The sequence below is a fragment of the Micropterus salmoides genome, unplaced genomic scaffold (assembly GCF_014851395.1).
Source record: "Micropterus salmoides isolate LMB-PRFRI ecotype aquatic unplaced genomic scaffold, ASM1485139v1 Ms_hic_scaffold_9, whole genome shotgun sequence".
NCBI classification, from domain to species: Eukaryota; Metazoa; Chordata; class Actinopteri; order Centrarchiformes; family Centrarchidae; genus Micropterus; species Micropterus salmoides.
Genome location: NW_024044681.1, coordinates 37,153,545 through 37,256,382, shown reverse-complemented (window position 1 = coordinate 37,256,382; position 102,838 = coordinate 37,153,545). Strand labels below are relative to the sequence as shown.

At 40.6% G+C, this 102,838-nt stretch overlaps 1 protein-coding gene across 2 annotated transcripts; it reads right to left on the bottom strand.

The window, feature by feature from the left end:
* Positions 1-15,092: 15,092 nt before the first annotated feature.
* hlcs (holocarboxylase synthetase (biotin-(proprionyl-CoA-carboxylase (ATP-hydrolysing)) ligase)) lies at positions 15,093-93,149 on the bottom strand. 2 transcript variants are annotated; one of them, XM_038707901.1, is made up of 11 exons: positions 92,760-93,149; positions 90,268-90,408; positions 84,090-84,252; positions 76,483-77,513; positions 74,038-74,217; positions 67,931-68,211; positions 36,941-37,008; positions 27,806-27,966; positions 27,535-27,649; positions 25,071-25,284; positions 15,093-15,563 (listed from the first exon to the last, which is right to left on the bottom strand). In XM_038707901.1, the coding sequence occupies exons 1-11, from the start codon at positions 93,009-93,011 to the stop codon at positions 15,392-15,394; spliced, it is 2,778 nt and encodes a 925-aa protein (XP_038563829.1). In that variant the 5' UTR covers positions 93,012-93,149; the 3' UTR covers positions 15,093-15,391. The 2 variants fall into 2 exon arrangements, with proteins under 2 accessions (XP_038563829.1, XP_038563830.1); XM_038707902.1 differs by lacking the exon at positions 90,268-90,408.
* Positions 93,150-102,838: the final 9,689 nt, after the last annotated feature.

Genomic DNA, 102,838 nt, shown 5'->3' with positions numbered 1-102,838 from the left:
TACAGTCGGGAGCCTTTGAGACTGTAAGCCTTATTTTCTGTGTATGTTGAGATTTGGGACTAGACTAGACTTTTGCTTTCTTGTTATTCTGTTGCCTTTGCTTTACCAAAGGTATTTTATTTTGCATTACTCACCATTGCGCCTGAATCAGGCATTTCAACTGTCTTTATTGTTTTCATCGGCTCACTCTCTTGTGAGTTCTCTGCAAGTTCTCTGGATCAGCTGATGTTGTCCGACATTACCTGAATAAGCTAGTACCAAATGTAAATGTACAGTTCATCTGGGGTCAAAAGTGCTATTTAATCGATCCTCCCTGTTTATTTTGTATTGTCATTTTTGCTACTATCGCTGCTACTGTTCTTGTTGTTAATTTTTTTAAATTTTGGTTTTTGTGCAATTGTCAGGTTAACTGATGGAAACTCTATACCTAATATGATTGAAACTAACGTCATTATGGGAACCAACACAAACTATAATGGTTTGACTTCTGGTTGCTATGTTGTTGGCTCCCACCCCCACAGTCTGTATTGAAAAACTGCATCATGGTTTTATTGTGGAATCTGTTTTTGGGAACGATGGTATCCGAGGAGATACTTAAGCTTAAGGTTCCCATTGGGACGAAAGTGCGTGTGTGGGTGTGTATACCCCCCCCCCCCCCCCCCCCCCCCCCCCTTTCTTTTCTTTTACAGCTCAGGTAGCGACTTAAGGGATTGCCAATGAGCAGCAGAAGTATTCGTTTCGTTTCCTGGAATGTTAAAGGGATGAATAGTGTCATCAAAGCCAACAAGGTAACCTCACATTACCTCAAAGTTTTTTTTTTTACAAGAAACCCACCTCCGTGCCTCAGATAGTTCCCGTATCAAAAAAACATGGATGGGCCATGTGTTTCATTCTAGATTTTCTGAGAGGGCCAGAGGGGCAGCTATCATTATACATAAGGACATCCTCTTTGAATTTGATACCAGTATATCTGATCCAAATGGCTGGTATGTTATTGTGCCAGATAAACTAGCGAACATTCCTGTGGTCCTGGCCTCAGTATATGCCCCAATTTGGTTTCCAAATTCTTTTCCACCATTCCTGGTCTTAGTGATCATCATGTCATAATCAGAGGTGAGTCAATCAGGTTCAGAACGTAGAGCTTGACAAATCCTCCACAAAACAAGCCCCCCTGTCCAAATCGATTAAGGTCCTGAAATTTCACGCCGAGCAGCTTGGACTGGCGGATCCTTGGAGAACCGCACACCCCTCAAGCAAAGTTTTTGCTTTTTTTTCACATGTTCACCACACATACTCACGAATAGATTTCTTCTTGTTTGATAATAACCTATTGCAAAATACCATTTCTCTTGACTACCACAGTATAGTCATATCCGACCACGCCCCCAGTTTGGTAGACATTAACTTTCCTCACGGCAGACCCCCCTCCAAATTTTGGAGGTTTAACTCACATCTGTTGTCCGACTCCAAATTTGTAGACTTCCTCACCATAGAAAAATCCTTTTTTTTTCTCAAAATAAATGACATGCCGGGTATTGATAGTAGTACACTATGGGAGTCCTTTAAGGCCTATCTCCATGGGCAACTGATTTCCTTTGTCTCACATCTCAGGAAATTGGAACGCTCTACATTGACAGAACTTTAAGATGAGATCCGAAAACTAGATTGTCTGTATTCTGCTAATCCTTCTCTCTATAAAAAACGACTCCAACATCAATCGCAACACGACCTGTTGTCAACAGGCAAGGTTGAGAGACAACTCTTGCAAACTAAGCACCGTTTCTTTGAGCTAGGCGACAAAGTTGGCAAACTGCTTACATATTAAGCGCGCGCAGCCGTGGGCGACATTCAACAGACCCTGCAGAAATCAGTAATATTTTTTCCACTTACTACTCAGAACTGTATTCCTCTGAATGCTCCACACAAGATCAGACTACTTTTAGCCCTCTTGACCTTCTGGTATATCCCCAGGTTGATGAGCCTATAACCCGCTCTGAAGTGGTCGAGGCTATCAAATCTACAGGGTGGTAAATCGCCCGGACCTGATGGTTGTACCACAGAGTTCTACAAAGCCTTCTCCACTGTCCTTGCCCCTACTTGGTAAGAGTATTCAATGATGCCTTTCAGAAGAGCCATCAGGCACCCACTCTGTCGGAGGCCTTGATCACTCTATTGCTCAAAAAGGACAAGGATCCATTCCTCTGTAGGAGCTACAGGCCCATATCCCTTTTAAAAATAAATTTTAAGCAAGCCGTCTCCAGAAGGTTGTGCTGACCCTTATTAACCCTGATCAAACAGGCTTTATTCCTGGTAGGCATTTGTTTTCTAATACTAGGAGGTTGTTAAATGTTATTTTATCCCCTGCGACGAACTCACCAGAAACAGTGCTCTCTTTAGGTGCAGAAAAGGCATTTGATAGGGTGGAGTGGTCCTAACTTTTCCACATACTTAAAAAATGTTGTTTTAGTTCCACCTTTATCTCATGGATCAAGCTCCTCTATGCCTCTCCTGTTGCAACGGTCAATGTCAACAGAGTGAGATCTGACTTGTACTCTCTTATGCACGGACAAGGTTGCCCGCTATCCCCATCGCTATTTGCCATTGCTGTAGAGCCCTTGGCCATCTGGCTCCGTGAGGAGGAGGGATTTAGTGGTATCACTCGGTTCAGTCTGTCACACAAGCTTTCCCTGCACGCAGACGACCTTGTGCTTTACGTTTCACATCCGGCATCCTGTCATTATCTTAAACATCCTGGATCAGTTTATAAAATTTTCCAGCTACAAGCTCAACCTTGGGAAAAGCGAATACCTCCCCATTAATTCACCTGCTGAGGGGCTCCCTCAGTCCCATTTAAGAAGGTTTCGGACATTTTCAGATATCTGGGGATCCTCATCACCAAATCGACCACTGAGCTTTTTGTTATAAATTTTTGCCCATTACTAGACCGCTGTAAATCAGACCTGGCCAGATGGTCCTCCATTCCTCTCTCTCTAATGGGACGTTTTAACTTGATAAAAATGGTGGTGCTAGCACAATTTTTATATGCTTTTCAACATATTCCAGTATTAATCAATAAATCTTTCTTCTCCACACTTGATCAAATGATAAATCGTTTCTATAGGGCAACAGACGTGCACGTATTAAAAGATTGGTCCTTCAACTCCCCAGGTCTGAAGGTGGCCTGCACTGCTGAATCTTCGCTGGTAATACAATAAATTCTTTTCTGGAACACTAAATTGGCACCAGGTGAACAACCTCAGTGGGCTTTGATGGAAACAAGCGCTTCCCGCATTTCACTTTGGTCGGTAGTTTGCTCCCAGTTACCTCTCTCAGTCAAGGCGGTTGCACATAATCCAATTGTGACCAGCACTTTAAAAATTTGGAATCAATTCAGGAAAGAGTTTGGTCTACACACCCCATCTGGTGTAGCGCCTGTCTTTTGTAACCACTTATTCTCACCCTCCTGTTCGGATCCAGTTTTTCCGACTTGGTCACATAGGGGCCTCCAATCCATTAATGACTTGTACACTAACGGTATTTTTACCTCATTTGCGGACCTGTCAGTAAAACTTAGCTTGCCAAATAACCAACTATTCCACTTTTTTCAAATTCGGCACTTCGTACAAAATCAATTCCCCCATTTCCCCAACCGCCCTGTAGACTCCATGATGTGACACTAACGGAAGGGGGCTTACCTCGGTTATATATAATTATATTTTTAATTAATTAATATACATCCAGTATGCTTGGACTCTCTGAGGGCCGTCTGGGACCAGGACCTCAGGATGACTATGTCGGATGAGCAATGGAGTCACATATTGGACCTCGTACACACTTCTTCTATATGCGCCAGGCACAATCTTCTACAATGTAAGATTTTACATAGGGTCCATTTCACAAATGCAAAACTAGCTAAAATTTTCCGATTCGTGTAACAGATGTAGACTGTCACCAACAGACTACATGCACATGTTCTGGTCACGTCCACAATTAAGTATGTTTTGGTCCACAATATTTGATACTCTTAGTAAGGTCTTGGGAGTAGACCTGGACCCAGATCCCCTTACCGCCCTCTTTGGACTTCGCTCGACCCCCACCATTTCCAGAGCTGCACAGCGAATTATGGAGGCTTATACTTCTTAAATGGACGCACTATTCCCCACCCACCCACAACAGATGGATTCACGAGATACTGTAGTGCATCAAGCTTGGGAGGATCAGATTCTCTCTAAGAGGCTCCCTTAAGGCATTTTACAAAACATGGCAACCCTTTTTATAATATATTGATACTTTGGCCGAAGAAACAAACAACTGAGCTTATTTCCCCTCTCCCTCTTTTATTTATGTATTTACTTAATTTTATATTTATTTAATTATTAATTTTATTTTCTCTCTCTTTCCTTATCCTTACCCCCCCCCCCCCCATAAAAATTCTGAGTGCGTCTCCCGACCTGATGCGCGTCACGGTGCAAGGGCCCAACCAACTCTGCTTGCAGCTTTAATGTTGGTTTTTTTGTTTTGATTTGTCTATTAATTGTAAAGTTTCTTGCAGATGTGAGCATGTACACTGAAGTTACAACAACTTTGTGTTTCATGGCGAATCATAGATTTTGGACATCATGCCATGGGCAAGCCTTTCCTCAAAAACTCACCATTTGTACAACTTTTAATCTTGAATGGGATTAGACTGCACAGCAAAAATTTGAAGACTATCGGACTAAATCTCTAGCTGGAGTTCATTAAAGTATAGAGTCTGTAAATCCCCAGAAACAGAATTAAATCCAAAATGGCCGACTTTCTGTTGGGTTTAGGGCATTGCTTCAAGAGGCGTTTTGGTACGTCTGGACATGATACATGTGCCAATTTCATAAATGTAGGAGAAACCTGGTGCGGGGGCTGCTTTGTTGAAGGTCACTTCTTGTTGCTAGCAGGTGATGCTATGACTTGAGTGAATGTTGGCATACAGATGTGTTCAGGGCTGGACTGTTATTATACATGTCACATATGGTGCAGATGTGAGCATGTACACTGAAGTTATAACACATAGATTTTGTGGAGAATCATCGATTTTCTATGCCATTCCACGGGCACTATCATGCACAAAAACTCACCGTTTGTACAACTTTTAATTGTCAGTGGGTTTAGATTACACAGTGAAAATTTGTAATCGATCAGTTTAATTCTCTAGGAGGAGTTTGTTAAAGTACGCACCTTGTAAATGGTGAAACATGGGTTAAAATTGCACTTTCAATACAAAATGGCTGACTTCCTCTTGAGTTTAATATATGGGTTGTTGAGGATTTTTTGTGTCTTGTTATTTTTCCCCAAAAAATTTCCTGCATGTAGGTTGAACGTGACGAGGGGGCCACGCTATGGAGCTATTTTTCCACGGCCAAGCCTTAGGGCATGCAAGTTGTTACACAGTTTGTGAATGAAAATGATGAAATATTCTGAAATTGTGGATAGCTTTAGCACGTTGGCCATATACTGGCTCAGGGGGTTGAGCGGTCGTCTGCTAACCAGAAGGGCAGTGGTTCGGTTCTCGCTTCCCCAAGTCTGAATGTTAAAGTGTCCATGTGGCAAGACATTAAACCCCAAATTGCTGCTGGTGGCTGTGCCATTGGTGTATGAATGTTATTTCCATTCTGATGTGCAGTTGGCACCTTTGTTTCAGTGTGTGAATGTGACGTAGTATAAAGCGATTTCAGTGGTTGCAAAGACTAGAAAAGTGCTATACAAATACAGACAATTTACCATCATTAGAAATCTAATCTATTTATGTCCACACAACACGCATGACTGTGGTATTCAATTCTGTCCACTTGCGAGAGTAGTAACAAAAAGCTTAATATTCAGATGTGTAATGCTGACTCAGTGTGGATGTAAAGCACCAAGTAGAGAATAATGTGTAACCAGTTTATACATATTTAGGTGGACAAGAACATGGATATGGATATTGACATGAGACCACAGAAGTACAAATACTTGGATACTGCATGCTCCTGATGTTGCCTCCATTCTCTTTCAGCAGCAGTTCTGGTGTAAATTCAGCTTCTGAATGTTGTTTTCCTCAGGCCCCGTGCTGGCAGCTGACTGTAGGTACCCTGATGAAATCTTCCATGATTGTTTCATCAGCACAAACCTACATTCTACAAGCAGCCTGAAGGAAGATCCCTACAAACATTACACGCGTGTCCACAGTGAGGTGTCTGAGAATTGTCCAAACCCCGGTCCTCATGTCACCAAGGACAATAAGCCTTTAAGTGAGGATGTCCAACACAACATAAGAAGGGCTGAGGAACCTTGTGGTGACTGGGCCTTGGCCTGCCCTTTGCTCAGCGGTCTGGTACTTGGTAAAGGTGAGCAGAGTGGCTCGGTCCAGCCGGTGCAAATGGAGCTTGAGCAGCGGAGAAGGCTGTGTATGATGGAGGCTCCCTACAGCCACCCAGGAGCAGGATATCCACAACCTGTTGATAGCCACCTGCAGCGCGGAGGTGCTTCAGAGCTGCAGCCCAGGTCTACAGAGGACAGGAGAATGTTGACATGTATGGGGGTTGGAGTGGGACTTCCAGCCCAAGCTCCATATATGTCTTTAAACTTTCATAAAGTCTTGGGCAAACACGGTTCTATTAAAGCACCCCCTTTTACCACACTGAACCACATAACAGACAGCCACAGTTATCACGGTACAGCTTCTTATAGCTGTAACAGCCAGAGCCCCAGCTCCAGCTCATCCCCTGAGAGCCACAGAGAGATCCCACATTATATTGGCACATCTGTCATTATCACAAATTAGAGGTGACCTAGGATAGAAGCTCAGGAGACTCTCAGGCCATACATAACTCTAAATCCTCCAGGGGCATTTTATTCTCTTCTTCATTGTGCACTCCTGCAGGACAGCTTAACATACAATAGGACATTACAGCTGTAAGGATTTGTTCCCCCATGTTGTCCATCATACAGTCCTGTTCACCATTATTGGCACCCATTAAGTTTAAGTACATAATGTGGTATATCTTCTGAAAAAAATGAATCAAGTGAAACAATTCTGTTCTATAGACTGATACAAAAGAGCAAATGATAAACAATAATTTAAAACAATAAACAATGGGAGGAAAAAATAGACAAACTTAAAGCTTGCTGTGTCACTGGTATTGGCACGCTTTGCTGTAAATCAGTATGGAAACACATTGTGACTCACCTGTGGTAAATCACAAATGAGAATCACCTGTGATAAATTGTCTGTGCCCATGTGACATGAATTAGCCAATGAATAATGACTTCCGTGTTTTAAAAAGCCATGTGTTATCCCCTGTTCCTTTGTCACAATGGTGAAGACAAAGGAGCTGTCTGAGTACATCAGAAGTGCAATAATTAGCAAACACAAGACCTCCAAAGGGTATAAGGCCATCTCCAAAGACCTTGGTATCCCTGTTTCAACAGTGCGTAATGTTAATAAGAAGTTTGCCAAGCATGGAACTGTCAAGAACCTACCTGGACGTGGAGGGAAGAGAAAATTTGATGAGAGAAGTCTGCGAAAAACTTCCTTTTAAGAGACAGAAACCTCGAGCAGAACCATGGCTCAGGGTTGGCGGCCATCTGCCTCGACCGGTTGGGGGTGAGGGAGAGAGAGGGGGAGGGAGAGGGAGAGAGGGGGAGGGAAAGGGGAGGGAGGCAGCCTACACAATATACACACAGAGGTACAGACAGTAAAGGTAATGTTGCTATAGAGTGAATGAATAATGGTACAGATATTTACAGTAGTGTTAATGATAATAATCATAATGTTAAAGATGATAATGATAATAATAATAATGATAGGACTAGTAACAATAATTGTAGCAGAAGGTGTTGAGCAGGAACACGGAGGGCAGGTGACTCGCAACCACAGATCCAGACTCCACAGCTTCAGAGCCAGAAACACCTGCGGGAAGTGATAGGAGGAGAGAGGAGAGGGATGAGAAAGCGCAAGACTATAGGAAAGGGGAGAAGTCGAGTTAGTAACATGCATTAATGGGATGAGGATGCATACAGAGGGAGAGAAAGAAGAGGAGAGAGGAGCTCAGAGCATCATGGGAAGTCTCCCAGCAGTCTAGGCCTATAGCAGCATAACTAAGGGGTTTAGGTCTCACCTGAGCCAGCCCTAACTATAAGCTTTATCAAAGAGGAAAGTCTTAAGCCTACTCTTGATGGTGTCTGCCTCCGAAACCCAAACTGGAACCTGGTTCCACAGGAGAGGAGCTTGATAGCTGAACGCTCTGGCTCCCATTCTACTTTTGGAGACTCTAGGAACCACAAGTAACCCTGCATTCTGGGAGCGCAGTGCTCTGGTGGGGTAGTAAGGTACTATGAGCTCTTTAAGATAAGATGGTGCATGACCATTAAGAGCTTTGTATGTGAGAAGAAGGATTTTAAATTCTATTCTGGATTTTACAGGAAGCCAGTTCAAAGAAGCTAAGACAGGAGAAATATGATCTCTTTTCCTGGTTCATGTCAGAATCCGTGCTGCAGCATTCTGGATCAGCTGAGGAGTCTTAATGGATTTTTTCAAGCAGCCTGATAATAAGGAATTGCAGTAATCCAGCCTAGAAGTAACAAATGCATGGACTAGATTTTCTGCATCATTTTTAGACAGGAAGTTCCAGATTGTTACAATATTACATAGGTGAAAACATGTGGTCCTTGAAATTTGCTTAAAGTGAGACTTAAATGACATGTCCTGATAAAAGATAACTCCGAGATTCCTCACAGTGTTGCTGGAGGCCAGGGTGATGCCATCAAGGTAAACTATATCTTTGGATAATGCATCACGTAGGTGCTTGGGCCCCAGAACAATAACTTCAGTTTTATCTGTTTAACATACATACAGGTCATCCAGGTTTTAACATCCTGAAGGCACATTTGAAGTATAACTAACTGATGAGTTTCATCTGTCTTGATCGATAGATATAATTGAGTATCATCTGCAGAACAATGAACATTTATGGAGTGTTCCCTGATAATATTGCCTAAAGGAAGCATATATAACGTGAAGAGGATTGGTCCGAGCACAGATCCTTGTGGAACTCCATGACTAACTTTGGCGTTAACATGTACAAACTGAAATCGATCTGATAAATGGGACTTTAACCAGCTTAGAGCGGTTCCTTTAATGCCAATGAAATGTTCCAGTCTCTGTAATAGGATCTGATGGTCAATGGTATCAAATGTAGCGCTAAGATCTAATAAAACCAGTACAGAGACAAGTCCTTTGTTTGATGCAATGAGGAGGTCGTTAGCAATTTTCACCAGTGCTGTCTCTGTGCTGTGATGAACTCTAAATCCTGACTGAAAATCCTCAAATAAACTATTGCTATGTAGAAAGTCACACAGCTGTTTGGCGACTGCTTTCTCCAGGATCTTAGAGAGAAATGGAAGGTTAGATATAGGTCTATAGTTGGCTAAAACATCTGGATCAAGTTTGGGCTTTTTCAGAAGAGGTTTAATTACAGCTACTTTAAAGTACTGTGTTACATAGCCTGTTGATAAAGATAGATTGATCATATCTAGTATAGAAGTGCTGACTAAGGGTAAAACTTCTTTAAGCAACCTAGTCGGGATGGGGTCTAAGAGGCAGGTTGATGGTTTAGATGAAGAAATTATTGAAGTTAGTTGGTAAAGACTGAGTGAAGCAAAGCAGTCTAAACATATATCTGGTTTTACAGCTGTTTCTAAGGTTCCTGAGTTTAGAGATAAGCCGGTCTTGGTGAACTTTGTTTCTAATAGTTAGAATTTTATCATTAAAGAAGCTCATGAAGTCGTAACTACTGAGAGCTATGGGAATACATGGCTCAATAGAGCTGTGACTCTCTGTCAGCCTGGCTACAGTGCTGAAAAGAAACCTGGGGTTGTTCCTATTTTCCTCTATTAATGACGAGTAGTACGCTGCTCTGGCATTATGGAGGGCCTTCCTATAAGTTTTAAGACTATCTTGCGAAATTAAATGAGAATTTTCCTGTTTGGTGGAACGCCAATTCCTCTCAAGTTTCCCAATATTTGCTTAAATTTGCAAGTTTCAGTATTATAACATGGTGGTGCTGCGTAGATGTCAACCAGGGTTTTTATCAGCTAATCTGAAGAAACATACTTCATTGTTTTTTAAACTATACATATAACGTCACAAAATGGCCACTGATTTGGGATACGGTGGCTCACAAAGCTATGGATCATATAGTGGTCAGCCGGGCAGACAGGGTTATGGTCAAGGAAATGGCTGTGGCTCTTATGGGGGACAGAGTTACAGTGGCTATGGACAGCAAGGCGCAGCACAAGACGGTTATGGCCAATCTCACCCGCAGAGCTATAGATGTTACGGTCAGGACTCATCTGGGTATGGCGATAATTCAACGTCTTATGGGCAGCCAAGTTCCTATGCTGGCCAGGGCCAAGCAGCAGACAGCTATGGGCAGCAAAGCTCCTATGGTAGCCAAGGGCAAGGAGGTGGCAGCTATGGAAGATGGAGTGAAAGTGGTGGTCAGGGTGGGCGGTTTGGACGTGACCAAGGAGACCGTTCAGAAGGAGGGGCCTACAGAGGCTGAGGCCGTGGTGGTTATGACTGTGGTGGAAGAGGTGGACCTCCTGGTATGGGAGGTGGTGACTGTGGTGGCTACAAAAATTACAGTGGCTCTCAGCGGCTTAAGGGATGAACCAGATGGTGAGCAGGACAACTCTGACAACAACACCATTTTTGTCCAGGGACTGGGAGAAGATGCCACCGTTCAGGAAGTCGGCGACTTCTTCAAGCAAATTGGTATCATCAAGGTGAACAAGAAGACCGGCCTGCTAATGATCAACATCTACTCTGACAAAGCCAAAAGGAGAAGCAAGAGTGTCATTTGATGACCCACCCTCTGCTAAAGCTGCTATTGATTGTTTTGATGGCAAGGAGTGGCAAAGGAGTGGCAAACCCAAAAATGGTGGCGGAGGATTTGGCGAGGGCTTCAAAATGGGAGGAAGAGGTGACCGGAGAGACGACCGCAGAGACGACAGAAGAGACCGGCCATACTAAGTATTGAGCAGATGGAAACCATTCCAGCCCTTGAGTTCGCCGTGGAGGGAGGGAAACTGGGGGTGGTAGGACTGGGGAAGGTGATGGATCAGATATTCTGATTTGTGTACCTTGTTTTTGTTGCTGGTGTATACCAACTATAACTGTTCATCTACAAGCGAGGTGAAGGGTGTGTTGAGCTACTGTGAAGGGACTTGGGGGCTGATTGGCACTGTTGGCATGTGGTCAAATGTTGTTTGTTTTTGTTTTCTTCTCCCCTTTTTTGTTTTATTTCTTTGTACATCTTTTTATTTTCTCTCGAATGCAGCACTATCAACAAGATAATCGATTTGGGAGGGACTGAAATTAGAATAGGAGTCCTCCGTTACTTTGTGACTTGATAATGAATTTAGAGCTGATGGAATCGCATCCTTAAATTTAGCTACAGCACTATCAGACAGACATCTTGTATAGAAATTTTTGCCCAATGGCGTGTAGTTCAGCAATACAAACTCAAACGTTATCAAACAGTGGTTGGATAAAGAGGGATTCTGTGGGAACACTATTAAATGTTCAATTTCAATACCATACACCAGAACAAGGTCGAGGGTGTGGTTAAAACAGTGAGTCGGTTCATGAACACTCTGAGAGAAGCCAATGGAATCTAACAGAGAGATAAACGCAGGGCTGTCATTCTCAACGTCCACATGAATATTAAAATCCCCTACAATAATAACTTTGTCCGTTTTAAGGACTAAAGTTGACAAAAACTCTGCAAATTCAGATAAGAATTCAGAGTACGGACCAGGTGCTAGGTACACTATAACAAAAAGGATTGGATTCAAATTAGTTATAATTTAGTTTAGGTTTAGATCTGATTAATAGACTAGAGTCGAAGATCGCTGCAACTCCACCTCCTCGGCCTGTGCCTCGAGGAATGTGAGTATTAATATGACTGGGAGGGGTGGATTAATTTAGGCTAACATATAGAATGAGTCCTGATCTCAATCTGATCGTCTTTGGTATGAGCTGAAATCAAGAGCTTGAATAATTTGCAAAAAAAGAGTGTGTGAAAATACCAACTGAGAAGTGCAAGCTTATAGATGGCAACAAGAAATGATGGGAGGCTGTCATCACTGCCAACGGGTGTGCAACCAAATATTAAAGAGGGGTCCCATTCTGTTTCTTCTTTGAAATAACAATATGTAAGTTGAAAAAACAATTTTCTTTGTTAAATTACGTTGAACCTCCAATTAAAAGATACTGATGATATAAATTTGGTACATTTCTATTTATTTCTGAAGATATTGTAGAAGTTATGCAAGAAATGAAGGGGTGCCAATAATGGTGAGCAGGACTGTATAAAAGATTAACCTGAACATGTTCTATAGAATATGCAATACAGATTTTCTAGTATTTTATTAACTTTTCTTTTTATTGTTATTATTATTATTATTATTATTATTCTTCAACCCAAACCTGGGGCCTAAACATTATGATTTGAACCTCATTTTGAACTCAAAGACTCAAGATTTGTATTGTATTTGTAAGAAGAATTGTACAACATTTTTATTGACATACATGGAAATAACTTGTCAAATGAGTAAGAGAGTGACGATCGCATTCTGGATCAGAAAACATCAGGCTTCATTTGGAAAACACCTCTGTAATGAAATTTGAGTATCAGCATGTTGTATGGTGAAAGGAAGTTTTTAATAAAAATGTTTCATAGTGATGCTAAGCATCAATCAATTAAAAAATCTCTCAAATAATGATCTATTATTGAAAATGAATTCAATTCAAATCACAACAACAGTTATCTCACAGCGCTTTTCATAAAAGAGCAGGTCTAGACCGTACTCTATGATGCTATTTACAGAAGCCCAACAGTTCCCAACAAGAGCAGCACTAGGCGACAGAGGCAAGGAAAAACTTCCTTTAAGAGGCAGAAACCTCGAGCAGAACCATGGCTCAGGGCGGGCGGCCATCTGCCTCGACCGGTTGGGGGTGAAGGAGAGAGGGAGAGAGAGAGAGAGAGAGGGCAAGAGAGGAACAGAGAGAAAGAGAGAGGGATGGAAGGAGAGAGAGGGGAGGGAGGCAGCCTACACAATATACACACTAAATGAAAAATGGTACAAATATGTATAGTAGTGTTAATGATAACAATCGTAATGTTACTCAGGTGACTCGCAACCACAGATCCAGACTCCACAGCTCCAGAGCCAGAAACACCTGCAGGAAGTGATAGGAGGAGAGAGGAGAGGGACGAGAAAGCACAAGACTACCAGAAAGGGGAGAAGTTGTGTTAGTAACATGCAATAATGGGATGAGGTTGCATACAGAGGGAGAGAAAGAAGAGGAGAGAGGAGCTCAGTGCATCATGGGGTCCCCCGGCAGTCTAGGTCTAAAATGAAAGAGCCATATAATTTTTTGGGGAAACAGAACAGCTTTGCAACCCCTGTGCTAGACCTGCTGTAGTATAACTAGTGTATATGATAAGGTTCAGCCACAGCATGAGCAGAGACAACCCTTTAGGAAGCTCTTCCCAATCCCATTTTATTTAACACACAAATGCATAGTTTTTGTATGCACTATTTATTCAATATATTTATTGCAAAACATAAATCACTTATAATTAACACACTCAAATTAAGGTGCAATTGAGTAGGCAGCCTACAGAGGTTTTAGCATAATGTAAGCTAGCAGCCCCTTGAAGCTGAACCTGATGGGTGTTGGAATTGGTATCATGTTGACAATAAGACAAAGCAGAGTCGTGCTTCAGCATGCGCAAACAGTACATACTGTAGTGGTGCGCACACAGTTGTCCTGTGCAATGTGGGATTTTTAACATTTCTTTTGCACTCATTTTCAGTTTGACCTTCAAAAAAAGTAGTTTAGATATCCTGGATAAACTGTTTAATTCTAACACATCTGATTGCCTGGCAGTTCATGATGTGTCTGCATCTGCATTTTTTTCTTTTATTGTTTTATTCCCATTTTGTACGTTATCCAACAGTTGCAATAAACTGTGATTTGCCTGTAACATAAGCTTTTGTTCCCAGTTTCTTATCTTTGTGCTTAGTTAACCAGCTGTTGACAGTAGCTTCATATTTACAATAAAGATCCTCTCATATATCTGTCTTGCTTCATAAGGAGGATGTGTGGATCAGTAGAGTAGATCTACTGTATGCTGCCAATTAGGCAAAACCTCTTCTGATGACTGTAGAAGACATGTAATTTTGTAGAAACACAAATACAAACACCAAACAAATGTTGTGTCCATTTTATCTGTTGAACTGTATCGTGGCTTCTTATATTCATCAAAATGACACAAATCTCAAATGTAAAAACAACATAGCAGAACAATAAAGTAACATGTATAACCACCTTTACAACGGAAAACAAGGATTGGCTCCTGCTATATCTGCTGCCAAATGAGCTTTTACTAAGAACTGACCTAAAGGGAACAAACTGTATAATTATTTATTTTGTTTCATATAATGAATCATTTGAATAGTGAATAATTTATCCAGCAACTATAATAATCTATAATACTGGAATCATATGAACAAACATGCCTTAACATCAGTCACTGTGATGGCTTTAAAATGTATGCCCAAAACCTTAAAACTAATCCAAACATGCTGAAAATATGGTAAGTGAGATACCATGGAAGGTGCTGGCCTAACCCCTGGGAGCAGTTTGGGGTGACACATGGATTGGAAGAGGCATGCTCAAACCACCAACCCTATGATTAGTAGTCGACCCATTGTACCTGGTGAGCCACAACTAATATTTGTTGCATTATTACCTTCCTGTGGTGTTTAAAATATATTTTTTCTCTTTAATTTATTTTAATTTTTATTTAATATTAGATACTAGGAGACATCACTAGTGGTGACGACTTCTTTCCGTTCTTCCCTCCAGTCTCCATCAATAATTTTATTGCTGGTCTTCATACAGAAATTTCAGGACACTCCCAATACACAACTCCAAAGTTTTGTGTAGACTGCTGGGACCAGGTAAATTAAAAGGAGATGGTTAGTTTAAATAAATAAAAATCATATTTCTGGGGAAATGTTTATTTTGCACAGAAAAGGCTGCAATGATAATCATGAAAGTAGTACAAGTTATTAGATAATGGTTTGAATGGGTGGTCCCAAATCTGCAGGTTTTCCAACAACCCTAACTAATTTAAATGTAGGTCATGTTAACATAAGGAGAAGCTACCCAATACTCCCACTTTAAACCAGTAACATATTTAACAATGTATTGATCAATTAGAAAACCTAGTACATTATTGTAGTTTTTATAGTTACATTTTTCCGACTAAATAACATGAATAAGCTGAAAGAGAGTTTGGTCCTAACGCTGCTTGATGACCACTAGGTTCCTCAGCATGTCGAAAGAGTTTCCATCAGGCTCCACTGAGACCACGCCCTGCTCCTTGCTGTGCACTTGAAGGAAGCCATTGCAGTCCAGACCCACCACCTCAGCCTCCAGCCCGTCCTCGCTCCAGAGATGCACCTGAGTCCCACTGAGGTCAGAGAACAGAGAACCACTGTCAAAGTTATGCTTCAGGATGTTATTATGGGCTTCAGGAAACTTTACGAAACGCTGCAACTGAAAAGGTTACCTACCCAAGAGTGAGAGCCTTAAAGACACCACCTCCACAACGTATTTTCCTGGGCCATAATCCTCAAAAACAAAAACCCCTCCCATATAACTCTGACTTGAAGCCATGTTCTCCCTACTACACAGACTGACAGTGTGTCATCTTTTCACAGCCTCGAGTCCTCCATTGTCTACCCTTACACATTATGTACACTGCATCCAAATACTTCAGAACCACCAACTGTATTGCACTAATCTCTTAAAATGCCTAAAATAAACAAATCACACAAATGAATGAAAAATAAAGTGAAGTACAATACCACTTGTTATAGGCCTTTCTTTTTGATTTACTGTCATTATTAAATGGGATAACATGTTAAAAGAACTACGTAGCTTTTTGTCCTTAATAACTGAATTGTTTTTCATTGTGACATCCACATTAAATCACAACACAGAAAACAAAGTGAAGAGCTGTATTGCATGTCATTTCAATACCTAATCCACACTGTCATTAGTTTTCATGAGGAGGTGTAAGGGAACATTGTCTTTTTTGAGATGGAGACAAGCCTGTGCCAAAATAATAATCCTTTTCTACTAAGGGCCTTGTGGCTTTTCACTCTTACTCAAGAGAATTTTGAGAGAAAAATCTATACTTTTAGGTTATGGTGGCAACGGGTTAAGCAGGGTGAAGCCTCCAGGACATCCCTCTCTCCAGCAACACTTTCCAGCTCCTACTGGGGGAGATCTTCCACCAGTTGGACGTGCCCGGAAGATTTCCAGAAGATCCAATGTGGTAAGAGCGGTCAACAGTTTTCCGACAAAGAACCATGGCCTCAGACTTGGAGGTACCCACCCGCTTCAAACTCCACACAAATTGCCAACCTGGTCTGCAAATTGCCCCAGTGTGTGCTGAAGGACATAGTCTGATGAAGCCAACACCCACTGAAAACATGTTTGACTTGTGCTGAGAATAGAGACGCACCTCTCATTTTGGTCCCTGGTACCACCATACTCCCACAGTACCACCCACAGGATTCCTCAGGGGACAGGGTTGAAGCCTTCTCCAAGTCCCCAAAGCACATGTAATCTATATGTGCTTTGGAATGGTCAAACTCCCATGACCCCCCTCCTCAACAACCCTGCTTACAGGGCTCTCTCCACCGCTTGACAATATCCCCATTACTCTGCCTATTGCACGAGCACGGAATGTGTAGGGTCCCAACTGGAACTGAAGGCATTCGTTTTTGTCTTTCTTTTTTCTTGGAGGCCGAAACGTGCTCGAAATTCACCAAACTTTGCTCATAATTCAGGTGGGGCAAAAAATTTCGTATTTTATGGGTTTTGCGCATGGGCGTGGCAAAATGGCTCGCTAGTGCCCCTTACAAAGCAGCCCCCAGACAGAGTATCACCTACGTGTACAAAGTTTCTGTGGTACGTGTATCATGTGCAGACGTACCCAACGTACATTTTCGCCATGAAACAGGAAGTTGTTATAACTTCAGTGTACAAGCTCACATCTGCACCAAAAAAGGTTTGAGCCCGCAAATCGCCGCTTGCGGCTATATTTTTAATTTTTTAACTTTGAGTCTGTTTTGCTATTTGGCCTGATTTCTGCTGTCTGTCATGTTCACTAGCACTGGTACTGGAGCTGCCGAGGTCTGAAAATCTTTACTGAAGTAAAAGTACAATTACTTCCATAAAGAATCACTAAAATAAAAATTACCATTTGACAAACCACTCAAGTTAAAGTATAAAAGTATTTGGTTAATAAACTAAACAAAGTACAAGTTACTTTGTGTATTAATATTATTTAGTGTATGGGCGCCAGAGATCTTCTTTTTTGGAATAATAGATAAGTGTTTCATCTGCTATGTATCAGTTAGAAACAGCCTATTTCTAGGGTATGCACTTTGCCTTGCTTGTTGATTAGCCTATCTCTAATTTAGCCATTTCTGTTAAATACAATTATTTTACTTTTTTTTTTACAATTTACATGAAGGCATGATAACTAAATAAAATATCCATCTTGCTTGCTGCCTAGCCTACTGTTGCCTGCATCTGCTGTTATCTTGAGATGGTAGACAACCAAACCACTAGACTTGCTCTGTTATGGAGGACGCTGCATGTGATCTGCCTTCTCCAATAGCACAGGTACCCAGTACGATCTGATTATTCACAAAGTATCTATGAATATAGTCTTTACAACGCAAAAAAATATTATGGCAATAACACGGAAGCAGCCGCTGCTGAATGTAGGGCAGTGGTGGTTCTAGACCAATTTTATTGAGGGGGCCAGACTGGGGCCAGTTGTTTTGTCAGAGGGGCACATTCAATCTAGGACAAAAGAGACAAAGGTAATGTTCAAGCTTTCAAAATGTCTTTAGTATATAATGTAATGTTTTAGTATGTTTTAGTAACAGGACCTTTTCAGTAACTTAGTTATAGTTTTATTAAATTACATCAGTATTTCTCAACGTCGTTCAGATTATGACGGAGGGCGCTGGAAGCAATATTTTGGAGGGGCATTTGTTGAGGTGAAAGATCTAAAGCCAGTTTACACCAAAGATCCACAACAATAAGAGTTTAAACTTCAACTACTTGCAAAAAACTCTGGTTTGCAACATTAAACCCTGCCAGTATACTCCACTGCGGCTAGAAAAGACTTGTCTCGTAACTCTTCTTCTCTTTAGTGTTTCTGTCAGCTGCTTCTGGCGCAGCTCCGTGCTGCCTTCATGGGTACGGGAAGTCAGACTATCATCTGTGAAATTTCACCCACATGGAGTTGACTGTGTAAACTGTGGAAAATGGATGCCCTGTTTCTTGTTTTAATTGTGGTAACGCGTTCATTTCTCTAAAGAATACACCTTGAACGCCTTGTTATCGCTATCATAACACATTTACAAGAGGGATATAACGCTATCGGACTTCCCCTGAAAGCAACTTCGTCCATTGTCAAAGACCCGGTGCGACACCAGTGAGTGCCGTGAAGTAGACCCACCTCGTGATTCGCAGCCAGTTTGTGCCCCGGTAACCTGACATGTAAATGTATAGCGCCTTTCTAGTCTTTGCGACTACTCACATAGTCACACACATTCATACACTGAGCCTAAGTGCTCAAACGGAAACTAACATTCACACACTGGCAGAATAGCCCAAGGACACTTCGACACGCAACCAGGGGGAGCCAGGGATTGAACCGCCGACCTTCCGATTAACGGCCAACCCGCTCTACCTCCTGAGCCACAGCCGCACCGTAGAGTTTTTATAAAAAAATGAACCTGAGGCTGCCTTGCTCTGGTTGGGACTGTCAGCTGCACTTTGTCAGATGAGCTGAAGATAACGCGTGTGGATTTGTGTGCCTGATCACAGGTGTTGTCGGTTAGTCTGGTTTTAGTGAAAAGGTGCCACAATCACATTAAAAAAGGTGGTATTATGGTTTTTGGCTTTTTCCCTCTCCTTTATTGAGTTATATACCTTTTTTGTGCATGTCTTAGGTTTGCAAAGTAAAAAAGCTCAAAGTCCAGCCCAAAGGGAGTTCCCATCCCATAGACTAGGAGCCAGAGCGTTCAGCTATCAAGCTCCTCTCCTGTGGAACCAGGTTCCAGTTTGGGTTCAGGAGGCAGACACCATCTCCACATTTAAGAGTAGGCTTAAGACTTTACTCTTTGATAAAGCTTATAGTTAGGGCTGGCTCAGGTGAGTCCTGAACCATCCCTTAGTTATGCTGCTATAGGCCTAGACTGCTGGGGGATTTCCCATGATGCACTGAGCTCCTCTCTCCCCTCTACTTTCTCTCCCTCTGTATGCAACCTCATCCCATTATTGCATGTTACTACATTTACATTTACTCATTTAGCTGACGCTTTTATCCAAAGCGACTTACAATTGCTCTATATGTCAGAGGTCGCACGCCTCTGGAGCAATGATGGGTTAAGTGTCTTGCTCAGGGACACAATGGTGGATGTCTCACAGTGGGAATTGAACCTGGGTTGAACCTGGGTCTCCCACACCAAGCATCTTATCTATGGGCCACCACCACCACTACTACTAACTCGACTTCTCCCCTTTCTGGTAGTCTTGTGCTTTCTCGTCCCTCTCCTCTCTCCTGTCACTTCCTGCAGGTGTTTCTGGCTCTGGAGCTGTGGAGTCTGGATCTGTGGCTGCGGGTCACCTGCTGCCCCCGTGTTCCTGCTCGACACCCTCTGCTACAACAACTATTGTTACTAGTCCTATTGTTATTATTGTTATTATAATCATTAACATTACGATTGTTATCATTAACACTACTATAAATATCTGTACCATTTTTCATTTAGTCTATAGCAACATCACCTTCACTGTCTGTACCTCTGTGTGTATATTGTGTAGGCTGCCTCCCTCCCCTCTCTCTCCTGCCATCCCTCTCTTTTTCTCTCTGTTGCTCTCTTGCCCTCTCTCTCTCCCCCTCTCTCTCTCGTCGTCTCTCTCTCTCTCTCTCTCTGTTCCTCTCTTGCCCTCTCTCTCTCTCTCACTCTCTCCCTCTCTCCTTCACCCCCAACCGGTCGAGGCAGATGGCTGCCCACCCTGAGCCATGGTTCTGCTCGAGGTTTCTGCCTCTTAAAAGGAAGTTTTTCCTTGCCTCTGTCGCCTAGTGCTTGCTCTTGGTGGGAACTGTTGGGCTTCTGTAAATATCATCACAGAGTATGGTCTAGACCTGCTCTTTTATGAAAAGCGCTGTGAGATAACTGTTGTTGTGATTTGGCGCTATATAAATAAAATTGAATTGAGCTCAAAAATCATTTTTTTCCTGAATAAATAACAGCTGGTAGCCTGACTGAAAGCAAAGATCAGATTCACCAGCATCATTCAATGAAATTAATTCCTGTCGGATATTGCTAAAAAACAAGTAGCAACCAAGCGAATTAGAGGAAAAGAAAAGACCATGCTCTACACACTGACAGGATTCTGCTATTTTAGGCAGAATCAATCCAGTGAACATCTGATTGTTATACAGTATGTAGCCTACATTTTCTGCACAGACTAAATAGGCTTTAAAACGCCTTTAATGGAAAGTGAAAGTATTTCTGCACCTTGTGAACGGGTCATACAGGCTGCTTTCCAATATGGCCAGTGACACAGTATGCAGTTTCTGGATTTGAGAAACACAAGTAGAACAACCAAAGCTTGCCTTATTTTGTAAAAGCTTGCATCTGCCCATCTCATTTATATCTGGCACAAGTGCACTGGCTAGAGCTCTCTTGTGTAACGCACGCACACAGCTTGGATGACAGTTCATACCAATTGATTTTCAACGGCAGTTTTTTGTCTCTATTTTAATACTATGTGGTTTATCGGCCAAATTGTTCGTTTGATGTTAATGGTGAATGTTCTTTTAAACTGTACAATTTATCTAACTTAATGTTAACTTGTTAAATCTACCTTTCTCCTTACTCTGTCTCCCTGCCTATGCTTGGATGCGTGTCGCCAGCACTCCGGTGTTGCCGAAAGATTAAGTGTTCCACCGACGTGTCTTCACTGTCCTGTCAAACTAAAAGCCTTTGCAGAGTCATGTAATTGTGTCTTCATGACATTTCATGAAATTCTGAAGAAGGGGTGGCAATAATTTTGCAGCGTACGTAACGGAAACCCTGCTCTTAATCTGGCCCCTCTTGTCGGACTAATTTGCCTTGGGAGACCCTACCAGGGGCTACTGCCCTGGTCAACACAGGTCCCAGGATCACAGGGACATACTAACGCCTCCACTGTGTGCCTAAGGTGGCGATTCTTTGGGGGGGGGTCCATCCATGATTCGAGAAGTTGAAACATCCTTGGCATCATTTCTTTTATTTTACCTCTGTTGTGTTATTGCTCATAAATGTATAGGAGCTCATGCTAACCGACCACAGCAGGGAGCTTGGCTTGTGAATGCCGGCGTCTGGTGACAATAAATTGAGAGGTAGCAGCATATCTTTGTTTAAAATGATATACAGTATATAATGCATTAAAACATTTCATTACTCAGCTTTATCTCATGATACAACTATTGGTGTGAGTATTATCTAGCAATGTTTAAACCCATATTTAAACAGTGTCTAATGAAACATCACACTATTATCCGCTGATTAGCTTCAATGTGATCATTTGATATTAGAACATCTCTAATATTCACAGGTTTACTCTTGTAACTTGTATAAAAATACAGATTAACTATGTGAATCATACAGTGCACCATGCCCAGCTTGAGATTTGAACCTGCGTCATCCAGCTGGCATAGAGACCCAATAAATACTGAACTATAGACCTGCAACATTTACAGGCTCCACTGAGCAAACGAAGAGAAAGTGTCAGCAGAACAACTGATACAGGCAGAGTGTAAGAATTGTTGATAGCGACGCCATTAAACACACTTTCCAAAGACAGAAACATGACATTGATCGTCCTTGTGATGAAATGTAATATTATTATTTACTAATCAGCCTACATGTGTAATCTAATATAAATGGTATATATAATATAAGGTTTGGTCTTGGCTTCATTTTGTAATTTCAGTTAAGTCCAGCTACAAAAACAGGAAACAGGCTGCCCTCTAGAATTGTGGGTGTGTGATACCATAATGAGACCACAGCATCAGTTACATAATTTCTTAATTCTAAATTCCTATAATACATTAAACATCATCCAATTTTCACCAGAATTTGTATGTCAATACTGCAAGATACTGTTTATTGCATGGGCACACAAAATTTGGTTTCATTTATTTAAATTATACAATTATGAATTATTATTAATATAATATTCAATATCTATTAATGGCATCTCCACAGATTGATGGATTTAATAATATTTTGCACCAAAATACAAAAAAACGCATTTATCTATGGTTGTATTTGCACCAAATTTGTCATGGTATATTTTGATCACATCAAGGGGTAGTGCACCTAATTTGGTGTCAGCTTTCAGTAAAATATATTGTAATTCAAAAATAACATACGCAGATCAAGAGGCTTCTTCAGTTCAGGACTGAAAAACTGAACAGAACTGAAGAAGCCTCTTGAATGAGAGGCAAAAAGTCTTTTGGTATCTTCCAAACGCAGCTGCCTTTGACTTTAACACACCTTAATCTGCACAGACAAAAATTAAAGTGCAAAAATATAGTGCAAAATAAAAATTTCAAACAATAAAAATGGCATGTGTGGTCCCAAATAATCGTTTGTCACCTTTCTGAAGTCTCTGAGTTAATAGACCAGTGCGAAATTGACATGGGCGTTGTCTGTATCAGGTGATGCAGCTCAACGTACCAAATGAGTAGATATAAAGTATTTGAAAAATAAATGTGTGGTTTGCGAATTCTAAATCAAAATGCATTGGTGCTTGGATCCCTAAGCTTACAGAAAAGAGTAGTGTCCCTCCAGCTAGCAACCCAACAAAAATGGTTCGGTCACTAAGATCAAACAGTTGCTTATTTACAGTATCATTTTGACAGGATGATAATGTCTAAATCTCAAACAAGAAAAACCTCCCTTACAAAAAAGTTTTTGAAACAAAGAGCAAAGGCGAACACATTATTTTTGTCTGACCAAATTCTGAAAAACAACTTTTTACATCTTATATGTGAATGTGAGAGTCAAGGAGAGGCTGACTAGAAGAGACAAGGGGTCATTTTAACCCACCTGGCTTTTTCAAATGCATGCATCTCCGTGAAAATAAAATCCTTATATCTCTCATTTCATGACTTTCCTAAAATTGGTTTATTAATCTAGTGAATTTCAGGGGTTGTGGGATAAATAAGAACCTTATGATCTATGAGGCAAGGAAAAACTTCCTTTTAAGAGGCAGAAACCTCGAGCAGAACCATGGCTCAGGGTGGGCGGCCATCTGCCTCGACCGGTTGGGGGTGAAGGAGAGAGGGAGAGAGAGAGAGAGGGCAAGAGAGGAACAGAGAGAGAGAGAGAGAGAGAGAGAGACGACGAGAGAGCGAGGGGGAGAGAGAGAGAGAGAGAGGGCAAGAGAGCAACAGAGAGAAAAAGAGAGGGATGGCAGGAGAGAGAGGGGAGGGAGGCAGCCTACACAATACACACACACAGAGGTACAGACAGTAAAGGTGATGTTGCTATAGACTAAATGAAAAATGGTACAGATATTTATACCTAGAACTGCTGAGGGGTCATTTTTAGCCCCTCATAGAAACAGCTGTGTAATGCTGCGCTCAACATTTGCACCGGTTACCTAGTAACAGCTATTATTTAGACGTCTTTTAACAAGCAGGCTGCTATTTCACGAGCTAGAGCTATAAATTTGATAGATAGATATGATAATAGATAGATCGGAGCAAAAGAAGGATGAATGCCCAAGAAGTTCTGGGAATGACTTGAGTGAGGGAGAATCGGATGGGGCAAAGATAACGGTGGTCATCACTTACAGTGTTGTCTGTCACTTGCGCAACAGCTTGACTAATGCAGGAAGTACTCATGGGAGTTGTAATGTCATAGTGTCACATTGCAATGTGTTTGTTATTGCAGATGCCTTTTGAGAAGACCACAATTTTTCAATCCGCCAAAGTGGCTAGTGAGAGTGAAGGTGTTACCCGCCACCAGAGGATGGGAGTAAGTCACACATGTCCAAGTCACAAGCAAGTCTCAAGTTACTGTGATGAAAGTCAAGCAAGTCAAATTCTTAGGAATTCAGTTTGTTTAAACAATTTAAGAGAAGTGGCAATTCAACTGTATGATCACATTTTGGAAGATGTTTGGAAGACCACTGTTCTTTTCTTCCTGCCGTCATCGACAACATAATCCTTGAATGTGTTGTACTACATGTAACGGTCTATTTCCACGCCGCTGTTACGAAGATCCGGACCGCTAACGTTATGTGAAGCACACATGGTTGAGGATTATGTGCAAATGTTGGAGTGAGTGAATGCAAATATTTATTAAAAATAATCATGTCATTTTCAAGTCATCTGTCTCAAGTCTAAGTCAAGTCGAGTCTTTTGTCTGTTATAGTCAAGCAAGTCTCAGTTCAAATTTGCGACTGGAGTCAAGTCATGTGACTCGAGTCCCCCATCCTCTGCCTGCCACTGCTTAAATCCACTTGTGTCTGGGGGTTGCCGGGTGTAAATGTCAAGCCCTGATCCCTAGTATGAACAGCTCCACCAAAAGAAATTTCATGTTTGCATGTTAGGGCTGAACGATTTTGAAAAATTATCTAATTGTGATTATTTTGACTGATATTACAATTGCAAGATGATTTGCAATCATTTTGCATCAATTTTCTAATATTTATTAAAAAACATATTAAAATGAATTACGGTGTGACATCTCAGGGATCTGTACCAAACAAAGTCTCTAGAATACCATGTATTGTAATTTTGATTAATTGTTCAGCCCTAATGAATGTACCAGCTGAATCAAGTCTAAAGCCCAGTGGGGGGGGGGGTGTGTGCAGTGCTCACCTGTGAAGCCATCTCTTGTAGTAGATGGGTAGGACGGCATCTGGACCTCCTTGTTGGAAGCTGCTGATGAGAGCCTCCAAGCAGCTGACAGTCCGAGCAATGAGCTGAGCGCAGCTCAGCGGCTGCAGACTGCAGTTATGCTGTATGTTGTACTGCTGGATCAGGTCATTGATGCACACTGTTGGGTTACTGTTTGTCACATTGAACCCGCAGCCTGTAGGGCACATCATATTAAAGAAACAATACAATATCATTTTGAGCAAACAACAGAGACTGTATTTCACTGGTGCCTGTTAATGTATTGCAAGAGTCTGTATTATTACTATTGGTGACCAATGTTGGGTAATGCTACTTTTAAAAGTAACTTGTTACATTGCATGATTACAGCCATTAAAAAATAACTTGTAAAGTTGCAGGGTTACTTACTGAGAAAAACAACTTGTTTGTGTTACCAAAAACGAAACCTTTGTAATTTATTGTTGGTTATATTGTCCAGAGGGAGAGTAGTCTATGGTATGTCTAGTTTGAATGTACAGACTCATTCTACCGTCATTGCATAGCCTCGTCTGCGGCTCATAATCTGTAACTCAGCGGTTAATGAAAAGAATGACATGACAAGTTTTCTATTTAGTACATGCTGTAAATAGAAGTTGAGAGATAACTAGGTCAATGATTAATGACTTCCACAATGTAAAGGCTGTCCTCTCTCTGCCATCTCACTAGCTGAGCTACACATGAGTACTGACACAACCGTAGGATTGAATACCTTCCAGTAGTTCTCAGCTACCCTCCAAGAAGTAGGAAATAAATTGAAACAGCAAATGCTTCAGGGATATTGTTTCTTGTGGCAATAAAAGGAACAGGAAAATATGGTAAACTTTTAACAGTAATGAATTACTTGTTTGAAAACATAACTAATAAATAATAATTAAAACATATTTCATGGAACACCTTTTACACCCATGTAACATTGCAAAAATCAGGAACATCCTGTCTCAAAAAAAACCACATTTGTTATTTCTAGGCTGGATTACTGCAGTTCTTAATTATCAACCACCTCGAACAAGTCCCTTAAGACTCCCCAGCTGATCCAGAATGCGGCGGCATGTGTTCTGACAGGAACCAGGAAAAGAGATCATAATTCTGTTTTAGCTTTTCTGCATTGGCTCCCTGTAAAATCCAGAATAGAATTTAAAATCCTTCTGCTCACCTACAAAGCTCTTAATGGTCAGGCACTATCTTATCTTAAAGAGCATATAGTGCCTTACTACCCCACTACACTGAGCTCCTCTCTCCTCTCCCTTTCCACCTGTGTGCATTCTTATCCCTTTAATGCATTTTACTAACTTCTTCCCTCTTCTGTAGTCTTGTGCTTTCTCGTCCCTCTTCTCTCTCCTCCTATTGCTTTTTGTAGGTGTTTCATGTTAAATGCGACTTAATCTGGATTGTTTTACTCCAGGTCAATTTCTTGGAAGTGAGAGTTACCTTTTTCTAATTGTTTTCTGTAGGCATTTTGATAACAAAAATCTTCAACTCAAAGCAGAAAAGGACCCGATGTTACTGGCATTTTTCCCCCCATTGTCCAATTAGATGACAATAGTGGAGGACGAACTAGTGGTGGCTGTTGCTCATGTGAAGGAAGGGTTTATGTAGACACGTAAGTGAAAAAGAGACCTGTCAGTTAAAGCCTCCAGTCTCATTCGCTGTGATAAAGGGGAGGTTGTTACTCATGAGCAGATTAAAATTTTATTCTATTACAGTAGAAGCTAAATTTACTTATATAATAAAAAAAAGGTACAAATCTGTTTACTACAAAAGCAAAATAATGATTAAGCTAAGACAGATTATTCTGTGGTTGCCTAGAAACAATGTTTAAAAAATCACACCAAGCTTTAAAAAAAAACTGTAGGCAAAGTGCACTCTGTATGATCAGGGCTTTAGTAGGGTTAAAAAATCCCAAGGAGTAGAAGCCAAAGAGTTTGTACTGGTTTATTATTATTTGTTGTCTTGGGCCATCGCCAAATTTGCTCTGAGCTGGAATAAGCCAGAGACATGAAACGTTTCCACATAACTGGAAATCATGTGCAAATTTTTCACAGGAAATATGACCCAATAGGCCTGATGATGGTACTATAATTAACGGCCAAAACTTGTTAGTGTGATTTACTTGACATTTGACACACATATCAAACTCAGCTTGCTATACACAAAATCCTCTAGGACCATAAAAGCCCACCAGGAAGTAATTTTTGCTAATTTGCATAATCTGAAAAACAGTAATCTACTTTTTGAATTTTGATTTGTATCAACACAAAATTTAGCATACAGCCTTGCGGAACTGGGATACACCAACTCACTAGACCTTTCTCGGTCTCTCTCTCTCTGTCATTGCATGTGAGTGAAAAAGAGAACTGTCAGTTAAAGCATCCAGTCTCATTCGCTGTGATAAAGGGGAGGTTGTTACCTATGAGCAGATGAAAGGTTGATCCTATTACAGTGGAAGTCACCAGTACTCCCCCAAGCTTCATCAGGTTACTGTAGTAGATGTCATTGGGCCACTTCACCCTCAGGTCTATGTCCTGATGAAGGTTGAAATATGTTCAAACATCATCAATTAACACAGTTTCATTTAATAACCAATGCACTGAGCTTCAATATACTACTACTTTAATATTAAGGGTGTATTCATATGTACAGTGAATAGGCCAAATCACAGAAGATGTGTAGGCTAATACCTGGTATCCAGGAAGGGTGCGAACAGCCTCCACCACCGCCAGAGCAACCAGATGCTGCAGAAAGGGAATCCTCTGTCCGAGCCTGGAGCTCAGCTCAACCTGGACCCCCAGAGTGAACATGGCACAACCCTGAGGGCTTAGCCAGGCATTCCTGCCACGACCTGCAACAGCAAACAAAGGCAATATACAAGGGGACACTAAAGCCCCTTTCACGCAGGATAAAAAAACCACTAACATATATATTAATGTATCCAGTGTATGTGGAACACACACACACACACACACACACACAGTGTTTCCCTTAATTTACTTTCCATTAACTAGACTATGGTGGCCCGACACAATCTAATTTGTTCCACTATATATTAGATTTAGCAGTCCCAAGCGATGGCAACACTTCTTTTAATAATAGACCACTAAGTTTAAATATGTTTTTTTTGTGTTTTGCTCCGTCCCTGCTGCTGTAAGGTCGTAAGCTTTTGCATTTATTCATTTAGCTGACACTTTAATCGAGAACAACTTACAATTGCTATTTATGTCAGAGGTTGCACCCCTCTGGAGCAACTAGGAGTTAAGTGTCTTGCTCAGGGACACATTGGTGGACGTGTCACAGTGAGGAGTAGAACCCAGGTCTCTGACACCAAAGGCATGCGTCTTAACCACTGCCCCATCACCGCCCATACCTAACACACTTTGGCACCCAAGCTCACACACTTCCGAATCCGAATCGAGACAACCACTTTTCTTTTGTGGGAACTATGGTACCGTTAAGGGTTTGAACAGCTTAGAGATGTTTCCACTGTCACTCGTTTGTGACAACACGGTCAGCTAGCTGCAGCTAAATTTGGAGTGCACATGTATTTGAGCCTTTATGGTAACGTGCTGAATTTTATTCTGTCATCACTTTACAAAGACAAGTGTTGCCTTACCTGAAGAGAGGCTATGAAGTCTTAATTGTACTAGCACCATATACAATATACTATAAATTTCACCGGTCTTGGTAAATTTAGCATGAGGATACACATGTGACAACATCCAGTTTTCAAAATAAGGTGTTTACACAATGTATACAGCATCACTGGGGTGCTTCCAGGCTCTTGAAACATTGGGGGCTTAGCCCAGCCCAGAAATCTTTCTTGTATTCACCTGCTTTCATGCTCCGATCCATCCTCCTGCCGCTGCCTACCCAGTACAGTATAGTGTTGCTTTATAAATGTACATATAAAGTACATTTATAAAGCAACAGTAAAGGACCTCTACACAGTAACTATCAATTGTCTCATTTTCTGTTGCTACCTTATGCCATTTGTTAAACAGAACCTTATAATTACTTTACCTATAAATCATTGATCTACATCTTAATTATTAAATATCATAGGCCAAAAATCCATCCATCCATCGTCAACCGATTGGGACTGAAGCCAATCCCAGCTGACATCGGGCGAAAGGCTGGGTACACCCTACATTTATTATAATTTTTATAATTACTACTGATAAAAATTAACACTGATAATATTAATTAGGGGGAATCTTTGGGCTTTAAACACTTAATTTCCTGCATTCTGGTGAATTTTTCTGCACCAATTTATTGAGGAAATGTCTTTAAATAAAAGGAAACACAAAATTCAGGTGACAATTCAAAATATAAATAATATAGTGTAATATAATGCAGTAAAGCTCCCAGGCATTATGTTTTGCTGTCAGATATGTTTCTCCTGTAGATCAACTTTTCTCATTTAGTCAGTATACATACATGCAGGCATGCCTGAAGCACACTAAAATCTTTTTAAATGTGCATGTGGCACCTTTTCACCCCAATGATAAATTAGCTTAGCCTAATTCAGTTACAAATTCCTGAACTTTAATAGCTCCTGTGTTTCAGCAGCTTTTCTGCTCATGTTCAAAACTTTCTGCACAGAATCAGAATATCTCCCACATATCTGTGTTCTCTGATATTTGCAGAATATATTTTGAGACAAAATAAAATCACAATCTAATGAGAATGAAGTCATAATATTTTAACAAAAGCTACCTGTCCCTCTGCTGTGCATTACCCTGCCTTATTGCTCTGCTTATGTGGTACTATAGGCCTACGGTCTAAAGGGGTACCCGTCTGACAGATACAGAGCCCGTCTGGGACTGTACTAGCACACTGCTCTTCATCTCTTAAATGTTTTGATTAGGCTACAATTTTGCTAGGGACAATTCAGTAGGCCTAGTCGCGGACAAGCCCTGAAGCTGTGTGCAATGCTTGCTCTCTCTCTCGCTCTCTCTCTTTCTCTAAATGCAGGCAGGCTGAGTAACGGTGCGGGGTCACGTTATGTGAACTTCAAACAAAATGTAGCAATAATATTGCGAGTAGCCTCCATTCATTTTCGCAGGTCGCTGCCTCAACCTGTTCGGTCAAAAATGTGCGCACGATAGTAGCTGATGGTGGAGAAGTGCAGCCATCCTGTCAGTCATGCGATGCACAGCGTAGTTCATTACGAATGTGTGTTCATTTAAGTCTGTTTATCTTCTTTAATGTAAATAATAGTACTAATTACAATGAAAAATACATTATTTGTAACCATTTTTGCTCCCACGTAACTCAAACCCTGCTTTTCTCTCTCTCTCGCCTGTCATTCACCGGTCTTTTTCACCGGTCACCGGAGTTTTTGCCCTGCTGCAACAACTGCATGCAGGTCGCTGTTCCTCGCGGGTCTATTTCAAGTAGCCAGCTATTTAAAAATGATAAAATATTTTTTGTGTGGTTCATCAATGGTGATAAATTATCCGAAAGTGCTGCAAGGTGTGGACAACTCGGCACAACACCAGTGAAGCCAGGGCTCAGTCTCTTCAGCAAGTGTTCCTCTTCCGTACCACACATAAACACGCTACGCCTATGCATGCACACTGACGACCCAGGGTTAGGGTTACAATTTTGGATATATTTACGCACTTTAAAAACATTTGTTGAAAGTTTTATTCTTTTTCCATGTTTATTTACAACATTAAACGTTTAAATGCATATTGGGGGTCAGCCCTAGAAATTACTTACTAATTATTCTTTGATTTAGGGTTGGTGTAAAAACATTAAATAAACATGTTGACTTTTTTGCTGTGTCATCAAATTAGTTTACTAGAGCAGAATTCTTCATAGATCCAAGCTATTTATTTTGCTTTAAAAGTGCACTGGATAATGCATTTTACTTTCTTTCTTCCGGGGGACATACACAGCTGAACAGCAGCAATAAACAGGGACAACCTTTGTTTGTATGTGTGTCTATATGTGAGACTGTGTGTGTCTGAGTGCGTGTGGGTGAATGTGTCTGTATGTGTGTGTTCATAAGCCTGTTACAGAATGTAGTTATTAGTGAGAGTGAGACGCCACAACCGCGCCGCACCGACAGGCAGGTAAGACCCCCAGTAGCCAATAGGGGTGGGAGAAAAAAAAGAAATAGTTGACTGCCAGACGACCAACAAACGCCAAAGACACCGACCATCCAAATGCCAATTGTCAACGCAATGACGCCGGATCCACCAAATAACACCAAACATGAGTCAACAGCAAAAAAAAGCTGTTTGGCATTGTCAGGTTTGTTAAATTTTTCATGGGTGCAATCCACATACTCAGCTCTGCTGCTCATCCCACAAATGCATGTTCCTTACAGATGTGGCACCATTTAAAAAGGGACATAAAAAGGGTTTCTGATGGTACAAGATTTATTGCCAAGAAGCATTGTTACAACAAAGAAATAATCTATCAAACGCAATTGAATCACTTAATTTTTGTGCAAAGTTTATAAATTATATACATGTAGAAGTTTCTACTGCCGCACCACCAGACTGCAGAGCAGCTTCTTCCCCCAAGCTATCAGACTCTTAAACTCTAATTCATCCTCAGCACTGCTCCACTGATGATAGTTTATTTCTGTTTACCATTTTTCATAATTGATTCTTTATTAATGTATATTGTCTGCTACGTAGCAGAAGGGAGATACAAAACTCAATTTCACTCTATAACTTGTTATATTGTGACAATAAACCTACCTAGGTAGTCCTGCCCTAAAACATAGGCTGTTTTCTTGTCTATTTCCCACTAAATAGGACCATAATTTCCTAAATGAACATCACCTTATGAGATTTGAAACTAGTGACTGAGACAATAAACTTATTAGGAAAGTGTTTAATGAGATAATAATTCAGATGAGAAGTAGTCATCAATTCTAATGGAACCAGACTTCTTTATGCAACCAGCGGATTCGCCCCCTTGGGCCATTAGAAAGAATACAGCTTTAAATTATGTCTGCATGGTTTTACTTTTCAGACAGAGAGGTTGCCACTTGATTGAGATTAGAGAAATAACATTTGACAACCACTTGTCACGTCACTACAACTCTTGATTGGCCAACGGTGCGCGCCAAGAGCTGCAAAACAACTTTTAATACTAATGTTTTTGTGAGTTGCTAGTTCAACAGTCCCGACATTACTTTTTATTGGCCCCGGGCCATCGGGGCGCCGTTATTGTCAAGCTATATATACAGTATATGGCTAGTGGATCTAAGAACAGATCACAGCCATCTCCCAGAACAAGATCCAGTAATCATTACAATGGCAGACATCAAAGAAAGAGTGTTATGGACAGCACCAGGCCCTGACATGATCCATACCTACTGGCTGAAGAAACTAACTGCACTCCATGAACGCTTGGCAGCACAAATGAACCAACTGCTGATGGATGGGACCCACCCAGAAGGACGGACAGTCCTGACCATGAAGGGTCCCCAGAAGGGAACAATCCCATTCAACTACCGGCCAATAACCTGCCTCTGCACAACACGGAAGCTCCTGTCAGGCACCATAGTGGCTAACATGTGTAGGCACATGGCTCAATACATGGACAGGGCCTAGAGGGGAATGGGTAGTAATACCAGTTAGTATACAACGGTCCTGTTGGACTTCCTTCAACATCGGGCTGCTCCTGTGTTATTGCCTCGATAATTCTTTGGTTTGTAAAGATTACGTTTATAGGTAATTTAGAAATAATCTGATCATATTGGGAACCTGTGTTGTTGGAGAAGGCAGATCTGTGCAGCACCTTTCACATCAAAGCAAGTGGGTGGTTGGCTACTGTCCATAATAAAATGAACAGGCAACAATAGTAAGCTGCAGCAAGCAAGTGTGATTTTAAAGTGATATATTGATACCTTCGTGTAGATTTAAAAAATTAATATAACTGTATGAATGTTAAAACACAAAGTAACTTGTACATTCTGGAGTTTACTAACCAAGTACTTTTGTACTTTTCCTTAAGTATGTATATAAAATGGTAATTTAACCTTTACTTGATTTTTTATTGAAGTTTTGAGTAAACATTTTCAGTGCTCGGCGGCCCCAGTACTAGCAATAGAAAAACAGTAGTAGAGAATACACAGTGAGGAAAAAAAGGGGGGTTGGGGGAGTGGGAACGCAGGATTTTGGCCTGCCCCCGCTGCTGAAAAAAATCCTAGAGGAAACACTGAAATATATATATAGACATTGTATCTCACAGAAGTGAGTGCATCCCTCACATTTTTGTAAATATTTGATTATATCTTTACATGTGACAACACTGAAGAAATGACACTTTGCTACAAAAGCCGTGTTTCCATCAACGTTTTTTAATGTGCATTTTGAAGTATTGCATTAGAAAAGGTTGATGGAAATGGCAGAATAAAATAAAAAATCCTTAATTTCGCAAAAAAGTTTTTAATTTATCCAGAATAAATATCAAAAACATGTCTAATCAATAAATCAGTATTTTATTCAATCATCCAGATGAAGCAAATTAGAATAATGACAATCTTAAAATGAATCAAATTTCCTTGTCACTGATGTGTTGTGAGAATTAGTCTACTTTACTTAAAACTTTAAATGTTTCTGACATGTATTTATTTCAATATTCAGATTTCTGCATCAGTGTGTGCCAAAGAAAACAACTGAAACGATTCACAGACTGTGCAGACAGTCACAGATTGTCTTTAATGTTACTTTCAGCTGTTTTCTCGCTTATACGTGGCACGTAACAGAAAATATGAAACGGCCGAACGTTAGAAGACACACGGTGTAACGTTATGTTACCATGACAACAGCGGGGCAGAAATTACTTTTAACATGAAAGCGATGAAGAAATCAGGCATGTGATTGGCAAAGGGCAAAAAAGCAGGAAAATATACTGACACCACCCTACACCCCGATTAAACTGGCGGTGGCTCTAACATGGAAGGTAAAGCAGAACCCATGACAATAAGTTATTTAATGGATGTGTTGCAGTGGGAATCAAAGACAAGGGTCTAATCCACTGCGTCATCGCAACCTCTCTATAAAAATTATTATTTTGTATTCATTTTTTACCAAACCTCAACAGCTAAATGTGCAACATGAAACATGAAATAATTGAGTGTTTAACTAAATAATATAACTACTAACTTTCAAATTAGTTCAGTTGAAGTTAATAGATGATTTTTAATGAATAAGAGACAGCAGCAAAGGTTGTCGCGTGTTTAAGACCTGGAGGCCTGACTGTTAAAGAAACACTTATATTCTTCATGAAACGCAAACAGCTGATCAGTCTCTATCTGTTGGAAGCTGTAGGAAAAAGTTTGACATTTCAGCTCTGGCAGCAGGCTCGCGTGTGCGTGAGATGAGAACGACTGCGACAGTTTAACGGGATCGCGCCAGTTACACAGAAGCCGTTGCCATGGTTACCTCGCGGAGCGCTTGTTTGCCTGTCTGTTGATGAGGAGCGCGGAGCGACCCGTGCGAAAAGGCCTTATATAGCCTAAACCCTGTCACAACCATTCACAAGAAATTAATTAATAACATGCCAAAACCTTTAACATAAGGACGACTGAAAAAGCAACCATTCACACAGCAAAGTGTATAGGCTACATGAGTGATCAATAGACAACAAAGCCAAAGTAAATTTTAGACAGAGCCTATAACAAGCAATAATCAAAACATTGCCAATTTATCTGATCCTTATTGTCAACTCAGTGTTGGGCAAGTTACTCAGAAATAATATTACCTACTAGTTACTTAGCATAGGCTATAGACCTACTTCCTTAAAAAAGTAAAAATTAGCTACTCTACTTAGGCCCACTACTGGGTGATAGCCTATTATAACGCCACTCTCTACCGATGAGTCCAAGCATCACTGGCAGCAGCGGCCGGAGTTTCTCTCTGAGTTTCACGTTGCTATGTTGCTTTAGCTGATTTTCAATTAGCCTAAGTATAAATGTAAAACTGTTTGCGGTAGAAAACTTTTTAAAACAGATGACAATGTTCTTTGCATCTTAGACTGTGACACAGTAATGGCAATGACGTTTCTTACAGCTGTCGAAAATACCACTCTCTCCCTGTTCTCCAGTTGTCCTTTAGCTTCTTGGCTAACAGCTGACTTTAACAACATATGGTCTGGTGCCACTGAGCTGCAGCGCCATCGCGTATTCACGCCGGCGATGGTGCGTTCAGTAGCGCAGCGTTACTTGGATTAGTAACTGTAATAAAACAACTGTTTTGGAAATAGTAATCCGTTACATTACTCTTTACTGGGAAAAGTAATTTTGCAGTAGGCCTATTACTGCCCAACACGTTATGTACCACTGATGCGCGAGAGCGCCTGTGGTACACACTGTGCAGGTGTGGAATTGGCAGCTGAGCGTAAACGCACATCCTTGATACTTAGAAAGGAAGAAAACAGTACACACGTCAACCTAGATCCTTTCCATTTCACTCGGCCAGGTCCTGTACCCCCCACCCCCACCCCCCCCCATTCTTTTTTATTATAGATCTGCATGATTCACGTGGGTACCATTTTCAGGTCGGAAAATTCGGAATTCCGGATTAATCCGGAAAAAACATCATAGGCTACCAAGTCTGTGTGAGTGAACACATGCACATAAGACGACCTCTATACCCCCCCACGTGCACGCCCCCGATGCCATCGTCCATCCCAATGTTTCAATGTAGACATCGTCCGATGGAAATTTTGTAGACATCGCCCAACCCTAGCGGTCAGGGCTCTGGGATACTTTTGTTTCACATTTTCATGCTGCTTCACGTATTCGTGGACAGCAGTTGTGCTGCAGTGAAGCCGTTTCCAATCACAGAGCTCACAGAGCAGCACATTGTTGAATGTCTGTTTAAAATACTCCCAAACTTTAGACGGTCGAAGGTGCGGTCTTGTAACTGGAGCTTGACCGGGGGAATCCCACTAACACCGGATGCAGCAACGCTTCGGCTCACGTAATGCGAGTCCATGTATTTAAGTAATAGATTTTGTCGACTACGTTGACGAATCGCCCCGGCCCTACTTCCCTATGACTTTATTTTTCTCTGTGTGTTTAGGCTTTTCTTTTTTTGGGCCCCTGACAGATGCAGTGTTCGCTTAAAGTGACTTGCTTTATATTTGCGGGTCCTGCACATCTGAACGGCGAAGTGTTTCGACCATACCATTTTTACAATAACAGTGGGGGGCGGATTATCAGATGACAAGTATGATATGTTAGAATGATAATAACACATTTATTTATCATGTAAATACATCTGAAAAAAAGTGTTAATGTTGTACTTGATCCCATTTAAGGGTCAACCATAGACCTTTGCATGGGCCCCCCCTGGACCTCGGTCATCTGTACCCCTCTTTCAGAGAACACAAGCACCATGTCAGTGGCCTACTTGCTACTTTCTGCTGTTTTTGTATGTCACATGTAAGTATGTCACATGCCTCTGGAGAAACTATGGGGTTAAGTGTCTTTCCTACACCACAGGCATGTGTTTTATCCACTGCGTTATCAAGTAATGTTATCTCGTGATGTCGATTGTGTCACATCACAAAAAAACCCCAGAAAAAGCAAACTCATCTATTAGCAATGTGAAAGGAGTCAATTTTAGACTACTTTTAGTTTATCTGTGATTTAAAAACCTTCTGCTAATACATGTATATAATAATAATTATATAACAATATCTAATAATTTTGGTGTAAAAGGTGAGATGTGGTACCAAACACCGGTGTCAAAAATGAATGCAACTGAAACTTTGGTAAGTTAATACATTTAAGGTATATATGTGGATGTTGTGTATGCAGGTTTACAGTGTACTGGAGTACTGACCTCTGCCCTGGTTTTGTTGGGCAGCTACCGCTATCAAACTCACGTCCTTTGGTAAGTGCAGAGTCAGCCTGAAAAGAGACAAGAAGGATCAACACAGAAATGTTAAAACCTACTTCAAAGTTTCAAATTTTAATACTAATATATAATCACTTTTGAAAATCTATCTAGTGTGTATCTTGTGGTGATAATTGTGAATTGCAACCAACTCTCCAGTCTACCACTGCCCCTTAACCTTTCAAAGAGCATAGGACAGCTATGGTGCGTGACAGAGCACAAAAGGTGTCTCTTCTGAGACAGCAGAGAGTGGCCAGTCAAGAAATGAGGTTTCTTTAGGTAGATTTATTAAGAAATATTATTTAGTAAAACCATATGTTATTGTGACTTGAGATAACATGGAAAATGTAAGCCAAGAGTGTGAAACACCGTCACTCTTTCTGCACCACAGTCCATTATAAACCACACATTAGATAAAGTTTATATAAACATTGACAAGGGAAACACAATTCTCTGTGATTATGGACCCTCGCCAAAACTGCCCACCAGCAATAACATCTGGCCCGCTGCCAGATTACGGCACTTTCGTAGCGGTAAAAAATATAAATAAAAAAATGATTTGGTATTTTTTATATTATTTAAAATTCTGAACAACATTAAAATAGTCTGTAGCCTGCTTGACACACCTCTGAAAGAGCCGTCAGAAAATGTGATTCCCCTAAATGTCCTCTGCCTGGAGATACTGGGGAAATGCAAAAGCGTCCATAGGTTGATGGATGAGGATCAAACACTGAAACACATACACTGCAGCACATGCTGTAATCTTAGAAACATTCGCTGCAGAATCCATTTGTCTAAGAGAGAGAGAAAAAAAAAGTTGTCCCGTGGTGGGATCAAACACTCAACCCTTAGGTTGCAAGTCCTGCGCCTTACCAACTAAGCTAACTGAACAACATGTTAAAGCAACTCAATATTATGGCTTATATTCACATCCACGATCTAATGGTAGAGAATGTGGTTCTGATGCAAAACGTATTTGCCAAGTATATTATAACTACTACTTCTTCTAACTTACGGATTCATCATAGTGATGAGTGTCAGCACTGCCTGAATTCTACCAGAAGTAGAAAAAGAAGAACAAAGTGACGAAACACGCTCTGTGGCGCTGTTTGTCCGTTTTCAGCTACTGTAGAAACATAACGAAGCAACGTGGCAACGTCAATGGAAGGGGGCGCCCACGGTTATGTAGATAAAAATGTCTCATTCTAAGGTAATAAAAACATAATGGTTCATTATGTGATTATGTTCATTCTTTCCACACCACTGAAAACAAAGTTATGGATCTTATATTGCATGTCTGTCAATAGATCCTCAGAAATATTACACACTGAACCTTTAAGATTATTAATAATATCAATGGAAGTTACAATTTAAAGTGTAGTTGTATTGTCATGATCATCCAGCAAGATTGCAATTATTAGATGTGTCAGTCAGCATTTCATCAATGCTGATTTGAGAGCTTGAGGCTGTATTACTACCAGAAACCACAGAGAGAATATATTCTCTCATTTCCAGATGTAATGAAAGCTGATCCAGTGACCCAAGGCAACTGCCCTATATTGGCTAGCGAACAAAGATTATAAAGCTCCCAAAGCAAGAGAGCAGGGCCTTTCTGCTGTTGTGATGCAAATTTGGTCAGTGGTAAATCAGCTTAAGTGCAGTCCCAGTGTGAGGGTGCCCCGACTCTGGCCAGAAAGTGCTTTGTAACAGCCTTCTGTAAGAACTGTCTATCAAAGGGATAGATCACAATTTTCAGGTGCCCATAGGTACAGTGAAACAAATAATTCCTCCTGTTTATAAAAATTAAAATGCCCTTACAATGATACTGATAGGAGACAAAATCCAAAGCCCGACCATAAGCCTGAAAGATCTACTTCATTAATAGTGTAATATTTTCCATACCTTGTGATTTTTATAAAGTAAAAAAAGTGAGCTTTTCAGCGAGTTCAAAAATGGGTACATTCTGCTCAGGTACAGAAATTTTGACAAAAATTTAAAATAGCCGGCAATGGAGGAGCTGCCTGTCAATCTTGTCCTTTGGAAGTGCACTGATCTAGGGCTGTCGCGATAAGCGCAAAATTTAAATTCTGCGCTATTGGCTTAGCCAACTGCAGAGGATGGCAAGCACCACAACAACCGCAATGAAGCTAATGTGGCAAGCAGGCTCGGTGATGGACTAATGTTGTGATACTGAGGGACAGTCAAGAGAAACCGTGTAAACAGTAAGCCTCATTTGAAGCTCACTAAATAATGAATGCAGTACGTTTGATGCCTGCAGCTGTTTTTCATGTTGATTTCTGTGGAACTTTAGTTATGTCATAACTTTACTACAGCGCAGTTGTTAGTTGTTAAAGTTGAATGGAAGCCCCTTGTGCTCTGCACCGGTGTGAGTGTGTGTGTGTGTGTGCGCATTGCTGCGGTATGTGAATTGACTTAATATACATGCCCTGAAGGTAACGATTTACCTACTTGTGAAAAAGCCAAAATAAAGTTACAGAAATTAGTTTGTTCGCCAATGTTGTGTAACACTGCACACTAAAAACTCCTGGGTTATTTCTTCAACCCATTTTCTGGGTTAGTTGTGTTGGGTTAAAATTATGTGTTATTTTTTCAGAGAGTAACCATTTTCTGGGTTATAGGGCTAATATTTTGACCCAATTCCTGGGTTGTTTGGGTTTCTGGGTTATTTTTCAAAGAGTAACCCATGTTCTGGGTTATAGGGTTGGCTTTCTCTCTCTGAAATGCAAATTAACTTTATTGGCATGAATGTATAACAACCACCCCGCAGTTGTTCTGGAAAACAGTCGTTTGAAATAACCTTCGCTTCGCGCTCGATCCGTTTTGGCCTGTGCTTCTTCGGTGCAACTTTGTTATGTATTCATGGTAAGCGAGTATTTTCAAATTTTGATGTAACGTAAACTTTTCTCTGTCCATGTCCTCATTGCTAGTTGCTACGTTGAGACTAGCATTAACCGTGGTAATTCTGTGGTTGCCATGTACATCTAACTAGTTTAAAGTCCATGTAAAGTCACACATGACATGATGCAACCAATGTTTGAAGACTTTAAGCCTTAAGTTCAGTCCAGTTTTTGAATGTTGTCGAATGTTTGAGAGTTGTTTATTAGTTAAGTTGATTACAGTGGAAATTTTGTATAGTGCTTCTGTAGCAAGCAAATAATTATGTTTATGAAACGAAACAAGCACAACTCACTTCAAGACAGGCAAGGAGGGACTAGGAAAGGGGGAAAGTATTTTGTTAAAAATTCATATGACATCACCTGGAGCTGTTATTGAAGCACCAAACTCTAGTTCTGGCAAATGAGTTCAACGAACAGCACTCACTACACCACATTCAACATCTTTCAACCTGCTCTGGTCGGGTGAATAAAATAACTCGGTCCAATAGTCTGTTCTGTTTGAAAGCTCTGTGCTGTTCAGCCCTGTGGATAGTGATGGTTTCACTAGTACAACACTGCAGCAGAGAGAGTGTTCTCCACTGCAAGAGACAGAACGTTACTAACAGATAAGCATAACACTCCGTACACCAACTTCCAAAAGATATTTAGCCAATAATGTGGACAATAAAAATACATTTTCATTTCATTATTCCCACACAGGCAGAAGACTAAGATGCTTTCAAATGAACACAGTTAACAAAAAGGCCTTCCTTTTTCTTTGTTTTTCCATTTAATCAAAACTAGTTGGCTTTACTGCGAGTTAGGGCTGGACGATATGGCAAAAAATGTTATCAAGATAAAAGGTTTCATATCTTTCGATATCGATAATTATCACAATAAGTATCAAATCTTTATTTCTTTCGAGTTTAAAGGCTGACTTTTGCTCCTGAGGTAAAGCTGAAGAAACCTGATGGTTAACTGTGGTTTAAACTCTTCTTTGTGGTCAACACTTGAGGCCAAACAGAGGATCACTTCACAAATCTGAGGTGGGAGATTCAAAACAATTATGATAAAATCTTCTTTGTCAACAAATACGCATGAGTAACATCAAGTAAAAGCATTTTTCAGTCCTTTTTCCTCAACAAAATAAACATCTTAATAAAAAAATTAAGTCCTAATTTGTGTATGATTCAAGTGAATAAAATCAAACATTTATTGAATATTTATTGAACATTTGTTATATTATTATTGAAAAAAATTATATCGCAATAAAATTGTTATTATTGTCCAGCCCTACTGTGAGTTATGTTTCATATTGCACTGTAGTGGAATTGGGACAGGGGTGAACAGTTTGACATACAGTTAACTGAACTTAGAGCCCCCTTTTCAATTCATTCAATATGAATTCATTTTGAATTGAATCTCAAACTAGAAGCAAGAAGTGGCTCTGTAAACTGTGGTGGACAGTTTGGGTAACCATTTTTCCATTCACCTTTGTTTTCATTCACACAGCTTGGGAAACCTGAAAGCTTGTTTAAAAGTTATAATTACAGGTGCACCTAACAATAATTTTGATCATGAAGAAATCTGTGGGTTATATTTAATGTTTTGTCCATGCTCACAGAGTCCAAGGTGAGGTCTTCAAATGTCTTGTTTTGCCCAAAGCAGTCCCAAACCCAAACATTTTCAACTTACAATGATAGAAAAACAAATCTGAAAATCTAAGAAGCTGAAATAATTTGTCAATGTTGCCTAAAAAGTGACAAACAATTAACTAATCATCATAATAGTTGGCAATTCCTTTTCTGTTTATTTACGACTTGATGAATTGACTATTTGTTGCGTCTGTAGTTATAGTGTAAAACGTGCTGCTGAATAATAGCAAAAAAGAAAAAGGCAGGTTATTTAAGAAAGAGGGAGATCAACAGCCCCACAGAGAAAATGTGGATCCTCTGGTGTTCCTCTGAGATCCATTTCATCCTACTCTGATAACTTTGTGATTATTGTCAGTTACTCATTCCATCAAGACCAGAACAAAGACATAAAAAGTAGCATATTTGACAGATAGAAGGAAGAAGCACTGTCCCAAGAGGAAGAGCATGGGTCTCTAAATCGCTGCTCAGGGATCTGTTTTAGGGAGCAGCTAAGCCACAGGGGTCACCCTCCCACATACAGCAGGTCAGGAGGATAAACGCCCACCAGCTGAGTCAATTAAGAGAGAAGAAAGGTGGAGGAGGACTTGTGATCATATGCTGCGGGTGGGTCTTTCCCACACACAGCAATGACACCAAAGAAAAGAGTGTGGTGGTGGGAGGATTTATCTTCTAATGTGCCCAATCTATGAACTTCATTTAGATGGTACTTTTATCCCAAAATACGCTGCTACGTAAGTCAGAAGTGGCACATTTCTGTAGCAACTAGGGGTTAAGTGTCCACCCTAACCCTACCTCAGGGACGCATAGGTAGATGTTGCAGTGGGAATCGAACCTGGGTCTCCCAAGCCAAAGGCAAGTGTCTACCCTGCCCCCACACATACAAAAAAAACCCTCTTACTTCCCAGATTAAAAGATTATATCTGCCATCCATGCTCAGTTTTGAAAAAAGATTTGTGGCACATAAGCGTGTTTGCATTGATCATTCAGCAGCATCAAAGGGATGATCAATAAGAGAGGACAAACTAATCTGTAAATGTGATTAATTGACCTAATCCTGTTTACTGAGGGACAGCAGAAATTATCATTTCTAAATAGCACTATTGGAAGTGATCAATGAGAGAGGGCTGCTCCATTACCACCGGGCAGCTGAGACACCAATGAATGACCTTGCTTTGCTGACTTGATGATAGATGGCAATATCACAGAGAACCTCAGTTCATTCAGCAGTAGTAACCTGCAGCTTAGTTTTTTTCAGCAGTAGATCTTAGTCTCAGACTTTTTTCTCTAATTCTGACGCTGTTGTTACAAACACTCGTGTGTATGTACAAAGCTCTTTTAACTGACCATGATGAAAATGCTTTATAGATTGAATTTTCTTCTCCTTTGGTCTCTGGTAATGATTTTAAACAATCACGGACACTCACTTGTTCTCATAACTGCTAACAAATGACGAAAAGAAAGAGCATGAGGGCTCAGTGGTTAGCACTGTCTCCTCACAGCAAGACGGTCCTGGGTTCAAATCCTGGCTGTATGGAGTGTGCATGTTTCCTCCAGGTGCTCCCCCACCACCAGAACATAGGTCAGGTTAATTCTCCTGTCTGCGCAGACCAATGCTTGGAACTGGAGCTGGTCCCAAGGTGCTGTTTAGTGTCAGTGAACAAATTTCACTTAATGTTGTATTGTGTGTGTGTGACTATGTCATTTAACTACACTTCTGTGAGTAAGCAGACGTACATTTATGCAAAACTGGAATCTAGTTTTCCATAAAAGTAATTTTTTCACTGGTTCACTTGTGTATTCAACGAGACTGTATTAAAAGTAAGGGTGACCCCGACTAGTTGAAGATTCAATGATTCAATAGGCGCAGCCTGACTTCCAATCTCACAGTCGAATCTTCGCAGAGCAGGATCATATATTTTGGTTATATGGGGAAGCTCAACATCTGATTTTACATAGAACTTTAAATTGTGCGTGAACTTTGCAGGACGTTTAAATCATTTATCACCATTGATTAACCATGCAAAGAATATTATATTGTTTTAAAACAGAATCTGAAATGGGTCCCCCCCGCCATTTTCCATCAAGTTCTTCTTCTTTTTCTTGTAGAATTCTGGCAGTGCTCATCAGTACAATGAACACGTTTGAAGAAGAAGAAGTAATAATATACAGCAGGGATTGGCAAATAAGTTTTGCATTGGAGCCATTTTTTTATCCATGAGATGGTGGGTGAGAATATATGGCATAATGTTAACAATACATATAATAATGTTTAGTTAACTCAGCTGGTAAAGTGCAAGTCTCTCACCCAGAAAGTTGTGTGTTCGATCCCAGGTGGGAGAATTTTTGTGTCACATGCTAGATGCCACAAATCTTACACACTTAGGGCCTGATTTACTAAAGGCTTGTGTGAGTAAAAACGTGTGCAAACTTGATATCACCAGCAAATTAACAGGTAAGCTGATCTAAGGGCGTGCACGCAGAATGACATCTTTCAAAAGTTGCACCTGTTGTTCATTTAGTAATTTTGCCTTAATGAATATGCAATTTGGGGCGTTTCAGTTTTATTGTGGGTAACATGCAAATACATTTATTTACTACACGCAATGTGACCTACCAAGCCTAAATGCAATTTCATGTGAGAGCAGAGATGGCTGCTGTTGTCATTGCGAGAAGGAATGAAAAAACGTAATGAAATTAAAAATATTAGACATTATTCTATATCCAATGCATTGAAATACAATTATTTTATTTATTCGATGGACTATATGAATAGAATTGTTTTTTTTTGTATTTTCCTTTAGCTTTGGCAATACTGTTGTATTAACATTCATGCCAATAAAGCAAATTTTGTTTTGACCTGACTTCTTTTCTCCGTGAGATGGAAGTAAATCAGCAAATCAGGCCCATAACATTTAACCATTACAATAAACAACTAACAGCTGTGAAAGCTATGAGAGGATGTCCAGGACAGATGAGAGGTGATTTGATTATAATATATTCACAAATGACCAAGCTATTGAAATTACAACCTTGCACTAAGTATATTTAATTAATAAGTTAATTACTTAATTTTCTCAACTTTTCTACACAAACTCGCAGGTATGCATTGTTAATGCTGGTTTCTCAGTAAACACCTATAGTTGGACTGGATTCTGCTCCAATAACTGAGCCGTTTAACTACGGGAAGAGCTCAGAATTAATTGCTTTTATGAAATTAACTTTTTACTTGGATTTTTTGGGATTAAATCGTTGAGTTAGCTTCACTTGCAATTCTCAGCAGCAAGCTACTTTGTTTCCGGCCCCACTGTTGTTATTGTAGCTTCCAGAGCTCTGAGTGACTACTTCATATTTATACAGTCCAGACACAACAGAAGGCCGCTGAGAGAAAAGTAAGTGAGGAAGTTGCACTACGCGGTAAGCTCTGAAAATACGTGTCTGTTACTTGATTCCAGCTATCATTGTACTTGACTATGAAATAAGTTAGCATAGTATAGCCCTGATCGATTCAAACTCTTGTAATCTTGCTGACAGACCTGACAAAGTAATACTTTTAACAAATCAGCATCATGATGTTGTTATTTCAGCCTCGGTTCCATCTGTCTATATTGCAACTAAATCCCATCAAAATGTTTGTTTTTGGGTTCATACAGCTGTAGTAATTGCGGGTTGTGTTTATTCACTCATGCGAGTAGTCAGTGGTCAAACTCAAGCGATAAAGGCAATGCAAGTTTAAAAATAGTGTTGTGTGTGAAACTAGCATAAGGGTGGCTTATTATCTATATTAACAGTGGTTTAACATTTTTATGTTGAAAAACAAGTTATTGATGACTTTTACGACAGACCCTAATTCCACCTACAGCTGAACTCACTAAAATAAAAATTAACATTTGACAAACCACTCAAGTTAAAGTATAAAAGTACTTGGTTAATAAACTAAACAAAGTACAAGTTACTTTGAGTATTAATATTATTTAGTGTGTGGGCGCCAAAGATCTTCTTTTTTGGAATAATAGATAAGTGTTTCATCTGCTATGTATCAGTTAAAAACAGCCACAGTTATTTCTAGGGAATGCACTTTGCTTTGCTTGTTGATTAGCCTATCTCTAATTTAATTATTTTACTTTTTTAATCTACATGAAGGCATGATAAGGTAACTTTAAAATATCCCTAGCTTGCTATTTTGCAGAGGCGGGCCGCTGCTGCTGAATGTACATAGTGGAAACCCTGGCACTATCTTCGCTATCTTCCACGTGTTGGATCTCCGGTACGTTCGGTATTTTGTATTGACCAAGTATCGGGCTATCACATCCAGACAGACAGCCATTCACATTCACATCTATCAATACAAAAGAGTCAAAGGTTCACCTAACCTGCTGGAACTGTAAAAGGCTATTCACATTATCCCAGAAAAATAAGCTGCACTGACCTTAGTGGGGGCAGCTAATTGCTGTTGACCACTGCTTCAACTGGAAGATGGATGAACACCAAATAACTTACAGCTTGGCCTATATCAAGACCATACAAAAAAGATGTTCACTTGGCAAAATATCTGCATGTAGCTGGAGCTACCAGTTTTGCTACAAAAACACAGCTTCAGTCTCAACGTGAAAATATACTGCGGGTGCCATTTTGCACAGCACCAGCCAAAGGGTAAAATATATTGGCAGACCAATGCAGAAGACACAACACAAGACTGCTGCAGGGTCAGTGAACACTTTGCTTACAGCACAAGTAAAAAATGAAAATAAATGTTTTCAAAAGGCTTTGTATCAGCTTGTAAAAAAATTTAGCCATTAGTTTATTTTGGTCAAAATTTCAGAACACATTCTATGGTAGCTGTACCTCCCTGCATGGCATTTCAGGGCCCTGCCCTGCCTTGGAGTCACTGTTGGAGGGCTCAGGGCTCTAGAGTATAACATACCCTGCACTCGACGTAAAAAGTTCAAGTTAAACACTGCGCCATATGTTCCCCAGAATAAGAAATAAGGATGTTTAGGCATCTGCTTACAATCTTTTATAATTGCAGGTGGAGCATGCAAGGTCAATTGGGCCAATTTGATTTCTATGGTTGAACCTATTGCCACAGTTATGAGGAATCCATTTTCTCTGCATCAAGCCCCTGTGGTTTGTAGTTTTCACAGGAAACAGGACTCTAATTCCATACAGTGTCAGTTTGAATATTGGATTTCTTGTCAAAACAAACAGTGATTGCTGGGGCTTTTGCCCAGCAACTGAACAGCCTTAAGTAGAAGTACCATTTGTTAGGGTTGTTTTCCTATTCAGATTCCCAGAGTATTAAGGTGTTGCACTGCAGTTACTGCACAGTATTATGTTTAAAGTGACTCAGTCTTAGACATTGTAATTTTAAAATAATGAAAGTGACAGGGTTTATAAAAACTGGGTAAATGCCAAAAATCCATGTGCATGGAAGTACTTGTGTAACCAAGTAGAAGGGAAAATAATCAGAATTACATTTCCATCTATTACTACTTCTCTTCCTGCATCTCCTTCTTTGAGGGAAAAATGAAGGGGGGAAAAAAGAAAACAAAAGTAAAAGTGGGCCCTTGGGTTTTAATGTCCGAGCTTGAAGCTTACAAGAAAAAAGTCAACAAGTAGGAGGTGTGTTGCTCCAGGCATAGGGATCAAATTCAGCAGAGCAGGAAAAGAATCATTATGCTCTCTGGACCAGCCAAGTGGTGTTGAAAAACCTTTTTAAAAATAAACACTTCCACACTGTTAACTATGCTTAACTTAACACCAACAGCTTGTTGCTAACACTAACATACACCAGTCACAGTAAAGATGAATCAATCACAAGGATAATATTGACAGAAATAACAGATGCTTATTGAGAATTGAATAATTTAAATATAATTCATGTAATGTTGCTAAATGATTCTGTACATGCAAATCCACACAGACAAGTGTTGCATATTATTCTTTTTGCAAGACAGCAGTAAGTGTGTAGATAGTTAGAAATAGGGCTGCAAATATGAATCATTTAGTCGGTAATTATTCAGATAATCAATAAAGTTATTTATAAAGCAAAAATCCCAAACACTCCATTAGGTTCTCTAATTCTAATTACCTCTATGTAACAACAAAAATCTCTAAATGAATCATGTTTCCAGTGTAACACTAAGAGTAGTGCTGTAATAAATGACTTATCAGTAGAACAGGATGCTTCTGAATAAAAAAAGGAGCTTGAAGGAATTGTTTGATATTTTGGAAATACAGGGCCTTATGAAATCAGATTTTTTTTTTTACCAATTTCCATTAAAAAAATTCTTAATTGTGTGTTTTACAATTTGAGCACATTTTGTCATCAGAGTGTACGATCATTTGGTGGATGATTAACATTTCAACTATTCAATGAGAAAACATTACAAATGTAATAAATATCAATTAAAGCTGCAAACAGCATTGGGTGGGCACTCTCACGTGTAGTGGCTCGGGGCGCCACTGGCATGCCATTCCACAAAAGCTCACCTTTGTACAACTTTTAATCAGCAGAGGGATTAGACTAGACAACAAAAATCTAAAGTCAGTCAGACTAATTCTCTAGGAAGAGTTCAATCATCCAAAAATGACATGACATCAAAAATGGATGACTTCCTAATGGGTTTAGGCAATGGCATCAAGAGGCTTATCGGTACGTATGAAAATGAAACATATGCCACAGAAATTATGTACATGTAGTTAAAACGTGCCATGGGGGCTGCTTCGTTGAAGGTCACTTCCTGTTGCCAGCAAGTGGCGCTATGAATATGTGTGCATTTTAGCATGTACATGTGTTCAGGGAGGGACTCTTATCAAAACTGTAAAATTTGGTACAGATCTGAGCTTGTTTAGTGAAGTTACAGCAACTTCCTGTGTCGTGGCAAAGTGTTTAACTTCACCGCCACTCCACCACCACGCCTTTAACTGCAAACTCACAAGATTTACAACATGGCTTCATCAACGTGTTAAGGGGTTTTCTGGGACAGTTTTGAAGTTGATATGTCCAATCTGCTAGGAGTAGTATATTACAGCGTAAAATGTGTCATTTTCTGTTGCCAGCAGGTGGCGCTACAGTGAATATTGGCGTATGGATGTGTTCAGGGCGGGACTTAAAAGTTGGTGCAGATGTGAGAATGTATAAATATGTGAAAATAATAACTGTTTAACTGGTACATCTGATAGGAACATCACTGTGTTTAAAGGGCTTGTGTGTGTGGCTAAAGCTATTCCACTTTGGTCTGACCTCGTGAGAACACTATCATGTGTCTCAATAGTAGCTATTTTAGCTGCTCACAGCCAAACAAAGCATTAAACACCCTGAAGAAACACACAGTCTGCTGGTCATTGAGCCTCAGCTTCAAGCCTCTGCACTCAAGTGTCTGGCAGCGCTGACCTGCAGCTTCATCTTCAAACCAATTCCCTTTCAGCCTATCTGTCTCAATGCTTTATTTAAACTCCAGATATAATAAAAGCCCACTCACTAAGGATTCTTAATAACGGACTTATCTGAAATGCATCATGTGTTTGGGTATTTGCTTCTTTGATTAACAATGTAAACATATTTTTCAAATGAGATCCTACTCAATTAACATCTTCAGCAATTTTGAAAGTAATAAAATTTCATTATGTGTAGCGTTAAGAACACCTGCTCAAAACTTTGCAATACTGTACCTCTGACCCCACTTTAAGTGGGTATGAATGTGACTATATTTGGTGCCAGAAAGACTTGCATCAGGAGCTTTAAAGCAAGTGAAGGATTCCAACCTCTGAAACCACTGCTGCTTTCTGCATTGTAGTAATTTACTTATACCTGATGGGGATTTAGAGGGGTATGTATTTACTGGGCTGTGTTGTTACTTTATGCATAATGGTATGTATCAGACATTGCCTAACTTGCACTTGTATGCATTTGACAGGACTTACTTCTTTTGTTGTTTGTACAAGAAAATGTACTTTTGTCTGTACCAAGACATCATATTTTATAAACTGATCATACTGTATGTTTTATTTGTATTCTGAGGTATCTAGCAACTATCACTGTAAAATAGATGTAGTGGAGTAGTGACAGAGTACATTTACATTTATTCATTTAGCTGATGCTTTTATCCAAAGCGACTTACAATTGCTATATACGTCAGAGGTCGCACGCCTCTGGAGCAACTAGGGGTTAAGTGTGTTGCTCAGGGACACAATGGTGTCTCACAATAGATTCGAACCTGGGTCTCTCACACCAAAGGCATGTGTCTTCTCCACTACTCCATCACCACCAGAGTGCAACACTTGCTCTGAAATTGCATAATTTTGAATTTACAACCTTTCCATTTAATTAAGTTTAGAGTCTCCTGTACTCATCAAAAATAGCCGGACAACAGTTCATCCTGTTTGAATCACTGAACAAACTGGAGATGTGGGTGTCATTCAAATGACAAAGTGTAAGACCTAGTATAGTATGGAGCCTGGTCTGCTTACCTCATGAGAGACAGCAACAACCTGTACACATCAGTTAACAGTAGCTGTAACTTCAGCATGCATGACAAAAATAAGACTCATTTCCATAAAACTGGAAGTTTCTGTAGACTAAAACCAGCCTATATACAGAAATTTATATTCTCCAAGCCCAGGTTTTAATTGATTCAAGTGATCTAGAGCTGTTTTCTACGAACTACGAATGACTTATTGTAAAATCAGTGTACCCCTTTAATCCAGTTAGCTCAGTAAGTATTGTCCAACAAAAAACATTTGTTTGATAGTATGTGGTTACTGAGATTTAAGCTGAAACTCACAGAACTCAAAATACTGCTGCATGGTGTAATACCATAGCATCACTCCCACTAGCATTCCTCTAAAACTGTTTAAAATGGTCAATTCTACCAAAAAGTATTCAGTATCATACCGAACACTTAATAAACAAAATTGCTTGATGAAATAAAACAGGCATTCCTTAATAATAACATTAATCAAGGCAGCGCCAGAAGGACATCTGGAAACTCAAACATTAGCAGTGAAATCAAACTGCAGCAGCAGGTTTGGGGTTGAATGGCCTACTCATCCACCCTGCTTTAGTTTTTGTATAACCTTAATGACAACACTGTCTGTTCCAATCAGCTCAGTGCTGGTCCACAATCCATTTTTCAAACTTTATGACAGTTTTAATTGCTCCCACCTGCTGCCTGATCGACCCGCTCAACGGCCACTTTTACTCACATGTGTGGATGTAGACAAAGAAGTCTATTAGGTGCAACTTGCTGCAGTGAGGTCACTTAGGCATTAAATTAGTTCCAGCCTGGCTACTCTTCCACCACAGCATGTGCACGCACGCATGCACGCGCGCACACACACACACACACACATGATATAGGATTTGTATGCTGATTGGCTATCTTTTTTTTTCTTCACTTGGCTGGTGTTAAATTCATTTTCATCCCCTCCAAATGAGATGCTTTATTGGCTCATTAATGAGTGAGCATCTCAAAGTGCTTATGGCATCATCCATTGTTCCTTATTGTCTATCTACACATTCAACATCCAACTATATCCCTTTAATCATGTGTTCAGCTGGCTCTCTTGCTGCATGCCTGCTGCTACACTGCTCATCTGAAAGCAATGCTGTCCCCTGGCTGCTGCTGCTGGTGTTGATATAGTAATTCAAAACCCCCACCTCCACTCAAGCATCCACCTGTAGGCTCGCCTCCTGCTGTGTTAAGCTTGGCGTTTCCTTGTGGGTGGTTTGGCTACTTTAAATTCTGTATTTCTCTTTCTTAATTTAATTGTTTTCAATTTAATCATATTTACTGGCATGCCGTTTTGGATCAAACCTGTTGCTAAAGTAAAAAGTCATATATATATATAATAGGATATAAATAGTAAATTATAAACTGAAATTAAAGAAGAAGTATGTTACATTGAAATACGCATGTCTTGCTTTGTGACACGCAGTTCTGGTGTAGTGCTGTCTGCCCCGAGAAGGGTTTGAATTAGTCTGCCTTTTCTGAGGGTAAGAAAGTCTTGGAGTTTTTTTCTTGGTAATTTGGACATCCTGAGAAAATTAATTTCTGTTTCAACTTATTTTGTTCCACAATGGATACAAATTCTCTTTATCTTTCTAGTCATTCTCTCAGCAAGTTTATTGTCACTTGTCTGTATTAGGGTTGGTTTTTTTATAGGATGTTTAATTTGGGTTAAATATTGGGCTATTTGAAATTCTCTGTCCAGTCATTTACAGCATTGTAGTTTATTTATTGACTGGATTGATGTTTTCTAGTGCTTAAATATCTAATATCTAAATATCTATGTCACTTTGACATATTACAGATATCTACAATTATGACTTCCGGTGGCGCAGTACTGCTGCGACCTGCTGTAGTTAATGTTGTTTTAATTTATAGAGTAATGTGGTCAGATTTTAAACTTTTGAAATCAAGGAATTGTGTACATGTATAAATGGACACAATGACGACCTTGGCAAAACCTTTATTGGCAGTTTTTATTGTGGAACTTCGGCCATTCCAAACATTTGGAAGAAGAAACAACCTGGCGCTGTCATATACCAGAGATGAGCTGCTGGCCCTCCGAGCTACGGAAGACCATCCACCACCTGACCTCACTGAGGACATTTGACCCTCAACCCCGAGTAGACAAATTCGGAGATGAGGAAGGAGAGGAGGAATCCAGCAGCGTTACTGAAGGAGAGGCATAAGGCCGCCGCTACCCTCCATGATCCTCAACGTGAGGTCTTTGACAAGGAAAATGGACAAGTTAAGGACCAACGCCTGCTATGAGTACCGTGATTCATCTATAATAGTGTTCACTGAGACACAGCTGTGCCCTGATGTTCCTGACTCACTGTGCAAGGTGGAGGGTTTCTCTCTAATTCGCTCCGATAGGAGTGAGGCGTCAGGGAAAGACAGAGGTGCTTGAGCCTAAGACCCTTATATCTGCCCAGAGAGTTTGGCAACTTCATCCTCTGCAGTGTGTATGAAAGCTGCAAGTGCAGCAGCACACCTAACTGACTGTGTACACCAACAGCTACTCCGCACTCCGGAGGGGATTTTAATCACTATAAGCTGGAACTGTTACTTCCATCTATTGATGCATGAAAAATGCCTAAGTGGGTAGGGCTAAACCCCCATTGTCAAACTCGGACCATAACGTAAGTCCATCTCATCCCCACTTACAGAACTGTTCTCAAGAGCTGTAAACCATACACCAACACAGTAAAGGTCTGGACTAGTAAAGGTTGCATTCTGTCGACATAATGGAGCATCTTTCATTAACTGAACGTAGATAAAGTGGCAGAGACTGCTACAAATTACATAAAATTCTGTTTGGACAATGTTATACCTTAGAAAGAAATAACTGTAAAATAACAGTGTATCCTAACAACAAACCATACATAACTAATGAGGCTGAAGACCGTAAGAACCAGGACAGAGCACAACTGAAAATTGTGCAAACAGAACTTAATCACTTGCTCAGGGAAGCCAGGAGGAGACAAAGAATTAATTGAACAGAATTTTACAGAAATTAACTATGGGACACGATGAAGGTAATTACTAATATGGCACCAAATGCATCAGTATTCCTGACGACCTACAAGCTAATGACCTGAATGACTTCCAGGGGCGTTTTTAGGATCTTGAAAAATTGGGGGCTTAGCCCAGCCTATAAAACTTCATATCTTCACATAATAATTGACTCCCCCCCCCCCCCCCCCAAAGTTAAGTCTGTAAAGCAGTAAAGCAACAGTAAACATCCTCTAGTCACACAGCACAAAAAAACTCACAAACACTTAATTTCCTGCATTCTGGTGTTTTTCTGCAACGATTTCTGCCTTTTTTGCATCAATTTATTGTGGAAATTATTTATGTTATTATTTACATTCAGGTAGCAGCAGGTGCCTGAATCTTTGTGAGCCGGTTTCACTGGTTGCTTTTAAATGACTTGAAGGCTAGCAATTCTGCCTTCAGATGTTATGACTCATTTGATAGTCCTTATTGCTGAATTGTGGTGAATATTTAAAGCCCCCTCGAGTGTATTTTGACATTTCTATGATATTTCATATTTTTTGGAATATTTCCTTACAATGTTGATTACCCACATAGTTTGCCAAATATTTTTTGCCAAATAGCTTAATTTTGTGCTCAAAGTTGCAAAAGTTGTTTAGTTGCATGTTAAAACAGGGTGGTGACGTATGACTACAGTAATTCCATAAGTCATACGTCATTCTCCAAGTTTACGCAGGCGCACTGTCATGCCTCGTTAAAAAACTGTCACGCCGTCACACCTCGTTAAGACAGAGCATCAAACCGATAAACATCGTTGTGAGCTAGCTAACCAATTTATCATGTAAATTACTTAGAACTTACAGTCGATATGTCTCTCTGTGTCTGATTGTTGGTTTGTCTTTCTAGTTTAGTAATCTAAGTTAACTAAGTTGTAGTTAGCCAGGTGTAGTTAGCTAGCATAGTTATTACAGAAAGTTAGCTGACAGTTTCCTCCTCTTGGTTTAGTGTACTGTTCATTTTCATTATGGCATTTGTGCGTGCGGTGTTGGAGGACAGATGACAGAAAACGCAGCGCACTTTAACCTGCCACGTCTTACATACAGTCTGCAACATGCATTTTACTGCTGTTTTACCAATGCATCGGCGGAGGCAATGGTATCAGAAGTCTTTACATATAGTTCAACAGAGTAATATCCGACTATTAACCACACCCTCATTCTCTGTTTGAGAATGAACGTTAACCAAAAACAGCAGTTAAAACTGGCTGGAGGGAGGCTTTAAGAACATTTTGATATTTTATGACCTTGTAACTGATTATTTATTCCCATCTTAAATGTGCCATTGTACTACTGCCTGCCTTGGCCAGGACACTCGGTTTGGTTTAATAAAGGTATAATAAAACAATTTAAAATCTAAAACTGTAACAGAATATAATGCAAAGCAGCTCTCAGGCATTCTGGGTTGCTTTCAGATATGTTTCTCCTGTAGATCAACTTTTGATATCATCACTGCTGAATCAACACACACGCAGGCGTGACTGATACCTGTACCTTTTTACGTCATCAATAATAAATTCAGCTATAAACTCCTGGACTTTAATAGCTCCTGTGTTTCAGCAGGTTTTCTGCTCAAAGTTCTGCACATTCAGAATCTAACTGGGTTCTCTGACGTTTCCAGAATAATGGATATTTTGAGAGGTCAAACTCAAAAATCATCATAAACTTTGCAATCAATCCGCGGTCCACCTGCGTGCCGCACCGTGTGGAAGGTATCCATACCACGGATTACGGATACCAGGCTATCAAAGTAAAAATGGACTACTGCATCTAATGCATGACTAGGCAACTTGATGAGTTTATTTTTTAGTAAGTAACTGCAAATGCAGTGAAGAAGTTCATGTTCTAAAATTCTTGATTTATTTTCATTCATAAAAACATCTCAAGACATCCCATTATTTATTAACCTACTTATAAACGCCAACAGGGTTGATGAATTGGAGCTTGGAAAAGATAACTTTGTTGCGCAAAACCCTTGCATTCCAGCAACAACCTCTGTGAGGAGCAGTCCAGTCAACACATGGGCGCACATCATTTTAAAACAAGGCAGTAATAAGTTTGTCTGTCTTTCAGTCAAGATTTAGTTAGTCTGTGCTAATGCAAGTTTCCCCTTCTGACAGAAGCAGAACCTCATTTGGGACTGTACTAGATAAGACAAGGAGGTGGAACAGGAATCTAATTGAAAACACTAAGGGACGTAGGTGCGACTTTGAACCTGGGGGGGGGGGGGGGGGGGATGCTGAAATCAGAATTTTCTTTTAAATAAAGCACTTAAATGCTAATTTCTAATAACCTTTGAAAACAGAATGTACTTATTATTGTGGCTAAAAGAGGGTATTTGCAGTGAGAGAAGATGGAGAATTATATAACTTAAACAAAACCAACTACATAAACCATGGAACAGCTGCTAGTTAATGTAGCTACGGCACAAATGTATTCAGTTCTCCTAATGTTCCACTTGTCTGTGACATTCCCTGTGTCTCACTTTGCCCTGACTCTCCCTGTTCTGTGGTCACTTCATCTCACATCTAGGAAAGCAGCAAATGTTTGTGAACACAGAACTGTCTTCAATGCAAACACTGATGACATGCTATTAACCTAACAAAGTCATTTTACTCTACTAAATTTTAGAAGAAACTATACATATATGTCTACTAGCTATCCATACAACTTCCAAGCTCGTCCTGCTCAGTTATTTCTGCTCCTCCTCCTATGACCTCTGTCCTCTTCCTCTTAAAATACTGCAGGATGTTCGTCTCTGTGTCAACATTTTGACCACTGTTACTTTTAAATTGTTTACGGACATGTATGTACACATACAGGACTTTTTAAGGTCAACGATGGTCGGAGACAGGGGCAAAAAAGTGGCCCAGGAGTTTGTCCCTGGTCAGTCCACTCTCCAGACAAAGCATTTGTCGGGGCCCTGTGTCTTTAGAGAACTTTATTCCTACATTCTTAAAAATTTTAAGCGAGTGTTGTGTAGATAACTTTATGAGCCAATACATTTTCAAAACTAGAAACCCCTCTCTAACTCTTCTAAAGTAATCACCTCAGCTGAGCCCTTAGTATGATAAATAAATAATCCATATTATCATCATGCTTACCATAAACTGGTGCTTTGTGCTGTACTGGTTCTGACTGTTTTGCTATAGACCTCATTTCTGCTGTCTGTCTCATGTTCACCATGGCAGCGCTAGTAGGCCAACTGGTGTCGCTCGCCAATGGCGGGTAGAGTACTCACAATCTGTACTCAAGAAAAATTACTCTCATAAATAGTAAAAGAACAAAAATGACAAACCTATTTCATCTGCTGTTCATCAGATTAGAAACAGCTGTGCAACATGGTAATTTCTAGGGAATGCAATTTGATTATCTGTAATTTAGCTATTTCTACAATTATTTTCCTTTTTAAATCTCCATGAAGTTGTTTATAAGATCACTTTAAAACATCATTTTTGCTGCCCAGCCAAATATGTTGCCTGTGCCTTTTATTGTGGGAATGTAGCCAACCAAACCGCTTGCTTTCCAGTAGCACAGGCTACCAATATAATGTGATTATTCCTAAAGCATCTAAATAATCTTCACAACTCAAAGAATTATTGTGGCAATAACATGAGAGCAGAGGTAAACCTACATACAGACGAAGCTGCGCCTCATGCATAAAACACAACAAGACTATTTTATCCACCATATTTTCTCTCTCTGTGTGCATCTCAAAAATAAATAACAGCTGGTAGCTGCTGAGTGAAAGATAAGTTTCACCGGCGACATTCTGTTTATGGACTAACCGTCGGTCATCGCTATAAAACAAATAGTAACCACTGTGTATTAAAGAAAAGAAACAGGCTGATGTCCAAAGCCATGCTCTGTTCAACAACAGGACACTTAATATATCTCTATCAATGCAGTGATCGTCTGACATAGATCTTACAGTGTGTAGTCTTCATTTGCTCTGCAGAGACTAAAGATGCTTTTAATGCACTGTTAATGGAAAGTGAAAGTAGTTCACCTGCCGGCTTGTTAAAGAGCGACGCAGGCTGCTTTCCAAAAGGGTTACCAGTGCCATGGTGTGCGCTCACTAGATTTCAGTTGTATTAGTAGAACAATAAAGCCTTAAACTGTCAAACCCACCCCTGCTGCAGACAGTTTGATATCATCACTGCTGCCTTCAGCTAGAAGTAACAGCAGCACAAAAGAAGAAGCTGCACCGGCCTCGAGCAACATTTCTATAGGCTACATTTTGTCCGGGACTGATGTGGAGTGTGTGAGTGATTGACTGGTCAGTTAATAAACCGCCTCCTATATGAGCCAGCTCCGAAATCACCTGAGCCAGGAAGGCAATGCAAAATAAAACATTACATTAGGAAAGGGGGGGGGGGGGGGGCACAACATAGATTTTGAAATGAAATATGTATAATGCCTCCTCTGCCTGTCAGGTGATTAACCTCAACACAAATCCAAGTTAATTTCAGCGCCTCTGATAAAGTGCAGCTCACAGCTTCAGGTGGAGCAGAGAGGACACAGAGCTACAGCTGGATCATCTTATTCTCCACTAATTTGCAGGAGAATAAATAATAACATAATAATAATAATATAATTGCTCACGCACACGTAACGTCAGTTAAGCGAGTAAAGGTCAATTTTTGGCCTTTTGTTGTTTGTTTTTTAAAAATACTTCTGAGAATGGGGACTTTTCAACGCCGCTGATGACTTCTATCTTAGATTTCAATCTCTGGACTTTTCCTCTGAATGGAAAAATGTTTTAGAGACAATTTCTGTCACAGAACAGGACACAAGGCTGGTGACTGAACCTCAGGAGGTCAGATTGCTTGTGTACTGAGCCAGATGGAATATCTGCATTCTTGCTAAAGACGTGCAGAGGAGCTGACCCCTGCATGGTGCCCCATCTTTCAAAAATCAGTAGACTCACACACCATCCCCACCTTGTGGAAGAAATCAGTAATTACACCTGTACCTAAAAATCCAAAGGTGAATAATGATTTTAGGCCTGTGGCACTGACATCCATTGTCATGAAATTACTTGAGAGGATAATGGTGTCATTTCTTAAGCAACATGTGTGTTTTTAGATCAATTTCAGTTTGCCTATAGGCAGGGGCGTGGCACAGATGACGCTATAAACAACATTTCACATCTGGTCAGTAAACACCTTGAGGACCCCAAGGCCTTTGCATGCATTTTGTTTGTTGATTTTAGTGCAGCTTTTAACACTCTGCAGACTCACATGCTCATACAGAAACTGAAACATATGAATGTGAACTCTTTTATTCTCAACTGGTATTTTAGTTTTTTTAACAAACCGTACTCAACAGGTCAGAGTGAATACTGCTCTCACGGAGCCAAGGCCAATCAGCCCCTCAGGGCTGTGTCAGCTCTCCAGTCCTTTTTACACTGTACACTAATGACTGCACTAGACTCCACACTGACAATCATATTATTAAATTCTCAGACGATACAGCAATCCTCTGCCTTATGCACAAAGATAGAAGCAGCGTATCGTACTGTAATGGGAATTCCAAACATATTGCATGTAACCCTGGACGCAGGGAGACTCATCTGTGATGTGGCACTGAATCTGTGTAAACGTAACAGTCAAAATATCTCTGTTCTCACAGAAACTCACAGAAAGACAAGCGTTTGCCTGAGCTGTTTATTTAAACACGCAATTCCCACCACAGTACAGAAATTGAGGAATTTGTCCTATGGTGTGACGACAACTATCTTGTGCTAAATGTGACCAAGACTGAGGAGATGGTTTAGATTTAGATTTTATTTATTTGCACCATTAAAATTACATAGAAATTCTATCATGCAATATTAGTGAGTATTTTAAGATAGCCTGGTATGGTAACCTGGCAGTACTGAGAGTGCAGTCCAAATAACAGATTGCCCGTCAGGTACAGACAGCTATGAAGATTATGGGGGTCAAAAACCATCCACCCCTTCAGATAATCTATGAGCAGTCGGTCATCAGGCAGGCACAAAATAGTTTCCGATCCGACCCACATACTACACCCAGAATTTCACCTACTAGCTAATTTCTTCTACCAGAGAGTAAACTCTGGTATTAGATTCAGGGTTCCAAAATGCAGGCTAAACACTAATTTGTGCTTATGTCCATTAAGCTTATTATCACTAACATGTAGGCTAGCTGGGTGTTCACTATGTTATTGTGCAATAAGTAAGCTACTGGGGTTATGCAATATGTTGTGGTGAAATAGATGGGCTGTTGGCTTGTTCAATATTGTATAGATTGTGTATTGCATAGATTATGTGAAATATGTTATTTGTGCAATATGTATGCTATTGGAACTGTGTAATATGTTGCATTGCAAGTGCATTATGTCATTTGTGCAAAATGCAGGCTGTTTGGGTTGTGCAATATGTTAGTTAAGCAATGCATGAGCTGTTGGATTGTTTAATATGTAATTTGTGCAATACGTAGGCTATGAGTCCAAAACAAATTTCCCTCCGTGGACAATAAATTTTGTTATCATAGAACATGATTTTGTCATTTGTTCCATTCTAGGTACTTTGTATCTTCCTATAGCTTTGCTGTTCTACGTATGCAGTTGCAGTACTTAGTTGGTGTGTATCGGATTCTATCAAGTAGTTCCAAAAAATTATTTTCTTTTCTAAATTTTAATTAAGAGGGGGAATTGGCCAAGCTCTGCTCGGCCTGTGGTTTGGACAGTTTCTATGGACTCTCAGTATGTTTTTACAGAACTCAAGTCTTTTCAAATTGCTTGAAGAAGAAAAATGTGTGCCACTACTCCCCTTATTCACATGGTGGTATGTGTATCAGCAAATCATGAAGTATCACATTCTGAATTCCTACAGTGAATAAAAAAATACTAGGACATGTTCACAACATACGTTTATTTAACCAGGGGGAGAACCATTTCAAGTATAAAAATATCAAAATGATTAATTATTAAAAAACGATTGTAAGGTTAACGTAATGTTAATTAGACTAGCTGTCAGAGCTGGTCCGGACCGCCCTGGGGCCCTACGCAAAATTTTTCTAAGGGACACTGCTACCTGGCCCATGAGCTATGTAATCCATTTGCCATTGACACACAGTCACACTTGCCACTACAGTACTCCCACTATATCTTCTATATTAATGTATGTTGTCTGCTACGTAGCAGAAGGGTGTTACAAACTCAATTTCACTCTATAACCTGTTGTACTGTGACAAAATAAATGTACCTATCTACCAACCTACAATCCGTAAAAACAGTTTGCTCCATCTGTTGGTCTCAGAGAAAGTAGACCTCTACAGAGCAGCATGAGGTAGAAACAATCTATTGAACAGGACAAGTGAATATGAACTCAACTGAGTCTGTGCTGATGATGCAGCATCTCCTTTACTGACAAACTGAAGAGTAGCACCTGAAAATTACAGATAAAACCATTATTCATTTTATCAGCTGCATCAGGCCCATTCAAACTGGCTCCCCCAGATTTCAATTTTTTCATTTTCCAATATTTCATACTATTTATATTCTGGCTTGGCTGAATACTTGATGGTTATTATTTACTGAGAAATGTGCACCCATATCGCTCAGTCCGCCCAACATTTTAAATTCAATATTTAATCAAGAGTCAGTGTCTACTCTTTGATCTCCATCTTGCATTAGTCATCGTCTGGACTGATCCCAGAGAGGTTGCTGCTGGAAAGTGCAAGTTTCATTTTGTGCACGTGCAAAAAGAAAAACGCTGATGGTTGGTGTAAATCAAATGTAGTAAGTAGTTTTATTTCACTCCAACTTTTGAGTTGACCAGCTAATGTTAGCAACACATAGACTGACCGAAGGATGCACTGCCAGCAAACATAAGCAACACATAGGCTGACCAGTGGGAGATGCACTGCAAGATATCATATCAACCTAATGTTACAGGGCCCTACGCAACTTACATATCGGGCGACCTCTGCTAGCTACCACCACCACCAACATAGAAAAGCGGGCAGCCAAGAATGGGAACAGATCACGCGGGACAGTTCACCTCCTGGGCACCACTGAGGCTCACAACTGGCACATCATCATTTTGCATCTTCACATCCCGGCAGCAATCAATAAATCAAATGCTCTGAGAAAAAAAAAGAGAAAAAGGCTAGTCCATTTTGCTGTCACAGGCCAATAATAAGCCCAGCCAATCATTTCAATCTGCCTGAATAAAATGACTGGCTGGCCTACCTGTGCGCACTCTGCCTTTGTGCATGAAAATGTGTTTTGGGGGAATGGCTGGGGGAAAGGGGGTGGGATTTATTTTTGGTTGGATACTTTCAAAATCTCGCTGTCTCATCCTTGTTTCTCAAATGCTACCGACTTCAGCTTTAATGAATTTATAGGTCTGGTGTATTCTTGTGGATATTTCTGGCCTGTATGTGTGCAAATGAAGAAAAGAAAATACTTGTAAGTAGGCTGAACTCGTTTATTTGACTACCTACAGGTTATGAAATGCCCTGGCTTGCTTCTGCACACTGCAGAAATCAAAACCAAGTGTATGAAGTTAATTTTGTTTCAATTTTATTTATGTGAACAAATGAGTGATCTGTGTGTAAATGTGTAATCTGTAAAAATGAAACAATTTCCACAAACACAAAATGAAGATTTGTAAACTCACAAAAAATATATTGCAAATATAAAACAGATTTGCAAATACACAAATTCCACAAAAAAAAAAAACTATGAATATTTTACAAATAAATGAACCACATTTGTGAATATCTTCCTACCATTTACAACTTTCAAACAATTTTAAAACAATTGTGAGTCCAGTTTTAATTTATAAATTGTTGAAAAAGATTTGATTTCTACACACACTGAGTTTTGAAATAAACTTGGCCTTTTTCGGAGACCATGTGATGGTGCCTGCTGATGACGTCAATTCCATATTTCAAAGTACAACAGAGCTGCCTGAAAGCAATAGCTTGTTGCTGTCACTAAGGACATATCAGCTGCTCTATTTCAGAAAAACGTGCATGCAGACTGAAATTCTACAGTGGTGTTATGTCAGGAGATGCAGCAATATGAACCAGCAGTGAGTAAGAAATAGTATAAATTATACATATAATTTGTTAAGCTGTGAGTAGAGGGAAAGTCTGCTAGCAGCTAGGCTAATTTAAGCAGTGTGAAATCCCATATGTTTTCATTAAAGTTGTAGTGAACAACGGTGTGGATTTGTGCATTTTATATTGAATAAATTTGGAGCTACTCTAAATTCCTTTCTCCTCCTCAGAGAAGAAAGCAGGGGGTCAAAGTTGCTTTCTCTAAGTGCTATCCCTGACCATAAAACTGGAACCCCTTTGGATTCCGAAACTGATAACGCGGGGCCTGACTGTTAAACTGACAAAGGGACACGAACCAGCCATTGGCATTTCCCTGAACAAAACTGCCCCCCCCCACACACGTTTCCGTGGCAACTGACTTTGCTCTATGTTTTATTACCACATCAAAAAGAAAACCCTTGTCTCACCTAAGTGTGACATAATCCAGGACAGCCGAACTTTCAATGTAAAAAGGACTGAAGTCTCCAAAGACTCAAAGCATTTAATTAAGTTAATTAAATCTTTAGTTACCTGATTACGTTTGCCTCTATTTGAGTAGTTATGTTAACTGTTGTTGCTATCTGTTGTTGATATTAGTGCTGAAAAGAAAGTTACTTGTGCAGTGTTTTTATTTTCAGCAAGACACTCCTTCATCTAATGTAATCCAAGCTTTCCTCATGTAACCTGAGCTCTCCCAAGTGGATGAAATAAGTATTACATGCCCTCGTTGGAAATGCCGTTAAATGTATAAATATCCTGACCAATAATGTGACAATTGTTTCCTGTTACCAAATACAGTACAACCGTTCAACCACTGAGGTTCGATTGTGGAAAATATTTGATTATAATACGTGCAAATAGATTTCTTTTAGACATTAAGTTTAGAAAGGCAGTCCCTGGGGAAACCTGAGACGCCCCCTGGGGAACCACGCCCCAGGCAACAAAAGAGCGACACGCGACCTCGCTACTCTCTTCTCTTCGCTGTTGGCTCTCTTCCACTCTGCTCGGCTCGCTGGACGCTTCGGCACGCGCGTGGCGTGCCTCGCCAGGCAACGCCCTCAGTCGGCCAGCGAAACAGGCCTTTGTTCGCCTGAAGCTACACACCTGAAGTGCCGCGATATCGATCTGCCTTCAGTTTGTTTTATTTTCTTCATTTCTTTTTTTTGTTAAAGTTATCAGTCCGTTAAGTTACACTGGACTAATTCAGGAACGACCAAGTTCCATTTTAAGCCTTTTTCGTCGAGCCAACTTCACCGAGGTCAGACCAAGCCACGTGGTCTCGCCAGCTACAACGAAGGAAACCTGAAAACAGCCGAATTGCCAGACGGAGGAGGCGTTTTCAATCAGACACGGAGAACCCCGGAGAATCCCTAGCAAAAAGCCAGGATCGGGCAGCTAGCGTGGGACCAGCAACAGGCCAAAAGCAGGCTGTCGACAAGCAGTAAGACTCAACACACGTTCTGTGATCAGATGTCCATTTTAACTCCTAAAATCACAGCATTAGTTTACTTTCAGTAGCTCTTCTATGCCGTATGAGTCAAATGCTTCCCACAATCGAACCTCCAGGCTCATTGTTCAGCAAATGTTTATGTTCCCTGTATCCAACCATCTTTTTATCACCTTAGTTAGAGAATAAATTCACTATAATATAATCAAGAGCTGTGTGTGTTGCCTATTTCTACGTCCCTGCCGAGAGAATTGACCCTTTAGATATGAGACTGACTGACTGATTTAAGATAATTGAGCGATTATTAACTAACTGGTCAGATCACTAGTAATAATTGTATAATGTATTATTAAAACTACCTAGAGGACCGGAGACTCTAGGATTATAACAACTCCGGTGGTGCCCTGAAATGAGGAATATGGTTTGATTTTATGAATAATAAAATTCATAACTGGGTATCAATTCTCATAAATTTATTAAATTGCATAACTAAATTTAGGTGTGCTACAAAGTTATGGTGTAAAGTAGGGCTAACCCTGAATAGTCGAAGATTTGATGCTTCGATGGGCAGAGCCTGATTCGACTGTCAATCTCACAGTCAAAGCTTCGCAACGACACAAGGATCATGCCATTTTGGCCATATAGGGAAGCTCAAAGTCTGATTTTACACAGAATAAGTTAACATACAGCCTATTACAATATACATTTCAACGTTTAATGCTGTAAATAAACATGTAAAAAGAAAAAAAACACTTGCTGAAGAGATGGAGCCACAGCTTCACCAGTGTGCAGAGTTGTCCGCACCTTGCGGGACTTTCAGATAATTTATCACCGTTGACGAACCACACAAAGAAAATTCTATCGTTTTTAAACAGCCGCTACATGAAATAGACCCGTAAGGACCCGCAACGTGCATGCAGTTGTCGGCAGCATGGCAAAAACTCTGCACAAGAACGGTGAATGAAGAGAGGGAGGTCAACAATAAGCCTCACTTTAGCTTCGGCTCGCAATCGCCGTGTACAAAAACACACATGATTTGAGTCAGTCGACTATAGGCAGGACTTGACGATTCTGATTCGACTATGTAAATCCTTAGTCGGGGACAGCCCTAGTGTAAAGCTAAAAACAAACTGACTGTTTATTGTTTAAATGTTTATTTGATCATGTTGTTGAGCCATGTTTTATGCTTGTTGGTGGAGTCAATTTAGCTTTTCTGCACTTAACCAGCTAATGTTACTTTTTTTTTTTCCTTTATGGGCAAAGCAGAGGAGGAATCAGTGGGAGCTCCTGTCTTGAGACCACCACTCACATCTTTGTCAGATGGGACAAGAAGAAGGAGGAGGAAGGAGGAGAAGGAATAAATACACACAGGAATAAATAATTGTCAATAACCCATAAATAACAGTTTAATGTAAACATTAAAGCTGCAAGCAGCGTTGGGCGGGCCCTCGCACATGTAGCACATCGAGGTGTGGCTGCGATGAAGATTCTAGAGCTCTGCCGGTGCGGCTGTGAATTTGCCCGCACTTCGGATGCTGCACAAAGGTGTTAATCAGCACTTCCTGTGTCCCCTTTGTGGCGCTACATAGCACTTGGCGCTACAACTATAACTGAATATTGGCATGTAGATGTGTTTGTGGCGTGACTGTTATCAAGCACCTAAGCTTTGGTGCAGATGTGAGCATGTACAATGAAGTTATAACAACTTCCTCTTTCATGGTGAATCATCAATTTTGTATGCCACACCACGGGCACACCGTTTCACGAAAACTCAGTACTAACTAATAATCAGTGAGATTAGACTAGACAGCGAAAATCTTAAAGTCGGTCAGACTAATTCTCTAGGAGGAGTTTGTTAAAGTACAGAGCCCTCTAAATCATCCAAAAATGACCATACAATTCAAAATGACCAACTTCCTGTTGGGATTAGGGCATCGCTTCAGGAGGCTTTTTAGTACTTCTCGACATGATACATGTGCCACAGAAATTTCATACATATAGCTGAAACGTACGGCGGGGGATGCCTCGTTAAAGGTCACTTCCTGTTGCTAGCAGGTGACGCTATGACTGTGGGTGAATGTCGGCATGTACATGTGTTCAGGGTGGGACTCTTAATAAATGTGAAAAAATCTGGTACAGGTCTAAGCATGTACAATCAAGTTATAACAACTTCCTGTGTCATGGCGAAGCGTGAAACTTTGCCGCCACGCCACCCCCACACCGTTAACTGCAAACTCAAGTTTTACATCATGGCCTTATCAATGTGTGAAGGGTTTTCTGGGTTACTTCTGAAGTTGATATGTGCAACCTGCTAGGAGTAGTACATTACAGCGTAAAACGTGTCATTTCCTGTTGCCAGCAGGAGGCGCTATGACTGAGTGAATTTTGGCATATGGATGTGAGGGTTGAGGGTGTATTATACATATAAAATCTGGTGGAAATGTGAGCATGTATACTGACATTTCGTACATGTGGTTACTTTGCAGAAAAAAAAGAAAGAAAAATAATTAAGTAATCCCTTCAGTAGGGAGTATATATATATATATATACATATACATACATATATACACACACACACACACACACACATTCCTTGTTGCTCTTGTTCTTCTCCTCCTTCCTCCTCCTTCTTCTTGTCCCCATCTGACAAAGATGTGAGTGGTGGTCTCAAGACAGGAGCTCCCATTAATTCCTTCTCTGCCTTGCCCATAAAGAAAACATTAGCTGGTTAAGTGCAGAAAAGCTACATTGACTCCACTAACAAACATAAGCTCAACAACATGAACAAATAAACATTTGACTCACAAGTCAAGGTTTGTTTTTAACTTTACACCATTAGTATTGGCTAAAGCCTATGGGATTTCACACTGCTTAAATTAGCCTAGCAGCCTTTCTCTCTACTCACAGCTTAACAAATTATATGTATAATTTATACTATTTCTTACTCACCGCTGGTTTATAACGTTGCCTCTCCCGACAACACCACGACTGAATTTCAGTCTGCATGCACATTTTGTTGAAACAGAGCAGCTGATATTACCTTTACAACAGCAACAAGCTAGTGCTTTCAAGGCAGCTCTGTTGTACTTTGAAATACAGAAGTGACGTCGTCAGCAGGCACCATCACGTGGTCTCCGAAAACGGCCAAGTGACCAGAGTCGATTTTCATTCCACCGGTGGAAAGTTTGTTTCAAAATGAGATCAACAAATACAAGTGGGACTCAAATGCCTGTTCGAAAGTGTCAAATGTTGGGAAGATATTCACAAATGTGGTTAATTTATTTGTGGAAATTTTTTGTGTATTTGCAAAATTTATAAATCTTCATTTTGTCTTTGTGGAATTTTTTTTATTTTTACAGATTACACATTTACACTAGGGCCAGCCCAAATGTAATTTTTTGAGCTTTGAAGCTTCAATAGTAATAAAAAGTGAAAAAGTGATTAATCGAAGCTTCGCTGTCACTGCCGCGGGGTGTGTGAGTGTGTGTGTGTGGGGGTACAGCGGTAGTGTCATTTGCCAATTGTTTAAACATCTATTATCTTTCTGTGTGTGCATGTGTGTGGTAGAGAGAGAGAAAAAGAGAGAGAGAGCACTCCATTTTTTTAATCCTCACAGCGTAGGTTAACTAAAACATCAAGTGAAAGTAGACCCTACTGCAGGATTAAGAGAATGAGGAGACCGATAAAAGAGGATTATTTATTGCAGGGTCGTACAGACGGGAGATTGAGCTGGGGAAAAGCAGAAGATTAGGTGTGTGCCTAACTGGGTTGCTGGTTCCAGTAGCAGGACTAAAACAATACGTTATTATGCAAAATGCACTTTTGACTTTTATTATAGCCTACTACATGTTCTTCTTCAATCAGCCTAATATAATGAGTTTTATGTGTTCATTATGTTGTTGTTTGTTTATTCTAGCATACAGTTTAGGCTATTGATTCATTTTAAAATGTATTTGACTTTTTTGATCTGTAATTAAATGAATCAACTGTAAAATGAATACACCCCATAACTGCCACACTGCCAATGTCATCATTCAGTTTAAAGTGCTCCCACACAGCTGAGGGCTTCATTTTGCATTTCCTTAAGCGTTACGTTCACTGCTGTGAGCGGATGTCAGGCGTGCGAGAATAAACTACACATTTGAATCTCAAAATCGAATGTGTACCCAAGGATCGAATATTCTAATATTCCAATATTCAGGTCCAGCCCTAATTTACACACGGATCTGTTCACACATATAATATTGAAACATTAAAAAAAAATTAACTCCATACTAAAGAGGATCAGAGGAACATGTGTTACCCTTCTAACAGGTCCATGGTAGATGTGACAACCTCAGCGTACAGCAGGGTGCGCCCCAATAGGCTGGTCTTCAGGTTCTTGCTGTAGGTCTCCATACTGAACTGTGCCCAACTCTGGGACTCTGAAGAGTTGGTGACCAGGGCCTGAGAGCCCTGAGGCAGTAAAGGACCATCCTGGAGCTCAGAACAGGACACTATCCTGAGGGATGTCTTAGACAATGTCAGGAGGCCATTTTGATCTGCACGTGTCTGCAGCCACTTCAGGAAACTGGCCTTGGCCTCCTGTGTGGAAGAGCAGAGAAGGACAATAATTCCATTAGTTGTTTCTTAAATGTGTTATTGGATATATCATCGGTCACACCAACTGCCTCTTTGAATTTAAAGTTTTGAATTGCTTTTGCATTACAATATACATAGGCCTAGGCACCTGCTATGGAGAGCAGCAAAACTTAATTTAATGTATCAACAATTATTCTATATTTCTCTTATTTTTTTAAATTAAGACTAAAGTCCATAATGTGTTAGTCTGGCTCTCAGTTACAAGCCCATTGGTCTCTGCTGAAAATGTAAATATTTTTGAGTAATTATATAGTTAAAGAATTTGCTATTTTCAGGGACTATTTTCAGCATTCATGGAAATGAAGGAACATGTCAACTAGTGCAACAGGCTCACTGAAGTGTTTCTAATAGTTTTTTGACAACTTGGAGTTCAACACGTTATGATGAACATTTTGTAGCTTTTACTGATAAAATTATTAACATTTCTGCCCCATATAAGAAGTTCTGAGAGGACTCCGAGATGAACACTCTCCAAAACATCCTGTCTTCACATTCTTCCAGGCCCCGCCAGGACAACCCTCACTAACCCAACCTCAGGGTTCATAAAAGATGTTGAGTATCTTTCAGCATGGAAACATTACATATGTGATAACTTTAATTCTTTAGAAAACAATTAAGTGTCTCTTGGGGTCTTGTTACGGAACTTGCAAAAGGGCTAATAAGCCCAGCCAATAAAATGATTGGCTGGCCTACCTTCCACCACCCGGAACTTGCTGAAGGCTGACATGGAGCCAACTCTGAAAGCAAGAACTATCTGAAAGAAGCCTGCTCAACATCCTTGTTCTAACATCACAAGTTAGAACTAAAGAAACCCTGAATCCTACACACCCCAGCTCAACCCAGATAATTGTGTTTGATTCTTCATTACAGTGGCTAATTATCCGCTATAGATTTAAACTAAACAAACTGAACAAAAAGCTTTTCATGGAAAATGCAATACTTATAGTCTCTACTGACATTATGATGTCAGCTGACATAAGGTCCATATTCTGATTTTATATTTGAATTCTCAGACTTCTTGTCGGCGGGAGCTTCCTTGAAATGTTAGAGGGGGCGCTATTGAGACATTTATTGCACCCATACCCCAGAAACATATCAAATAGCCCAAGTTCTGTGAGATTTCAAGCATCCTTTCCCTCCCTTCAACAAACAGCCTCCTGTTTAATGGTGAATAATGTCTCGCAACGGGAACCACTGTTGTCCTAAACTCACACTTAGCTCACAATATAATATCTTACAATATATCATCATGCATGTTTATAGGTGATACATATTTATTGGTCCTTTCACAAATTCATAGCGTGTCATACAGCAAACATCAGACCAACAACCAGACAGCTGCTTTACAAACACAAACATCACCAAGTGCTACAAGTTATACTAATGGCTTGTGCAGACTACACGACTTTCAGCGTCGCCCGACAGTGACTGATTGGTGACAGGGGGTAACACACTACACGAGCTGACAGCAGCTGTGTCACCCGAGAAAACGTGAAATGGGAAATGAGCGATCCTGCACACGAAACAACTGTTTGTTATTATAAAGATAGCAATTATAAAGACAAAGAATATGGGTGAAAGGATGGATTACCACAGCAGGTAGCAGGGGTTGTCTGAGCTACAGAGAGAGCTGGAGCTTATTTTGGTTTCAACTCAACAATGAATCATGATTTCAGCTAAATGCTGAAGTTACTGTTACCTTGTCTGTGGTCCGCTGGCAGAACACCAGGTGCTTTCTGATCAGATGCTGTCGGGCTGTTACCAAGGCAACATAAATTTCGTTTTAAAGTGGACGGACGGTAACATTACAGAGTTGTTGTTTTCTTTAGCTTGAAATAATCCCATACTTTAGACACTTTCTTCTTTGCCCCTTAATATTTTCTCTCTCTTCCTCCACTTTGCAAACAGTGCCATTATAATCACGTTGTGTTCATAGCGTAAAACGCGATGTGCGACAGTAATAAATGTCCCAGTGTGCTGTATAGTTATATGGCACGGCATTAAACCTCAGTTGAGAGTTGCAGGCATAGATGTGCACATGGATAAGGTTTCTCCTGTGTGTTCACTTTTCTTTGTCCCCCGAAAGTAAGTTTTTTGGTTGTTTAATACATTATTTGACATGTATAATTGACCTAAGTTTACTTTCTATGTGCAATGTTAGTTGTAAATGCACAGAATTAACAGGAATTTATTCTAGTGTGACAGAGATGCTAATTTGTGATAAAGTTAGGCTAGATACTAATGTTAACACATAATTTGCATGTAATTTGGTTGATGGCCAGCTGTTTTGTAGTCATACAGCAATTTTATTGTTTGTTATCAAAGAGACATAAGTATTTTCTGCCCTTTGTTTATTTCAGTTTCACTCATGAGTTTTCACCTGTCGAACATGAAGAACAAAGTCAATAAAGGAGCAAGGCGCTCACTTCCTGGCTTGTGAAAATTGAGTTGGCTGGCTGTTTACTTACATTAACATACAAGCTGTATATAACATGTAACGGGAACAGTACATGTTTAAACACTTTTAGACTGAATTAAAATCCAAATCTACAACTCATACATACAGTATAAAACTCTCCATGGGACACACTATAAATTACATTTACTCATTTGGCAGATGCTTTTATCCAAAGCAACTTACATTTGAGGAACAACATACAAGCGTCAACAGAGCATCAAATACAGATCTACAACTGACAATACATACTAGTAAGAGCAGCAATAAATACTAGTAAGAGCTCATAGTACATATCACAGCAATGGGGTAAATACCTAGAAAGGAAGGAAGAGTTAACAAAAAGTGCAATCAATGAGTGATTGTCGGGACCACGGTACGAGATATGGCTTGGAGGAGATTCGTAGGAATCAGTAATTTAGTTGGACGGCTACGGGTCAAGAGTTCTGATACTTCGCTCTCTGTGAGAGGAGTAAACGAGGAGAGTGAAGAACCACTGACCTGGGAGGGCAGAGGAAAAGATGTAGTTGGACTGCTACAATGGTTGAGTTTGAATGTTTCAGAGAATTGGCTAGTTATAGCCTCCACTTTGCCTGTGAAGAAGGCAGCAAGGGTATCAGCAGACAAGTTTGTGGGTGGTGGAGGAGGATTTAGTAGCGCTTTAAAAGTGGAAAATAATTTCCTTGAGTCAGTGGATGAACTGAATGAAATAGTGGTCTGACACAGAGCTATGACTGTTAGGCACTCTGTGGCACAGTTTCAGACAAGAACGAGGTCAAACACCTTGCCAGCTTTGTGGGTCAGGGGGCCCGTGTTAAATCAAAGGACTGAATCAGATACAGGAAGTCTGCTGAGTTTGAATTGTCTAAGTGAATGTTCATGTCACCGAGGACAAGTAGGGGACAGTCATGCTCTGGTATTCAAGACAGCAGTGTGTCTAGCTCTTCCACAAAGTTACCCATTTGTCCTGGTGGACGGTATATGACAAAATCACAGACCTTTACCAGAGCGGACACAAAGACAGCATGGTATTCGAAGGAGGCATATTGATTCGGGGTAGCAGCTGTGTGAATTTCCATTTGTTGGACATTGTGTGGGTGAAAGAGTAATTGGTGTACAGCGCAGCGGGGTAGCTGAGTTTTCTGGTTTGATCCAGGTCCCAGTGAGCACCAGAGATAATGTGTTAGCATAAGCAGTGATGAAGTCAGCTTTGTTGATTGCAGACTGGCAGTTCCACGACCCAACAGACAAGTAAACAGATGTGGGTGGTGCCTGTTTTAAAGGCTTGAGGAGTACCTGATTTCTGTGCCTGATGGCATGATACCTCTTGCGTGGACCGGAGACAATAGGAATAGTATAGTAGCACATGGCCTAAGTGTAGTTGTAGCTGGCAGCTTTAGGTGAGTAGGTGTGTCTCGGGAAAGGACAAAGCTACTCTTGATCAGTGGACTCGCACAGGTAGACTCACTGGTCTTTACCCAAGTAGGTCTTCACACAAGGGGCCGACGCTTACGCTGACACTTCAGTGGTTCAGGTTTCACTGAAGTAGTATGAGATCGCCCTCCGGATTAACAAGACAAAAGCTTGGTTTCAGTGGGTGGGACACAAACCCAGTTGTTTGACTATACAGGACACAGGATGTTCAGAATGGGTCTTGCAGTCAAACATCTGCCTGAACTGCTCAGGTAACATCTCTGATAGTCACATGTATGCTATTGTGCACCTGTCCAAAAGTTCTGGCAGATGCATCACACATGCTTCTCACTGCCCTATGTATCACCATGAAAACTATACTCAAAGTGGAAGGCTCCCCTCGACCTTGGCGGGGTGGTCGCTCGCTCTGAGGTGCTGGGGGTGCTCGAAGGGCTCTTGCTACAAGCCCTGGGGTGGAGGGACCTGACGTCCTCTTGCCTAGGGGGGCAGGGGACGGGGCTGAATGCCGGGGTCATTCTCCCTTGGGGCAGGCATGGCTGTCCCCGGCGCATGTGGTCTCGAGTCCTTTGCACTCTGGGAGAGTTGCAGGGTGACCTGGCTGCTGGGATTCTTGCCTGCCTGCCGCTGGGGCCGGTGTGGTGCTGTTGTGGCATCCCACTGTCTCTTACAACTACATCCAGTGACAGGCTTATATACACACATAAACACACACAAATAAATTTAGGTTGTCCATGACTGTCAACAAGTAGCTGCATTATTCTTTATGCATGTCAGTAAGTTATTATTAAAAAATGCAAAGCCAGGTCGACTGTCCTCCAGCAATGACTCCATGCCCCCGACATGCGGAAAGGTGTGAGGCTGAATGTTAAATCTGTGACATTACTAGTTTGTTTTTGCATGAATAAAGAAAAACCCCAGAGATTTTGGTACTAGGTAAAGTAAATTTATGTAGTTACGGATCCTATGATGTCTGCTGGAAGACCAACATCAACATATACAAAATATCATCGGCAACTCTCAACACAAACTGGACAAAATTTTATTTGATCGTTTTATCAATTATGCCTTCATTGGCCATAATCCCAACGTTAACTTCAACATTCTCCAAAAATGTAACCGCACTGAGCGCAACACAGAGTAACCTCCTGCAGTCAGTCACTTCGAAGGTTGATCAAAGACTGATTTACTGCCCTTACATGTTTGGACAGCCCTCTGTACACAGACTTGCCACAAGCCTCCTGAATATATGCTCATATATCACATTTAGGAAGCCAAATTGTTTCCACATGTGTAGTATGCAGAATATCTATGTTGCTGCTCATACAATTAATTCTAATAAAAACAATAAGGTGATCACCGTAGGATACGTGAAAGGATAAATGAATAAGTGGATGAATGCTTAGGTTATGGTAAAATTGATATTTGTTACCACTTAACTGTATTTTTACATTCTTCTAAACAATGACAGACCAACTCTTACCTTAACACAGTCCTACTTATATCTTTGTACTTGTCCCAGCAACATGCTGCTTTCACTGTGACCTAAATGTAAATGCTCCGTACTTGTATAGCGCCTTTCTAGTCTTTTCGACCACTCAAAGTGCTTTTTACACTACATCTGCATTCACCAGTCACACACATTCATACACTGAGCCTAAGTGCTCAAACGGAAACTAACATTCACACTCATTCATACACTGGCGGAACAGCCGCCAGGGGCAAATCGCAACCAGGGGGAGCCAGGGATCGAACCGCCGACCTTCCAATTAACGGCCAACCCGCACAGCCGCCCCAAGACCCCAAGACCTGTGACCTTATCTTAATCCTGAGGTCTGACAAAATACTGACAGATGTCAGTACCCATTGCCTGTGGGTCTTACCTGAGAAGTTGCCAGCAGGTGGACTGGGCTTGGGGTTGGAGTCTGGTTCAGCTCACAGCTGAGGCCAAGAGAGGTTAGGATTTCTGTCAAGACTTCATAACGTAGTGCATTGCTGACCTTTAGTTCATCAAAACCTTCTGATGTCAAATTCTGGGAGTCAGGAGCAAATTCCAGGTGTGCCTGAGGACAGGGAACACAGTATATTCAAAAGTCAGCACTCACGTAACTCCCTCCCAGCCTGTGCATTACCCACAACAAACTCTTATTAAAGAGGTGATATTCTGCTTTTTGGCTTTTCCCCTCTCCTTTATTGAGTTATATATCTGTTTTGTGCATGCAACAGGTTTGCAAAGTGAAAAAGCCCAAAGTCCAGCCCAAAGAGAGTTCCCACTGCTCTGAACCGCCTGAAAACAGCCCGTTTGTAGTCCAGCCCTTCACTTCCTTTACTTATGACGTCACAATGAAAACGCGTCATAAAGCTTGCCAAGCGGCTAGCGGGGTCAGGCACGCCCTCAAACCAAGCTAGTCTGAGCGGAGGCCCTTTGGTTCGACTCGCCTTTGTTTGGGTTTCCATTGTAGAAATGTTGCACCTGTACCTGCTTCCAGGTACTTCGTATCACCTCACCTCCGTTGAGGTTCCAAGCGAGCTGAGGGAAACTAAAATGTAACGTGAAAACACGACAGACTGCTGATTGGTCAGAGAGAATCGTCACTATTCATTGCATCATCATTGCTGCACCAGACAGAGGCCAGCAACAGAAAGTTTTATATTTTACAGTTTTCGTATGGAATTTCATCACTAAATCCACTTCTGAGAAGTTTTGAGGTGAGAAATCAGCTGTGTAGATTTCCAATATTGACAGTTTTACGAGAAGTGATGGCGGAACAAAAATGTGATGAATATTTTGGGAGTTGAGGAGCTCTGCAATGGCTGCGGGGGAAGCCTATACCAACCAGGAGGAGCGTGTGAGGCCGGCCAGCCGCCCGCTAACAGAGCCCTCTGCTCCCGCCGTCACACAGACCGCTGCAGCAACAACGGCAGAGGAAAACACAGCTGGAAGCTTTTCATACCGCTTATCTGTCTTTACATTCTGAGGAATGTTGAAACGTTTTAACTTTACAAAGAGAAAGCTGTGTGGATCACTGGTGTGTGTGTCGCATTGAACATTACGTCGCGGCAGTTGTGTGTGACATCGCTATGACAACAAGCTACGTACTATCTCTGGGTACTATCTGCAATGGAAAACGGAGCAGGGCCGAGTAGAGCCCAGTCTATCAATTTGCGCTATAGTAGCATTTTTCAGCAATGCAGCATAGATCGTCAGAACACCGGCAACAGTTCAACGTTTAGTCCTAAAGACAATGCAACTGCGACTCTGTTTGGGCCTGGAAATTCACAATCACAACCTGTAAGTATGCTTTATTGGTTGTGAATTATATTTAAAATAAACACGGCAATGTATCTTCACAGACTGTTCAAGTGCGGAGTTGTTGTAAACGTTGGCTAACACAGCTAAAGGTATAGCGATAATGCTAATGTTACACCTGATGCGAAAGCTACTGAGCAAACGTTCAAATTGTTTGGCCAATTTTTATGTAAAATTTAGTTGAAATATGGTGATTTTTGTAGTGGTTTATGGTAAGATGTGGAACAATGATGTTGTGGACTTGTGAGTAACTTCACTATCATCTGCTAGGTTACGGTCGTACTCTGAAGCGGCTTTGATTTGGATCGCACTACCTTGTTTCTTACGACCCGCCCTTCTCTGCTTCTGATTGGCTTGTAGTCCTTACCTGGGAACTGCGCATGTGCAACTCCCAACAAAGATTTTGTACAAGTAAGATGCATCACTCTGGACCTCAAGAGCGGAGCGTACAACACATAGGGTGAAAAGAGGAGCTGCAGCAATGTGCAATATGAGAAAAATATGGTGTTTTTTCAAAATTAAACCATGTAAACCTGTTCTGGTACAACCCCTAATTAAGATTTTGAACCTGAAAATGAGCATAATACCACCTCTTTAAAACCTAACCTTTACAGTTTAATTAAAAATGTTTTAATCTAATACTATTTTGATTTATCGGGGATTCGAATGCTTGAATTTATCGGACTGAGCTCTGCTTGCGCGGTTCAACTTAGACAGCAGCAATACTCGCAGGAATTCTCACCAACCACTCATATCTACCTTTCAAAATTACACTTTGTTGGCCAAATTTACTAAGGGGTAGATGCAGATTAGTTGAGCTCTGCTTATCAAACGGTGCACCTGGCTGGAGATGCAGTTTACGTCTCATTGCATGTGTTATTATTTAAAGGCACTATTGTGCAATTAATAGGAGACATGTTAACAGTAGTTGATTCTGTATTCTAGTGAATCACGTACATATACACACACACACACACACAAACTACTACAACCATCACTGTTAATGTCAATGTTTTACCTGACAGAGGACAGCTTCCCCTCCGTCCTCTCCGTGGGTTACCCTGACTATAACCATATCCCTCTGACCAGGGATGTTGCCTTTCAGCTCCCCCCAGAGCTCCACTTCCCCTCCTCCCTGAGTATCCCTGATGTAGACCTTCCCGCTCGCCACCAAGCTCAGTTCCAGCTCTGTGCTGTCCTCCCTGGTGAAACTCAGCCTGCTGACCTGCCTGCATCGCCTCTCCCTGACTTCCAGACAGAGGCCTGCAGGACACAGAGTGGAGGCTAGCCCCAGGACCCTGCCACCCTGGCTAAGGTAGGTGAGAAAGCGGGTCTGAAGCTGGGGGGTCAGGGTTTCCTCCTCTGCCAGTACCAGTAGCCTGCAGTTGTCCAGCCAAGGATCGCTCAGAGCCTGCTGTGGTTGGAGGGGATATATTATGTTGTTTTCCATGTTTATACACTCTGACAAAAGCTGATGAATTGCCTGAAAACGCTCCTGACAACCACCCGTATATACCAGAACATTTGGCGGTTTGCTATTACAGTGAAATCCACCGCTTTGACCATAAAAACCTTGCTCAGCTTCATTCAGAGTCTCATCCCCACTATCCAGATCTACTGAATTATCATCAGGAAGGTCTGGAATGTTCTCAGCTGAGGCATATTTGACTGAGAGGATGGTGCTGTTCTCCAGCTCCAAACATTCGTGACAGCTGGATAGATGGAGGTGGTGTCCATGACCCTCCATATGGTGATGATCCCCCAAGGAATGGTCCTCTGAGTCACCAACAGGTCCCAAATCCTGTGTGCTGCGGACAGGTTCTGATCCTCGACGCTGCTCTAACCTCCTCTTTGCCTCCAAGGTAAGAAGAAGGCTGCCTTTACAGCACTGTCGGTGGTGGTGTTCAGCTGACAGGCGACAAGGCAAAGGCTCAACAACACCTTCTTCAGTCTGGTTGTCACAGAGCCATAGGGACGTCTCAGTCTTAAGGCTTTGTGGACACTGCTTCTCCAACAGCTCACTGAGAGTGGATTCTTGGAGAAGGACAGCTATGAGAAAATAGAAAATTGTCAGTGCAATCTGGACATTTTGTAAATAATTTTTTACACATTGTTATTATAAAAATACTACAGATTATTAAGTATTTCTGTTAACAAGACCATAATAAACTGAAGGTAAATGAGGTATTAAAATAGTCCGAGCTGAATTAAAGGTTCAGTGTGTGAGTTTTAGTGGCATCTAGTGGTGAGGGTTGCAAACTGCAACCAACAGCTCACTGTTCATTCACTTGCTCCACTTGCTCCTCAGACGAAATAAGTACTTTATAATAAATGTATTAATTATAATGGCAATTGTAAAATTGAACAGTAAAAAAACAAAACAATTATCGATCTGACAAATTATCGTCCGATATCAGGCATATTTTCATCATTGGAATCATCAAATGAAATTTTCGCCAATAAGATCAAATAATGCTTTAACGTGCGCCACTGTTGTTGTCGCGCTTGCTGCGCCTAGATAGAGCCAGGCAGACATGGTGCAGGCAGCTAGAGCCAAACACACGTGTTGTCAATAGTCTGGATGTTTTTCACTGTTTCAGAAGAAGACCCTGTCCAGCTTCTGTCCTCTTGCCTTCTCTCTCTCTCCTGTGATTAACTGCAGGTAACAAGGTCCCAAATGTTAAGCTACATGGCAAACTACGCTGAACAGAAAGATTTCAATTTAGCTTGTTTGTAACATTTGGCTAATGGCCAAGCTAATGATAGCTGTACTTGTATAAAACACAGAGGATTACAGACTGGACAGAGCAGATATTGTCTTTTTACTTGCAAAAGCGTAGCTGTTGTCGAATTCAGTAGTTTGGAGTTACTTTCACTTCACCGTTTCCACCACGGCCTCTCCCTCTGCTGGCCACTGTGTGAGTGCGATACCCGCATGTGTACACGCGCAGGAGTCAACACAGACCGCAGCAATGGCTGCAGCCTGATAATAAACAGTAAGTCACGGTCTTCAGCACTGGGCCCATTAAATAACTTATCAACTATCAACAACATTAATGACACTTTTTTTAATTCATGCGTTTCAAGTTAAATCCGATTTGATTTATATTACATGACTTGTCTCTCAAGACATAACGTTCCATTATAGGTCCAGCTAGACATAATAACAGTATCTATAAGCTCAGACCTTACTGATTTAACTTTACTTTTATTTTTCTTATTGAGTTAGTTGCATCTCTCAGTGCATACTAGTGGGATCTTTTTGAAAACATATTGACTATTCTTGATGCCAGTGAATAGCTGACTAGAGATATTAGCTCAGCTACAGGCATAGCAGCAGACGTGATCTCCTCCTTCTTTATAACTTACACAAATGCGAAGAAATTATCGGTTATCGGATCCGTGGGGGGAAAAAAAATCCATATCGTGCATCACTAAAACCTAACTTTGTACCTATTCTCCATGAGGTTATACAAAAACAAAAAAGGCTGTGAAAACTATGTCTATATAATATAAACTACCCCTGGCAAAGTTATTATTCTTACACACTCTGTTTCTTCTTACATTGACAAGTATACAAAAAGTATACAACAATGTCCCATGTGAACTTTATTCCTCTTTTTGCAATAAAGATTTAAGGAGGAAAAAAACAATTCTGATTATTCCAATCGGTCTCTGCTCAATCCTCCCTTTTCAAGCGCGGAAATCCATTGCCCACTTCACCCAATGGTGTAAAGACAGTCACCTCCTCCTCAACATCACCAAGACAAAGGAACTCATCCTGTAAAATCTCCACCCCTCACTGTCCCATCCCCATAAACAGCCAGCCAGTAGAAATTGTTGACAGCTTCAGGTACCTTGGCATCACTATGGACAGTAAACTGAGTTTTGATCACCACATCACAGACATCCACAGACGCTGTCAGCAGAGACTTTTTGTCATACGAAAACTCAGGACTGTCAGTCAAACCACACCTACTGCTTCACCTGTACCGTAGTATCATTGAAGTCATCCTCTTGTACTGTGCTACCTGCTACTTCACCATGCTCTCTCTCACCAAGAGGAATAAGTTTCTTAAAATCACTAACACTTTCTCCAGAATAATAAGTCTTTCCACTCCCAACCTGCCAGCCCTCATTAATACTGCCACTGCTCGTAGAGCAACTACCATAGTACTTAGTCACTGACTAATTAGGCTGCTTTACTTAAAACTTTAAATTTTTCTGTAATGGATTCATTTCAATATTGAGTAATGCAGTATGATAATCAAATAAACATTTTAACGGACTACATGTCCTCATGCTGATAATGTGCCATGCGGTCTTGGAGCTGGAGCTTGTCCGGGGGAATCCCACACCGGATGCAGCGATGTGTCGACATATTTACGTAATTGATAACGACGAATACGTCAAATCGCCTCCACCCGAATGTGTACATTGTCTGTATATGTGTACTATATGTAGTTTGTGTAGAATTCATGCTGAAGGTGCTCTTTGTATAGACTGTGAAAACAAATTTTGTCCACTGAGGACAATAAAGAATGAACCTGAATCTGAAGCTATGGTGGGCGACACACTCTGTTGGCTCTTGTGCTAAATAATGCATGTGGTCTTCCATATGTCCAAATTTCATTTCTCTTCTTACTTCTAAGAAACCAGATGACTACAACTACTAGTACTTCTATTTCTTTTTCATACTTATTCAACATAGTGACAAAACCCGCTCTGTAGAGTAGTTTCATCGTTCGGGCAACTGTAGCAACATGGGTGGGAGAAATAATCAATTCTTAGATGCATCGCGATGCGGACGTGGAAGATTATGAATCATTAACAAATGTCAAAACATCTATTTAATGTTAATTTATAACGTAATGTTGACGGAACGCAAAAGGCGGAACTCGTGGAAGTGCAGCGCCAGCAACAGAGACCAGCAGTGTTCCCCTGTATTCGGCACACCACCGCTGCGGAATGAATAACCACCCTGCTTAAATGTCACACAATCATTAATATCAATGCGCAAGTAATGATTTTAACTTGCACACTGCGAGCATGGTGACACTCAACGCTTGGCAGCTCCCTGCGTATCCTGTGTGAGGCCATGCGAATGATACAGCGTGGCAGAACATGACAGTGACAGTTAGCGGACAAATATATTAGCAGTAAGTTTCTGTCTGGTAGTAAACGTGCAGTGTAGGCCACAGTGTGTCCATTAATTTCATTTGTTTCCCCAGCTGCTAGAAAAGTGAAGGCTGTTAGCTCAAGCTAACATCTCCCCTGTACAAGTGCTTGCTCTGTCCCCCACACCAGACTCCGGACTTTTGGGGACAGAGCCTTCAGTGTCACAGCCCCCACCCTCTGGAACTCATCCCCGCAAAGATGCAAAATACTCCCTGTCTGGACACAAAATCTACTAAAAACCCAGCTTTTTACCAAGGCATTCAATCCTGAATGACTTTATGTTGTTCTGTCACTGTAACTGTGTAAAACGTCCTTGGGTCCCGTGAAAGGCACTAAAAATATTTATTTATGTAACGTTAGCTAAATTAGTAACAAAGTAATAGTAATTATCTGCTGTAACGTTATGCCACCACTAATGTCAATGACCCGTGGTGAATGTAGATAAAAACATAACGGTACATTATATAGGGTCTTTATACAGCAATGAAGACTTAGTTATGTGTATTATATTGAATTCCTGTCAATAGATCCTCCTAAATATTACACACTGAAACTTTAGGGGATTTTTAAAAATATTTTTTAATTGGGAGCACAAGAACACACATTAACAAAGCGTGAGCTTATTAGCAAACCTCGTCTATTTACAAATCCAATTGGCAGCATTAGCACCTGTGGATTCATGATGAATGTAAGACCATTATTCACCAATCTTCCCTCTTCTTTTATCTCTGGTTTGGTTTCCGCTAACTAATGAGAAAAATATTTGGCTCTTTATGTGGTAAAAGCTTCATTATTTTTAACTTTAGTTAACTGTGTGCACAATTGGCGATTAAATAATTATTTAAATTAGGGATACACCCAAATGAAAATTCTTGGCCGAAGCCGAATATAAAAGTAAACATTTGCCGAATACCGAACAAGGGTCCCATAAAGTAAATTACACGTGTCCATTTACTTTTAATGTACACATGTAATATATATTATGCTTCTGAATATAATCCAATTAATCTTATTTCCATAATGTATAGACGCCTTATTTTCAAAACCAGACAATGACATGTATATCCTCGCCAATATTCATCAAGTCCGACCCAATTTGATAACTAATGTTTTATGTGGTTCTCGCATCACATAACATGAAGACTTCACAGCCTCTCTTCAGGTAGGACTCTCATACTGCAACACTTGTCTTTGTAAAGAGAGAAAATCAGATTTAACTTTATTTTCACTGCGCATGTCACTGGTACAAAGCAACAAAATGCAGATCGCATCTAACCAGAAGTGCTTAAGCAGTAATTAAATAGAATAAGATACATTACTATACAAGTGCAAGGTATGAATGATATATAACATAAATATGTGTATCCAGGTAAATACAGGCTATGACTATGGCAATACGGTATAAAAGAAAACTATACAACATGTACTGTAGTGCAAATGTGATTATTTTGGGGGTTATACAGTATGTACAGGAGGAATGTCTATGTATAGGGAATGATTTACAGTATATGAATGTAGTATGTAGAATGTACAGTAGTATGTACAGCAATGGTATGCCTAGATGAAAGGTGCAGTTAATAGTGCAGCGGTGTCAAAGTCCATGATGGTAGTGCAATTGGCAAGTGTAGCTGGTTCCATACACACAAATATATATATATATATATATGCTTCGTTAGAGTTCATTTCCTGTTGCCACTCTAATTAAACGTGTAAATTTCATACAGATCTGAGCATGTACAGTCGAGTTACAAGAACTTCCTGTGTCATGGTGAAACGTGGAACTTCACCCACGCCACCGCCACGCCATTAACTGAAAACTCACAAGTTTTACAACATGGCTTCATCAATGTGTTAAGGGTTTTCTAGGACAGTTTTGAAGATAACATGGCCAACCTACTAGGAGTAGTACATTACAGCATAAAACATGTCATTCCCTGGTGCCAGAAGGTGGCGCTATGCTTTTGAGTGAATGTTGGCACACACATTCCAAATTTGGTGCAGATGTGAGCATGTAGACTGAAGTTACAACAACTTCCTGTGTTATGACGAATCATCAATTTTAGACACCATGCCACGGGCACGCCGTTCCACGAAAACTCACCATTTGTATAACTTTTAATCTTCACATAGCTAAACTTTGGAGGCGTAACCATTGGACAATCAAACATTTTGTTGCAAATAGTCAACTGGGGCACAAAAAGCGCATGGAGATGAAAAGGTACAAATTAAGTGCAAAAGACTTAGGTAGAACTAAACGTGAAGCTACCAGGAACCCTTTTTATTTCCAAGTGCCACTATATTCCAAAACTAAAACCTACCTGGGGTGTCCAGAAGTGCCAAGTGCTCAGAGACATGGCCAAGGTCAGGAAGGCTGAAACACGACCACCACGGAATAAGATTCACAAGTGGAAGCGTCAAGATTGGGCAAAGAAAAACCTGAAGACAGATTTTTCAAATGTTTTATGGACCGCTGAAATGAGAGGGACTCTTGATGGACTAGATGGACGGCCTATGGTTTGATCACTGATGGACATGGCACCACTTGGCCAGCAAGGTGGAGGAGGGGTACTAGTATGGGCTGCTATCATTAAGGATGAGATAGCCCGACCTTTTCAGGTTGAAGATGGACTGGAATTCAACTCCCAAACCTACTGCCAGTTTCTAGAAGATACTTTCTTCAAGCAGTGGTATAGGAAGAAGTCCTCAGCATTCAAGATGATCTTTATGTAGAACAATGGTCCATCACATGCATCCAAGTACTCCACTGATTGGCTAGCCAGCAAGGGCATCAAAGATCCCCAAATAATGACCTGCCCCCTTTCCTCACCTGACTTGAATCCTTTTGACAACTTGTGGGCCTTTCTCACACATGAGATTTACAATCAAGGAAAACAATACACTTCCTTGATAAAATTTGGGAGGCTGTGGTTGCTGCTTCAGCAAAAGTTGATAGTGAGCAGATCAAGAAACTGGCAGACTCCATAGATGGAAGGCTCATGGCAGTTATTGAAAAGAAGGCTGGCTATATTGGTTACTAAATGTTTTCGAAAGACCAAAAAAAAAATTTCAATTGTCATTTTATGTTGTAACACAAGTAATTTGATACAAATTATTTTGGTATTTTAGTTGCCTAATAATTCTGTACATTTTCCTTAAACATTCAAGTTTAAGGGTTAAATTATATTTTGGATTGACTAAGAGCATTGTGTTTGTTCAACAATAATATTAACCTGAGGAATATAATTTGCCTAATAATTGTACACAGAGTATATCTGTCAGGTATTTGGTGCTGGGAGCTTACAGGTTGTAAAATAAAAAAAAATTAACTAAAATAGGCAACAGAGCTCTATAGAGCTGAGGGGAACTGCAGAGTTAGTGATAAGTCTCAATTGTTGCTAAGTGACATCATAATACGAGAGATATTAAATGTAATTGAAGGCAACATACGGACTATTTTTGAAGGCACAAGTCCATTGTCCAGCTGAAGGCGATCTTCGATAAAAGCCACACCCAGCCGACTGAAGTTATCTATGCTGGCCTGAGCCACCGCCCTGAACGGCTCGCCAGGGCTAAAGGCCAGAGGAAGACAGCAGTCCGACCACTTCAGCACCTGCAAACAACACACACCACCAGTTAGCTGACAGTCTGTACTGATCCACAGCACAGGCAAAGTATGGAGGTTATTATGTCCTGCTTATCATACAAATCTCTCCGTCTCTGGTGAGATGGAAAATGGGAGAGAAAAACGCTCACGTACTGAAGTGATTGTGAACTATAAAAAAATTTCTTTAGATGCAATTGTCAAAGTAACAGCAGATGATTAATTTAGAAATTCTATACATTAAAATGTATTTTTCGCAATAGCAACTTCAAATTAATTTCACACTTGTGGTTAAATATTGTTATGAAACATATCCTGCAAGTTTTATATTTGGACAAACATTTTCTGATCTATAGCATGGTTTGTGTAATTCCACATTCAGTTATTATGAATTTATAGCACCTCCTAGTGGTTGATTTGAATGAGACTTGCAGCATATCAATGAACATATTAGCTTTTCAGCAATGTAAATATACCCTAAGCCTATTTTTTATATGTAGACATATCCTGGAAGTTTAGTGTTGACTGGACAAACATGTAACATTTGTAACCTGTGGCCTGATCTGCATTATCTCACCTGCAGTTTGATTGCATTTATAATGCCTCCTGGTGTTCAAGTTGAATGAAACTTTCAGGGCATGTTTCAGGTACTTATGAAGACATATCCTGAGAAAGTTGTGATGATTGGAGAATGAATATGTGATTTATAGTGAAATTTGTATAATGCCACACCTTTCTTGCACTTGTAGCGCCCCCTAGTGGCATATGTATGAAACTGTCCAGGTATATCTGGGGCACAGTTCTGTGATGATTGGCCCTACAGTTGCTGATTTTTGTTCATTAATGTCTAGAGCCACGTGCCTTTCAAAGTTCATTGGTCCATATCTTGAAAAGTAATTGAGATATCAATAAGCTTTATGCAACTTTTAATAGGCTTGATCCAATGAAGATTTACTGAAAATGTGGTGGCAACTGGAGCAACCGTCTAAGAGGTGATGTCAAAAATTTGTTATTCCAAAAATTCAAAATGGCGGAAAGATTTTATAGGTGGACCTTAAAAGTCTTTGAGGCTTTTTTGTAGAGCACATTGAGCTGGACTTCGTGGAGCGCACACAACCGAGACCAGCAGTGTTCCCCTGTATCTGGCACACCACCGCTGCGGAATGAATAACCCCCCCAATAAAATGTCACACAATCATTAATATCAATGAGAAAGTGATGATTTTAACTCGCACACTGTGAGCATGGTGACACTTGACGCTCTGCAGCTCTCTGTGTATCCTGTGTGTGAGGCCAAGTGAATGAATGAATGAATGAATGAATGAATGAATGAATGAGCAAGAGAGCGCGCATGCATGCAGAACATGCGGTGAAAGTTAGCAGACAAATATATTAGCAGTAAGTTTCTGTCTGGTAGTAAACGTGCAGTGTAGGTCACAGTATGTCCGTTAATAAGTCTGTAGTTTCCCCAGCTGCTGGAAAAGTGAAGGCTGTTAGCTCAAGCTAACATCTCCCCTGTACAAGTGCTTGCTCTGTCCCCCACACCAGACTCCGGACTTTTGGGGACAGAGCCTTCAGTGTCACAGCCCCCACCCTCTGGAACTCATCCCCCCAGAGATCCGAAATACTCCTTGTCTGGACACAAAATCTACTAAAAACCCAGCTTTTTACCAAGGCATTCAATCCTGAATGACTTTATGTTGTTCTGTTACTGTAACTGTGTAAAACGTCCTTGGGTCCCGTGAAAGGCACTAAAAATATTTATTTAGTTATGTAACGTTAGCTAAATTAGTAATTTTGATTATCAGCTGTATGTCATTACTAGCTAACCTACTAGTCATGTGTTGAGACATCAGGCAAAAGCTTAGACTAAACTGGTGTACAGCTCTGTCCTGTATACATACTGGACATCCTGATAATTATTTCAGTTTTCAGGAGTCTGACAACTGGTTGTTCATGAAATGACTGACCATGGAGCTGAGGTTAATAAAGTAAATTAGGGGTGCAAACTAGTGCTTTTAAGCCAATTAGGAGATGTTTCTTTTGGATTCTAATACTCAAGTGTACAAAGCATTTACTTTGTAATTATTCAGAGATCCTGTATAGAAAAAATTATGCATCAAGATGAATCGATAATCATTTTATAATCGAATCGCAGCACTCTGAATCGTAATCGAATCGTGACGTGCCCAGAGATTCCCAACCCTATGAGATACACTGGTTAAGTATTGATTTTAACGTTCTCTATTGCTCTGGTTTCATGGACATGAAATGCCTCCAAAGCACGAACAGAGGGCGCTCAATGTCCAAACATTCCTGGCACATCACTGTTTAGCTTTTATATCCATTTTATTTGAGGTCCAGTCCACTGTTGTTGAAACAAATACATAGAGCTATCAACTATTTTAAAGAAACACTGTTTATCCACATAAACATTGATTGCATTTAGAAAGACTAAAATACAAATTTAAAAACACCACAGCAATTCAGTGGGAACTGAACTCCACACAGGTGTTTGAAGTTGAAAGCAATTACCACTGCTGGCAGTGGTGGGATTTGAACCTGGGTCTGACTGAAAAGAGCTGCTTGGGAAACCAACCCTCTAATCAAGTGAGCTATAGAAGGAGACTTCTGAAGAAGCCACAATTTGATAATTTGTTGATAGAAAAGTGCATTTGCTTAAAAAAAGGTTTTCAGCTATCAATTTCGTGTTTTTAGTTAGTGCTCGAGTATAAAAACATACATTATGTGCCCACACTCGAAAACAGGAAGGAAGATTTTGCAAGTTAAAGAACTGGTGACAGGGGAGAACCTAAAGGAGTAGCATAAAACTTTTAGGCTCAACCATAGGCAAGGCCCCGGGGCCTGACAGCATCCTGGGTGCTAAAGACCAGCACCATGGAACTATCACCAATTCTACACTCTTTTCCGTGAATCCTAACAGTCTGCCACAATACTCACCCCAGTGCAAAACTGCAACAATAATCCCAGTGCCCAAAGAACTAGGCTTGTTCCAATTAGCGATTGGAACGCTTATCGACGATTGAATTGCTTTTTTCATTCTCACAGCGTAGGCTAACTAAAACAGCAAGTTATTATTATTACCAACACTGTTTTTAACTGTGTTATGTCTAGGCTAGTAGAAACTAGTGCAGGACTAAGAATGAGGAGACAGATAAAAGAGGAATATTTACTGCGCGGGTTGAAGGTACGGAAGATTGAGTAGAGGAAAAGCGGAAGATTTGGTGCGTGCCAAAACGGGTTGGTGGCTGCAGCGCAGAGCAGGTTGTACCAGAGTCCAGACTGAGAGGCTAAACTGAGCAGGTCCAGAGCAGAATACGGGAATATATTAGATGGACAGGCATCCAGGGAGAGCAGACGGGATGAACGCTAGTTCCTGTAGCGGGACTAAAACATCATGTTATTTTGCAAAATGCACTTTTAACTTTTATTATAGCCTACTACATGTTATTCTTCAATCGCCCTTATATAATCAGCCACCTGTTTAATGGTTACCACTTATTGTTTATTCATCACTCTCTATTTCAAAGCTGTTCAGACATATTGTTATATTTCCAAATTGTATATACTGTATACCAAATCCACCTATCTCAAGTACATAACACCTGCACATAACTTATTTTTTCCAGCATCCTTTGCACTATGCTCCATCGCACTGTGTACATGTATGCATATATGTGTATGTGTACCTGTATATCTCATCCACCTCTGACATGTACATGATGATGATGATGACGATAACTAGAACTGCAAGCAGTTGTAAGCTGTGTCCAAGCCCCCCCGACGCCAGCCATGTCCCTCAACCCGCGGAGACTGCGCGAGTCGACCTTGGCGTCCCGCCGCAGCTACGAGGGCCCACGGTGAATAAATGACTAGTTTGAGATTAAAGGGACTTGCGGTTACGGAGATGGTAAAGTGAATGGATGTCTATGGGAGTGTCATTTCATATAGGATTGAAACGCCACCTAGAGGCCGATTGACACCAAATTTCACACAGCCCCTCGGGAGGGCGTGCCAGATAAGGTCCCTGAGTTTGGTGTTGATCGGACATTGCAAACCTGAGGTATGACATCACATCCTGTTTTTAGCATTTTTCACAAACCTTTGTTAGCTTATAATTGTAATTTGATGCCGATCGGACTTGTCGCTTCGTAGGAATTAATTAAAATAGCTTTTACAGTTTTTGGGATTTAGCGAAATGTATACGCACAGAGGTGTGTCCTATACCATATGAATCGGCAGTATCCCCCAAACACATCCGACATAAAGTTTATGAATGTGCGATGTAGTGGCGCGTAGTTATGAGGCAAAATGTCGTTTGGTTCAAAATCCCATTGAAATTAATGGGATTTCCCCACGATTTTTGACCTTCGATTATAGCGCCACCTGTAAGCTGAATTGCACCACGGGGAACAAATCACCCAAATTTGGTATGAATCGGAGTTAAGGTTATGGAGATATAAAATGCGTGTAAATCAATGGGATATTTGAGTGAACTTTGGTGCTTGAAGTGAGGGGACCTTGCTGAACAATTTGGCTCAAGTTTCATGTCAATAATATAATATAACCACATGTTTGTGACTTGTTATAGAGGAACAATTTTTTCAGGTTAAATAGCGCCACCAACAGGAGTTAGTTGCACCAGATTTTGCACAGGGGGCGTCCCACATTATTGCTCCAAATTTGGTGTCGATCGGCCATTCTAAACCTAAGATATGATCTCACTTCCTGTTTTTAGCATTTTTCGCAAACATTTGTTAGCCTATAATTGCGACACTTAGCTGGATGAAAATTTCCTCTACGAACTTTCATCAGCTTGGGAACCACAATGCCTTGTATTTGTGAGTTCCCAGCCCACTCAGGTTCCCAGCTCCGCTGGTACTGGGAACCGCGATGCCTTGCATTCTTCATTCGGTCCAAGCCCGAGTGGGCTGGGAACCCGCAAATGAAAGGCATCGCGGGCATGGACCCTTAATAATAACAGCTATTTTGCCCACTAGCCAATGTGGGTAGTGGTTTTTCGTAGGCCTATATCAGTTTTGGGCACTTTGGATTATTTGTTTTGTATCTGCAATTCCTCAGAGCTCTGACTGGATTAAGTTTATCATCATAAAGCTCTGGTCACGTAAGTGGAGATACTTCCACCTGAAATGATTATACAGGTCTTTATTTTCCAGATTATTCCCATGCAAATGCATCTCCTGCTTTCCAACACGGCATAAGTACTTTTATTAAAAAATAGAATTAACTCTGGAAAGGTAGTTGTGATATGACAATATGATGTGGCGTAAGGGCGGCCCTGCTAGTAGTAACACCATGTCCCTCAATCATAAAGATATCTGTAATTTTACAGCATTTAATGCCACTTCCCTTCTACCTTTTCTTTTTCTCTTGTTCTCCTGCGCATTTGTATCCACACTGCTTGGCCACGCACACTCACACACTGACTGAACGCTGTATTGATGTGTGTGTGTGCATGCAACCAGTTGCGTGTGATGACAGGTTTTAACGATCATGTTAAAAGCAGGTGGAAGGCTGACAGTCTACAGGTCCATGACTGCCCTGTGACTTTTTTGGACCTGTGCAAACGAGATGAGGATTTGACATTTGGTTGTTTAAGCAAGACAGAGTGATTGGATCTCTAAATGTTTACAGAGTTTTATTCTTACTTGTACAAGTAGATATTATATACTATTTATGGGTAATACATTGAGATATTGGTGTCTATAGTATGACAAGATTGTGTAAAGGTACTAAGGTGCATTTGCCTTTTCTTTCAAACTTAATCTAAAAAAATATACAACAAATGTATTTTAACAAATAGTCAAGCTTGTATTTAGTAGTAACTGTGGTGAATAAAAATGAAAAATTATGCAGACGTGAACTAAAGCTTTATGAGACACGGGAACAATGAAGTTCGGTGTTAGGAAAATCAAGCCAAAATATGAAAATTAGAATGTGTGTCCTGAGAATATTACTTGTTAAGCAAAGCGTGGTGCCTACTTTCTTATTCGAAGTATGAGGAGAATGGTAGCCCACTCTGTGTCCTGTAGCTTCTATGATGAATGAAATATTCTCTATTTGTGGACCACAAACCAGAGAGGACCCCAACAGCACAGTCCATTTGCTGAGATCATCACATACCTGGGGACAGTACAGACAGCACAGAAAATAACTCCAAACATCGCAAGGCTGCTACACATTGAATAGTAGTTAGTGAACGAGTCTTCAAACGCTTTGATCAAAGGCGAGTCATGTAGAAACTGTGCAGAAGCAGGGACACAATGTCATCCAGGCTGCAGCCATGTTGCTATGAGAATACAAATTATCTAATGGTGCCAGCTGCACTTGAAAAGGTTTGTTTAACTTATTGAAACACTGGCACTGACATCCCTATTTCATCCATTACACCAACTGGCAGTGCTCCACACCCCACACAGAAAAACATTTTTCAGTATTTGTTGGACTGGCTTATCTGCTTAACCGATCAACTCTTAGCCTTCTGAAGTCAAGTTGAGTCTTCAAGCAGCGAGGTCTCTGCCCTATTTCAGAAAGCAGGTTTGACAAACTGAGCTGAACTCTGAGCCTGAGGTGGGAAAGACAACGCTGAAGTTAGCTTCTGATTCGCAGCTTCCGATTCGGCAGTTAAGGGGAACTTAAGTGAAAGTTAACTTACGTTGCTGAGCGACCAAATCTCGTTTTTTGTGCCTCTTACTGCTGTGAAAGCGGTGATGCATTTTAGGCAAAGCCTTAATGCTGTCTGAAACACTTTTTAAGATTTGAAAAAAACCATTTTATTTGTGAAAATGACAAAAGGGTGATTTCACTGCTTTTTCTCCACATGCAGACCACATTAGACCAGGTCCAGATCCAAAACCACTATACCTAGAGCTCTCAAATCTGGACTAGATTACTCCAGAGAGGCTAAAGTTTCAATCAAACACCGTTTCAGATTTGCGCAAGGTCCGTGTACTTTGCGGTCAACGGATTTTCGTTTTGAAATGAAAAAAAAAAAAAAAAAAAAAAAAAAAAAACCTGCTCGTTTCCCAATTACCATTAGTAAATAGGGAAACGAAAAACGAACAGTTATTGGTTTTGATATTAAAAAATGGAAAACGAAAAAAAATATATTTTTCTTTGATGTGTTTATAGATGGAAATCAGAAATTCAAATACAAGTGTATACATCTTATTCCTCAATTTAGCATTGTTTTTTTTTTTGGTGACCTGGAAGCTATGGTAAGCAGTAAGCGGCTTGGGGTGCTATAGCCTATATGTGCGCTTGACAGACTGTGGGCATGCACTTTCCTTCAACACAAAGTGGCTGTATGAGGTCACCGAGGTCCGGACCATTAGTTCAAATCAACTCAGTATGTTGAACCTTACGGAAGCGCATGAGTGGGAAATTAAAAAGCCATCATCAATGGAGCTACAATTCTACAATTAAAAAAAGTAAAAAAAAAAAGAGCAGCACCTCCACTTTAATCCAGTGGCACTAGAAATACTGCCAGTGTGGACCATGACGGTTATCTTTAAACACAGCAGTGGAGGAAGGAGTCAATAAGTTTAAACCATTACATTTTATTCAGCATTGTTGGGTCAGTCAGCATTTACTTACAGACCTGTGGTTAAAAAGTCACAGTCTGACAGTAATTATGATTATGGTGATCTGATGAAAAATTGTGCTCATTTCACATTTAATTAAATACTGTCAAACACATTAGGATTACGAGCAGCCAATATTCAAAAACTCCCCTTCTTCAAACTACATTTAGCCCAGTTTTAGAATCTTAAAGTCATTTTAGCTGCACCACAATCATCCTCACCTCTGACATGATCACAATGAAAGGAATGTTCCATCAGTGTGACTAATCACAACATGACAGTTGATTTTTCATTGATCACTTCCAGCTTCATACAGATTAGTTTGATTTTAACAGTGATTACTGCAGTAATTAAACCTTAGCTAAATGTTTCAGTCCAACTGTTGAATGGCTGACAGCTGCCTTAAAGTCCACACATTAAGAGTGTTAGAAGGACCGTGAGATGAGTTTCCCTCATCTCAGCTTGAACAACATATTTTCACTTAACCCGCTTTCTGAAACAGGGCCCTCAAGTAAGTCAAATCCAAGACAACTAATTCATTACAATGCAATTTAATAAAATTTCACTGGTGTGTATGGGTGTAGCTGTAACGTTAGAAGCCCTTAGTGTACTGAATGAATAGAGCAAGGACACATTTCCTTATTGCATACATAAACATAGATAGATAGGTTTAGAAATACTGACAATATTCACACCAACTCAATGACATAAACAATAATTATGTCTACAGAGAGGTTAGCAACAGTCTGACAAAAAAAAACAATAAGTCGACTTTGCTGTGGACAGCCCGGGACTCCAGCTAAGGGCAGCGTCTGAGCAGACGACCCAGCCCCCAGGCTGCATGACTGTGACGTCAAGTAACTTAGCTACACGCTAGCTGCGAGATCCAACCTGAGGCTCTGTGACGTAGACGGCCCTGTCTCCCAGCTGGAGGAAGACGACGTCCTCGGCTGGCGGCGGGCTCCGGCGCGCGGTTGTGTGGCGTTCAGACGGCGGGGCTGAGGCTTGTGATGAGGCCGAGCTGGAGCAGACCCGGAAGCTGAAGCTGCTGCTGTTCAGTCTGGGCAGACTGTTGCGGATCAGCACCGAGTAGCACTTGTGAAAGCGCACCCACAGGTAGACGTAGCACAACGTTATTAACATCTTAACCTGCACACGTAAAGGGGGCCATCCTGGCAGCTGACTTTGTTCACAGCGGACACAACATTACTGTCGGACTTAGCTGTAAAGCTAACTGCTACTTCTGCTTTTTCCTCCTTTTCCTCTTCCTTTTTCTTGCTTTATTGGCGGTTGGCAAACAATCAATTGGTGCATTACCGCCACCAGCTGGTGTGGAGTGTGGATCAGAATGATTTCTACTCGGCCATTTTAGTTACTCCAAGTTACTGAAACAGCATCCAATAACTCATCTCTTGAGTTCTTTTGCAGAATATCTTTTAAATCAAAGTGTACTTTGATTATTCTGAGGTTGTGAATCCGCTGCCTTCTTCCTTCCTCATACTTCTGACAGTGTAACGGGCTCTGCTGGTTCATGCTGGCCACAGGAGTCACATCTACCTGAGCCAGAAGTATACATCAGGCTTTATTATTAGTATTATTATTAGTATTATTATGTTGACCTTTTTTGTCTCTCCTATACCTTCCTGCACATTTTATTTCTCCAAATTTCCTCTGCACTCTATAAACCATTCCTTATTTTTCTTCTCCTCCTCCCACCTTTCCTTTATTATTTCTTTAATAATGCTCTGGATTTCTGTCTTACTGAAGCTAACTGCCACCTTGGGGTGGCTGTGGCACAGGAGGTAGAGCGGGTTGGTTGTTAATCGGAAGGTCAGTGGTTCAATCCCCGGCTCCCTGTGGTTGCGTGTCAAACCCTGAATTGCCCCTGGCGGCTGTTCCACCTGTGTGTGTGAATGTTAGTTTCGGTTTGAGCACTTAGGCTCAGTGTATGAATGCAGATGTAGTGTAAAAGCGCTTTGAGAAAAGATTAGAAAGGCGCTATACAAGTACGGAGCATTTACATTTGATGTACTTTCTTTGTGTGATCTGTGACACTTCATTTGAGTTCTGTATAATGTTTGTTGTCCTTGTATCTAAAGGTCTGCTCTGCTGTCTGAATGGCTGCAAGTTGTATAAGAATAATAAAAGAATAGAAAAATAATAATAGAACTATTTGCAGAGAAAGAACAATGGAGCAGATATACATGTGCAACGTATTGCAACGGAAGAGAATATTGTGTGCATAAATATATAAATTGACAACATAAAAATATAGAAAACAAAGATTAACAGTTAACAACAAATATGTGCAATGTGCCAGGTTTGTGCACGATATGAAATGAAGTGAAATAATATTTACATGTGCAGAGAAATTTGTATTATTTGAAAGGGGGGAGTGTTAGTGAGGGACCCAGATCTTGTTAATGAGGCAAGCTACAGACGGGAAGAAGCTGTTTTTGACCGGGATGGGAGGGGTCAGCTGCAATCTTTCCTGCACGGCTCAGAGTCCTGGAGACGTGCTGAGGGGAAAGATTGCTGCCTTGAGCTGAACCGGTGCTGATGGTCCTGGAATCAGAGACATGTTTTCCCATCTTCACGTGCTGCTTCCTGTCTGTCAGGAAGTCTGTTATCCACCTGCAGGTGGAGTCAGGCACACTCAGCTAGGAGAGCTTGTCCTGCAGCAGGGCCACAAATCCACAAACAGGATCCTGGGGTAGGTTCCTGGGGAATCCAGGTACTGGAGGATGTAGTGAAGGGCCATGCTTACTGCATTGTCTACAGACCTGTTGGCTCTGTAGACGAACTGCGTAAAACGGTTTACAGTTAATGATAAAATATTCCAGATCAGGAGAACAGTGCTGCTGAATCACTGTCACGTCTTAACACCAGCCACTGTTGATATAAAAACAGACACCTCCACCTTTTGTTTTGCCGGAGAGTTCTGTGTCGTGGTCCGCTCTGTAAAGTTGGAAGCCAGCCAGCTGCAGTGTGGAGTCCAGTATCAGCTCACACAGCCACGTCTCCATGAAGCACAGAACAGAAGATGAATAAAATTCTGTTTTTCCCCACCAGAAGATGAAGTTCGTCCAGTTTGTTGCACAGTGAGTGTAGTGAGTCCCGACCGGCGGAGGCGCACAAGTGACCTTTTCGTTTATCTCTCCTACGGTGCTTCACAGCCCAAACAACAGTGAACGTCCAAACAAAATGAAATGTCCAATAATTCCACAGATGATGCGAGAAAAGTGGGAAATAAATCCGCTGGTGTTGTTCCCTTGATGTTTATGAGCTCTTCTCTGGTGAAAGAGTTCCGGGAATCACCTCCTTTTCCCAACAATGATTTAAAGTGGTGGTATTATGCTGTTTGGCTTTTCCCCTCTCCTTTATTGAGTTATATATCTGTTTTGTGCATGTAACAGGTTTGCAAAGTGAAAAAGCCCAAAGTCCAGCCCAAAGGGAGTTCCCATCTCCTACAGAAAACTCTGCTCTGAACTGAAAACAGCTCGTTTGTAGTCCAGCCCTTCACTTCCTTTACTTGTGACGTCACAATGAAAACGCGTCATAAAGCTTGCCAAGCGGCTAGCGGGGTCAGGCACGCCCTCAAACCAAGCTAGTCTGAGCGGAGGCCCTTTGGCTCGACTCGCCTTTGTTTGGGTTTCCATTGTAGAAATGTTGCACCTGTACCTGCTTCCAGGTACTTTTTTTCGTATCACCTCACCTCCGTTGAGGTTCCAAGCGAGCTGAGGGAAACTAAAATGTAACGTGAAAACACGACAGACTGCTGATTGGTCAGAGAGAATCGTCACTATTCATTGCATCATCATTGCTGCACCAGACAGAGGCCAGCAACAGAAAGTTTTATATTTTACAGTTTTCGTATGGAATTTCATCACTAAATCCACTTCTGAGAAGTTTTGAGGTGAGAAATCAGCTGTGTAGATTTCCAATATTGACAGTTTTACGAGAAGTGATGGCGGAACAAAAATGTGATGAATATTTTGGGAGTTGAGGAGCTCCGCAAGTGGCTGCGGGGGAAGCCTATACCAACCAGGAGGAGCGTGTGAGGCCGGCCAGCCGCCCGCTCACAGAGCCCTCTGCTCCCGCCGTCACACAGACCGCTGCAGCAACAACGGCAGAGGAAAACACAGCTGGAAGGTTTTCATACCGCTTATCTGTCTTTACATTCTGAGGAATGTTGAAACGTTTTAACTTTACAAAGAGAAATCTGTGTGGATCACTGGTGTGTGTGTCGCATTGAACATTACGTTGCGGCAGTTGTGTGTGGCGTCGCTATGACGACAAGCTACGTACTATCTCTGGGTATTATCTGCAATGGAAAATGGAGCAGGGCCGAGTAGAGCCCAGTCTATCAATTTGCGCTATAGTAGCATTTTTCAGCAATGCAGCATAGATCGTCAGAACAACGGCAACAGTTCAACGTTTAGTCCTGATGGTATGATGTGGAACAATGATGATGTGGACTTGTGAGTAACTCATACCATCTGCTAGATTACGGTCGCAGTCTGAAGCGGCTTTGATTTGGATCGCACTACCTTGTTTCTTACGACCCGCCCTTCTCTGCTTCTGATTGGCTTGTAGTCCTTACCTGTGAACTGCGCATGTGCAACTCCCAACAAAGATTTTGTACAAGTAAGATGCATCACTCTGTAGCTCAAGAGCGGAGCGTACAGCTGCAGCAATGTGCAGTATGAGAAAAATATGGTGTTTTTTCAAAATTAAACCATGTAAACCTGTTCTGGTAAAACCCCTAAATAAGATTTTGAATCTGAAAATGAGCATAATACCACCTCTTTAAATTGTCTTGTGTTGGATTATCTTGACTGTGGCCTGTACATTAACGAAGTAATTCAATGATTGATGTATCCTTCTCATTACTAGTGGCATTTCTCCCGTTTCCACCTGTATTTCTGCTGTTAGGGTTGTTTTAAATGCACCTGTGCTGGTCCATATAATCCACACAACCATAATCTAATACAGTATCTCACGAAAGTGAGTACACCCCTCACATTTTAGTAAATATTTGATTTTTATCTTTTTATGTGACAACACTGAAGAAATTAAACTTTGCTACAATGTAATGTAGTGAGTGTACAGCTTGAATAACAGAGTAAATTTGCTGTCCCCTCAAAATAACACAGGCTGCTCCTTGTTACATGCGCTTTGGTCTGGTAAGTGAAAAAGTTCTGTATTCAGGCGCAGTAATGTTAACAGAAAGGCTAACGTTACTTGTAGTTAGCTGGCTAACACATTGAGGTAACGTTCACTTTGCACTGTTAGGAACTGCTGTAACTTAGTTAACATTACTTTAGCCCTATACTATACTGTGGAGACAGTCAAGCTCTGCATTCTTATAAGTTAACAAGCTGTATCTGAAGGCAGTGTTTGTAGCAAGATGTATGGTTCCTCAAAAAGTAAAAACATTCATAATGTGGAACAATAGCCTATAGAGCCTAGTTTCACTGAAAGGTAAAAACCCCTGTCTCCAGTTTAGGAGATTTTAAATATCAGAAACACCGGTCCATGTGATCCAAAATGATCATACAGCAACAAAAACTGAACATTATCATTTAAAAAATATATATTTTGTCTTTATTTAGAATCACATATCACTTTACACAGTCTTCCTTGCTTATAGAATTATACAGTGATTCCATTTTTTTTTTTTGAATATACATGTACTAACAGAACAGAACATGGGGTGTTCCACATTTACTCAGGGACAAAAGGAAAAATAAATTTGTATATATAAAATGAGAGAAAGATGACAAAGAATTAAACAAAAGAAGGGCGGTTAGGAGCAATATACCTTTTTCCACTTTTCCCAAATTTCCTCAAATTTAGTTTTCTGTAGCCTCACAGAGAAAATGATTCTTTCCATCACAAAGATCTCAAAGACAATATCATACCAGTCCTCTATAGATGGGCTTTTTGGCCTAAACCATTTCTTTGTAATTGCTTTCCTAGCTGCAACACTTAATAAACCAAACAGGTATTTTGTTTTATTGTCAGCAGATGTTGAATGTAGAAACCCAAACAGTAGTTCATCCCAATTAAAAGGAACTTTCGTCCCAAATATGCTCACTAGTTCTGTATGGATCTCACGTCAGAAAGCATTTACGATTGGACAAGCCCAGAACAAATGAAAGTGATTTGCCTTCTGAGAGCAACAATTTCTCCAACAGCTGGAGGAACCCGAGTGATGAGACTGCTGAACAGGTGAGATAAAATATCTGCTGAGACTCTTCCAGCCAAATGTTCTCCAAGAGGTTGAGCATGATATCTTCCACTGAAATTTACAATATTCTGTCCAGATGTCCTCTGTAATACAAATGTTAGTTTCCCTTTTCCCATTTTTGCTTGATGTAAGTGCTACTAGTTTTCTTAGTTCCCCACCAGAGCACTGCGCTCCCAGAATGCAGGGTTACTTGTGGTTCCTAGAGTCTCCAAAAGTAGACTAGGAGCCAGAGCGTTCAGCTATCAAGCTCCTCTCCTGTGGAACCAGGTTCCAGTTTGGGTTCAGGAGGCAGACACCATCTCCACATTTAAGAGTAGGCTTAAGACTTTCCTCTTTGATAAAGCTTATAGTTAGGGCTGGCTCAGGTGAGTCCTGAACCATCCCTTAGTTATGCTGCTATAGGCCTAGACTGCCGGGGGATTTCCCATGATGCACTGAGCTCCTCTCTCCTCTACTTTCTCTCCCTCTGTATGCAACCTCATCCCATTATTGCATGTTACTAACACAACTTCTCCCCTTTCTGGTAGTCTTGTGCTTTCTCGTCCCTCTCCTCTCTCCTCCTATCACTTCCTGCAGGTGTTTCTGGCTCTGGAGCTGTGGAGTCTGGATCTGTGGTTGCGGGTCACCTGCTGCCCCTGTGTTCCTGCTCGACACCCTCTGCTGCAACGACTATTGTTGCTAGTCTTATTGTTATTATTGTTATTATAATCATTAACATTACGATTGTTACCATTAACACTATTATAAATATCTGTACCATTATTCATTTAGTCTATAGCAACATCACCTTCACTGTGTGTACCTCTGTGTGTATATTGTGTAGGCTGCCTCCCTCCCCTCTCTCTCTCCTTACATCTCTCTCTCTCTCTCACCCTCTCTCTCTCTCACCCCAACCGGTCGAGGCAGATGGCCGCCCACCCTGAGTCATGGTTCTGCTCGAGGTTTCTGCCTCTTAAAAGGAAGTTTTTCCTTGCCTCTGTCGCCTAGTGCTGCTCTTGGTGGGAACTGTTGGGCTTCTGTAAATAACATCACAGAGTACGGTCTAGACCTGCTCTTTTATGAAAAGCGCTGTGAGATAACTGTTGTTGTGATTTGGCGCTATATAAATAAAATTGAATTGAATTGAATTGAATTAAACAAATTAGTTGTGTGAGGAATGTGCAGGGTCAATGTTGTAAATGTAAAAATGCACAAATGTATTGAACGCTGTGCGGGGGCATGTGCGGGTATACACTCGCACATACATAAAAAGCACCTTATTTGTTTAAAGTGTTTGCAAACCACGTGATTTTGGACTTTTGTGTATATAGCAGTACATTTAATTTAAGTCCGCAATACACTACTTTAGAATTCTATTCAATTTTAATCATTGCCCAGTACTACTTGAAAGATATTTGATTGGCTAACTCAATTCTTAGCCACATCATTTTATCATTTTGATGCAGCAAAACTTAAGTCAGGTTAAAGAAATTTTCTTTTCTTGTCAATGCAGTTTCCAGGTAAAAAATTTTATTCTTTCTGCCATATAGCCAGCATTATGTTTTTTAGTGTTAAGGCCATTAATCTACACACATTTATGTGTTTGCAGGTGTTTGCTGAGTTCCATCGCTTTACAAATGTTGAACCTATGCAACCAATTCTACTGCGAGCTTGAGAGATACACACCACAACCTTACCTTTGCCATAGCGAATTATGTAGATCACATAATGTGCAGTCAATACTGATTGCAACATCTCTACTATAATAGTCAAATTTGATTATGTTATTGTCTTGTGACGACTAGGAGGATAGAGACATCTACTTTCAATTGTCATTTCTTATTTGCATTTATTTTTGTAAGTTTTCCAGTACATGATCACTTTAAAAGCCATTTATAAGCCTATTTTTAAATTCTTGGGCATCCCTGAACACATAACACAAGACAGAAACTCAGTCACTCATGATTTTATTTGCTAAGCATGACTTTTTGTTTTTCTATCCATCCAAGAGACCAACTCTATTCATGATCAGTCGTCATACGGTCTACTGACAGTTGCATAGAAACAAACAAAGAGAGATGTACTCTAGGCTTTCTCCACACAGAGCTCATCTGTGGTTGTTAACACAGAATTGTGGGTGAAAAAGTTCAAAACGCAAGCTGTGTTTTTTTGGAAGTAAAACAAACGACTGACAATGACAGCCGAAAGCGGACAGATCGCAGTCTGTATGTGTCTGTCGCTGTATGATACAGCAAGAGAGAAACTAAAAGAGATGGTGCAAGCTGGTGTGTGCAGCATTGTGTGGGACAGAAGTGTAGATGCTTGTGCGAATATCCACATCCCAAAATTGACAACTGAATAACAAACCCAATGAAGGAATAGGTGAATATTTGGATCCAGTCCTACTGCACTGGCTTCCAAATCTCTTTTATTGTCATGTTTAAGGTTATGGTTAGCTTCTATTTCTCACCCATTGTTTGAGTCAATGCGTGAAAATTACGTTACAGCTGGATGGATTCGTTGTTATTGATATCAATATTACTATTATTTTAGAATTACACTGGTAGAACTGTTGCACTATATGGCTTGATGTGCTGTAAAAATATTTGTATAATAATAATTATTTTGATTGTCAATCTAGGAACAACAAGAGGTACACATGAGATGCTGTCCAACCCTCCGTGCCCTCCCAGTGAACCTGCAAGAGGATGACTGACTTCTTCAAGGCCTGCAATGGAAGTACTCAGTGTACTCACAGAAATGTCAACATCAACGACAAATAATATGACATGTACTATGGGAAACCAACTTTAATGCCTCTTCCAGCAACTGACTGGTTTAAAGAGATTAAAGGATAGGTTTGTGTTTTTTGTAGTCTATCTCAAAACAATGCTAAAATGTGATGTGTACAGTGAAATAGTTATGGTTGGCTATTATCATTCATCATCTCAATTAAGGATTACCTTCATAGACATGGCCCAATTGTAAGAAATAAGGTACACATCCACACTTCTCCTTTCATGCAAAAATGTTCCTAACCTCCCAATACCTGAGCTTTGATTCTGTGTGCATTTTTATTAGTAGGACCTGGTAAGTATAAAAACTAGTGCTGGCCAACGATTAAAATTTTTAATCTCAATTAATGGCATTGTTATGCGTAAAATTGAATAATGAATTCTAAAGTAGTGTATTGTGCAAATTTAATTTAAATGTACTGCTATATACACAAAGTGCAATAACGTGGTTTGCAAACACAAATAAGGTGTAGCGTGATCGGTTCACTCGCACAGACTTCACTCGGTTAAAAACTTGAAATGACATTACAAGTCGCGGTGGATATTTTACAAGCACAGAACAGGTAACATTAAAGCAACATTGAACACAAGGTGCAGATGTTGGTTTCGGCTGTTTGAGTTGTTTGATAGGCTGCGTCATTAACAAGCAAGCGGCTCACCTGCTGCCGTGATAACGGATCGCGGGAGGAAAAATGGTGGTCTGCCAAAGACTCCCTACACTGCTTGTTTGGGTGGGTGATTTGCAGGCTGCTCAACATCCCGCCCCTCCTGCCCTCCTGTGACCCATGGTTTAACTGTATGTGTATTCAGAGCCAGTGAGCAAGGGACTTTCAAACTAATAATAAAATAAAAACTGCATTAACGTGCGATAAAATAATTGCCAGCGTTAATTAATTAATGTGTTAACGTGCCCAGCCATAATAAAAACCTAAGCATTGTCTTTAATCAGGACATACTTTTTGAAAAAAAAATGAGTATGTGTAACCAATGTGTAACAAAAGAAGAAACATCAGAACATGGCTGAGCAAACAGTGACCCTAGAGGGCACAGGCAACTGCCCACTAATGAGGACAATAGGTCTAAGTTAAGCAGAAAGAAGTAGAAAGAAGAATACAGTGCAGGGATCCCAAAACCTAGTCCCCATATGAATCTTAGGCTAAGTTTAGTTGAAGCTAAATGAGGCTTAAGCAGTCTAGTTGAAAAAAATTAAATGGATATTGTTAGGTCATTATGTCGGTTTACTGTTGGAAGGAAGTATCCCACTGTTGCAGCTCAGCAAGTAAACACACAAAGACTAACATCTAAAAATACTTTTGTGGCTTATCTACATCAGACTGCTGAAGCCTCAGAACAGTCTAATGAACTTTAGAATATTGTCCTCTTTCTGTTACAGTTGAGTCAGATTAATAAAGCGTTGTAGAGTCAGTATAGACAGAAGGAATCAAAACAGCCACCAGTAACTCTTAATATTTTGGCATGTGAGTATTGTATCAAGACAGAGGAAGGGAAAAAATATTTAAAGTGTGTGGGGGGAACCCATGAGCACCACTGTTAGGACTGTGGTTTTGTGTTCATGTTTTTCCTGTTTAAGTCCGTTTTAGGGTTTGGGGTTCTGTGTTTCTTCTGTCCTGGCTTGTTTATTCTCATGTTCAGTTTAGTTCACTTTACCAGATCTGCCTGATTTTCTATTTCTTATCTTAGTTCTTAGTCCTGTGCCTTAGTTTATGTTTTAGTGTTTACTCCTGGTCTGTGTACTTCTGTGTTTTTATTATTTTGGTCTTATCTGCGTTATTTGTGTTCTGTTTTATCCTAGTCTTATGTTAGGTTGTAGTTTATTTGTTTTCTGTCTGCAAAGTGTTGGTTTGAGTTCTCTGTCTGGTGATTGTTTATTTGACAGTGTTTAGTCTTGCGTGTTTGTTTCCTGTTATGTTTAGTTTGTCTTT

Excerpts from the sequence above, each read along its gene's own strand:
- hlcs (XM_038707901.1), bottom strand. The coding sequence starts at position 93,011 with ATGTTAATAACGTTGTGCTACGTCTACCTGTGGGTGCGCTTTCACAAG. Across the intron at positions 84,253-90,267 it reads CTCATACTTCGAATAAGAAA|GTGCTGAAGTGGTCGGACTG; the intron begins GTAGGCACCACG and ends TGTTGTTTGCAG. Across the intron at positions 25,285-27,534 it reads AACCTTTCATCTGCTCATAG|GCTGCGGGTTCAATGTGACA; the intron begins GTAACAACCTCC and ends TGTGCCCTACAG.